Below are 144,179 nucleotides of genomic sequence, written 5' to 3'. Positions count from 1 at the left end.
TAGCTTGCTATCATAGCGAACTGCTGAGACATTGTCCATGCGGAGTAAAATGCAGCAGTCCGTCTTCTCCGGCGAGAGGCTGCGAAATGCAAAGGAGCCCACCAGAAGCTCCAAGCAGTTGATATGCATGGTCAGTTCACCCAGGGACCACAGCCCCAGAGAAATTAGTTCTTACCTGGCTCCCCAACCCCAGCGGTTGGCATTTGACTTGGTCACTATCTCTGGAATGGAACCAAAGATGGCCCTGTTGTTCCAGGCATCCATGTGATCCAACCACACAGACATCTCCGACCTCGCTCCCTCTGAGAGGAGAATTTGCTCAGCATAACTGATGCCTTTCCAGAGATGCCACATTTTGAGTCTCTGGAGTGCTTGATAGTGCAGGGGGCTGGGAAAGATCACCTGTATAGAGGAGGCCAGCAGACCCACTACCTGGGCTACTGACCGCAAGGATAGGATACAGTCTGCCTGCTCAAAATCAATCTCAACTCTTTCTTGATGGCCTTGACCTTTTGTGTTGGTAGAATTAGTTGGCAACTGCGAGAGTCGATCTGGAATCCCAGAAATTCTATTATTTGGGTACGGATCAGAATCAATTTTTGTGGGTTCACAATGAATCCCAAGTTCTGAAGGAGGGGAATTGACCACTCTAGGTGAGTTAGCACAAACTCTGAATTCAGGTTTTGTTAATTTATTACATAGCCAGGAATAACAGAATATAAACACACCTCAATATCAAGGTGTAGAGATACATGAATACTAATACAGAGCCCAAACTACGAATATAGTTAATTGAGCACAATAGATGAATGATGCATTCTAGAATCAGAACACAACTAAGTATAAACACTGTGTCCAATTCCGTTTTCATTTATATTTCTGGAAGTAAAGAATAATCTGTCCCTACACTACTTCTAAAGTGACATCCCTTCCTAACTTCCCAGAAGAATTTCCCAAAAGGAGTCAGCATGTATAGACTTTTTGAGAAGTACTCATCTCAAATGGGTCAAGTAGCGTAAAGCCACAGAGCTCATTCTAAGATGCTCCCTTTCCTCATTCAAAAGCAGAAGTCCTGTAAATCTGTCCTTGTGCCTAATACAAAAAGACAAAGTTACACCGTCATCAGGTCACCTGGTACGCTGTTCCATGAACACCTCCTTCGAGTAATTTCCACCAACTTCCAATTAATTTAAGCCTTCGCTGTTGACCTTGGTTCCCCGGTTTCACCAGGCATGAAAGGTGTCCTCCCTTCTCTCGGTCCAGGGTCTTCAAAGACATTCCTTTCCTCCCATGTATCTTCTGAAACCTAAAATAACGAGGTCGAATTCCTGCATCTGCAGTAGGGGCGAAAGGAAAACCATCTACACGTACATAAATTTAAATAATCCCCACTCAAGAACAACCGAGGAGAAGCGAAACTAAATGAAAACAAAAGTTAGGCCTACAATTGGCTAACCCAGGAAAGTTCGTTAATGTGCGCTCGTTATACAGGCCTCTATATGAATTATTTATAAACTGTGAATACATTTATTTTACCTAATATTCATTAGTGCACATCCACGATTACATTATTCTTTAAACATGTGATCAGTCCTCTAAATAAAGTTACAGTTTCATTATATTAACTGTAATGAAGGGGTGGTAGAGAGGAGACTTACCCAGATCCAGACCTCAAAGGGAGGGGAGGGCGACCCCCTTAATCCCCCCCGGGATTAAGGGGCTTAGTACTGAACACACGGTCTCTTCGGAAACATCTTAGCAGTAACGGAAACCTGGCTAGAGGATGGTTTAGGGCCAGATATAGTAGCAGCCCTCCCCATGGACTATGATGTCTTGATATATAATAGGCAGGGTGGGAAAAGAGGGGGGTGGCATTGTTTTGCCACACACAGTGGATGATAGATGGGCTTGTAGCAGAAAGCCTGGATGGAGCAGAGCTCCTCTGAGCAAATATAAGCTCCAAATCTTCCTGCTTAATAGTAGTGGTGGTATACCGCTCTCCCGCCCCCCGGTCGACCCCTCTGTTTAATGAGGTGCTTTCCGAAGTGGTCAGCGACCTATGTTCAAGATATCAACAGCTCCTGGTGGTGAGAGACTTCAACTACCACTGGGATCAGGTGCCTAGAGAGTCACAGGCCAACCAGTTGGAAGAGGCCATGACGACACTAGGGTTGCAGCAACTCGTGGAGTCCCCCATGCATGATAAGGGTCATACCCTAGACCTCATCTGGACTACTGGGCCCCTGGCCAATTTGACTGATATTAGACCATGTAGTTGGTCAGACCACCACTTGATCAGTCTCACGATCCCACTGGCTAGTCGGCCCATGCACCTACCCCCAGAATGGAGGATAGTACGGAAGTGGAGTAAAATTGAGGAAGGCAGCCTAAGGGAAGAGCTAAAGGAGACAATGCTTATGGGGCGACAGCTTGAGGACCTTGAAGAGGAAAGTGACAGGCTTACAAATAGGCTGAGGGAAGCCATCAACAAGGTGGCTCCTGCACAGAGGGAAAGGGTAAGGAACAAAGGAAAGGGTGCCCCCTGGTTCATGGAGGAATTAAGTGGTGGGGTTTGGCTATTCTCTCATAAGTGCTAAGAGACCATTGGTGATTACGCTTTATACAAATGCCAATTAACAATAACAATAATATGACAATATAAACATTATTCTAATAACATGAATTCCACCCACTCAATAGAATATATGCGAGTGCTGTTCATACATGAATATAATGCACCCTTACAAATTCAAGAGAGTCATGCACTCTATCAGCTCCCCCCTCTGATGACAAGTGTCATCAAACGCAGAACCCTTTCCTTATCATGTTCTCCTCGCAGAAAAGACTTACCTAAACAGTGGTTGATGCCTGTCTTCCCTGCCTCAATTTCTCCAGATTGTTAAGGTTCTGATGATAACTGTCCTGCAGTCTTTCCATCTGCCTTTCCCGTCTCCTAAGAGAATTCTCGGCCTGTCTCGCCCTGTGCCACTTATAATTTCTAAAGGCACACAACAATACAATGATACAGATCACGACTATTATGATAGGTTTCAGAGTGTACCCAATAATTCCCTGTCCCAAACTGCTAAACCAACTGCCAACCTTTCCAAATCCTTGGCCAATTTTATCCCACATCCCTTCAGTGGCCAAATCATGTATGTCATGGTGTATCTCAATGATGTTGTTTATATATTTCTTTAAATCGTGACTATTGTCAGGGATATAAGTCCAACACTGCTGCACTCTCAGCAATTTACAGACTCTACCCTCTTTTAATAATACATCTAATGCAAGACGGTTCTGAAGCACCATGGCCCTTATAGAGACCATCTCTCCATCAACAAGCAGTAGAGCTTGAGCTGCGTTTAATGAGAGCTTATCCACCAGTTTTGACAACCTTCTAATCTTCACGTCATTCAGAACCACTCCCAAACGCGGTATCATTGCACCAAACATGTCACCAACAATTTCTCCTGCACTCGTGCCACATTTCTCTCTGCGCGGTCATTTCACTTCCAATGGCCACAAGTCTTCCACATGGAATATATCAGGAAATACCACAGCCAAGTAAAACGTTCCGTACTAATTTGGTGGCAATCTGACACACGCGTTCCTCCCACACACAAAATACACATTGGGCACTATGGTCAATTTATCCAATAGCGCCTTCTTTAAGGATTCTTCAATCAAGAAAATGTCTTCACATTCATTCTCTCCCACAAGTAAATTATCATAATATGTCTATGGTTGCCTAATGCAAAGCTTCCCTTCTTGCTGAAAATCTAGTGGTATTAGGCCAGAACTTGCCTTCGTCTTGTGATCTAGCTTCTCTTGAGTCCATGGACCACTTCATGCTTAGAATCAGGTCTAAATAATGACTGCCTATGCCTATCCTCGATCTGATCCACAAATGTATTTTCTATGTCAGATAACATACATGTCAGATTATGTTATGGGCATAGGCTGTATCCCAAAGTTACTGTGGGCACAAAATAATTTGACATCTTCTCTTCCTGTTTATAATAATCATATTTGTTCATCTATTTAAGTCCAGGAATCTCAGGGTGCATTAAATCATAATTGGAGGAATAATATTTGAAATGTGCATTACCATAAAACCTACTCAGCAACACACTACAAGTGATTCCATATGACAAGGGTAGGTGATGGTACCTAATGCCCTCCTCTACTGAAGCTGGCAATTGCATGCACACATAGCAATCCTTCGCCTCCATGGTGTCCAAGTATTTATACAACAATCGTGCATATGCATTCAACATGAAATAACCTTTAGAAAGGTCTACATGTAACACAACTGTTTTTTTATATCATGTTCCTATCTGATTCTGAGGCACCCTCTCTTATGTCTGTGGTAGAAGGTGTAGGTGTCCCTTGCTCCCCTACTTCTTCTGCTTCATTGGACTAAACTATGGATGTAATAACCACTACTGTAATAACTACAATCACCCCTACTGTGTGTGTACCTATCATGCTTTTCTAAATCATTTCTTCAATAATGTGCAGAAGTGAAATAAACACGTCTTTTCCTCTCCTTTAATGTTTCTGCACACAAAGTCCTTATTGAATCCCTTTGGGAATCTTGGAGCTTCAGTATTCAGTTCAGGGATAATGATCTACAGTTCATCAACAGCCTTCCCTAGCCCTCTTTCTCCTTCTACTGAAAAGTCCCTAAATGTATTCTTCTTCCACTTGGGCCTAGGTTATCTTCTTTAGAGCAATGATTATTTTCATTCTTTTATTCAGTTCAATTATCATCATAGATCAAATCAGTGCCAAGGGAATCAAAGACAAGCTGCAAAATCTCCATATGGAAAGCTGCCAATTCCTGAGCTGAGGGCTTGTGGCCAAATGTCAGAAATCAGAGTTGATTCAAGATCAGAATTTGCAATCCACTCAGCCTTGGAGGATCAGGTACCATCAGTGTCAAGAGCCCGAGTGTCTCAACTCCAGGAACTAACAATTCAATGTCAATAATCAGTGTGGTCTCCCCGCGCCTCAATCTTCCAGACCTTTGCCTCCTGGACCTCCCCGGTCCCTGCATCCGTGACTAGATATGTCCACTCAGGAGCAGCAGACTTTTGGCTCAGCACTCTTTCTCTTTTTGACCTTCCTAAGCCCTCTTGTCTCTGTGTCACTTTGCTCAGATTCAGATGTTTTAGAGATGGGAGTAAGATCCTTTTCTAATGTGAGTCTCAAATTTAGCCTTTCTTTTCTCACTGACCACGCTTCATTTCCAGCCTCTGTTCTCCTATTCACCCTTGCCTGTCCCACACCAGTTTTCTCAGCTGGGTCCAACTCTCCTTCGCCTCCAACGACTTGTCTTCCTTCGTATCTGTATCGGAACCATGTGCAGCATAATCCCTGTTGGCTTGACCCAGTGAACAACCGATTTCAGCTGGAACTTTTACAGCTTGATTTATCCCCTCTTCTGACCTTGCGATCTCAGCGGATTTCTTTGAGCGAGAGGAGCTGTTTCTTTCAAGTGTTCTGGAACTCTGCGGGTGCGGGAGGTGTGGATCCAGTTCAGGAGGCCTTAGCACTTCACGGCTGTGCTTGTAACCATGATCACTTGGTACGGACCTCGTCACCGTGCATTAAGGCAGTTCTTCCTCAGGTGTTTTCTGACCAAAACCCAGTCACCTGGCCTTAGGTCATGCAGGAGATCCTTCGAAGTGGGTGCAGTCGCAGTCTTGACCTGGTGAGACAGAATTAACCACATCAGCCAGTCCCTTGCAATAATCAAGAACCAAATCGTCGGTGGTGTTTATCAATGCTGGAGCTGCTACTGTAGGCAAACGCATCGCCCTCTCCATCAAAATCTCCTGCGGCGAAAGTCTTGTTCTCCTATCTGGAGTACTATGCAAACTCATCAGCACCAAAGGCAGCACATCTGGCCATTTCAAAGATGTTGACGAACAAACATTTGCCACTCTCATCTAGATAGTCTCATTTATCTGCTCTACTAGGCGAGATGCCTTCGGCCTGTAGATACAATGTAGTCTCTGATCCACTTGTAAGGCAGTACACAACAGTTTTATGATCTCACTATGCAAATGAGTTCCCCTGTCCAATTCCAATGAGGTCAGAAATCCAAACCGTGGGCTGACCACTCTAAGCAACAACTTTGGTACATTGAGGCTGTCACACCGCCTGGTTGGATATGCCCCAACCCAAAGTGAAAAGACACACACCACCACCAAAATGTACCTCAATCCAGTGCACCTGTGCATTTCAATAAAGTCCAACTGTATCCTGTTAAAAGGACCTCCTGATCTCCCAATGTGACTCACAGCAACACAGTTTTCTTTCCTAGATTCATTTGCTGACAAGTAACACACCTATGACACACTGTTTCCGCATACACACAAGATCGCGGATTAATCCACGTCTGTCCTAACACCCACACCATGGCGTTCCTTCTAAGATGAACTGCTCCATGTATATGCCTTGCCATAGGACTCAACAAACAGTTAGGTAACACTGCCCTTTCATCGGATGGCTCCCAAATGCCATCTCTTCTTTTCTCACAACCTGCTCTAATCCATGCTGCTTCTTCCTCTTCAGGGACCTCTTCTTGGAGGCGCTTAACCTCATCCCAGGTATCAGCCAGAGTCAACATCATCCTGAGCTTGGTCTTTTCTGTGTTCTCTCCTGCATAATCCCCATTAAAAATGCATGCATGTGTGGCACAAAAGCGAGCCACTTCAATCGCATAGCGGTTGCCTTTCTTTACAAAATCCTCCCCTCTCCTATGAGCTGCACATTTCACCCCGCTATCTCCTTGGGTTTCTGCAAAGCTTGTAATAGTTGTCACACGTATTCCCCGTTCCTATGAGAGATCCTGATGATGTTAAGAACAACATCTGTGACCACAACTGCCCGAAGTCATGAACAACTCCAAACCCATACTGGCTATCAGTAAAGATAGTCACTTGGACTGATATGCACGTATCAGGGAAATTAATTAAGCCACCTGTGAGGAGTATACGCCTTATAAACAAGCAGCTTCCACACCTCCAGAAATAGTACAAACAGCAAGAGCCGCTCTCAAACGACCCTCCTTGTCTCTTAAGCATGAACCATCAACAAAGAGAACTAAATCAGATTCGGGCAGAGGTTCATCAACAATGTTGGGTCGGGGTTTGGTAGAAAGTTCAGTCTCATCCAAGCAGTCATGCTCCTCACAATCTTCTCCTTCAATAGCTGGGTACGGCATCAGTGTAGCAGGATTCAACATAGAACACCTTTTCAATGTGACGTTTTCAGAAGCCAATATAACCTGCTCATACTTAGTAAGCCTGTTATTTGTCAAATGTTGCGTTTAGGTTCTCGTCATCAGGAGTTCCACTGAGTGCGGAACATAGACAGTTAGGGGATGACCCATTACAATACTTTCACACCTTTCAATGCTGACACCTGTTGCAACAACGGATCTGAGACATCCTGGCAACGCTGAAGCCACCAGATATAGGGTGGCGGAGAAGTATGCCACAGGTCTCAGGGCACCACCATTTTCCTGTGCTAATACTGCTAGTGCACACCCTTCCCTCTCATGGCAGAAGAGCGAAAACACTTTGTTGAAATTAGGCATTCCGAGGGCTGGGCCCCGACACAGGCTCTCCCTCAGCTCCCAGAAGGCTACTAAGCAGTCATCATCCCTTGGTACCGGATCACATACATCCTTGCGTTTCAACCTCAACAGAGGTTTAGCCTTGAGGGAAAAATTGGGAATTCATTGCGGACAGTAGCCGACCATTCCCAAAAACATTCGGACTTCCTTTTGCATCATAGGAGTACCCATTTGCAATATCGCCTCAATGCGATCTGGTGACACCTTTCTCTTTCCCTGATGACCCAGATACTGAACCTCAGGTAGACAGTAGTGACAGTACTGAAGTTTGTTTGGGGACACCTTGCGTCCATTCTCTCCCAAATGATTCAAGGGAGTCACAGTATCTATCCTGCAAGCCTCTTCCATCTCTGAGGCCACTAACAGATCGTCTATGTACTGGACGAGAACTGAATTATGGAGTAGTACCAGACTCTCAAGGTTCTATTTCAGGATCTGATTGAAAATAGATCGACTTTTAGTATACCCTTGTGGGACACGGCACCAAGTTAACACACAATTTTATAGCCGGAAAGCAAATAAAAATTGGCTTTCCTCATGGAGAGGCACCGAAAAGAATGCTTGACACAGGTCAATGACTGTGAACCATTTTGCTTCACAGGGTATTTGGAACAATATTACTGCTGGATTTGGTACCACAGGACAACATGGTATTATGATCTCATTAACTCGTCCCAGGTCCTGAACTATTTTGTACTTGCCATTAGGCTGTTGTAGCCCCATAATAGGTGAATTACAGGGGCTCCTCCTAATCTACTTCAAGATGCCTTGTGTGATCATACTGTGGAGTCCTGGGGAAATCAGCATTTGGCTTGACCTGTATCTTAACTGGATCACCTCCTCAGAGCAACCCTATCTGTTTGCCAGTAAAATCCCACACCGCAGGGGCAACTTAATCCCTCAAGTCAAAAGGTAATTCTTCCTTGGTCAAGATAATAAACATTTCTGCACACAAATTTTGACTTGCCATCTTGATGACAGCATCCTCGTCACAGTTTTGTAATTCCACTCTCTTTGGAGTGCAATAGATGGTACAATTTAACCTACACAAGATATCACGTCCTAATAGGCAAACTGGACTTGAATCACACACCACAAATTGGTGTTGATCCTGAAAGGTCCCTCTACTCACAGGCAACTCATTTGTCAGTGGGTTGATAATTTTCTGAATGGTAACTCCTACCACTTGGATTGATTGTCCCGAGAAAGACAAGTTAGGGACTACTGCTGACCTTACAGTAGAACGGGCAGCGCCAGTATCTTTGAGGAACATAATGGGTTGACAGTTAACCTCTGGCTCCACAAATGGTCCTTTCTGGTCTACCTCAAAGGCTGCCCTAAGGGTACAGTCCTCCTCCCCCTCTTACATCATCCTTGCAAGGGGTTCAGATCAGAACCATCAGTTATTTCGATAAAAGGCATCTGCAGATATGCATGATTGGCTGAGGATACTCAGCACCCCCATACATGGTCCTAGGTCTAGTCATTGTGTTCAGACCATCAGGTATCTGCACAATTTTCTCATTTTGCATTTGATTAGCTGAATTTTGGCGACACTTGCGCTTCCAATACCTGATCTTGTTACAATAGTGACAAGCAGTGTTTCTCCTTGGATTAACACACTCAACTCCTTGCCCAGAGTCCATTCATCTTCCTCTCCCCTGTCCTGAATGAGTTGCCATGTTTTGGCCTGCTCCTTGACCACTTTCCTGTCTCCGGCCCATCGTGTCTCCAGTCCCCTGCATCAGATAAGGCCTCTCTGCATTCCTCAACTGGACCATCATTAGTTTATCCTTCATTTTCCTATTTGTGGACTCTACTTGATCACTACAGTACTTGTCATATCGCAGAATCTCGCCCACTGACTTATTCTGCCAACATATCAGGTGTTGTGGAATCATCAAACTAATCTCGGCCCTTAATCCCAACACACATTTTGAGACAAATTGTTCCATGTATTTCTGTTCGAGAGTATCTAGGCCACTATGCTGTTTAAAAGCCAACAGGAGTCTCTCGTAATAATCATGTACTGATTCCTTAGGCTCTTGGTTTATACGATCAATTATGAGCCAATCAATACTTTTTAGGGGCAACTTTAGACTGAAGCCATGTCATCACTTTCTCGTATTTTCTCATTACCTCTGATGAAGGTCCATGAGTCACAAGATGTCTAACTGGTTCTGCAGTGGGCCACTCAATTGCAATTTTATATGCCCCCCACAGATCACCTGGAACCATATTGTAAAACAAGTATTCAGATCTAACCATAGTACCTTTGAAATGTTCACAAACCAATCAATCTGTTTATACCATTCAGCAGGCTTTTCCCTCAGCCGAGGAAATTCATTTGTAAAGGATGCCAAATCACTACTGCTCCACCGCACATGCACATACCCTCCATTTTGTACCTCTTGCAATTGGAAATCTCCCATTCTCTCTGTCCCTCCTCCCAGACGCGGAGCATCTCCTATCCCTTTCTTGGCACTTTTCTTCTTAGACCACCTCTCTTTCCATCTGTCCAGCTCCTTCCATGCCCTCATGTCTATGACTAATTCTCGAATATGGGCCTTCGCACTGCGATTCTCTTTTCTTCCAATTCCTGATCAGTGTAATTTATTCTGTGGTTTCCCTGTAACATTTTAGTTTTCATCAAATCCACATCATACTTCAGAGCCAACTGAACCAATGCCTCATGAACTCATTTTGCCGTCCTGGTAATATCCTTGGCCACAAATAACAGCTTGTCTTGATCATACAGATCCACTCTATCCAATGGCAGGTTCCCATAGATCATCTCATCTACTTCTGCCTTCAACTTCAGTACATCCAACAATTTTTCCTTTACTGCAGCCTCAAGCCTTCCTTGATTTGTCACATTACAGGGTCACAACTGCGACTCCTCCAACGATCCTACGTCCCCTCTAATTGGACAGTATGCCTGGCATCCCTCTCACAACTTTGACTCTTCAATCAACCTTCGGATCCTACATTCGGGAACCCAAGTTGAGTTCTGGATGTCTCTTGTCCAGTTGTTACCTCGACTGACCTTCTCATTGACTCTCTCTCTGGTGGAACCCACACCCTTATATCTTATCTAGAATTTTCCAGGGTACCTGTTCCCCTCGTTCCCGACCCAACACATACCCTTGAAGGGTCTTCCGTCGCTGGCAATGGAGTGCTAGTTTGAACAGGCACCAAATTTGCACCCCCCCCCCATCGCAAGGCTTCTCCAGAAATAGTTTCCTCCTCCATTCCTGTCTGCTGTTGACCCCCAATGTCTGCCATACTTGCATTGTATATACAAACCACGGGTTCGATAGTAACCGGCACGCTAAAGGCTTCTGGTAATTGTATATCACAATTGGCTCCTCTCTACTCAGTATTTCTAACTTCTGACCTTCCTGTCCTTTCTGATCCCATCAAAATCTTTCCCACTACTCTTGCATTTGCATCTACCGGAGCCGATCCCACCCCTTCTGAGTTTTCTTCTCCCAGTTCTCTCCTCCCTCCTCTGACTTGCATCTTCTGGAGCCGATCCCACCCCTTCTGAGGTTTCTTCTGCCAGTTCTCTCCTTCCCCCTCTGACTGAGAGTTGTGAGGTGGAGGACGCTCCACAAATAGCCTGTCTAACAAGCTATCATCTGTGTCACTGTCATTCTCTGTATTTCCTGTTTGTGCACCGACTCCTTGTACCAACAATTTGTATAGTCGTTCTCCCTCAATAGTATCTACGCTCCAGCTCTTCAACTGAGCATCCCACCTAGCGTCCTGATATGACTTAATTCTTTTCCTCATCCTGCCCTCTGAGTTTTCCCTCCGACTGGCTTGTGCAGCCTGGATCCATACATCTAATGCCTCAAATTATGTGGGTCTATGTGGAGGTTTTAATGAAGAAATCACTCCCCTTAATTGATATAACACATCCAATCAAAATGACCCATAATGTGGAAAAGCCAATTCTCCTTCCTTTTCTGTAATCTTATGCCAATTTTGGAGCCACACTATTGTATGCAGTCCTACATTTGTTGCCATGTAATGTGCCGGGGTATCGTCTGACAGGGCTTCTTCCCCTACCCAAGTCACCACACCTGTATCTCCTCTACACAAGTCTCACAATACCTTAAAACACCTCATGTTTTAATTCAATTTGATACCAAACACACTTTTCCTTTCTAAATTTTTCACAGAGAACCCTCCAATCCCAGCACCGGCAGACCTATCACAGCTTGGCACACACTGATGTCACCGTTTCCTCCGTGCAGCGGTTCACCCTCCTTTACAATTTCACCATATGCATTTGCTCTCTCATTCACACAACCAAGTAACTGTTTATCCAAAAGCAACTTACTACCTATCAGGCAGTCACAATAACTTACAGTTACATAAAACCAAGTAATTGTCTGTCGTCTACAAGATCGATAGTGTACACTCTCTCAAGAACATTCACACTCCATGACCCACACCTGCACCAGTCACTCAATTTGCTGTAGTCCACCTCTAGCACCTGGGGTTTCTCACACATGACTCTATTTGGTCCACTCACACAAAGTTCCCTATCCCAAGTGAGCCGACGATAGCACTCCGCAGCACCCACATCAATGATCAGGCAATTACAGCCAAGTGGTGCCCTTTACACCACAAACCTATCCCAGGATCTTGGATTACGCTTGAGTCAATTTTTCAAAAACCTCCTGGTTCGCACGTGTTCAGACCAGTAAACCAATAAACTCACGGTCACTCAACTATCATTCCAACTCCACAAGACATCACACGATCAAATCACCGCAATCTAGCACACACATCACTGTTCATACTCACGCTACCACTGTCTTCAATGCACCGCCAATTTCCGCCAACCTCCATCAATGCCCGCCGTCCCCTCCTCTCAATTATGGGGCTCTGTTTTTGGGCATTAAGGGTCTAATTCTACTCTAAATTTCCCTAGAATCTCCCCTCACCTCTAGAAGCAACCATCTGCTTCTGATACCAATTGATGGGGCCAGGTTCCATTATCTACATTTTACTTAGGATCCCTAGGACGATGGTCTTTGTTGCCTGCTAGAGAAGTGTAGAGGGGAAAAAGCAAGTTGCCAATTGACAATTCCCCTTCCCGCTGCCTAAAGGACCACAGACTCTGAATTTAGGTTTACTTCATTTATTACATAGCCAGGAATACCAGAATATAAACATACATCAACATCAAGGTGTAGAGATACATGAATACTAATAAAGAGCCCAATCTACAAATGTAGTCCATTCAGCACAATAGACACAGAATGATGAATTCCAGAATCAGAACACAACTGAGAATAGACACTTTGTCCAATTCCCTTTTCATTTGTATTTCTGGAAGTAAAGAATAATCTGTCCCCACACTACTTCTTAAGTGATATCCCTACCTAACCTCCCAGAAGAATTTCCCAAAAGGTGGCAGCACGTGTAGACTTCCTAAGAAGTCCTTACGTCAAATTGGTCAAACAACGTAAAGCCACAGAGCTCGTTCTAAGATGCTCCCTTTCCTCAGTCAAAAGCAGAAGACCTGCAAATCTGTCCCTGTGCCGAATACAAAAAGACAAAGTTACACCCTCATCAAGTCACATGGTACACTATTCCATGAAAACCCCCTTTGAGTAACTTTCCACTAACTTCCAATTAATTTGAGCCTTCGCTTTTGACCTTGGTTCCCAGGTTTCACCAGGCACGAAAGGTGTCCTCCCTTTTCTCGGTCCAGGCTCTACAAAGACATCCCTTTCCTTCCATGTATCTTCTTAAATCTAAAATAATGAGGTTGAATTCCTGAACCTGCAGTAGGAGCAAAAGAAAAACCTTCTACACATACATACATTTTAATTAATCCCCACTCAAGAAAAACTGGGGAGAACCGAAACTTAAGGAAAACGAAAGTTAGGCCTACAATTGGCTAACCGAGGAACGATCTGCACTCGTTATACAAGCCTCTATACAAATCATTTATGAACAGTGAATACACTTATTTTATTTAATATTCGTAAATGCACATGCACAATTACATGATTCTTTAAACAAGCGATCAGTCCTGTAAATAAAGTTACAATTTCATTCTATTACTGTAATATGACGAGATAAACTTCATTCTAATAACACGAATTTCAACCACTCAATAGAATATATGTGAGTGCAGTCCATACATGAATACAATGCACCCATACAAATTCAAGAGCATCAAGCACTCTATCAGTAGTAACCTCATTGGGGGCCTTGCTGGTAACCCAGGCTGAACAAAGGCCCTCTAAATCATCCGGACCTGCCAAAAACCGGTCGGAAGGCTTTACAGAGGGACCCTTGTGCCTTGTCCAGACAGCTAAAAGTTGCCATGAATTTGGACAGCTCTTTGAGGAATGGTTGACGAAACAAAAGACCTTGGGCCTTGGGACCAGCTACTGAGGTGAGCTGCAAAAAACATCGCCACAGATGACCCCGCAACTAATGCTAATGATATACAGAGTAGGCGTTCCCGTGCAAAAAGCAGCGAACACACCACTTTGCAACATTCTCAACGACCAGCAAGCTCGGCGATAAGATACTAAAACAGGCGACAAGGTGTGTTAGCAGCAGGAATTTAACACTTTCTCTGGCCTGGTGTAAAGTCGGGCGATGACCTGCACCATGAAAGGGAGCCCAGCACACCAGAAGAACAACAGATGCCATGAAGCCAACGATCATACAGCTCAGACACTCAAGAGGGCCACAACACCCACCCCCAGGCCGGCAACCCCCCCGAACCCCCTGACAAAGATATGTGACATCAACTTTACGAAATCATGAACAAAACTATTCGCCTGATGTCGCACAAGTACAACACTCAAAATGCATGTGAGGTCGGAAAAAGGAGAATCACTGTTATCTTTGAATTACCAAACAAAACATTTTATTCAAATAAAAATCAAAACAACTATTTTGAAGAGCCATGGCGGGTCATCTCAGGACAATCTGTAAGTCACAATCTGCAAGACAAAATTTTAGATAAGAAGGTGCGTCATGCGCTCATCAAAGGACAGAGAGAGAGAAAGAGAAAGAGGGAGAGAGAGAGAAAGAGAGAAGATAGAATGAGAAAGAGAGCAAGAGAAAGAGAGAGAAAGATAGAGAGAGAAAAAGAGAGAGACAGAGTGAGAGAGAGAGTGAAAGTGAGAGAGAGAAAGAGAGGGGGAGAAAGAGAGGGGAGAGAGAAAGAGAGAGACAGAGTGAGAGAGAGAGAGTGAAAGTGAGAGAGAGAAAGAGAGGGGGAGAAAGAGAGGGGAGAGAGAAAGAGAGGGAGCGAGACAGAGAGAAAGAGAGAGAAAGAGTGAGAGCGAGGGAGAGAAAGTGAGGGAGAGAAAGAGAGAAAGAGAGGGGGAGAGTGAGAGAGAAAGAGAGGGAGAGAGAGAGAAAGAAAGCGAGAAAGAGAAAGAGAGTAAGAGAGAGAGAGAGAGAGAGAAAGAGTGAGAGAGAAAGAGAGTGAGAAAGAAAGTGAGATAAAGAAAGAGAGGGAGAGAGAGTGAGAGTGAAAGAGAGGGAGAGAGATAGAGAGATACAGAGAGAGAGAGAGAGAAAGAGAGAGAAAGAGAGGGAGAGCGAGTGAGAGAGAAAGTGAGAGAGAGAAAGAGAGGGAGAGAGAGGAAGAGAGAAAGTGAGAGAGATAAAGAGAGAGATAGAGAAAGGAAGAGAGGGAGAGGGAGAGAGAGTGCTGACACTGCAGACCCAGGCCTCACTGCTCACCTGCTGCCACCGGTGTGTCTCCAACCACATGCCGGTACACACTGTAGTCCACCAGGTCCCTTATCTGAAGCAGAGTCCAGATTTAGGAATGGCAGAGTACATACAATTGCACAAGCCATCATCGCATGCCCGCCCCTTAGCACACACGCTGCTGCACCCCAGCCCCACCCGCCGCCCAGTGATGACTGCCCGCCCCTGCGCACCCAGGCTTCACTGCTCACCTTCCGCCACCGGCGTGTCTCCAAAAGAGCCCACCACGTGCTGGTGCAAGCTCCAGGCTCGGGCCCCACAACTTTGGCAGCGTTCACATCATGCAGCCCCACACCGCTGGCCACCAGGTCATACACTTTATTTTGGGTCTAGATATCTCAATGGACGAGAACATATCAGTGCACAGGGCATCATTGCAGGCTGCACACCCGATCAGCCCTTTAGGTGCCACTAACTCTGTGAACTGCGATGCCACGCCACATGGTAGTAGGCCCGCGCTGCTCACTGGCTCAGGCCTACACTGCGGTCCAGCAGGCACACAAATCTTTAGTATTCGGACCACCAGGATGGGGCATCATCGCAGGCTGCACACCCGCTCAGCACTTAAGGTACCCCTACCTGAGGGAACCGAAAGTGACCGTCCCGTAGTGGTTTACTTGTGTCTGCCGCAGTGTGTCCGGCACCACCAAGTCTGTGACCCTCTCTGATTGGGTATCGTGGTGCGGACACCGTCATGTAACCTCCAGCCCTGGGGAATGTGCTGTGGTAGGACCCTAGGACCTCATGCATAAATAGGTAGCACACGGACACACCCAGATAGAGAGTGGAAATGGCGTCCAGCACGTTCGCCCAGACCTTTTTATTGGCAGGGTCACATGTCCTGTGACGAGTGTGCTGGATGGGAGTGGCGTGGGTGTAAACGAGCCATGATGGAGTGGATGTGGCAATCTAACAACTAGACCTGTGACCAGCAGATCACTACAAGGAAGACCTGGGACATGTAGCGTTGTCATCCCCCCCGTAAGCGTAAGCGGAGTGGGCTGGCCTGGCGTATGCCAGTCCAGCGTAAGGGTGTGAACAATGACCCCCGGGCTCTGGGCGTGGTTCTGTCCTGGGCTGGACAAGGAAGTAACTGATGCATGTGTCCCTGTTGTGGTGCCAGCACCACCCGGACTGCAATCGGCAATGTGTCACCCTATGACCCAAGTCCCACAACATGAGCAACATGGACGTAAAGGGGAGTACCTGACCCTACATTCATCCATACTTCCACACTGGACAGATCATAGACATGAAACATCTGTGTGAATATGAATGTTTAATGCACATACAGTGGAGTGTTGTAACTGGAGCAGTACAGGGCCATGCAAACCCCACTTTACATTGTTTCCCCGTCGAGGGCCAGCCAGAGTCCTTCAGGGAATGACAAGTTCATTGGAAGAAGAAGAGCTCAGTCCACAGTCTGAATGCTGTGTCATTGGTGAACAAACAGAATATGGCAGTCCATGTCAAGGTCCAAGGTGAGACTCGCAGAGTGTATCGGAGGACAGTGGAAGGTGATGATGCAGAGGGCAGAAACAAGCAAAAAACGTCCATATGACGGAGATGAATGCTACAGTTTTCTTCTTACCAGGAAGTCAGATTCATCTGCATCTTCGTCCTCTGCTGTTTCATGTGCCTCACATGTGGGCGGTGGTGTTCTGTCTCCAGCACTCTGTGGCAGTGATACCTCAGGGGCCGGAGGAGGAATGTCTGCCGCACTATGTGGCACTGACACTTCAGGGGACGGAGATGTGGATGTAGTGGTAGAAGCAGCATTCATCAGCGCCAGGCCATGTGGCAGCAATGCCATGAGGAGGGTTTTTAGGTCATTGAGGAACCCTGCTACCACTCGCTGGTATGCAGCCGTGGCAGCCACTCTTTCCGCCTGCGTCCGCTTCATAGTCTCCATTAACCTACGCATGTGTCCCAACTCCTGGGTGAGATCGCTGGAGCCACTCCGACTAGACACTTATTCTTGTCTTAGAGTCAGGACTCCATCAATGTCAGCCTTGGTTCTTTGTAGGGCATGGAGCAGACTGTGGGTGTCCGTTAGGGACCGTGAGTGGTCCCTGATGGGACTTAGACACCCACGCATGGCATCTAGTTTGGCTACCAGGCGGTCGAACCCCACCCGCTTCTTTTCAGCCAGCTGCTCCTGGCACCCCACCACACTGCATTGGAAGGCCATGTGGTCTTTGTGGGGGTCCTGAGAGGCTGCCGTGGTGGTGGGTGCTGCCTGCTGTGTGGCCTGTGCAGGGGGTGGGGTCTCATCGATGCAGCTGGGCTGCCCTGCTCCTGGAGATGGGCTGCGGAGGCTGTCAATGAACACTTGGAGGGCATCGGTGTGGTGGTCCTCTTCGTCAGCAGAGAAGAGAGGTTCAGGATGCTCTGCAGGAGGTCTTGATGTTCCCTCTGCAAGGTGAAGGGGAGATGCAGTTTAACATTGTGTTCACATGTATGTTGTCGCATTGTACATGTTTACATATAGACTGCATGACAGTTTACATTGTTGCTGTTTAGGAGGAGCTGCCTATTTGATATGGGGCAGTGGACATTTCAACATCACGGATGTGTGTTTGTACTTGTACATTCAAAACACACAAGGTGATGGACGGAATGTTGCAGATTGACAGAACATTCACTCCCAGTCACAGAACTGGGTTTAATCCATTGTTATTTTGCTCACCACGCCACCTCAGTTCAGTGTGTCCCGTGCTCTCCATGCCACTGGAATCAAGCTATCCTGGCTGATGAAGGCTGATAGCCAGAACCGGTCCTAGAATGCTTGATTCCGGTCCAGGGAAGACATGGCTTGGCAGTTCGGGCTGGACTGTTCCAATGAGGCACAGGGTCAAGACTGATTTGCATATGGCCATGTCTGAACTGGGGTGGTGTGGTGAGCAAAATAAAGATGGATTAAACCCAGATCCGTGACTGGGGTGAAGGTTTTACCTTTGTGCAACATTCCATTTATCAATTGTTGTTTTTGCATTTGTCACCCCGAGTGGGACGGTATGCTCAGACATGAATTCCGTGCTCTCCATGCCACTGGAATCAAGCTATCCTGGCTGATGAAGGCTGATAGCCAGAAACCGGTCCTAGGATTCTTGATTCCGGTCCAGGGAAGACATGGCTTGGCAGTTCAGGCTTGACTGTTCCCATGAGGCACAGGGTCAAGACTGATTTGTATAAGGCCATGTCTGAACTGGGGTGGTGTGATGAGCAAAATAACAATGGATTAAACCCAGATATGTGACTGGGGTGAATGTTTTGCCATTGTGCAACATTCCGTCCATCAATTGTTGTTTTTGTACTTGTACATTAACATATCACATTTTACTGCTATGCCAAATGTGATTGGCCAGTTTCTACTCAAGATTCAAGATTCAAGATTCAAAATTACTTTATTCGGTTAAAAACAAAATAACCATGAAAGTAGCATGAAAGGTACAATTTACAAGAGGTAGAGTAAACTTTTTTTAAAAATCACAAAAAAGGAAAACAGCAAAATTAGGTTCATATATACAATAAAAACAATCAGTCTGTATAAATTGATTTACGACATTTAAAAACTAATTTTAAAAATTCTGCAATTGAGGCAACCATAAAAACAGTTTCTATTTTCTGGCACTCTGTAAACGCTAGGCGGCATCTATATACATTTAAATCCTTGAGGATAGGGATGATAAGTTTCTTTCGAGGAAGAGTATAAAATTTACAGAAGAATAATATGTGTATATCGGATTGTTGGGATACATCATCACATGGACAAAGACATAAATCCTTCGACCAACAATTCATCACGGGGAACGATAATGTCCTAAATACAATATTCAATCTAAAACGGGTCAAAAGGTAACGTTCATGATTGGACATGTGCAATGAAAGATATGGCTGCAATTTATCTCCACATAGAATCCCCTGGTGGACGGAAACAGTCTTTTTTCTCGCCTCTTCAATAAGTCTATTTTCCCTGAGGTACGCCATACACAGATTTTTCAAATCTCTTCTGGAGATATATTCCATTGAGTGTGGGTCCTCAAAGTATTGGAGGCAACTTATTTTTTCAAGGAAGTTTCTAACGTAGCCTATCCATTTAAAATCACTGATATTGTCCAATGCCATGATATCCTCTAAAATAGCCCGATTGACAACACATTCATCATTTGTCCAAACCCTATGCCAAAGAAGGACTGGCTGAATTTTAATAATATCGGTAACATAAGGTGTTCCCAATTCAGCATGGCATATCATCGTTGCGGTACTTTGGGGTACGGACAGAATGTGGCATAAAAACTTGTTTTCCATGATCTGAATCGCACTAGTATTTGAATACCCCCATAATCCTGCACCATAGGTGACTACAGATATACAGGTCGCATTATAAACAGTTAAAATCTCCTTTATGGGTTTTTTACCTAATTTTTTCATAAAGCATTTTAGGGCCATAATGGTCTTAGAAAATAACAAAGATCTAGCATGGATTGCTGTAGTCCATGAGCCACTTTCATGGAACAATATCCCCAGGTAAGGGAAAGTAGGGGTCCTTTCTAAGGGGTTGGAGTTTACAAAGATTGGCTTCAGGTGCTTGTTTGTTCTAGGCCCACAGTACATGGATAAGGTTTTAGAACAGTTGATTTTCAAATCTAAACCAAGCATAAAAGTGTTAAAGGCTGTAACCAAAGTTTGTAAGGCCATTGGTGTGCGTGCCATCAGAACAGCATCATCAGCATACATCAGTGCAGGGACAGGGCTACCTCTCACCATAGGCATGTCTCTGCCCTCCTGTACGAGGTGCTTCTCCATTCCATTTATATATAATAAAAATAGGAAGGGGGCTAGGACACACCCTTGGCGCACACCCCGACCAATCCCAAATTGTCGGCTGCATTCGCCATTATTCCCGTATCTGACACTAGCAGTGGCCCCGGAATAGAGCTCTCTCAGAAGCATATAATGGCATTGTCTACCCCCAATTCGGCCATAATTGACCATAATTTAGTGTGTGACACACAGTCGAAAGCTGATGTTAAATCAACAAAGGTGAGGTATAGCCGTTGTTTTTTAACCTTTATATACTTCTGTTGCAAGGTGAATAAATTCAGACCTTGCTCTATGGTCCCTAAACCCTTTTGAAATCCAAATTGGAAATCACTTAAAACCCCATTATCCTCAGCCCAGCTTTGCAATTTGGCTAAAATCACTCTCCCCAAATTTTTTATAGAAGAGTCCAATAAGGAAATTGGCCTATAGCAAGTACAACTTAGCCTATCTCCTTTCTTAAAGATTGGGACTATTACCGAAGTAAACCAGGTAGGAATTAGGCTATTTTCCAGAGCGGCATTAAAAAGCTGAACCAACAGTGGCCCCCATAACTCGGTGTTAGCCTTATAGAGGTCGGCTGGTATACCGTCTGGTCCTGCTGCCTTGCCCCCCTTGGTCGCCTTCAAGCTTGCTATAACTTCAGGAAGGGTTACAATTAAAGTTCTCGATGTATCTAAATTTAGCAACCCCACATCCTGGCCTGTTTCAGGGGTTGGTTCCACAACCTTATAAAGGGAGGAAAAATGAGCCACCCACTCATCTTCTGTGATGGCAATTTCCATGCGTGCTTTTTGTTCATGTAGAAGGGGGGTATTAATAACCCTCCAAAAAGCAGCCGGATCCTTTGAATTAGAGGCAGCGCATAGATTGTCCAAAGCCTCTCTTTTTATCGAGGCCTTCCTATCCTTCAATGCTGAATTATAGTTCTTCCTTGCAATTCTAATTAGGATTACGTCCCGTGGTCTTTTATGAATTGCATGTCTGAGCTTTGTTAAGGCTCTGGTGCAATTCCTATCAAACCATTTCCTATTGGACTTTAGGGAATTTTTCCTTTCAACCCACAAAGCTTCCTTAATTGTACTAGAGATGATATTAAAATGTGTTATTATATCACGGTTCTCTGCGTGTACATCTAGGCAGATCGAGAAACTACTCATGCATTTACTCAATATTTTATACTGGAAATCATCCGGGACCAGTCTGCTCCATTTAAGGTTGTAGCCATTTTGGGCACCCAACCTCACGTCCTGAACCATTTGGTTCGGACATTCTCTAATATCCTCTACGACAAATAGGTTCTCCATTTTTAATACTTGTGGCAGATGATCACTCAGTGGTAAGGCCATGATGTTTGCACTAATCAATCTGCTCGCGGAGCTAAGTGTACATAAACTAAAATCAATAATAGATGAGGCACCCCGCCCAACAAAAGTTGGGACAAATGTCGTAGTCTGGTGTGCTAACTCATTAGAAAATCCAAAATTAAAGTTAAAAATCATCTCATTTAATGAATCGCCTAGTAGGGTATGTTCAAAATGCGTCAAATTGACATCTTGTTCCAGCATTAAACCACAAATACCCTTTTGGCCCTTTTTGCAGAGAGTACAATTAAAATCACCCCCCCATAATAACATAACTTCAGCCCTCTTGCTCTTATCGAATTCGTCTTGCATTTCTGAAGTTAGAGTGTCAAGTACGTCCTTAATCATGCTATCTGGACAGTTATTATAAAAATTGAAAAGAACCACCTTAGGACCCTTCCTTGTGTATATCACTATTTTTTGATAGTAACTGGATCCAGGGGAAAAGGAGATTTTATCGTATCCCAGGAGATTAGATATGTATACAATCAACCCCCCCTTAGGTCTCCCGTATACCCCACCCACCGCCGGGGTAAAGTAAGTTTTATAGCCATTAAGATGTATCGGCGTGGTGGCCCAAGTTTCTTGAAGGGCTAATATTCCCACGTCGGTAATGGCCTCACCCCAGGTTGGGTTGGTAATCTTTTGTTTTAACCCGGCCACGTTCCAAAAGAGCACCTTACAGTAATCTTTTCCTACAGGTGAGATATCTACAGTATTCCCTAGTCTTCTGACCAGGCTCCCTTGTATAGACTCATCCCCCACCTGTATTTCTGGGGTTTCCTCAGACCCCAGACAACTTATAGAACCCAAACCCACAGGATTGTTAAGCGGCCGTTCATCTTCCTTGAACTTAGTTTCCTCAGACCCCAGACAACTTATAGAACCCATACCCACAGGATTGTTAAGCAGCCGGTCATCTTCCTTGAACTTAGGGAGTCAGTCCACTGCTTCCAAGCAGTCAAACCGGTTGTAACACGAGAAAAACGGAGGAAATTGCATTTTGCCTGTCCATCCTGGGTCATAACCTTGTGGATTAAAATAAGGAGCCCTCCCTTTATGTTTCACAGTGTTCCAACCATCTTCATGCCTCCCATTCCACTGTGTGTTGTGGTAGTTATTAGCAGAAGCCTGACCAGTATTACCACCAAGGTGTCGTTTGTCCCTGGTCCAGCTCCACCTATTATCTGGTTGTTCACCCTCAGGGTAAAAGTAGGATAATGACCTAGCCACAATAGACAACCCATAATTTCTTGGGGGCCTCGATGTAATAAATTCTGCAGTGCGGGGATTTTCAAATGTTATCACCACGCAGTCACCAAGCGTCCTTTTTTTATTATTATTATACCCCACCCAAGGAGCCCTTTCGACCATAAGGATGTTGCTTTTAAAGGCTGATGGGAGAGGGTAGTTATCATTTAACCAATGTATTGTTTTATTTACAAGTCCCCCATTATTTTCATTTGATTTATTGTCAATTTGGGGGACTCCGGTAAGGACCACAACATATGGTGAGGCTTCTGGCGGTAAATGTATGTTTCTACGTGTCTCCCTTTTTTCAACATTAACTTTATCCTTGGGGGTTTGTGTGGGTGGCACTACTTTGTCAATTGAGGTTGGGTTTTTAGATGATGGTGTAGGTATTGGGGGTGGATTAGTGATGGATTTTGGAGGTGGATTAGTGGTAACATCGCTTTTAGCAGCTATGGGTGGTCTGTTCATAGTTGGGTTTTTTTGTGGAACTTTATTGTTCGGATTGAAGCTAGGTGCACTAATATCTTTATGGATGTTAGACAGTATTCTTTCCAGACAGCGTAGCCTCACCTCGATAGGTTCTAAAAGAGTTTTTAGCATAGCATAGATGTTATTATTACCCATGCTTAGGCTACTACTGTCCTCGTCCCCTCCAGCTTGATTATCAACTACCCCACTTAGTTCCAGGATCTCCTCCAAGCTACTATCCAGGATGGTTTCATCTGGCAGACTTAGTGTTATGCCCACGCTTACCCGTGGCCCACCTACGGTGTCATTAATAATGGGGTGAGCATCTAGGTTGGTGCTCACATTCAAAGGAATCGGAGCCAACTGAATAGGGTCATGGATTTTGCTAGCCTGGGCTTTTTTCCCATTTCGAGTGGTCATTTTAATGGGCTGTTGTTTAATAATCTTTTGTTTAGGGATAGCCCCCTCCTTCCTCCCCCTTTCAATTAGGGTACTAGCTGTATGTTCATTCTCAGTTACAGCCAGGCCGTTTTCCAGCAACAAGGAGAGATTTGGGGTTGCCTCCAAGCCTTCCTGCGATGCTGGTAAGTCACAACCCTGGTCCTTATGTACCATTACGAGTGTTTTTGGAGCGGATACACTGTTAGGTGTGCAAGCTTGTGCAATGTGGCCCAGAGAGGAACGCTTTGCCATGGCTAAATCTTGGGACACCCTTCTGTCCATCAGTATGATCCCTTCATCAATAAGCGCATTTGTGCGTACTATAAAATCGTCTAAGGTACCAGTTAGTTTCTTTGCCCCAGCGGCTGCCATGCTTCTGGTCTCTGGATGGTTCATGACAAGCCCACTAAATAACCCACTATACAGCAGATAATGCTTACGGCCAATACCCAGTACAAATCTCGGTGCGAGAAGGGACTCAGGGACTCACAATGGTATGTTATAGCAAGATTTAGCCAACTTACAGTTATGCAGTCTCGATGTCCTTTGGCTACTTGCAACCGGGCAAAGTGTCTGGCCCAGGCCAGGCTCCTCCGGCCTCTGAGGGCCTAAGAGGGCCCGCCCTTTGCCCGGGCTTCGCCCCGGGCGTCCCGCGACGCGGGTCTCCTGCTCCCTTTAACGGGCTGTCGCTGCGCCCTGCGCCCTGCTGGCGCGTTCCGCGTCACTCCGTCGCGCCGCCGCGGTGCCTGCCGGGAGTTGTGGTCCTCCCGGAGCGGCGGCGCGGTTTGCTGTACCCGGTGTGACTCTCGGCGGTGGGCGGCTTCCTTGAGTGGACTGCTGGCGTGGTGTGACTCTCGGCGGTGGCGGCAGGTAAGTAAAGGTAGTTCCCCCCGCTTTGCCGGTCTCCTGCTCCCTTTAACGGGCTGTCGCTGCGCCCTGCGCCCTGCTGGCGCGTTCCGCGTCACTCCGTCGCGCCGCCGCGGTGCCTGCCGGGAGTTGTGGTCCTCCCGGAGCGGCGGCGCGGTTTGCTGTACCCGGTGTGACTCTCGGCGGTGGGCGGCTTCCTTGAGTGGACTGCTGGCGTGGTGTGACTCTCGGCGGTGGCGGCAGGTAAGTAAAGGTAGTTCCCCCCGCTTTGCCGGTCTCCTGCTCCCTTTAACGGGCTGTCGCTGCGCCCTGCGCCCTGCTGGCGCGTTCCGCGTCACTCCGTCGCGCCGCCGCGGTGCCTGCCGGGAGTTGTGGTCCTCCCGGAGCGGCGGCGCGGTTTGCTGTACCCGGTGTGACTCTCGGCGGTGGGCGGCTTCCTTGAGTGGACTGCTGGCGTGGTGTGACTCTCGGCGGTGGCGGCAGGTAAGTAAAGGTAGTTCCCCCCACTTTGCCGGTCTCCTGCTCCCTTTAACGGGCTGTCGCTGCGCCCTGCGCCCTGCTGGCGCGTTCCGCGTCACTCCGTCGCGCCGCCGCGGTGCCTGCCGGGAGTTGTGGTCCTCCCGGAGCGGCGGCGCGGTTTGCTGTACCCGGTGTGACTCTCGGCGGTGGGCGGCTTCCTTGAGTGGACTGCTGGCGTGGTGTGACTCTCGGCGGTGGCGGCAGGTAAGTAAAGGTAGTTCCCCCCGCTTTGCCGGTCTCCTGCTCCCTTTAACGGGCTGTCGCTGCGCCCTGCGCCCTGCTGGCGCGTTCCGCGTCACTCCGTCGCGGTGCCTGCCGGGAGTTGTGGTCCTCCCGGAGCGGTGGCGCGGTTTGCTGTACCCGGTGTGACTCTCGGCGGTGGGCGGCTTCCTTGAGTGGACTGCTGGCGTGGTGTGACTCTCGGCGGTGGCGGCAGGTAAGTAAAGGTAGTTCCCCCCGCTTTGCCGGTCTCCTGCTCCCTTTAACGGGCTGTCGCTGCGCCCTGCGCCCTGCTGGCGCGTTCCGCGTCACTCCGTCGCGCCGCCGCGGTGCCTGCCGGGAGTTGTGGTCCTCCCGGAGCGGCGGCGCGGTTTGCTGTACCCGGTGTGACTCTCGGCGGTGGGCGGCTTCCTTGAGTGGACTGCTGGCGTGGTGTGACTCTCGGCGGTGGCGGCAGGTAAGTAAAGGTAGTTCCCTACTAGTAGTTTCTACTCACATGCGGCACCAGTTGTTTCCTCTGTTCTGTTGTGGACGTGTTGCGGTTTGTACCACTTCGTTGTCAATTTTGGTGTGCTCTGCATTTTCTGTCTGTGTGCTGCATTTTGGGGGAGTCGCCCCTGCAGCTCTGATTTTGCTGCCCCTTCTCCCTTACATGCGGTGTGCCTTTGACTTCTGTGCTTATATAGTGCTGGGATTTTTCATACTTGGGTACATTGGTCTCTTGGTGAGAGTTGGGGGTCTAGGGGATGGTTTGTCGGCAGATATGCTCTACTTAATTGTGCATGGGTGCCATTGTGCCCATCTCCCCCCGTCCCCCAGTCCCTGGTCATTACTCACCCTGGTGCTCTTGTGTCCAGTCATGTTGAGCAGTGTCCGGGGCCCCAACTCCTGCCACCGTCTCCCCACTGATGACAGTGGACACCATTTCCTCCATTTCGTCCAGGTCCTCCGGTGGCGCTGGACTCCCACCTCCAGTCTGCATTGCTGCCTTCCGATTGTCGGCGAGTTTCTGCTTGGTTTTGCACTTCACATCATTCCAGCGCCTCTGGACCTCTTCTATTGTCCTCTTTAGCACTCTGACTGCATTGACCTTGTCCACGATGGACTGCCATATTTCATTTTTCGTTGCCAATGACACAGTGGAGGTGACGAACAGTTGTTGATGGTGTTCTACCACCTTCGTTATCAGGATCCTGTTTTCCTGCGGACTGAACCACTTCTTTCTACTCTTCCTATCCTTGCCCTTCCCTGACCTTGAGGTCCCAGGCTGGTGATCCGGGGCTTGTGGGGTTCTGGTTGTCCTCTGTATGGCTACCTCCATTGTGCTTCGCTGTTGTTTGGCTTTTGCTTGGTTGCTTTTTTTAAACTTTTTTATATTGATTTTTCCTGTCTGCTGTGTGTGAATTGCAGGCCTGTGGAAGATTGTCGCTGATTTTTAAATTGCGGTTGGGCCCATCGCAACTTTTTTTTCATTGGGGTTTACTTTTGTTTTGCCATTCCGGTGACTTTATCGCCGACATTTGACGCGTTATTGTGAGACTATCGCATGGTACTACTGTGTGGAGAATACAACTTAATTTTCCCACGATAGACTGCGATGTGAAGAGTTGCGTTGAGCTAATTTTGCGATAATTATCACACGTTCTTGAGAATATTCCCCGTAGTTTTATGCTACACGCGCGTTTTCCAGACATGTTTTTAGAATCAGTCTCATGGCGAGAAGCCGCTAGCATGTCAATAATCCTGACGACCTCACAGATTTTCAAAGTCCTTGCAGAGCAGAGCCCACAGATGGGTGGCAGGAAGGGACTCGCAGTTCTTCAGCAGCGAGTGCAGGAAGTGTGAGGGAGGAACCCCAGCACCCTCCCACAGTTAAAAAGAGATTTGTTAATCTTAGGTGGTTTATTCTTTAGGGAGACTCCAGGCACACCCTAGAATTAAAACATTTTTTTTTTGCATTTATTGCTGTTGCCAACCACCTCATTAAGACTCCAAAGGACGTCCCTTATATTCAAATCACTGTGTTCCATCATTTGCTAATCATGACTAAGTTTCTAAAGTCACCTTACCTGAAACGTGATATCAAAAGAGGAATATTCTGTTTTAAAATGTCACTTTTTTTTTTACCGAGCAATGAATTAAATTCAAGAAGGAAGAATGATGTAATTATGGAGTGGAAAAAGACGGGACGGTAACTCCCAGGCACCTTTTGCAAGAGCGCGCCCCTCCCTTTCTCACCGCCTCTTGAGCGTTGGCAGCCGCGGTGCTCCCGTCTTCAGTGGCTGCGCAGAGCTCTGACTGGAAGCCGCGCTCCCCAACCATGGCAAGAGTCTGTCTCTTCGCGCTCGCGGCTCTCTTGGCCGTCTGTCCGGCGCCCTTTTCTGTGGCCCACCCAGACGGCGCTCCCGCGACAGCCTGCGAGCATATGACGCCCGGGCACCATGGCATCCCGCCTCAGAACGGCCCATCGCCATACTCTATACAAGTCAAGAACGGCACCTCCAAGTACGGCGAAACACTTGACGGTAATACCATGCGTTGCTTTTTTACTTTTAGAAATATTGGAAATTGTGATTGTTGAACTGGTGCTCTAGTATCTCGGGATTCGACATTGCTGGAGTATCCTATCCTGTCCATCCAACTCGTAATCTTTGCCATACGACTTATCAACCTCACCAACAATTGTGTCCGAGAGAAATAAGAGATAAGGAGCTGGTTTGCAGTTTTTCCTCTCTCTGGCTTCCATGCTCAAGCACCCAGCTGAGATCTCAATCAGAAATGCCAGCCAAGTATTGATGTTACAATTGACTCTGTATCAGACGCTCCAGTCAGCAGCACTGCTTTCCACACAGATAGAGAAGTGGGAATCAGGACTCTGGTTGGGTAGGATTGAAGATTCCTCAAAGGCCAGGAGTGTCTTGGGTATCGTGTTTATGGGAAGACAACCACCCAAAGCATTGGCAGTGGAAGGATAGATTTCCAAGAGGAACTGCAGACTGCCCAGCAATGCAACCCGAACATGTTGCTGTTCTCCTTAACTATAGCCCGCTCTTCTTCCTTTGATAACTTTAGTAACACAATTTGTAGTTTATACAATATGTCACATTATTCATAACACATTCTGGAGCCATCAAAATAGTACATCTTGATCAGGGCCACTCTTGGACTCACAATATGTTTGCTACCACATATGGTCCCTTTTTATAAACAAAAAAATATAGTGGATTTGAGGTAGGGGATACACCACCCAGATCCTTGTTTGTTACTGTCCTCCTCTTCATATGGCGCCATGAGCACTTGACCTTCTGTACCCTTCACCCCTTCATCACTTTCTGTAGTGGGTGAGACCCTCCCATACCTGATACCCTCGGCATTGTGGTCATGAGCCTGAAGACTTCCTCCTCCACTTAGCCTCATTTTTTCCCCCAAGGTTTTAAAGGGCAAACATATTCTTTCAGACATAATCCGGAGAGGATGCCGCATGTTGTGGAGAAGTGTGGCTCAATGGTTAGAGCGGCAGACCCTGAGGCAGAGGTCTAGCCCGGGACCAGGGTTCAATTCCCCGCCTTGGCGGGTCTTGGGCTCAAAATTCCCCGGACCTGATATTCTCGCCTGGGTGCCTATTCCAATCATGGGTCCCACTCTGCAACTCTGGGCAATAGCTTGCTTAATCTCGAAAACGGCCCCCACAACGCTATGGATGCCTGGCTTCACCTTGGGGGTGCCCAGGAGTGGACACCTCACAGGGAAAGCCAGGATGGGTTCCACAGCGGTATTTGTACAAGCGCCTTGAGACCCTTGCGGGTGAGTAGCGCGCTATACAAGTATCAATTTACAATTTACATTAGGGTCAGAGCTGCTGACTTTGGAAATAGTGAACCAAGTTTGACCCTCCGCATAGGCTCAACATCCTGTTATTTTGGGCAAATCACTTAATCTTCCTTTGTATAAAAAAAAAAAAAAAATCATTAAAATTGTGGCCTTGTGTAATGTAACTGATGCTCATGTCAAACGCTCCAATATCTTCGGGTCGAGTTCTCCATATATAAAACTTCAAAAAAATAACAATAATAATTTTTAAAAAATCAGCAATGATTGCTGAACGCTTCCCCTTAGCGCTGCAAATATGAGGTCGATTATCAGTTTTTCCATTGGGATTCTGCTTGGGTAGATGTGGTCTTCACCTGTATCCCTTAATAGCACAATTGTAGGGTCAAGGGATCCTCTCCTTACCCTCTTACAAAAGTCCCGCCTTAACCAAAAGTGCAGATTGTGAACCACGTTAATCCATGCAAACCTCTTCCCCTTCATGCCCGTGTGGAGGTGCCAAGTTTTCAAGTCACTCTGGCCGAACGAGAACAAATGAATATGGTAATGCTCACTGTAGGTGAGGACCTACAATAACTTTTGATATAGAGTTTTAAACAATGACTGGGAAGGAGTTATGTTTTTTGAAAATATTTTTTTGACGATTGACTTTCGTTGTGCATTCGATTTTTTTGAGTTGCTGGTTTTTTCATAGTTAATTTCTGAAGGTGTTTTTCTACCTTTACCCCGATCTCTGTTGAACTTCACTGCTAGAATAATGGCCTTGGTTTGCATTGTTAATCTTTAATAATGGTATTTGTGCTATTAATAATGCCCAATTTTCACACTCTAGCCATGTATTTTACTTATTTCTAATAGAGTTTTCTAATTGTCTATACTAACTATTTAACGTGTCATCCATGCTCTATTGGCATGTATTTACATCAGTACAAGAAGTCCCGTAAGGTACAGTATATCCCACAGCACCAGTAAAAGTTCATTGAATGATAAGTGGGGGTGGACATCTATGTGTACAGCATGATGTGCTGCAATGGGAATAGATGATAGTGTGAAGGGTGTGCAGGTAAGAATTGTAAATGTGAATTTTCAAAACGTGCAGCTTGTGGTAAAAGGTGGTGGTGTCATCCACATCTTTAATGACGGGCCCTCTTTTGTCAAGTATGTGCACAACTGGTACATAACTGTTGGCAGGACTACCTCTTCACGAGATGATTCAGCATGAAATATGACATGTGATCTGGTCTCAGGGGCAGCAGTGGGTTGAGATTCCAGGACAGAAGTTGCAAGATGACTAAGAGATTGAATGCATTGCTCCTTGACCTCGGATGTGTGGAACATGAATGTGTGACCCAGACCTGTAGGATGGCATGTCATACGTGACACATTTTGAGTAATTGAGAGTGAGATAGTGACGACAAGAGTGACAACATGAGTGACATTTCATGGGTCAATTAAGAGCCACCTATTACAAAGTATTCATGCTTCTTGAGGGTCGATGTACCGCTTTTCCCACTGACACCACTGTATCACCCACATTAGTGGTGGTGGCAGGAAGTACAGGAGGCTGGAAGGCTAATGTGGCACGTTGTGTGAAGAAAGTACAGAGTACCCAAGCTTTACATGTTTGCCCCTTTTCACATGACACAGGATCTCTTCATCAGGAATAGATCCCAGTAGACCCTTTAACCTTACAAGCTACTGGCTTATCATTCACCTAACCCACATCTGGAAGATCATTGAAAAAAATATTCTTCACACAACTCCAATATCACATCAGAACCAACCATCTTCTGGACAGCTACCACTTCGACTTTAGATCAAGCTGTTTTGGGGAAATAGCTACCTTACAAATTGTGAATGAGGCTGTCCTTACCACAGATTAAGATGACCTACCTGCCTCCTGATACTACTGAACCTTTGGGCAGCATTTGCCACCATAAACAAGACACATGCTGAAGTCTTGAGTGGGATTCAGTGGTAACTTCCTCCACTGGATTTCCTCCTACCTTTCCACCAACACCGGATCATTGGCATTGGTTTTTCAATTTCCTGCAATCTCCACATCGCCTGCAGGGTGCTCCAAAGATCCATCTTGTCCCAAGTTATATTAATCCTATGTATGGAGCCCATTTGAACTGTATTCAACGATAGCAACATTAAAATCCATCACTTGTTGGACGACACACAACTCTACATGAAAGGTTTCTCCATGCTGGATTTCTAATGCCTCAAACATGGCTGCTTCTCAATCAAAAATGGATGTCCATTATCAACCTAAAATGTACTGCCCCAAAACCTAATTGCTTCTTTTTGGCAACAACTGCAATCAAATAATCCAAACCTGGTTAAACATTATAGACACTGATGGATTCAAATATCAGCTTTTGACCGATGTAAAATCACTCTAACACACCATTGAACCACCATGCTCAACTTAAAGGAACACATTACTAAGAAAACCAAGACAGCTTGATGCCAACTCTCCCTACTAGACAAATTATAACTATTCTTCTAGACAGTAACTTTAGAACTGCTGTTCACACACTCTAAAGCCTGGCACCTGGATTGTGGTAATGCCCTTCTCTGTAGCCTTCCTTACAAAACCCTGTCCACCTCAGTAAGGACATCCTACACCCTGCAGCATCGCTCATCAAGGGCCTGAGAAACAATGACCACAACCCAACACACCTATGGGACTCCTTTAGTTTCCTTTACAAGCCCACACTTCCTTCAGTGGCAGTCGCATCATCTGCAAAGCCATCCCCACCAACTCCCCCGCAAGTCTGGTAGATAGGCTTGTCATTTCTAGTGGTTCTCAGCACATCTTCAGCCAGTACACCTTCAGACTGGAGATGAAGAAGTGCAAGAAAGAATCTCTAGGCAACAGGCAATCATCTACGCATACAGGATCTGAGTTACATCCCCGTATCCATAAGCACTGTCTCATCTCTGCCCCAATTTATTAAACAGCTGAAGATACACCTCTTTAAAAAACACTATATCGAGACACAGTAAATAATCCACCTCATCCCAGAACACCCACTTTCAATCACTCTAATGATATCTCTGTCTTCGACTCCTGTGGCTAGGTTCATTTTTTTTTTTTTATAAATTATATTTTTATTGCAGATTCGTGGGGAACACAAACTTACATATCAATATCACGACCTCCTGTAGCGACCATCATCAAAGCACATAAATGATATAACACAGCCGTTCAGCCCACAACCCGGAGGTCGGGCGGCGGTAGTCACATGATGTCTGAAATAAACGAAAATCAGGAGGGAAAAGCCTAATAAAACATCTTCATCAGGCATCAGGAGAAGTGTGGCTCACTGGTTAGAGGAGGCAGACCTGGAAGCAGAGGTCAGCCTGGGACCAGGGTTCAATTCCCGGCTCGGCGGGGTCTTGAGTCCTAAAATGTCCATGGGCTCGACAATTCTCGCTCCGGTGCCTACTCAATTCACGGGTTCACACTCTGCGACTCTGGGCAATAGCTTGCTTAATCTCCACAACGGCCCCTCGCGGTGGGATGCCTGGCTTTCACCTTGCGGATACCCTGCCGGGGTTATCTCACAGGGGAATACCAGGACGGGTTCCCTAAGCAAGCGCTTAGAGACCGCTTGGTGATTTGCGCTATATAAAATTCCTGTACATTTACATTTACAGTTGTGTGAACCCTTATCTGCTTTTCTGCACCCCCACATCCATCCAGCCCAACTATTACACCGTTACAAAAACCCCCAAACCTCCCTCCCTCCTCCCCCCGTCAGTGTCGCTGTTGGTGTGGGCCTCATCCTAATATATACATGCATGGTCCAAAGAGATCTGGGAAGCAGTACAACTAAACGTGTCTCATGGAACCCTCAGGCGGTTATTCATCGCTATCCTCTCCCCCTACCTCCTGTGGCTAGGTTCATGCTGTACATATACTACATACATTACATATACATACATGCATACATAAGGTTTATGTTCCAGCTGCATTTTGAAGGTGTTGCTATCTAGAATAAATTAAAAGAAGGGGTTGGGATTGCAAATATTTTTTGTATCTGTTCTTGAACAGTTGTCCTTGTCCTATTATGTCTGCAGCTAAAACACTGGACTATTGTAGGTTGCGAAAAAAGTCATAACTGTAAAGTAAGAATGCATGGAATGATGGGTTTGCTATGGTAGATTTACTGCTGTCTGAACTGAGATCATCCTGTGCGACTAACAGGTAGGAGCAGAGGGCATTTGAGTAGGTGTCCTACACAGAGTTAGTCAATTCAGTCTTATTTAAAGCAGGGGTAAAATATAGACGGGAAGAATTTAGGAAAATCAGGCGGGTGGGAGAAGAAGAAGGTTTTTCAGTCTAGCTAACAGATTGTTGAACTTGTGTGATAGTCACAGGAGTACTAATAAAGGTAAGTAGGTGTGATATTGTGTCTTTACCAAGCATTAACATTTCTATTGAAAAAAGGGACTGCCAACACTAGTCATTCCATTCAGCGGTGTTATTCGAGCAAGAATTGGACATCGTGAGATATTTAGAAATGGTAATGACTATGTATAATGATTGCCTTTTCATTTATTCACAGTTCAAATTACTGGTCAAGATTATGAGGGGATTTTATTGATAGCTCGAGAAGTTAACAGCACAAAACCTTTGGGCACCTGGATAGACACACCAGATAACACCAAGGTCCTGCAGGTAGGTTTGAGCGAGTGAGCGTGAAGACTTGGATGTTGACTTTGTTGACTGGAGTTCCACACTTAATACTAAAATACCTCATCAGAAATACTTCACGAGTATATGCAATTTGATAGGCATGTGTTTGTTGAGATGTTTGTCTGAAGAGCCCATATTACTCAAAGATTTGTCCAAAATGAAATCTGCAACACGCATGCACTTATTAAAACAGTTTTCCCCCTAAAAACTATAGAAGAACCATTTTTGGTGGAATTATGCATTGAAGAGTGCATGCAGCCATGAATATTTATATGTAAGAATAACTTCGACAGATGTATTCAATGTTCCTATTCAAATGGAAGTGGTCACTGATTTCATATGGTGTTGTCTGTTCAGCCACACGTTGATGCACTCTAGAGACCTAGATTAGTTCTTGAGTTGTCAAAGCTGCCCTTGTTCATCATTTTGTATCTATAGTCATGATCATAGTATGAGAGGAAGAGTGATTTAATGTCAGACTCCTTGTTGTGATGAGGAATGGATGCCTATTGTCTCATTCAAGCCTCCTTATTAGATGTTGTACCACTTCTGAGCCATGAACTGTGGGCAAACTCCTGACCTATGTACATATATATACATGGAGGAGCCGAAGATAACACTTCACTCACGCACTTCCATTTTTCAAATACAAGAAGAGCAAAGTAAGGCACATGTAGTAACCCTTGCACATGACTCTTGTGTAAATGTGCACTCAACCGATCCATGTGTTGAGTCAAAATCCATTTTATGTCCAATTAGAATTGTAACTATCAATAATTTGCAAGAATGCTTCAAACTATGTTCAGTAAGATTAAAAGAAATGACAACAATATACCATCATACAGTTCCTCACCCTGATACTTGCATTTGTCTTCGCAACAGAAATGCCACTATTTTATCTTTGATGTGTAGTTGAACAAGAAAACAGTGCAATATTTATACACATGTTAATGTGTGGCATGTGTCCCCACCCTGCAACCATGCTGACAGCACTGTCCTGCCCTTAATAAAAACACAGTAGGGGTTAACCATCTCGCTCTCATATAGTTAGTTATTGGTGAAATGCTGTTCCTCCCACTTCTGTGCATGCCCAGAAGGAAAAGAGGACATGCTCAAATGGGTTCCTGTTGTTCGCATGAATATGCTAATTAGTTCCTTGAACATTCTCAGTACTCAAGGTGGCCATATCTGGCAGAGGTTGTTGTATGTCACAATATTGTGGTTGAAAAGTTGACCTGCGAAAATATCACATAAGGAAGGAATATCAACTATCACTATATGGTGAAGATAACTATATATTGGTAAGTATAGATTTACTGTTCTTAACTCCAAATCTACTTCCCCTCCCGATATGGTCGTAGGAATTGTATAAAATGACTGCAGTTTAAAACCTTAGCCAAGCCTCCTCCTCAAATTTGATGCTGGTGCGTATGTGTAGCAGCTCTCTCTCTCTTGGAATGCAAGGAGCTGTTGGATTAAAAGAAATACTGATTTGCAGCAGCACACTTGGCATAAGATCGACTGCAGGCACGTATGTGGCAACGATGAGAACACCAACAAATAGGCTAAACAAACGGCAGATGCATCCGTCAATACTGACTAACACGTCCGCCAACACCTGTTGAAAATCAACTTATCAACCACACCAGCAGATCCCATTATAAATCACACTCTTCAAGCCAGAAAAACATTTAACACTTACAATGCACAGCACAAGCAACACAGCTCTTTGATACAAAAAGCAAAAGATGGTTGGAAGAAGAGACCCCAGCTCTTAGAAAATGACTTAACTGTTACGGTGGATCAGAAAACTAGGTTTGAACCTCAGTTATTTGGAACCCCGGTCCACACAACAACTTTGAGCCAGAGTTGGGAAACATAGGTCACAATTGTGGATAAAGTGAATGCTGTCTCTAACACCAGCTGCTCACAGCAGAACATCTGTAAGCACTGGAATGAACTGCAGGGGAGGTAGACTGATGCTTCCAGGGCATACCTAGACACCCTGGCAACTGGTGCTGGTTCCCACAGGCCCCTCACCTAACCCCTGGCGGAGAACTCCGCCAGTGGAGTTTACAAAGTTTTGCCTACTCCACGCTCTGTTGAGAATGCAGAGTTCAGGCAAAACCCCGACTCAGTGGTGTAGCGGAGTTAGCTGGCCCCCGACTCTCCCTAATTTAATTATGTTTTTTAAAAAGCACTTACCTGATGTGGCGTCTCCGGGCAGCCTCCTCCTTGCCCTCAACCTCATTGCCTGGTAGGAGAAGGTGTTGTCTATACTCCACATTGAAAGCATTGTTGGAATTCCAGGTGGAATGGAGACTGGTAAGAACAAATACTATCTGTTTATAATTAACAATTTCACCCTTTACCCACTCTGGAACCCATATTACCTAACTAACTTCTGTCAGCTAATTCCATCCTATTTACACAAGTTTACTATATGCTATCTATCACAGCCTACTTCATCCTCTACATATTCACGGTCTATTATTTTCTCACTCTGTTACACCATGCTCCTTAACACAACTCATTTAAGAAAAACATTAGAACAGATGAAAAATCACATATTTTCCACTAAACCCACCATCATCTATGTAACACCTACTTCTAACAATTTACTCATACTAATGTAAGCTCTATATACTCTAATCTCATGTAAATCCCACTATTCAATTGACTTCATATACTACTATTTTTAACACTTACGTTTTGTTAGTAGATAAATAAGATGAAGTCACGCAAGTAGGACTACAATGTTCCTCTTCTGGTTTTGAAATTACTGTATCACTGCATTCAGTTGTTTTCAGTTTTTTAAATCATATTGTCAAAATCAAACATTTTTAGTATAATGAAGAAAAGGAAATGAATGTAAAGGTTACATTTATAAGATATTTTGTATACATACTCACGCTGTAGTTTTTGAGACATTATTGGCGTACAGAACTATGTTTAAGTAATTCATGTAAAAAATCGGGGACTAGTAATAAAAATAAAATGAAAAACACACATGGCTTTAACTACATAGAAGTTGTTCTTCAATTTTATAAATCTAAGCATCTCAATTGCTCTACAAAGTTCTTTGTGTCTGCTATCAAACTGTTTTTTGTTTGCCTCACTCAAGTTTCACGTTATTTGTGAAATAGAACTATATATATACAAGATGATAAAATAGCTCGACTGCAGCCTCTCCACTGTGCATCTAAGTATTACAACTACTTTAACTAAAGGTTGTTGTTGAAGTAACAGAGAATCAGCTAACATATCTGTGGAAAGTCATCCGTTTTTCCCTGATCACCCCCATCTGTTGGCTGATGCTGGTGGTTACTGTCTCTGAAAGTGTCCTGGGCTCTGCTAACCAGGCGAACGGCCAATGCTCTGTCCTCTAAAGGTATATGGTAATTGGCATTATTCTAATTTGTAAAGGCAACCTATATGTAAGTCCCTAGTATGTGGCAGTGCATGTAGGGTTAGAGACCCTAATAGACATAATGTACTGAAGTGTGCACCGTTGCGTGTCTGGAATCATTTTAAAGCCGGGCCTGCCTTGCAGACTTGTTTTTAAATAAAACTATGTCCACATTAGACCTTGGAATTAAAAGTTCTTCCAAAATCCAAAGATACCTATTTATGACTTATAAGGCACCCCTAAGGTCTGCCCTAGGTGCTCCAAGGGTAGGGCGCATTGTTAAAAAAAGCAGGTACAACATAAAAGATCTTTTATATGCCCTGGTATGGAAAAAAACAGCAAATGTTGTTTTTATGTAGTGCTGCTTGCCCCATAGGCTAACACGGGGAAGGCTTTATTAAATGTAATAAAGTCTATCTTTGCATTGGAGACAGCTAGCAGTACCATTCAATGTATCGAATGAATGTTCACATTAAATCCAACAACTTTTCAAAGTTGGTATTAATATAACTATTACAGGAAAGTAGTATTCAAACGTACTATCCTGAAATTACAGAAACAGCTGTGTAGGAGCCTCTTCTGATTGGTCAGCCTTTGACAGCCTGAGCCAAGCTGCTACATGAGTAAGTGTTAGGAGGTCTAGGACTGCAACAATACAGCCATTTGGTGGGTGGAGATTTGCTGTCTGGAGACACCAGGAAGAAAAAGGGGGCTAGGAAGGTAAGCTGGACTTCAAAGGCAGGAGCTCAGATATCATAGGACGCAGGCCAGCCCCCACTTACTTGATCCCCAGTCAAATGGGAGCCCCCCAATTAGATTAGGAAATGGTCTGAAAAGGGAATGTAGTCAGTTGTTAGCCACCCCTGTGGTTTGGGTTACACAGACACACACACCAGGAGAGATTTTCTCCATTTTGATTTTTGGGAGAATAGTGCCTTCTGGGTCAAACATATGCCACAATTTGCAGGAAGTGGTCATAGCAGAGGAAGGTAGCTATACCCCTATTGGTTAGGGTCCCCCCCCTACCAGACTAGAATGAGGATGAATATGAGAGCACTGCAGAAGATCCTCAGATCACTGCCTGGAAGAAAAGAAGGGCTGCCCTGCTGGACCCTTGGACTGCACCACAGAAGGCTTGCACTGAGAAAGACTGCACCTGCTGCACTGACAAGGCTCCACAAAGAAAGGTCTGTGCCTAACTCATAGGAAATGAAGTGCACTCCCTGATCAGCAACAGGTACAACAGAGCTGGAAGAAGTCACCTGCAAAGTCAAAGAGAGGATTACCCCAGCTGACTACTTGCAACTGGATGTTCCTGGACTGCACTGGTTCATTGTGGGAAATTGAGTCTTCACCCCAAGAGGCAATCCAGAGTCTCTGAAACCTTGGCTGGTGCTATTAGACCCTTATTTTCCCGACAGGAAATAAGAAATTGCAAGAACTCTTAAAGTTTGGCCAGTTTCTGGGACATTTTGCAGAAAAGCTCCGGGAGGAAACCAGCTCGACGTCCAGAGTCATGCTGCTGTTGTTGACTCGCAAAATGGCCTGACCATGCTGGTTTGTCCTACTGAAAGCTTCGGAGCTCCTTGCTGTTGAGGACAAAAACTTCCGGAGGCTCACTGAGGCATTGCACTGCAGCGGGCCCCCATCTCCGAATTGAACTCTGCACCCAAGGAACCTGAGTACTCGTCGTCGAGCTAAAAGCTCCAAGAAAAAGACTAAATTCAAAGGTAAACCTTTGACCAGGACCTAGCCCTCAGCCTATCTCATTAGCGCTCCATCGCAGTTGGCCTAAAACTTTGATTATGTCCATGTCCAACGTGACCAGAAAGCCATGAGGCCCCTTCTTTTTGGCGCTACGAAGCATAGTTTTTTATTTAATCTTAAAAATTCATATCTCTGGTTCCCTACATTGGATATTTGTCATTTTGGTGTTGTTTTGAGGACAACAATATTCTTTAGTGTTATAAATTGGTGTTGGATTTCTATTGTACTGTGTCTTTTACTTATTTACTGTTTTATTGGTATTAAATGCTTTACACATACCTGTCTCTTAAATTAAACCTAACCCCTTGTTTGCTAAGCTACCAAGGGTTGAGCAAGGTTTAATCTACTGGAACTTGACTGAAACTATTAGTGATTGTGGTATTAGTATTGGCTGAGGGTGAATGCCACCATCTCCTAATAACCCACTTCCCTACAATATATTTCACTCACACCTGCATATTGTCTAAAAAATAGCATATTTCCGTAGTCAAAATAAAATTATAATGTTATTATTCCTAATATTCAAAGTGATTCATTGTCAACATTCACATAATAAGTATACAACAAATTCAATGTCTAATCATATTGAATTGGATGTCCTTTATTAACTTCATAATGTGTAAATAAATAATCATTGTAGTGTTATGTATCTATACATAGTATTTAATAAAGCACCAGCCAAATGCACTGGTTTATAATACACTAACAATATACATTTATGATTTAAAAAATTCATACTATGACAAACATCTCAGTTTTTAAAAGTTTTTTTTCTCAATTATTTCCTGGAAAACAAATAATACAAAAGCCCACCAAGGGAGAAGGACACTTAAACAATGTGTATAAACATGTATCAAAATTGAAACCATGCAGAGAAGACCCAAGATTAGAAAATACAGTAACAAATAATGAAAAAATATATGGAACATTAATTAAACAGTACAAATGAAATGATGTGGAAATATCCACCAGTTATGATGCACAAATGTCAGTGTTACATTTGCATAACTACTGATCCAACCAGTACATAAGCAACACCAATGAGAGTCTACAGCCACACTTTGGCCAGTCCTCAAGTTTTTTTTTATATATATTTTTTTTTATTTGCATTTAAACAATAAACACATAAATCATGAGTGTGAGATAACCAGGCATCAATACACATTGATAATCGCCGATAGATAGAACAGGTCACGACTCCCCTCCCGAACAAGAACAGGGCTCCCCAACGTATGATTACATAGGTACATATACTGGAAGACTGTAGTGATGTTAAATGAAGATCAGGTCACGTAGGTTCTTGTAGAAAGATGTATTTATTAATTATGTTGACATGAGGTGGTAGTTCAAGATAGTAAGAGTAATTCCAAAGGTAAATCCCCACCAGGAGCTGTAATCAGTCAGCTCAATCCTCAGCTCCCAACTGACTCTAGCATCAAAACATAACATTCCAATCAGACATCCTGTGTGGTAACATTCCATTTGATGATATAGGTAAAACAACTAGAAAGCCAACACTACAAAGACCCCTCAATAACTAGCAGTATATCTATCAACAATGTAGGCAGTAAAACAATCAAAGCGCAATTCCCAGTTCCCCTCCTGACAGGCTCGATCCCTCCTCTCCCAACTCAATCTCCAAGCCATAGTGCCGTAACCAGGGAGTCCATACTTCACGAAATTTTCTAGGACATCCCCTCGCTATATATGTAGTTTTCTCCGCCACCATATATAAATTCAAACAGTTCCTCCCTTCTTCTATGGTAGGGATCTGGAAAACGCCCCAGTAGCGAGCAATATCTCTTTTGGCAACTATCAATCCCAAATGGACCAATAAAAGCTTATACCCTGGAAGATCCACTTCCGTGTTGATCCCCAATAGTATAGAGCGAGGTTCTACCTCTAGGTGAGCCCCCAGTATAGTGTTCAATTCCCGCACCACTGTGGACCAGTACATTTGTATCTTAGTACACTCCCAGAGTGTGTGTATGAATGTCCCCCGTTCTGCGTGACATCGAAGGCACTCCGTGTTCTCTGCTCTGCCAATGGAGGATTTTATATTGTACAAGGCGCAGTCGCAGCCTGATCGCCACTTCACGGGGTGCATAAGAGCGCCCTCCCAGTTAAGGTCTTCCAGCGGGCGGTAGTATGTTCCCATCTAACCCTCAGCGGGCCCAGATTATCAGGAATATTATTAATTTGTGTTCTATAGGTCAGTGAGATAGCCTTGCAAGGAATCTCTTCCTGGAGAAGTCTTCCCTCTAAAGGAGCGTATTCCGGGAGTGCCACCTCCGCTAGCCCGTCGGATCGCCAGGCATGGCAAAATCAGAGATAAGCATAGTGTTGGTTCGTGTGAAGTTGGTAAGTGGCCTGCAGGGAGGTGAAGGATGCCAGTTTGCCTTTGTCCAGGACATCTATGACTTTGGAGATTCCTATTAAGTCCCAACTGTAGAAACCTCTCAGTTTCCTAATTTCCTTCAATCGGGCCCCTTCCTATAGTGGAGTCTGCCTAGTGGGTTTCTTATCCCATTGCATCTGCTTCTCTGCACGTTTCCATGCCTCTATCGTCCTTTGCATGGCTGGGAGGAGCTGGGCGGTACCCGGCCCACCGTACAGGTAATGTAGATATGTATGAACTTGAAATTGTAGTCGCTCCAACCGGTAAGCGGGCTGATCACCCGGAGCGTGGCCCCATTCATTGACTATAATAAGATGTGCTGCCCTATAGTAGGCCCCAATATCCGGTAGGGCCAGGCTTTCGGATTCCGTTGCAGCGTTTGCAACGCTATAAGTGGGTGGGCTCCATCCCAAAGAAGGGTACGGAGTTCCCCATCAAGGGATGCAAATATGGCATCTGGTATTTTGCAGTACATATTTTGTAAAATGTATAACAACTGCGGAAGAGTGATCATTTTGTACATTGCCGCCCGCACCATGATCGTCGAAGGGAATCTCCTCCACCTCTTAACTTCTTCTTGAAAGTTGGAAAGAATACAGAGAATATTGAGCTGTAAGCAAGACGGAGTATGAGTAGTGATATACAGTCCCAGATATTGAAACCCATCGGGAGACACCTTCAGACAGTTCAGATAGGACTGAGGTGTCGCCACCCCTGCCACTGGATACAAGGTGGATTTATTCCAGTGGATCTTATATCCCGCATGATGACCATAATCTTCGAAGAGCCGAAGAAATTTAGGAAGAGTTTCAGCCGGGTCTGTCACATACAGCAGAATATCATCCACATACAACGATATGCGTTTCTCTGGAAGGTGGCCGGAGTCGTCGAGAAAGCCCCCTAAGCCCGGGGTAGATCGAACTATACAGGCCAGGGGCTCCAGAATAAGTGCAAATAATAAGGGCGATAGGGGACAACCCTGCCTGGTACCGCACTGGATAGACCAGCTGGAAGACAATACCCCATTAACTCGCACTCTAGTTTCAGGTGCATTATACAAGAGAGCCAGCCATTCCCTAAGCATGGGTCCGAAACCAAACTTCTCCAAAACACACCACATAAAGGGCCAGTGAATGGTATCAAATGCCTTCTCGGCGTCAAACAAAGGAGTATATGTGGAGCCTCGCTTTCTTGAATCGTGTGCATCCAATTAGCCACGCGTCGCAAATTAAAGCGTGTAGCTCTCCCAGGCATGATTCCAGATTGATCACCGTGGACCAGGGGGCCAATGACCGTCAGAAGGCACATCGCAAGGACTGTGGGCAAGATTTTAGTTTCGACATTGAGCAAGGATATAGGACGGTAGGATCCACACTCCTCCGGCGGTTTCCCAGGTTTGTGGATAACCACCACAGTGGCCGTTCGAAGATCTGGAGGCAAGTGCCCTTGTTCCTTGGAGTCCAGGTACATCTGTAACAAATGAGGGGCTAATATACCACTGTTTTGTTTAAAAAATTCCCCCGAAAGACCATTCGGACCAGGGGTCTTACCGGACTTTAGCCGACCAATTGCTTCAGTAATTTCCTCAAGAGTGAGGACTCCCTTGAGCCTGTCCCTATCTGTTTGGGACAGCAATGGCAATTGGATTGCGTCCAAATATTGAGTGATATGATCTATGCTCACCTGCGGTTTGGCTGTGTAAAGGTCTTTATAATACTTAGCAAATGCCCCTGCTATGGCCGCTGGTGTAGTATACACCTGTTGGCTATACTTAATAGCGAGTACCCACCTTGCCTCAAGCTCCTTTCTGTCCAACCATGCAAGTTCAATTCAATTCAATTCAAATAATTTATATAGTGCGCTTCATACCCAGAGGGTCTCAAGGCGCTTGGAGAAGGGTGGGGAATTACTTGTCGAATATCCAGGTTTTAAGTTGCTTTCTGAATGCTAGGTGGTTCTGAGTGAGGCGAAGGTGAATGGGGAGAGAGTTCCAGGTTTTAGCCGCCAGGTAGGAGAAGGATCTTCCTCCCATGGTGGTTTTGTTGATGCGAGGTACAGCAGCAAGGGCTTGGTTGGAGGAGCGTAGCTGGCGGGAGGGGGTGTAGAAGGAAAGTCGTGTGTTCAGGCATTCGGGTCCAAGTTCGTAAAGTGCTTTGTGTGCGTGGGTTAGGAGGCGGAATGTTATCCTCTTATTGACGGGGAGCCAGTGGAGGTTTTTCAGGTGATCAGAAATGTGTTCATTACGCTGGATGTCTAGTATGAGTCTGGCTGAAGCGCTCTGGATGCGTTGGAGTTTTTTCAGAATTTTTGCGGTGGTGCCGGCGTATAGGGTGTTTCCGTAGTCCAGTCGGCTTGTAACCAGTGCGTGGGTGACCGTTTTTCTAGTTTCGGTGGGGATCCAGGGAAATGTTTTTTTGAGCATGCGAAGAATGTTGAAGCAAGAAGATGAAACGGCGTTGACTTGTCTGGTCATCGAGAGTGAGGAGTCCAGAATGACGCCCAGGTTCCGTGCGTGGTCTGTCGGGATGGGTGCTTTTCCAAGGGACACTGGCCACCAAGAGTCGTCCCAGGCAGAGGGGGAGGTACCTAAGATAAGGACTTCTGTTTTGTCGGAATTCAGTTTCAGATGGCTGTGCTTCATCCACTCGGCTACTTCATTCATTCCTTCATGCAGGTTGGTTTTGGCGGTGTTAGGGTCTTTGGTGAGTGATAGGATCAGTTGAGTGTCATCAGCGTAGGAGATGATGTTGAGGTTGTGTTGGCATGCGATGGCCGCGAGGGGGCTCATGTATACGTTGAAGAGAGTGGGACTGAGTGAGGATCCTTGTGGCACGCCGCAAATGACTTCAGTGGCCTCTGACTTGAATGGTGGGAGGCGGACTCTCTGGGTTCTTCCGGCAAGGAACGAGGTGATCCAATCCAGTGCTTTTCCTTGGATTCCGATGTTTCCGAGGCGTTGTAACAGGGTGCTGTGACAGACTGTGTCGAAGGCTGCGGAGAGGTCGAGGAGGATGAGGGCGACTGTGTCTCCATTGTCCAGTAGAGTTCGGATGTCGTCCGTTGCTGCGATGAGTGCGGTCTCAGTGCTGTGTTTGGCTCAGAAGCCGGACTGTGAGAAGTCTAGGGATTTGTTGGTTTCGAGGAAGGCGGCGAGCTGGTTGTTGACAGCTTTCTCGGTGACTTTGGCCGGGAATGGAAGGAGCGAGATGGGGCGGTAGTTTTTGAGTTCGGTGGGGTCTGCTGTGGGTTTTTTCAGAAGGGCGCTGAGTTCGGCGTGTTTCCAGCTTTCCGGGAAGGTGGCGGAGTTGAGGGAGCAGTTGATGACGTCTCGGAGGTGTGGTGCTATGATGGAATCTGCTTTGTTGAAGATGTGGTGAGGGCATGGGTCTGTGGGGGATCCTGAGTGGATGGAGTTCATCAGGCGGATGGTGTCCTCAGTGGAGATTGGGTTCCAGTCATTAAGGATGTTAAAGGGGGGTGAAGGTACGGCAGAAGGTTGGGTGGGTTGGTTTCCGGGTTGGTTGTGGAAGCTGTTGTGGATGTCTACGATTTTGTCGTGGAAGAACGAAGCTAGGGAGTTACAGAGGGCTTGAGAGGGAGTGATGTCGTTGGAGTTGGCAGTGGGGTTGGTAAACTCTTTGACGATGTTGAATAATTCCTTGCTATTGTGGGCGTTGTTGTCAAGTCGGTCTTTGAAAGCGGCTTTCTTGGCAGTCCGGATCAGTTGGTGGTGTATGCGGGTGGTGTTTTTGAAGGCATCCCTGGTGCTGGTGTTTGGGTCTTTTTTCCAGACCTTCTCAAGTGAACGACAGAGTTTTTTGGATTTCTTAAGCTCATCGTTGAACCATGGGGCGTTTTTGTTGCCTAGTTTAATTTGACGTTTTTTCAGGGGTGCCAGGTTGTCGGCGCAGTTGGTTAGCCATTGAGTGAGGTTAAAGGCTGCTTGGTTGGGGTTCGAAGAGTGGGCAGGGGGGTTTTGAAGAAGCGATGAGGAGATCTGGTCGATGGTGATTTTGTTCCAGTTTCTTCGCAGAGTAGGTTGAGGGTGGTTGTGGGTTGTGGTCTTTTTGTAGATAAAGTGAACGCAGCTGTGGTCCGTCCAATGGAGGGCTGTGGTGTGACTGAAGGAAATATGTTTGCTGGAGGTGAAGATAGGGTCGAGTGTGTGACCAGCATTGTGGGTGGGGGTATTAACAAGTTGTTTGAGTCCGAGGTTGGCGAGATTGTCCAGGAGGGTAGTGGTGTTGCTGTCGTTGCTCTTTTCCAGGTGAAAATTGAGGTCTCCCAATAGAATGTAGTCCTCGGAGGGGAGGGCGTGTGGGGTGATAAAGTCAGTGATGTCTTCACAGAATTGTGCACGGGGTCCTGGTGGCCTGTAGAGGAGGGTGCCTCTGAGTGTGGTCTTGGGGTCGGTGTGGATCTGGAAGTGAAGGTGTTCGGCGCTAGCGAGGTTGACGTCTGAGTTGGTTGAGATGCGGATGGAATTCTTATGGACGATAGCGATGCCTCCTCCTGTTTGCTTGGGGCGGTCTTTTCGGATGATCTTGTAGCCTTCTGGGATGGCAATGGTGATGTTTGGGGCTGAGGAGGCGTTCATCCATGTTTCTGTTAGGAAGGCGACGTCCGGAGAGATGGTGTCTAGTAGATTCCAGAGGTCGATGGCGTGTCTGTGGATCGAGCGGGTGTTGAGCAGGATGCATTTTAGGTGGTTGGTGTCAGGTCTCTGTTTGGTGTTAGTGGATGAGGAGTTGGTCTTGGTGACGTCAAACTTGCAGGAGTAGCATGTGAAGGGTCCATGGGTGTGTCCAGGTGCGGCTTGGGCGCAGTTGGGGAGTCGACCGGGGTTAAGGGCTAAGAGGGTCGAGGCGGCGTATGTAATGCGGGTGGGGAGGATGGTACGGAGGCCAGGGGGTCTGTCGCTGGGCGCGGGCTTGGCGCGGACGGGCGCAGACGGGCTTACCTTTGGCGCACCTTCGGCATGGCCGTAGCGCGTGGACGCTGCACGTTGGTGCATCTGCCTTAAATGGAGAGTGGAGGGGGGCGGAGCGTGGGAGGGGCAGCTGGGAGGCGGGATCTGGGAGGAGACACGGGCTCACAGAGGTAAACAAACACTCCACAAAATGGCAGCCCGGTACCTGAAACGAAACTGGGGCACAGCCGGAGTGCGAGATAAGGTACACAAATAATTAAAAACACTGTGCAGGCGCTTTTTACCTTCCCCGCAATGCAAGGCCAATGTACATAAATTATGTAAGGCAATCAAACGATATCAGGCGCGAAATACGCTCTTATAGGGCAAGCAGGCAGCAGGCATAAAATCAATGAGAACGATACCAGGCGCTGCGTGTACTTCGAGGCGCTCAATCAGGGCAATCAGGCAGCAGGGAGCAAAGCGTCTGTTAGGAGGCACAGCGCGATGGGAGATTTTCCGCCCTATCTCCCGTTTCATAGAGCAGTGTACAACAGCCAGCTGTTGCGAGCGAACTGCGTTGGTCGCCAACAACTGGTATTCCCGCTTGGTGATTTCTAGCTGGGCCAGTGCATGGGCATCTGGATTACCAATAATTTTACTGAGTCCTCAAGTTTTATACCGATATTATGCTCTGACGAATCTACAATTGTCTTACACATTACCTTATCAAGGACAATTTCAATGCTTTGTGATGCTCACTTCATTTACCTTGCATGACCCTCAGTTATATTCATATGAATCCATTACTGAGAACAAGTGTATCCATCTTCTTTTCAGAACCATTCAATCAATGTTCAGTCAGTTTTCACTGCAGATATCTCCATCACCAGTATATGTGCAAGACAAAACTTTACCCACCGATGACTTGCTAGTGACCCAGTAGGTTACAGAATGAGATAATTTAGGAAGAAATAAATAGACACAATAATACGACTATGACAAATTCTGTCTTTTTAAATTCAAATATATTACTTTCTCCATTCTCAAAAACATCAAGTAACAAAAACTATTTTGCATAGCATGCTCATCATTATATGTCTGCTGTAGACAATGTATGTGTTTTTGAGTTTTATTGATGGGACCTCTGCCACAAAAGTGACAGATCAGAAGCGCCATTTCTTACCATGTTCATGTAAAATAATGCCCTTACAATTCAGTGGATGTGAATTTAGTTTTGGTTGTGATGGAGTAATCCGTCTGCAAAACAGTTCTTTGTTCCCTATCTAACATTGTACCTTAAGAAAAACATTTATTTAAATAGTCACATATCCATATAATATTAGGAAAGAATTTGAAATATTGGATTGGTAATTATTAGACCTGTCATCCTTAGGGTGGTCCCCCTCAAAATATTTTGCCAGCTTACCTCTTCTTTTTGCTGAATCTTTTTGTTGGCCTTAGGACTCTAAACACGTTACCACTGCTAACCTTTGCCAAAGTGCATGTGCTTCTCCCATAAATCATGGTAACATTGGCATATTGAATTTACTTGTAATTCCCTTGTGGAGTGGTATACCATATACTCAGGGCTAGTAAGTTAAATGCGACTAGTGGGCCTGCATTACTGATTGTGCCACCCTCATAAGTAGCCTATCAAACCATTCTCACACCTGCCACTGTGGGACCTGTGTGTGCAGTTTACTGCCACTTTGACCTGGCATTTAAAACCCTCTGCCAAGCCTTTAACTTCTCGTTTATTACACATAAATCAACTCTAATGAAGGCCTTAGGTAGCTCATAGAGCAGGATGTGGTGTAAGTAAAAGGTAAAACATGTCCTTTTAAGTTTTATACGTCCTGGTAGTGAGAAGCACCGAGATTCGTTTTTCACTACAATGAGGCCTACTTCTTTCATAGGTTGACATTGTGAATTCCTTAATACACTTTTAAGCTGTCATTCCTGATCAGAAAGGAGTGGCAGTGTGATGTTTTATATCTTTGGAATGGTGATGATGGATCCTCTTTACTGGTAAAGTTGGATTGAACATTACTATATTAGAAATGCCACTCTTAGAAAGCGTAATATATTATCAATAATGGGACAACCCGGTGGGCATTCTCTCACCTTACTGCTCTGTAAACCTGCCACCTGTGTGCAATAAATGTCTAGGGTGGGTGACAGCTTCACTTTGTGCATTCCCTCTAGACAGCCAAAAACACAGGAAGGTTAGGTTTGTCTGAGCACTCATCAGCATTCTGATGGCCCTTCCTGGACAGGAAGGGAGGGAGGAACTGACACTTGCAACTGTATAGGAAGTGTCCTGTCCCCACACTAAGAGCTAATTACCCCTTACTGATAGTCTGGAGACAGAATTAGGAAGCAAGGACCTTTCTACACTTCAAAGACCCTTCTTGGAAGTCACCTCCACTTCAATGACACAACTGGGTGTAAGTACTGGGTCTCAGACCCCCCTCAAGTAGATAATTCGGGAACTACAACTTGACTCTGTTAGAAGAATTGCTGTGCTGCATTAAGTACTGACACTATGCTGGACCGCTGACCTGGAAAGCCTGCTTTTTTCTTGTGCTGCCCTGCTGCCTGCTGCTTTCTGACTCTGATGAGGAGAGCTGGACTCTGCTTTTGGTGCAAAGTGATCTCCAAGAGCTTGTTGACTTGCTTCCTCTTGCTTGAGACACAGGGATATCAAAGTCTCTACCCCTGCTCCTGGTTCACTGGAAGTGGAGCCAGAGACTTGCATCTTGGAAATCAACGCATCTCCAGTCTGCGTGTAGCAGAACCGATGAATTGACTCGGTTGCTGGAGTACAATCAGCTCATCGCTCTCGTAACTAACTCATTGCCTTGAGAGCTCAGAACTGCACATCTGCATAGTATTACCTAAAACAATGATGTCTCTCATCTAAAAATATGGTGAATTTGGTCTGATCAAAACACTGTGATGTTGTATCAGCTATAAGTGGGGTATTATTATCCTTGATGATCTTATAATGTTCTGCTCTCAAATAGCTTACTTTGAGAGTATGAGTCAATGATGTCAGTCCAGAAATGAAGCTGCAACAAAAAGCCACCCCTCAAAAGAAACTACAAAATGTGTGGGTTTCACTACCAATTTGACATCTTGTATTCTATATGCTTCTGTGCTGAATTGAAGACACTAACTAAAAGTCTTGGCTGCGGTTGATGACAGCTCGCATGCTAGGCAAAACTTCTGTGATCTCATTGTGGAAACTGCATGTCTCTGGCGATGGTGATACTCGAGCGCTTGTACCTGAAAAATCCCATATCAGAGGAGAAACTTGAATTATTTTAACTTTTGATGCAGTTCTATCAAGCTTTATCCGGGGTCCACAGTGCAGTGAAATGGTTTTGTTTTGTGTAACAAATCAATAGAATGTACAGTTCGGTCCCAGAAAGTGGCGCTGGGCACCTTCTCCTCTAAGCCAAAACGCCTCTGGTGCCGTGTCCCGCAGGGGTCGGCACTCAGCCCATTGCTGTTTAATGTCTATTTCGCCCCACTTTTTACTCTGATTGCTAAATGGGGGGTCAAGGCAATTTCGTATGCAGATGATACGCAATTAGTCTTCCCCTACAAAGATACGTCGGAGGCAGCTTTTAGAAAAATAAGGGGCTGTCTTCGAGATGTGGCTAGCTGGATGAATGCAAATAAACTAAAATTGAATGCTAGCAAAACGGAGGTGCTATTTTTTGGAAAAAATACACATCCCCCCCCAGACTTGTGGTGGCCTCCGGAAATGGGCCCAGCTCCATCTCCCGGAACCCATGCAAAAAATCTGGGAGTAAGATGGGATGAGAATCTCTCTTTCTCGCCTCACATACAGCAGCTCACCGCCGGCTGCCTGAACAAACTTAGAAATCTTTGAAGATTTCTCTCTCTTCTACCAGTCGAGTGTCGCAAAATGGTAGTTCACGCGACAGTTACATCCCGACTAGACTACTCAAATGGCCTCTACCTTGGTCTGCCCAAATATCTGGTGCAACGCCTACAAATCGTGCAGAATGCGGCTGCGAGACTGATAAAACGCATCCCCTTTAGGCATCATGTCTCTCCGCATCTGCAAGAGCTACATTGGCTCCCAGTGGCAAGTAGAATAAAATTCAAAGTTCTCACCTTGGCGTTCAGAGCGCTAAAAGGGACCTGTCCCCACTATTTAAAACTTAGACTTCCCCGCTACCACCAAGAGCGACAGCTGCGATCTAACTCTATGCTTAAGCTAACTATCCCACGTGTGAGGAAAGCTAGACTTGGAGGCAGGTCCTTCTCTGCTGGCACGGCGAATCTCTGGAACACCTTGCCCTCTGCCATCCAATCTGCCACGACAGAAGCTAGCTTTAGGAAACTCCTAAAAACTTGGCTTTTTATGCAATAAAGCTTGAATTTCTTCTTGGCTCTTCGCTCGCTGCTGAAATACTCGTTAGCGCCGGGACACTCCACCCAGAGGTAGCTGTTCGCGCTTTACAAGCATCTGTAATATTATTATTATTATTACAGTGTCATCATTGTGTATCTCATCCTCCTTGCTTTTAGGTATCCAATGGCGTTGAATGAGTGCCTCAAGAATGTTGTCTAGGTTGGCCATGTGGTGGAAGTTTAAAACCTTGTTTTGAGCCTTGTCACCATTCACAAGGGCCTCCAAGTGGTGTCTTCAAAAACACCTTGATTAGGAAGCATCTCATTTAGGTAGCACGAAAAAAAAATTTTTTCGTCCTGGTGGGTAGTAGCTTGCATACAAAGTCAGCAGAGAACATAACCACCCCAGGCAGACAATGCCAAACTAGAAGCCATTATCAGAAACTGTATGCCTCCCAGATCATAGAATTTTATTTGTGAATAAGAAACTGCACGAGTTTTCCTATTCAGGTTCATGTAATGAACTGTGTCGTTTATGGTAATTTTTGTGTAGAAAGTAGTGCCCCGTGCTAGTTTCTCAAGACAATTTTTTCCAGCAGAAAACTCATTTTTCTGGAGTTTGTCAAATGAATCTTTATCATCATTTCTTTTTCTATGTATATACACATATATTCCCATATGCACAAGTTACTTACAAGCTACACCGTGGCAAAACAAAACATGTGATCTGTGACAACGCTTGAGCCGATGTGTGTTACTGTAACTTACAAATATATTACATATACACAAATCGACACATAATTCAACAATGCATATATACAACAAATATATACAAATTCTTCACACTTTACAATTATTGAGGATAAGTCCTAAATGTGATTAAGCATCTAATGATTCTGCTGGTGTCCTTCTACTTATTGTAGTGGGGACCTGGTTCTCTTGGGTCCTCCCTCTAATTTACATGATGTCACTATACTATGGCCCTTGGGAGGACAGAACTTTTATTAATGAGCTAGTATAACGTCCTGAATTATGTTTTTCCTTTTTAGAGCCCCCTGTGCACTGACTTATGCAGGAACTGCTAGCTCTTGGCCTCAATGTGGGAAACGCCAACGGGTTTCAACTTTCTGTGGTGGACCTGGGTTGTGGAAGGTCTTCTTCAGGGCAAACGTTCTTGTGGGCACGTGGGGTTTCGATCTTTAGGGTAATAGCTTGGGTCTTGGCATGAAGTTCAAGAATTGTTCCTTAACCTTCCAACTGACAGATACTCCCATGCTAGTGAGAGCCTTCACCTTCATGTGGTCCTCCATCACCATGCACTTTGGCTGCGTCTCTTACATCTTGTGCTAAACACCACTTTCAAAATCATAAATGCTCCCTTCTTCATCATCATCTGTCTCTTCTTCATCATCTGTCACTTCTGAAAATGCATTTCCAGCACCCTCATGAAGTAGTGATCTGCTCACTCTTTGGTGGGGGGATGTCAAAACTAGATGTTCTGCTGCTTGAGATATTCTTCCAAAATATCCTTGGCACTGGATGTTATGCAGGTCCCTCAAGGAGCAGTGAGCTTCATGTGTGTTAAACCCCTCTATAAGTTTCACACCTGGCCCCTTTGTCTTGAATCCCTGTACATCTGTCTGAGGCACTCCGTGGCAGTTCCCCATGTACTCTATCACCATGTGCAGCTGACTTGGTTTCTTACAAATTCCTTAGTGCATGGCAGCATCCATTTTCAGTCCATTCAATGGTTCACTCCATGTTGACAGAGACATCGCTCTGCTTTGCTGACTCCAACACAACAGCGGCCCCCTTCAATTTCATCCAACATGCTACACCATATTTCAGTAAAGACCTGAAGAAGTTAGATCATACCACCCCAACATTGAACAAACTATAATTTTCTCCACCTCCAAGCTTGCATCATTTCCAAGGCCATCTGCATTGCATACAAACTCAGCAGAGAAAATAACCACCCAAGGCAGACAATGCCTAACTAGAAGCCAATATCAGGAACAGTATGCCTCAGTGACCATAGATTCAATTTTTATTTGTGAATAAGAAACTGCACGAGTTTTCCTATTCAGGTTCACGTAATGAACTGTGTCGTTTATGGTAATTTTTGTGTAGAAAGTAGTGCCCCATGCTTGTTTCTCAAGACAATTTTTTTCAGCACAAAACTGTTTTGTCCTGGTTAGTGAAATGAATCTTTATCATCATTTATTTTTCTATGTATATACAGATATATTCACATATGCACAAGTTACTTACAAGCTACACCGTGGCAAAACAAAACATGTGATCTGTGACAACGTCTGAGCCAATGTGTGTTCTTGATTCCATTGGGACGCTGTTGGAGGAGGGTTTATGTGCCAAAGCCTTCACAATTCTGGGGGACTTCAATTTTTACCTCGAGGATTCCACTGACCCAGATACCGCAAGACTGGCGCAAATTGTGATGGAAGGGGACCTTGAGCAGTGGGTAGAAGGCCCGACTCATGTGGCTGGGCATACACTGGACGGAATTTTTATGAATTCCACCAGTCTCTCCGTGTTGGAGGTATTGCCTCTTCCCTGGACAGATCATGCCGCCATCATTTTCGCTAACTCTCAGACCCCTCCTACACTATCCAAACCAAAGCCCAGGGAAAAGATAGCCATTCGAGCCTGGAAAAATATCGACAGAGTCAACCTAGATAAAGCCCTGAATGATGCAGTCCCTAATCTCCCCAGTAATGTTGAGGAGGCCACGGCGGCCTACGTCAATTGGATTAACAAATTGGCCACAGTCAAATGGTGTACCCCTAGACGAGTATGTCCCTCAGCCCCTTGGTTCACTCACAACCTACATGAGCATAAAACAGACTGTAAGAGGTTGGAGCGGGTCTGGAGGAAAGGGTACAGCATTGCCAACAAGGAAGCATACAAAGCAAGCCTCACAATATACAAACAATGACTTCAGGAAGCAAAAAGGCCTATTTCTTTGATCATATCACTGAAGCGAAATCCTCTGCGAAGGAGCTCTTCAGAACAGTGACTAAACTTATGAACCCCCCAAACCGATCACTCACAGCAGTCCAGCCTTCTGTGATGCTCTAGTCTCTTTTTTTCTGAATAAAGTAGAGGTTATCTTCTCCTTATTCAGCAATCAACAGGGCGAGGCCAGGGATCTGGGAGTGGGGACGAAGGCTATCAACAACTCACCCATGTTTGACCGTTTCACCCCATTGGAGATTAAGGAGGTTACCAACCTGCTGATGGGGTGCCGTTCCGGTTCCCCCGTGGACCCCTCTCCGTCAGCAGTAATTAAAAACTCCCCTGAGGTTATTGCTAACACCTTGACCCCATTATTGAATCTCATTTTGGAGGCAGATCATTATCCAACAGCTTGGAAAACTGCCTCAATCTTTGCCACTGATTAAATAACCTAATCTGGAGCCTAGTGATCCTAACCGCTATAGACCCATCTCCCGACTTCCATTACCGGCAAAAATAATGGAGAAGGCTATTAATATGCAACTCAGTTTGTTCTTTGAGAACAACAATACGTTGGATCCCTCTCAGTATGGGTCAGTGTGGGACACAGCACTGAGCTAGTATTGATCAAAGCCATGGAGGAGGTTCGAGAGGTGGTGGACCACGGTGGCTCTGCCATCTTGATCATGATGGATCTGTCGGCAGCCTTCGATACGGTCCATCTCGAAGTGTTGATGGGCCGATTATCGAATGTAGGGGGCCAGGTCAAGGCCTGGAACCTACTGGAATAATTTTTGGATGACAGAGTTCAAACTGTGGATCTAGGAAGGGACAGATTTAAACCGTTCTCCCTCCCCTGTGGAGTGCCTCAGGGGTCGTCCATCAGTCTGAAGCTTTTTAATATATATGTGAGCCCGCTGGCTGACCTTATGAGATCCTTTGGGCTGCTTTTAACCTCTTATGCAGACGATACCCAAATCGTGCTGTCCCTTCAGCGAGGCAAAGAAGCTGGAATGGCCCACAGTTGTTACAACTGCATGTTAGCAGTTACTGGCTTGATGTCTGCAAACTGCCTGAAGTTGAATGCAGGCAAAACAGAGGTGATTATTTTTGGGAATAACCCCAACCTCTGGTCCCAGGCATGGTGGCCCAATGAAATGGGCAACCTCCCACTCCCTTTGCAGAAAGTCAAGAACTTGGGGGTGATCATGGACAACACACTGATGTTTGGGGACCAGGTCAGCGGGGTGGTTTCAACAAGTTTTTTCATCCTGAGGAAAATAAAATTCTACCTTGCAGAAGAAAGTTTCAGAACAGTTGTCTCAGCCCTCATTCTGTCCCGTCTGGACTATTGTAACAGCCTGTATTTGACCGTTCTTGAGAAACAGCTTAAAAGGTTACAGATGGTGCAGAATGCGGCTGCCAGGCTGCTAACAACCACACCAAGGTTTATTTCAGTCAGAAATGGCCTACAATACCTTCATTGGCTTCCGATAAAACATAGAGCTCAATACAAATCTCTTTGTACGGTTTGATGGGTATCGGCCCAGAAGACCTAAAAAAGAGCATTCTATTGTATATCCCGAGTAGAGTGATGCGCTCAATGGAAGCAAAGCGAGTAATCGTTCCTAGAGCAAAGAAGGCTAATTGGGGTGGTAGGAGCTTTGTCCAAGGAGCCACCAATGCCTGGAATTACCATATTTCCACCAGATGTCCACAGACAACTGGCGAGTCAACAGGAATGGCTATCTCTAGCATCCCTCTGGGTTCCCCACCTTTGTGGTAGTTGATAGTAGAGGGAAGATGGTTTCCTGGATAGCGCTGAAGGGTGCTGAAGACTTAAACCTGCTCGGCTAAGCAGGCCTGGATTTCCAGAAAGCAGATTGCACGCTTGGACATACAGGACTTAACAAATATGCTGGCAGTTCCAAGCGAGTATAGGGACCCACCAGGTTAACCAAGTCCCAGTCACAGTTTGGTGAAGCCTGTAGTCTATGTGGGTACCTGTTATACCCAACAAGAGCTTTAGACCATCTTCCCTACCAGACCAGAGTGGTGCCTGAGCAGAGAGGAGTCATGTGCTCTTCTGGGTCACTCAACTACAAGAAGCTTAGTTTAAAAATAGGTGAAGCCTAAATGGAGGCCTGAGACCCCAGTGCCCTGTGCCAGGCCATCTCCCTGGCCAGGGTTTTAGGCACCACCCAAAGCCAGCTCCCATTCCCAGGGCAGGTTGGAAAATCTTGTGCTCCTCTGGCCCCACCCGCCCAAAAAATCCTCCGTAAGGGGAAGGGGAATTCCGAATGGAGGCCTGTGGCCCAGGGCCTCAGGGTCAGGACTGTAGGCCTTGACCAGAGCCACTATTTCTACTCTGGGCAGGGTGGTACTCGGGATGGTGAGTCAAGTGCTCCTCTGGGCTAAGCAGCTCCAAGAAGCCTCTGAAAGCGGTAGATGAAGCTCACACAGCCGGCTGGGGCTCAGTCCTAAAGGCCAGTGTTCCAGGCACCAGACAGAACCACCTTCCCTACACAGGGCAGCTTGGTGCATGGAGCGAATTCATCTAATTAACTGAGCACACACCCTGTGGCTGCGTGCAGCTGTGTAGGGGATGGGAAGCCAGACTCTTCTGAGTTGGAGGAGCTGAGCCCTAGGCCGCTCTGCGGTTCGGTCTTTGCTCTTCGACTCATAGGGTGCACTGCAGATGTCTGCATGGGACCCAGCCGCGGCCGCTATAGATAAAAGCTGTGGGGCTAGGTGAGGGGGGATTTCGAGAAACGACCACCAGGGAAATTTAAATAAATAATTAATTTTTCCTCGTGGTCATCTCTCGAAATCCCCCCTCACCTGTCCTATCCGCCCCACCGCTCCTACCTGCAGCGGCCGTGGCTGATGGGACCGACTGTAGGGCCTTGGAGCACAGCCTGTCTGAAAGCGTTATTATGAGTGACCTTTAAAGGGATAGCGAAAGTACAGTTAAGAGCGGTCGGAGGCACTTGTGGGATTTATCCAAGAACATTTATGGTAGTGTAACTTGGAGAGGTCCACATGATATAGAGCCCTCTGGTGGATGACATTGCATAATGACGCAGTGGGATGCTGCGATAGTTAAGCTGAAGGTCAAAGAGGACACGAGGCTGCCGTGAATGTCCCTAGAGGCGGAAAGCTGCAGAGGGAATCGACGCCTGTAGTAAGTAGTGAGGGGGATAGAAGGAGAGTGGTATATCTTGCCCAGTGGGGTGAGAGCCCAACATGTGTCCAGATGGTCTGTGTGTTAATCGCTGAATCTTGTTTGCTTAGTGCTCCTGTACATATATTAATGTGGGAGACCTCTAAAAAAGGATTATGATAGTTTCTTTCCTGTTGTCCTCAGGATTAAAGGTGTATATTTTTCGGTAAATTCTCCTACTCCACGCTGTGCCTTTGGACTCGTGCACTTCTTGGGACCATGCTTTGTTCAAATGTGTTTTACTATATGGTGGTTACATCTTTATTTTCTGTTTGGTGGGTTGCATCCTGATTATGCTCTGCGACATATTGCATGAGTTAGAACTCCCCACCATGGTACTCGATGTTTTGTGGTGCAAATAACGGTGCACTTTCGTAGGATTCATAGTCTATGTAAAAAAAAAACTGATTTATACAATAAAAAGTGTCACTCGAAGTGTCACGCACAAATATGAAAATGTCTCACATAGCACCCCTCAGACGTCACAGTCACATTAAAGTTGACAGCTGTGTGTGGCCACATTCTAGTTGTCACCAGTGATTCGAGATCCTGTAATTCCGACAGATACTTCATGCCACGCCACTCATGCAAAGCAATGCTTTAGAACCAGCCCAGGGCTTTGTGCCAAGGTGCCAGCGCCTGGTGGGGCACCCCGAGACTTCTCTGATAGACAGCCCTGTAAAGCGGGGTGCTTATCTCGAACGCATTCTTACTGCCTCCTTCATTAAAATAGTTTGCAGAAAACTAGCTTGCTCTGTTTGCAACTATTTTATGCTGGAAATGTTTTCTCCTAGTGCTCTGGAATCGACGGATCCGCGATTACTCATGCCAACACGAAGCCGAAGACAAGCTCAACGACGTACCACTGGGTGGCTCCGGAAAACAACTGTCAACAAACTCTGATTATGACGTAAGTGTTATCCGAAAAATGTTGGAATTTGCCAGAATTTACACGGCCTTTCCCCAAGCATGTGACCTGCAGAAGATCTTACAAGGAGCTGATGCAGTTTCATTCATAAGACTGTAGATTTCTGCACTGGCCAAGGCTACTCCAAAACTTGTCCAAAATTAGTTTATTAGTAGTTCCAAAATAAAATGATACTTTTAGAGTCTGAAACACCTTAGAAAGACACTTAGACCTGCCTGTCTCATAAATAGTGAGCGGGCATTTCTCTATAAAATGTTTGTGGGTCCCACCAATCTGCGAGTTTACGGTGTTCGCTGCACTTTGCTGGGCTGTCTCCACCACACCGGAAATTGCAAATCCACCACAGAGCAAGGTTTAACTCAAGCAAAAAGCAATTTACGATTGTAAAACCCTCCTAATCCCGATTCTTTGATGAGAATTTACTTTTCACAATTTTTTTTTTTTTATATGCACATGGGCACGTATTTACCAAAAACTCATGCGCGCACAGCACAACTTTGCATTACTTTGGGAAACTATCTAACACACATTGTAAACCCTGGCAGAACACTCTGCGTCAGGTTTGCGTTCCAAAAGTGACACAAACTTGCCAAGCATTAGTATATCTGGGCCCCACTTTCCAGATCGATCTACAAAAACATTTTTGAATCAGGCCCAATGCATCATGCAGGCTACACCCTGCAAATCTTCCTACCGGGAGGGCAGTTAGGAAATAGGGCCAAGAGCTGCCCATCCTGACCTCTTGGCCCTACTATCACAGACTAACTATTACCGACGGGAGCACGGAAGGGGTTAAATTAACCTGCCCTACTATCACCATGGAAAAATAGCAATTAAATGAACCTGCCCTACTATCACCATGGAAGAATAGCAAATAAATGAACCTGCCCTACTATCACCATGGAAGAATAGCAATTAAATGAACCTGCCCTACTATCACCATGGAAGAATAGCAATTAAATGAACCTGCCCTACTATCACCATGGAAGAATAGCAAATAAATGAACCTGCCCTACTATCACATGGAAAAATAGCAATTAAATGAACCTGCCCTACTATCACCATGGAAGAATAGCAAATAAATGAACCTGCCCTACTATCACCATGGAAGAATAGCAATTAAATGAACCTGCCCTACTATCACATGGAAGAAAAGCAATTAAATGAACCTTCCCTACTATCACATGGAACACTAGCTATTAAATGAACCTGCCCTACTATCACATGGATGACTATCTATTAAATGAACCTGCCCTACTATCACATGGAAGACTAGCTATTAAATTAACCTGCCCTACTATCACATGGAAGACTAGCTATTAAATGAACCTGCCCTACTATCACATGGAAGACTTGCTATTAAATGAACCTGCCCTACTATCACATGGAAGAATAGCAATTAAATGAACCTGCCCTACTATCACCATGGAAGAATAGCAATTAAATGAACCTGCCCTACTATCACATGGAAGAAAAGCAATTAAATGAACCTTCCCTACTATCACATGGGACACTAGCTATTAAATGAACCTGCCCTACTATCACATGGATGACTATCTATTAAATGAACCTGCCCTACTATCACATGGAAGACTAGCTATTAAATGAACCTGCCCTACTATCACATGGAAGACTAGCTATTAAATGAACCTGCCCTACTATCAGCATGGAAGAATAGCAATTAAAAGACCCTGCCCTACTATCAAATGGAAGACTAGCTATTAAATGAACCTGCCCTACTATCACCATGGAAAAATAGCAATTAAATGAACCTTCCCTACTATCACATGGAAGACTAGCTATTAAATGTACCTGACCTACTATCAGATGGAAGACTAGCTATTAAATGAACCTGCCCTACTATCACATGGAAGAATAGCTATTAAATGAACCTGCCCTACTATCACATGGACGACTAGCTATTAAATGAACCTGCCCTACTATCACATGGAAGACTAGCTATTAAATGAACCTGCCCTACTATTACATGGAAGACTAGCTATTAAATGAACCTTCCCTACTATCACATGGAACACTAGCTATTAAATGAACCTGCCCTACTATCACATGGATGACTATCTATTAAATGAACCTGCCCTACTATCACATGGAAGACTAGCTATTAAATGAACCTGCCCTACTATCACATGGAAGACTAGCTATTAAATGAACCTGCCCTACTATCAGCATGGAAGAATAGCAATTAAAAGACCCTGCCCTACTATCAAATGGAAGACTAGCTATTAAATGAACCTGCCCTACTATCACCATGGAAAAATAGCAATTAAATGAACCTTCCCTACTATCACATGGAAGACTAGCTATTAAATGTACCTGACCTACTATCAGATGGAAGACTAGCTATTAAATGAACCTGCCCTACTATCACATGGAAGAATAGCTATTAAATGAACCTGCCCTACTATCACATGGACGACTAGCTATTAAATGAACCTGCCCTACTATCACATGGAAGACTGGCTATTAAATGAACCTGCCCTACTATTACATGGAAGACTAGCTATTAAATGAACCTGCCCTACTATCACATGGAAGACTAGCTATTAAATGAACCTGCCCTACTATCACATGGAAGACAAGATATTAAATGAACCTGACCTACTATCACATGGAAGACTAGCTATTAAATGAACCTGCCCTACTATCACCATGGAAGATTAGCAATTAAATGAACCTGCCCTACTATCACATGGAAGACTAGCTATTAAATGAACCTACCCTAATATCACCATGGAAGAATAGCAATTAAATTAACCTGCCCTACTATCACATGGAAGAATAGCAATTAAATGAACCTGCCCTACTATCACATGGAAGACTAGCTATTAAATGAACCTGCCCTACTATCACATGGGAGACTAGCTATTAAATGAACCTGCCCTACTATCACATGGAAGACTAGCTATTAAATGAACCTGCCCTACTATCACATGGATGACTAGCTTTTAAATGAACCAGCCCAACTATCACCAAGGAAGAATAGCTAATAAATGAACCTGCCCTACTATCACATGGACGACTAGCTATTAAATGAACCTTGCCCTACTATCACCATGGAAGACTAGCTATTAAATGAACCTGCCCTACTATCACCATGGAATAACAGCAATTAAATGAATCTGCCCAACTATCACCATGGAAAAATAGCAATTAAATGAACCTGCCCTACTATCACCATGGAAGAATAGCAATTAAATGAACCTGCCCTACTATCACATGGAAGACTAGCTATTAAATGAACCTACCCTATTATCACCATGGAAGAATAGCAATTAAATGAACCTGCCCTACTATCACATGGACGACTAGCCATTAAATGAACCTTGCCCTACTATCACCATGGAAGACTAGCTATTAAATGAACCTGCCCTACTATCACATGGAAGACTAGCTATTAAATTAACCTGCCCTACTATCACATGGAAGACTAGCTATTAAATGAACCTGCCCTACTATCACCATGGAAGAACAGCAATTAAATGAACCTGCCCTACTATCACATGGAAGACTGGCTATTAAATTAACCTGCCCTACTATCACATGGAAGACTAGCTATTAAATGAACCTGCCCTACTATCACATGGAAGACTAGCTATTAAATGAACCTGCCCTACTATCACATGGGAGACTAGCTATTAAATGAACCTGCCCTACTATCACATGGAAGACTAGCTATTAAATGAACCTGCCCTACTATCACCATGGAAGAATAGCAATTAAATGAACCTACCCTACTATCACATGGGAGAATATCAATTAAATGAACCTGCCCTACTATCACATGGAAGACTATCTATTAAATGAACCTGCCCTACTATCACATGGGAGACTAGCTAGTAAATGAACCTGCCCTACTATCACATGGAAGACTAGCTATTAAATGAACCTGCCCTACTATCACATCGAAGACTAGCTATTAAATGAACCTGCCCTACTATCACCATGGAAGAATAGCTAATAAATTAACCTGCCCTACTATCACATGGACGACTAGCCATTAAATGAACCTTGCCCTACTATCACCATGGAAGACTAGCTATTAAATGAACCTGCCCTACTATCACATGGAACACTAGCTATTAAATTAACCTGCCCTACTATCACATGGAAGACTAGCTATTAAATGAACCTGCCCTACTATCACCATGGAAGAACAGCAATTAAATGAATCTGCCCTACTATCACCATGGACAAATAGCAATTAAATGAACCTGCCCTACTATCACCATGGAAGACTAGCTATTAAATGAACCTGCCCTACTATCACATGGAAGACTAGCTATTAAAAGAACCTGCCGTACTATCACATGGAAGACTAGCTATTAAATGAACCTGCCCTACTATCTCCATGGAAGACTAGCTATTAAATGAACCTGCCCTACTATCACCATGGAAGAACAGCAATTAAATGAACCTGGCCTACTATCACCATGGAAGACTAGCTATTAAATGAACCTACCCTACTATCACATGGAAGACTAGCTATTAAATGAACCTGACCTACTATCACCATGGAAGACTAGCTATTAAATGAACCTGCCCTACTATCACTTGGAAGACTAGCTATTAAATGAACCTGCCCTACTATCACCATGGAAGACTAGCTATTAAATGAACCTGCCCTACTATCACATGGAAGACTAGCTATTAAAAGAACCTGCCGTACTATCACATGGAAGACTAGCTATTAAATGAACCTGCCCTACTATCACCATGGAAGACTAGCTATTAAATGCACCTGCCCTACTATCACCATGGAAGAATAGCAATTAAATGAACCTGGCCTACTATCACCATGGAAGACTAGCTATTAAATGAACCTGCCCTACTATCACATGGAAGACTAGCTATTAAATGAACCTGACCTACTATCACCATGGAAGACTAGCTATTAAATGAACCTGCCCTACTATCACTTGGAAGACTAGCTATTAAATGAACCTGCCCTACTATCACCATGGAAGACTAGCTAATAAATGAACCTGCCCTACTATCACATGGAAGACTAGCTATTAAATGAACCTGCCGTACTATCGCATGGAAGACTAGCTATTAAATGAACCTGCCCTACTATCTCCATGGGAGACTAGCTATTAAATAACCCTGACCTACTATCACCATGGAAGACTAGCTATTAAATGAACCTGCCCTACTATCACATGGAAGACAAGATATTAAATGAACCTGACCTACTATCACATGGAAGACTAGCTATTAAATTAACCTGCCCTACTATCACCATGAAAGATTAGCAATTAAATGAACCTGCCCTACTATCACATGGAAGACTAGCTATTAAATGAACCTACCCTAATATCACCATGGAAGAATAGCAATTAAATGAACCTGCCCTACTATCACATGGAAGAATAGCAATTAAATGAACCTGCCCTACTATCACATGGAAGACTAGCTATTAAATGAACCTGCCCTACTATCACATGGGAGACTAGCTATTAAATGAACCTGCCCTACTATCACATGGAAGACTAGCTATTAAATGAACCTGCCCTACTATCACATGGATGACTAGCTTTTAAATGAACCAGCCCAACTATCACCAAGGAAGAATAGCTAATAAATGAACCTGCCCTACTATCACATGGAAGACTAGCTATTAAATGAACCTTGCCCTACTATCACCATGGAAGACTAGCTATTAAATGAACCTGCCCTACTAACACCATGGAAGAACAGCAATTAAATGAATCTGCCCTACTATCACCATGGAAAAATAGCAATTAAATGAACCTGCCATACTATCACCATGGAAGAATAGCAATTAAATGAACCTGCCCTACTATCACATGGAAGACTAGCTATTAAATGAACCTACCCTATTATCACCATGGAAGAATAGCAATTAAATGAACCTGCCCTACTATCACATGGAAGAATATCAATTAAATGAACCTGCCCTACTATCACATGGACGACTAGCCATTAAATGAACCTTGCCCTACTATCACCATGGAAGACTAGCTATTAAATGAACCTGCCCTACTATCACATGGAAGACTAGCTATTAAATTAACCTGCCCTACTATCACATGGAAGACTAGCAATTAAATGAACCTGCCCTACTATCACCATGGAAGAACAGCAATTAAATGAACCTGCCCTACTATCACATGGAAGACTAGCTATTAAATTAACCTGCCCTACTATCACATGGAAGACTAGCTATTAAATTAACCTGCCCTACTATCACATGGAAGACTAGCTATTAAATGAACCTGCCCTACTATCACATGGAAGACTAGCTATTAAATGAACCTGCCCTACTATCACATGGGAGACTAGCTATTAAATGAACCTGCCCTACTATCACATGGAAGACTAGCTATTAAATGAACCTGCCCTACTATCACCATGGAAGAATAGCAATTAAATGAACCTGCCCTACTATCACATGGAAGAATATCAATTAAATGAACCTGCCCTACTATCACATGGAAGACTATCTATTAAATGAACCTGCCCTACTATCACATGGGAGACTAGCTAGTAAATGAACCTGCCCTACTATCACATGGAAGACTAGCTATTCAATGAACCTGCCCTACTATCACATCGAAGACTAGCTATTAAATGAACCAGCCCTACTATCACCATGGAAGAATAGCTAATAAATGAACCTGCCCTACTATCACATGGACGACTAGCCATTAAATGAACCTTGCCCTACTATCACCATGGAAGACTAGCTATTAAATGAACCTGCCCTACTATCACATGGAAGACTAGCTATTAAATTAACCTGCCCTACTATCACATGGAAGACTAGCTATTAAATGAACCTGCCCTACTATCACCATGGAAGAACAGCAATTAAATGAATCTGCCCTACTATCACCATGGAAAAATAGCAATTAAATGAACCTGCCCTACTATCACCATGGAAGACTAGCTATTAAATGAACCTGCCCTACTATCACATGGAAGACTAGCTATTAAAAGAACCTGCCGTACTATCACATGGAAGACTAGCTATTAAATGAACCTGCCCTACTATCTCCATGGAAGACTAGCTATTAAATGAACCTGCCCTACTATCACCATGGAAGAACAGCAATTAAATGAACCTGGCCTACTATCACCATGGACGACTAGCTATTAAATGAACCTGCCCTACTATCACATGGAAGACTAGCTATTAAATGAACCTGACCTACTATCACCATGGAAGACTAGCTATTAAATGAACCTGCCCTACTATCACTTGGAAGACTAGCTATTAAATGAACCTGCCCTACTATCACCATGGAAGACTAGCTATTAAATGAACCTGCCCTACTATCACATGGAAGACTAGCTATTAAAAGAACCTGCCGTACTATCACATGGAAGACTAGCTATTAAATGAACCTGCCCTACTATCACCATGGAAGACTAGCTATTAAATGCACCTGCCCTACTATCACCATGGAAGAATCGCAATTAAATGAACCTGGCCTACTATCACCATGGAAGACTAGCTATTAAATGAACCTGCCCTACTATCACATGGAAGACTAGCTATTAAATGAACCTGACCTACTATCACCATGGAAGACTAGCTATTAAATGAACCTGCCCTACTATCACTTGGAAGACTAGCTATTAAATGAACCTGCCCTACTATCACCATGGAAGAACAGCAATTAAATGAATCTGCCCTACTATCAACATAGAAAAATAGCAATTAAATGAATCTGCCCTACTATCACCATGGAAGACTAGCTAATAAATGAACCTGCCCTACTACCACATGGAAGACTAGCTATTAAATGAACCTGCCGTACTATCGCATGGAAGACTAGCTATTAAATGAACCTGCCCTACTATCTCCATGGGAGACTAGCTATTAAATAACCCTGACCTACTATCACCATGGAAGACTAGCTATTAAATGAACCTGCCCTACTATCACATGGAAGACTAGCTATTAAATGAACCTGCCCTACTATCACCATGGAAGACTAGCTATTAAATGAACCTGCCCTACTATCACCATGGAAGAATAGCTATTAAATGAACCTGCCCTACTATCACATGGAAGACTAGCTATTAAATGAACCTGCCCTACTATCACCATGGAAGACTAGCTATTAAATGAACCTGCCCTACTATCACCATGGAAGAACAGCAATTAAATGAATCTGCCCTACTATCACCATGGAAGAATAGCAATTAAACGAATCTCAGCTAACAATCTAATACTGAGCATGTTTTTTGAATATCTGGAAACAATGTTGTCTTTTCTCTTTTTACAGGGCAACTGTTGCAAAAGGGTTTCCCATATATTGGATTGGAATAACAATAACTATCCATATAAGTGAGTTCATTTTATAATATTTTGTTTTGTGACACCTAACTTGTCGTGAGAGGCTTACAATTCGTCACTACCTTATGTAGCAGGTAGACCATAAAATGTTCTTATCTGCTCTGCAATTCATTCTAGAACTACAGGAGGCTCTGACACTCGTTTTGATTTGCCTATTAGATAGTCCTATATTTTCAAAGTATTTTCAATCTGTGAAAAGTGTTACAAAGTCTACAATGCATTACCATTTTCAGGATGTTTTATAGGGTATCCAGAAATATTTGTACATAGTGGTACATGACAATGTGTTCTTATTCGTTGTAACTGTATTTCGATGTGATGGTTGCATTGTGATGGTAACATACCTGTCTTATAATATCTGCATTATTGTTTCAGATATAAACAAAATGTTTGTTTTGCTAAACTGGACTCCACTTTGCTTCTCTGACCATTATAAAAGTACGGAAAATGGTCATAGTTAAATTAAAAACAATGTGGCCTATTCAATAACTGCACTACTTTTATCAGAATTACAATAGTACTACTTACATACTACAAAATTCTATTCATAAATCTGCATGCAGAGAACTGAGCCTCCTCCCTCCTGTCTGTTTTATGCTGGGGTCTCTGCCCTGATTGCTGAGACCTCCACACTTGAAAGCCTACATTTTTGTTAAAAATCTGGGCAAAACGCTGGAGTGGGTGGAAAATGGGGAATACTTACTACTAAATGGGAGTCATGGGGGGGAGTAAAGAGGAGCTTAGGGCAGGCTGAGGATTTTACAGACGGACAAAGACCACCCACCCACAAAAGGGTAATCCCATTGTTATTCACAAACAGCACTTCCAAAACTACTATTGTAAAAAAATTACCAAAAGGTAAATGTCGTCCAGCTAAGTCGAGCACCACACATGCCCACCCAACTGGTACTGCGACACACACCCATAGAAAATAATGGCGATAGGGACCCCATAGAAAATAACCTTAAAATAAAATATTTATTTTGACTCTTTGGAAGAATATTTACATTTAAATTGAATGTTATAAAAATACATATATGAATAAAAAATATTGTTTTATTATAAAATATTTTAATAGCCTTTTAAGTTTAAAAACAAATATAACTTTTTTTAAACTAATACTATTAATTCAAACTAATTCTATAAATACAAGTTGTAATTCTTAGTTCACTATAAATACATGTAAACATTTTACTTTAGGTGGGCATTGTAATAATACATCTTAAAGAATATTTTAATTAAACTTAATGCACTTAAATAACATTAATATTTAGTTCAAAATTAAGTTAATATTACTATAGCATTACTTTTAGCTCTACAGTTAAAATAAACATATACATTTATTTGCATTAACATGTATCATGATAATATTTTGACTAATTAAACAAAAAAAAGTTTAATCATTGAAAACAATTCCCTGTTATTTACTATATGGAGATATCTGCCCCGGTGGCCGAGACCTCCACCAACATGTGAAACATTACTAGTAGCAACTTTACACACATAAATTTGTTTCCACCCCCTGTTTCAGAAAGTAGAGACATTACTCTTTGTAGTAAATACACTCGAAAATGGTGACTAACCAAGAGAAGTACATTTACTACAAAGTGTAGGAGTAAATTTACATGGGTGATTTACTTGTGTGTAAATTTACCTGTGTGAATAGGTCCCAAAATACTTGTGATGATTCCAAAGCAGTCTCGCCCTCAGTTGTAACAGCCAAAGCATGCATAAATGTGATTATATATTACTTATTTGTATCTGCCATACATATACTCAGTACTGTACAGTAAGTGCAAATCAGTACCTAAACATGAGCTAATAAATAGTATGTATAGTGTTGCATAGAGCTCAGTGAATGGTTGTTGTCTTGATTTGCATAGTAAATTATTAAGGTCTGATGAGTTATGCAGCTTGAATATAACTCTAAATTGTTTAGGGCAAATTGGGTAGTGAGTCTCTATATGGTGGAGTGGCCGCAGGTGGAATGTGAGTGTGCATGGTAGTAGACACATCCAAACACGATGCTTCCCGCTGGTTCTTTTGTCAGCATTCTTGGCATTTGCATCTCTCATGCTTCCTGCTGTCCCTTGCTCACTGCTCCATCAGGATTCTAGCAAGCCGGGCCGACGACGCCTGTAATGGCAGAAACCGGTCCCCGGAAGCTTGTCTCCTTTCTGGTGAAGAATTGGCTTGGTAGTTTGGTCTGCCCTGTTCCCATGATGCACTGGGCCAGGGACAGACTACTTTGCATATAGCCAGGTTCTGAGCTGGGATGGGGCAGTGAGCTAAATAACGGTGATGGATCAAGCCCTGATCTTTGGACTGGGTAAGAGTGGTCTGCTTAATTCAGACACTCTGTTCATCACCACCCCCTTTTCTGAATCGTTTTTGGCCACTATAGGTGTGGCAGGGTATACTCAGACATGAGTCCCTTGCTCACTGCTCCATCAGGATTCAAGCAAGCCGGGCCGACGACGCCTGTAATGGCAGAAACCGGTCCCCGGAAGCTTGTCTCCTTTCTGGTGAAGAATTGGCTTGGTAGTTTGGTCTGCCCTGTTCCCATGATGCACTGGGCCAGGGACAGACTACTTTGCATATAGCCAGGTTCTGAGCTGGGATGGGGCAGTGAGCTAAATAACGGTGATGGATCAAGCCCTGATCTTTGGACTGGGTAAGAGTGGTCTGCTTAATTCAGACACTCTGTTCATCACCACCCCCTTTTCTGAATCGTTTTTGGCCACTATAGGTGTGGCAGGGTATACTCAGACATGAGTCCCTTGCTCACTGCTCCATCAGGATTCAAGCAAGCCGGGCCGACGACGCCTGTAATGGCAGAAACCGGTCCCCGGAAGCTTGTCTCCTTTCTGGTGAAGAATTGGCTTGGTAGTTTGGTCTGCCCTGTTCCCATGATGCACTGGGCCAGGGACAGACTAATTTGCATATAGCCAGGTTCTGAGCTGGGATGGGGCAGTGAGCTAAATAACGGTGATGGATCAAGCCCTGATCTTTGGACTGGGTAAGAGTGGTCTGCTTAATTCAGACACTCTGTTCATCACCACCCCCTTTTCTGAATCGTTTTTGGCCACTATAGGTGTGGCAGGGTATACTCAGACATGAGTCCCTTGCTCACTGCTCCATCAGGATTCAAGCAAGCCGGGCCGACGACGCCTGTAATGGCAGAAACCGGTCCCCGGAAGCTTGTCTCCTTTCTGGTGAAGAATTGGCTTGGTAGTTTGGTCTGCCCTGTTCCCATGATGCACTGGGCCAGGGACAGACTAATTTGCATATAGCCAGGTTCTGAGCTGGGATGGGGCAGTGAGCTAAATAACGGTGATGGATCAAGCCCTGATCTTTGGACTGGGTAAGAGTGGTCTGCTTAATTCAGACACTCTGTTCATCACCACCCCCTTTTCTGAATCGTTTTTGGCCACTATAGGTGTGGCAGGGTATACTCAGACATGAGTCCCTTGCTCACTGCTCCATCAGGATTCAAGCAAGCCGGGCCGACGACGCCTGTAATGGCAGAAACCGGTCCCCGGAAGCTTGTCTCCTTTCTGGTGAAGAATTGGCTTGGTAGTTTGGTCTGCCCTGTTCCCATGATGCACTGGGCCAGGGACAGACTAATTTGCATATAGCCAGGTTCTGAGCTGGGATGGGGCAGTGAGCTAAATAACGGTGATGGATCAAGCCCTGATCTTTGGACTGGGTAAGAGTGGTCTGCTTAATTCAGACACTCTGTTCATCACCACCCCCTTTTCTGAATCCTGCTGCACCAGAGCTCCCAGGACATATGAATTTAGGTGATTGATGGGGAGCCACAATGGAGAGGTGAAGGTGTGAGGTACGGTGTTGCAATTCCACCCGTAATTTAAAAGCTCCACCCAGCAGCGTAACTATCAATAGTGCACCAGATGCAGTGGCATGCCCACTGCACCCCCATTGTATCATTTCTTTTATTCAGTGCTTAATTTGTAAACAAATAAGTGCTGGTGACCTCGTCAGGAGGCCACTGCAGTTTGTACCACACATTGTCACTGAACTTACACAACTACTGACCATCACACTGATGTGGCAGCTGTCATAAGTGAAGGTTCAGGCAATTTAGTGCAGGTGCCGGCAATTAAGTGCCAGTGCCTAAAACCATAAACACCAGCTCAAATCAACCACTGCGTATAGTACTAAACCACTGAATGGTTATCCATTTCTTCTGCTTGCAGCAAGACTCACAGCACCCTTGCTATGCTAGCTGCGCCACATCAGCATATCTTGTGCTCTGCACTAGTGTTTTAAGCCTGTAAAATAGCAGCGATGTTGAGAAGAAGCAGCAGCAACATCATCATTAGCTGGTAATATTGGCGGCAAATGTTATTGTGACAAATGGTGATCTCTCCCATTGTGATTTGCTGTTATCTGAGAATGCTGTGCCTCTCTTGTGATGTAAGTGTTTATAACATTCCACATAGTTCCACCTAATGAAATGAAAGTGGTTTGATGAAGCCTGTAATGGAAGAGGGAGAGGGAAAGAAGAATTGCCCAATGCCACTCCTTCTTACTTAATCAGCTTACCATTGGCATGAGTCAAAAAGATAAACTTACACTTTCGTGTAAGTTTACGATTGTTTGCTATTCATAACAAGATTTATGAGCAGTATCTTTACGAGTGCGGAGTCTCTGCACATCAAAAGGCATATCTTTTTATGTGTAGAGACTCCCCACTCATAATTATATCCCTTTGTGAACAGCAAACAATCTTAAGCTTACTCTGAAGTGTAAGTTTACTTTGTGAATCAGGCTCTCAGTCTTTTACAGCCTTATATTCCCCAATTCTACTACCTGCCTCCTATTTTACTACATTCCGGTTAGCGCTCACTGGTGTTGCTGTTAATTCCTGTTCCTAATAAATGCCTGAATGTGATTGTACAGAGATGAATTCAAGCATTCCATCCATCACTGTTTTGCATACTTATTGTGTCACCCTAAGTGTGCCACCGGAATGAAGCTATACCTGGCTGATGAGCTCACAATTAGGGCGAAACCGGTCCTGGGTTGCTTGTATCATGGTTCAGGAAGCACCTAGTTTGGCCGTTCAGGCTAGACTGTTTCTATGAGGAACAGGTTGAAAGGTTGATTTTCATATGGCTGGGTTCAAACTGAGGTGGCATGGTGAACGAAAAACGATGGATCACGAGTGGCTGAGATTATTCAAGCATTCCATCCATCACTTTGTTTTTTGTTACCATTTTACTTTGTTCCACTGAGTGGAGGAGTGTCACGAGAAGAGCAGTCAATCGTACTCTTTTTTTTTTTACAACTCTGGCCCTAAAGACACTCTTTTTCAACTTCCTAGGGGTTCTAAAGGTACCCAGGTTTTGAGGATGTATCTACAGGGCACCGACAAAATAGCCAACATATAGCTGCATGTTGTTTTTTGGGGGGAGAATTTGGAAAAAGTGCTGTACAAGAAACTGTACGTTTTTTCTAAAAATAGCATCAACAAAATGTTTGCTGTCCTAGGATTACCAACTTCCTAGCTTTCATGAACGAGTAGAGTTATATCCCAAAACGTTTTTCATGACAGTTTTTGACTTGTTCTAAGACGTATTCAGTTTTCCTAATTTGTGCAATTTCAACCTACTTGCAGCTTGTGGTGGAAAAAGGTATGAAACTCATGGGTGATCCCAGAAAGTTGTACATTTCTGTAAATTAGACAACATTCTGAATTCAGGAGGAGGTCATTTTTATATATCCCTGAAGGTTGACATCATTAAAATAGAAAAAGAATGAAAATAAGTACAAAACTTCGGAATTGGTGACAAAGTTTTCATCTGTACTTTTATGTCACGATGGCTGATTTACAAAAGCAATATGCTGTTACATCAGTCAGACCTATCTGGTTGCAAGGATATATAGAGTTTGTAGGTTTTACAAAAATGTGCAATACCCTGAACCAACAGCTAGGTTGCAGTTTATAATGATTTTTCATCGGGTATGAAGGAAACCTATGTTTTTCTGAACTGTGCAAAACATATTGTGTCTTGAAACAGAAGTTACTTGTGCAAATCTGAATTTGGGGTTATCCATACTATCATGTGATTCAAAGGGCATTTTGCAATGTGTCCTGTCTAGTGCACTGGCTTCAATTTGGAAATCAAAAATAAAGAAAATCCATTCAGTAATACTTTTTTTATATTGTTCTGTATTCCCACATGTTTCCCAATAAAAACAGTACCCCAATTGAGTGGCTGTCAAATTTCACCCAGCAAAATCAAGTTTTTTTTTCTTCACATTAGAGCCCAGATGATAACCTTGATGGTATGACTGCCAGACAGTAGCATCGGGAGAACACTGCCAAGCCAGCAGCATCCATTACCGCCACATTTTGAGTTTACCGCCCGGCTGGCAGTATGCCTGCAGCGGTCTTGGCCAGGTGGCATGCTTCGGCTCACAGAGAGAGCCTGAATGCATTGACGCCGCACTGCAGCGCCTGCACTGTCATGCGCTCACTGTTGCCATCACCATGTTGTGCATGGCACACAGTGTGTGCACAGCAGTGCAAGCATAGGGGGGCACAACATATGCCCCCAACCACAATGCTCAATGGGCTAAAAAGACCTGGGGCCCTTTCCCTGCATTTCCACCGACCTTCACATGGCAAAGTCCACACCACGAAAAGTTTGGCAAAAAGGCCCGTCGTAACCAGCATGGTAGTGCTGGCATTGAAAAATCCAAACAGAAGCCACTGAGACACATTGTGTTTTTGTTTCAAAATACTCCATCCTTAGCACGAAAATTAAGCAATCCATCATCAAACACTGGCAGCTGCTCCAACTTGAACACGATTTCAACAAAATGTATCAGTCAACCCATCTTCGCTTACCAACGATCAAAGAACATCCAACAAATGCTGAAACCACGTAATACCACCCCCATGACGTACAAAGGTACAGTTCCATGCCACAACTGTGGTAATTGCAATAGCATTATACCTGGCCTTACGTTAATGCATCCCACACAAGGAACTCCCATTCACCTTCAGGTTAATGCCACGTGCGACACCACTAATGTCGTGTACCTACTCAAATGCCTGTGCGGCCTACCATATGTGGGTAAAACTGAGCGAAAAATCAAGGTTAGACTAACTGAACATCTTAGCAACATCCGGAAGAAAAATCTAAAACCAAGTGTATCAGCACACTTCGTTAACGCAGCTCATAATGTCAGCCAAATCCAGTTCCTTATATTGGAGGTTGTTAAGAAAACTGAAGGCAGAGACCATAAAAAATTTCTTTTACAGCGTGAACTGTATTGGATGCACAAGCTGAACTCTTTACACCCGATGGGTCTCAATGAGAGACTAGAATATAGTAGTTTTCTGTGACTTTATATGAACTTTATTTTGAACTTGTGCAGTGCCACCCTGTTCCTGATTTCTCTCTGTTCCTTATACCATTAGTTTTTGAATATCACTACAGTTCATTTCTTTATTTGTTTATTTACCCTGTGACCATCTGTTTCCTGTCCTCTCACCACATTACTCTCATTTTATTCTCACTTTGACTCGCATTTTTCTTTCTTTTCTTTGTCCCTTTCCTAGTTTCCTTGTTATCATTAATCCTTTCCAGATTGTTCTTTTCCCACGCACGATTTCCGCTTTAATCTGTTCTTTTTCACCAGCTTTTCTTACTTTATACACCCTTTTCCTTTTATCTCTTTATCAACAGTATTGTTGTATTTTTTTTTACCACACATTTCAATTGTAACTTTACTCGAGTGTCTTTCCATGTACACCTTGTACCCGTAGATCTCTTCCTATGGCTACTTTTGTGTTTAAACATGTCACGTTCACGATTTCCCGGGTTCGTTTACACACATCATTTTGTGGTGGTAACGTCGGAACACTGAGCATGGTTCCCTGCAACCAGCCTACGGTAAGCGTTTTTCGCTTGTTTACCAGTGAGCATAGCACCGCGTGTGCACTTCCTTAATCTCAGTTTAACACATGTTTAGCACACATTTCACCAACCGCAGCGGCGGTGCAGCACGTTCATGACTTGGCTCTCCCATCTAGGAGCCAGTTCGGGTCTTATCGTTGGTTCGTGCACTCTTTAGCTATCGGCATTCATTACCTTTTGCTCACCACTGCACCATTACTAAACTCCATTACAGGACCACGCTTAACGTGCACTTGATGCCAGCCGCAAGTCCTCTCGGTTGATTCTTCTCCTGCTCCTTTTTTTAACCGGCATGGTAGTAACTTGCTCACTACGGTACCTTTATTATACCTGAAGTTCCTCTTGTTTCTTTCTTAGATTTTGTTTCCTTTTTCAAGAAACACTGTATTATTTTGCGGCCACATCGTTCTTTCCACCCCCACCTTCACTACAGTTGTGTATGATCACCTGCACGCTCAGAATTATTTCAGATGCATTTTCCTCGGGCTTCTTGCTATACATCTTTCCCATTTCTGATTCCTTTCAAACACATGCCCCCTGAAGAAAAGCCTAAGGCTCGAAATGCATTGGGGTTTTCTGCAAAAACAGCGAAGTGATTACATGTTTTTACCATTGTGATTTCATTGCCACTACTTGACTAAGGGCCAGATGTAGGTAATTCTATTTTACCGATTCATAAATACCGAAGTTTACCGATTCGGTAAATACCGAATCGGTAAATACCGAATCCTGCAAGGGTGCAGGAGGTGTCACTTTGACACCCTCTAGCACCCCAAATACAGGCGTGTGTGCCATGTGGCACACAGACATGCCCTAAGGGCATGTCTGTGTGTCACATGGCACAGGTGTGCATGCACAGATGTGCATGCACACCTGAATTCGGTATTTTACCACCCAATAGGATTGGGTGGTAAAATACCGACTCTTAAGGGCCTGTGGCACTCTCAGGAGTGTCACCTACATGTTGAATTACCGAATCGGTGAAATTACCGATTCGGTATTTTACAGAATCGGTAAATTTACCGAATCGGTACATTTACCGATTCTGTAAAATGCTGGCCCCTACATGCCGAATCCTAAATACCGGTCGGTAACTGCCGAAATCGGCCGTTACCGACCGGTATTTCCTCTCCTACATCTGGCCCTAAGTCATTTAATGAATCAAGTATCATATGACGTAATATGATTAATTCTATTGGTTGAATTAAAACCAAAAATCTTATCGATTCATCAACAAAGTTTTATTGACTTTTTGGTACTTCAGCAATTAATTTTGCCTACAGGTGTGCTCGAGTCATTTGCCTTACACGCGTAAGGTTTTTCCGAGTGCTGGCATTGACACCGCCTTCATGGCCCACTGCTTTCCACACCACCGCGCATCCAAGATCCTGGTGGTGGTGGCAATCTCATGGTAGTCTGACCATCATGCTCGGAATTGGGCAGTCGTACCGTAGAGGAGGCATCGGTCGGACTGCCACTGACGGTACTGTGGTCTTGGACCCGCCCTATTTGTAGTAAGCCCCTTAGTGTAGCTGTGGATTTTGCGCCCGGATTTCACCGCCAACCAAGGAAACCTACCAAATGTGAACATTTCTGAAAACCATACATCTAGGAGAGCCCAGTTTGGTGTGACTCATGTAGCTAATCCTACCTTTCCATATTCAGAATGCCCTCCGAACTGAAAACTTTTGGCACAAACAAACATATTTCTCACATTTCTGTAGGAGAAAGTTCCAGAATCTATGTGGAGCCACAAGTTTCCTACCACCCAACATTTCCAAACTTGTCCCAATATAAACGGTATCCCACTTGTGTGGGGTGGTCCTGGCATCCGCAACAGGAAAGGCCCAAAAATACAGCATGGACACATTTTTCATTCAATGTCAACCTTTTTTGCAATACGTGTAATTGTGGATATTGGGCCTGGGCTCCTCCACCAACCTAGACAACCTATCAAAGGCAAACATTTTTGATTAAGAGACACTCAAGAGAGTCCAGGGTGGTGTGACTCGCTAGGATCCCATTACGATCCATTCCTTCCAAAAGATTTGGTCTAAACATTTCTGATGCTGTCCTAAACCCTTTCTTTTTGTTTGATAAATAATCCTTGGTTTCTAGTGGGCTTCTTACACCCCCACCTGACCTACATCCCAGAGGCTCAGAAAGACTGTAATGCCCCCTTGGGGGTGGGGGAATAGCCATGTGCCAGTATGGGTCACCCCCCTTCCAAGTAATGCATATGAATTTTCTCTGGTGTCTAGCAGGCTTTGTGCCCACCGTACTCCTGGAGGGTGGATGGAGGTATGTACCCTCATCCGCCCTCTGGGGAGGGGCAGAAAGACTGTTGGTCTCCGGGTAGGTAGGGGAGGCAAAAGCCCATGCCCTGGTGGCAGCTCCACCACCCCAAAGGCAGCCTTGGTGTCTAGTGAAGTGGAACCTTGCTTGCGAATTGCTTTCTCAGGTTGATCCTCAAGCAGGAATTCACTTGTTAGAATGTGTTAAGATGTGCTTTATGCGGCTGATCCTCAAACTGCACTTTGCAGTACATTTTGTAGTACTACAAAATGCAATTCACAAAGTATGAAGAGGTTTATGACTCCGTTCTTCCTAAACTTATGTGTGGCGTGTGACCGGCGGCAGAGTCTCCGATTGCAGAGAACTCTGCACACATAATAATAGGGATTGCAGAGCTGTAAAACTCTGCACGTTGTTTGTGAATACCAAAAATTTGTAAACTTACTATACAGAGTAAGTTTACCTTTGAAATTCAGGTTTCTCAGTGTGTTGAAAAATGTGAATTGTCTCTAGATGGGCTGCGGCCTAAGAGGAGTAACTAAAGGCATGTCCTTACACATTCAGCCTCTCCTAATTGTGCTATAATATTAGCAATTTCGAGGCAGAACTCGACTGTCAACAGGTCTACTCAAATATATTTGTCACTGTTGATTTATCAGGATCCTTTTAATGGTTCAGGAGGTTAGTGGTCACTAAAGGATGAGATAAAGAATTCCAGATTACATTTAATTGCGGCTAACCTTTCCTCAGTGCCACTTCAGTTCTTACAGGTTTTGCCAAGCACAGTGTCTGCTCATTTCCTCTTGAAAGGGAATGTGATTGTGCCATACTACCTGAACGTGGCACCATTGTTCAGTTTGGGCACACGTATTTCATATTGGAGAAAGCATTGGCAAAGACAATAGGTTTCACCACTAGTTTTGTCAGCGTTGGCCATCTCACAGCGCTTTGCTTTCTTTAAAAACATGCTTCACGGCAGCTCATGCTGCTGGGAAATAGTGGAGTGGCAGTGGAGGTAAATGCATGGCGGGGGTAGGCAGACCATACAGTGCCATGCACTCCTATATAATGCTTGACCAAAACAAAAACAAAAAAGTACCTTCAGGAGAGCCCGGCCAGTGGAAGAACACTGACAGCAAACAGGAAGCTGTGCTCGGTCCATGTTCAACGGCATGGACAGAAGCCCGAAGAGGACCGCAGGAGTAGGTGAGCGAGCAGCTGGCAGAAAGCAGTGGCATGACCAGTAAAGCAAGGAAACAAGAGTGAAGTGGACGGTAACTAATGATACGTATTGGTAAGTAATGGACAGGCTTTGAGCTTTTTTTTAATCTATTTTTAACAGTAGCTTTCAGAGACAGCGCATGCACGCTGTATGCAAGACCTATAAAGGAGACAATGGAGGTTTATTTGCCAAAGAATTTGAAAAATGGGTTAATTGTATATTCTTTCACACCAGCTAGGGTACTTTGTTATTTGCATCAAGATGGTTAACCTTGTATTAAATACAGATCTTTAAATGAAATTACGATCAAAGATTGATATTTTTTCCTTGATTTGTGAGGTGTTTATACGTCCTCTCGAATATAAAAGAGGTGAACAAGTGAAAAATGCCTTCCTACGCCCCCTTTGGGCATTCTAAATATATGTTGTAATGCCATTTGTTTTGTGCCATGATCCTGACGTTTTTCAACACTTTATGGATTCAATATTTTCCGATCTTTTGAATCAGTTCGTATTGCTTTATCTAGAATATAGATCGTGGTGTTCTCTAGGACCTGCCAAGGACTGGATGCCGAAGGGGAGGACGACTCCACCTAGTAGCCAAGTAGAGTATGGCACAAATACTATACTTGAACGGTGTTGAGTGTTCCTTTAAGCGGGTCCCAGTAAAGAGGAAAACCCCATAAATAGGGGAAAAAACTCTTGCCAATCTTATAGCTCTTGTTAGAAGATGAAAAGTACAACTGAAAAACTCAGCAAAGAGCAGGAAAGAGAAAAAGGTCAAGCTAGAAATTCATGTAAAGAAATCCAGAAGATCAGAATGCTGAAAGCCAACATCTGGGACATAAATAGTAGCATGTAAACTTTATTGTTTATTTAATTAAAACCATTACAATTCATAAGATTTACAGCAAATAATACAGTTATCTAATACAATCATTAAAAATTCTGAGTATAAAACATGTGCTAATAAAATCTTTATAATCAATCAGTTAATATATTATGGAGTATATTTGCTGAAGCTCCTTGGATCGGCTAAAAAGATATGTGCATTTAAAATTTAACAACATAGACAGAGCATCCCAGATATCTCCAGCCTGCACTCAGTCTATACTACGCGTCAGACTATTTTATTTGGTTTTGCCCTTCCACACGGGCTGTGACGATGGTCGAGGACAAATACTGTCTAAGGGAGTAATTACTAGTTTGGCGGCCCCATTGAGCTCCGGCCGCACCGACGACCCAACTGCCCAGTTACGACTTTTTTCAGTCAAACTGTTATTGAACTGCCGCAACCGCTGGGGATCCATGATCCCTCGGCTCTAGCAGGGCGGTGTGAGGCCGCAATATGGTGTCAGTGCCGCTGCGGCACCACCCATCACATTATGAGTTTCCTCAAAGCCAAAGTTTTCATGGCGGTGAGATCAACATGAAAAGTGTGGCAGTGAGAAAACTAGGGAGTCACTACAGTGCCCCCTGTTGCCTCAGGGCCTGGTGCTGCATGCAGTTTGCCCCCAGTATGTATGCACCAATTTTCCTGCATGGCATGGTCCATACTGTGGCACTCCCATAATTACTCCTTCATTTGTTTAAATTATTATACCCAAGGGGACCAGGAGTTCCTACTTGACCTATAGGTCGAACCACCCTTGCTCTCTCCTCTGTTTATATACTCCCATAGCAGTGCCTTTCAAAAGGCTCTCCTTTGAGCCTTAGAAAGGCACCACCATGGGACTGCCATCGCAGGACCGCCTGCCAGGACTCAACTCGTAATCTAACTACAGTTTGGCGGTGTGGCAGCAGTGCACTGACATGGCGGTCCGCTATCACGCTGCCAAACTCTTAGTCAGGCCCTAAGTATGGTCACAAATTTTGCGCACCTTGCCAGGGCCCATGGGGCTGAATGTGAAAAACAAATGGTAGAAACTTCCCGTCTTGATTGCGGCCCGTGGGCCAGGCATACTGGTTTGATTAGTTGTCTCTTCTGATGATCTAAAGAAGGGGACAACATAACAGGTGTAACCTTGATTCGTTTTGGAAAGAACAAAGCCTGCAAGCTATCTTGCCTATAAGAATGGCCTAGGAAAGGTTAAATTCTTTAATTGGTAGAGGTAGTGAACGCATATAAAAAGTCTGTCTAGGGCCCCGATGTAGGTAAATCCCATTTACCGAATTTGAAATACCGAATTTTACCGATTCGGTATTTCAAAATCGGTAAATGGCATGTAGGTCCCAACATCTGGATTCGTTACCGAATCCTTAACAATTCTTTAATTACCGATTCGGTAAATACCGAATCGGTAATGCCCATTCATTCCTATGGGCTTTGAAGCCCATAGGAATGATTAGGCATTACCGATTCGGTATTTACCGAATCGGTAATTAAAGAATTCACAAGGGTGCAGGGGGTGTCACTTTGACACCCTCTAGCACCCCCAAAACGGGCATGTGTGCAATGTGGCACACAGACATGCCCTAAGGGCACGTCTGTCTGTCACATGGCACATGTGTACATGCACAGATGTGCATGTACACAGGAATCGGTTTTTTACCATGGATTTGTATTCCATGGTAAAATACCGATTCTGTAAGCCATGTGCTGATGGAACATAGGCTACCTACATTGCATTTTCGGTAATTTTACCGAATCGTTATCATTACCGAATCGGTACATATTACCGATTCGGTAATGATAACGAATCGGTAAAATTACCGAAAATGTGTTCCTACATCTCCATAGCCCTTTACCGATCGGAAACGGCCGAAAATACCGATTCCGATCGGTAAAGGGCTACCTACATCGGGCCCTAGGAGTTTCTGCATTTATAGCTTCCATTAGATATGCCTGTGGAGTCCTGACAAGATAGGAAGCCTTTAGCTCCTGTGCCACTAATAGATTTTTGAGGGTCAACAGATTGTGGTCCCCGAATTCGCCTTTAGTTTCCGATTGATACAAATTTTCCAGGTGATAAATGGGACGTTTCCCACCTGGGAGGATCGAGTCTTTAATCAGGAATAGTAGAAAAGGTGAAAGTATTTGACAAAAAAATAAGGTAAATATGTTGTGATGCATGCTCCTCTCATGGCCTCCTTACTTATATGTCATTAGAACAGGAGCTGACATCACAGGAAAAGGCTTAACTTAATTTTAGATTGGGAATTTCAAATGACGTTCTCACGTTAAACCAGTCTTAGAAGAGGATGGATATATGGCATGTCCACCTCTCTTTTCTAAAAGTCGTTGCATTTTTTTGTAAAGAAATAAGAAGCCCAAGAATATTATGTTCTGTTCCATGCTGGAATTCTAGGTCCACACCACCGTCTTTCATGACTTGTGCCCGGAGCAACTTGCAAAACCCCATCCAGTGAAAACAAGGACCGAGACATCAGAGCAATATGGATGGTGCGGGCGCTCAGCATTCATCAGCGCAATGTTCCAGGAACTGGTGGACCTGAAGTGTGATGATTACTCCTTTGTTTCCTAACTGCTTGCAACTTTCTGTAAGATCTTGACATTACTGTTGACATAGATGTGACAAGACGTTGTGGAACATGATGAACACGTGAGAGTGGTGTTATCAAGACTCCAGCAAAATCATTTGTCACTTAAACTTTGAGAAGCATAAATTTGAGGAGGAAGAGATTATCTTGTATGAAAATTCGATTCTCCTAGTCTTTCCACGGATCCAAAGAAAGTATCAGCTATTTTGGAATGCTGTTCATCCACAAATGTAAAAGACATTCAAGGTTTTCTTTGGTTTGCAAGTGTTTATCTTACACTTATTAAGAACTTTGCAGACATTACCAATGACATGACTTGTGTTCTAAAGAAGGAAAATATGAAAAGAGGTTTTTGCTGGGATTGGGCAAAATTAAAATGCATTTAATATGCTCAAAAATAGGTTTACTTAAGCACTTATAAGAGATTATTCTAAGACACCTATTGGGGAAATAGATGCCTCTGAAAGAAATACAGGGGCAGTTTTGTAAGATGATGATGTACAGGAACATTGTGTCTTTTGTCACATATTTTGTCAGACTGTGGATGCTATTACTCTTGAACACAACATCCAAGGCGGAAACATGGCTTCTATTGAACGGAGTAATTTTTTGATGAGCACACATTTCAGTGTCGGCAGGATTTAGCAGGAACAGTCAGTACTACCTTCTAATAACATATAAAATTACTGCAAAACTGACTGCCTGGGGATTAAAGAAAAAGGCTCAGTGGGTCCAGATATTCTGCCACTCAGGATGAAGGCCCTCGTGCACCTAATAGATGGCATGTTTTGTCCTCGGGCTCCTCCTTGCACTCATCAACAAGGTCTTAGTGTCAGCTCCTACCGACTTGAATGATGGGGAGCTTGTAGAGGATTTTGTTTTTATAGCAAGTTATGAACTGCTGCCAATTACTAGATAGTTGGGTGTGAGGGTATGGCTAGTTTAGTAATAAAATAACATATTTTATGGACTCCAGAAAACCATTTGTAATACGAAATGATCATAAGAATTTTCAGTTTATGAAATCTTCAATGTGGGAATAGTCAACAAGCTAGAAGTACATTGTGTTGCACAGTATGATGACATTCACTTTTAGCTCTGATTAAAATAATCTTTTGGCTGTTATCATTCAGAGGCATTGCTGTCTTATGGTCAACCTATCCTTCCTTCTCATCATGTGGATGGAATTGTTTCTTAGAGTTAAGGTAGCTCAAGTATAATTGGATTTAAAGGAATTAGATTATCTTCATCCTATAACTACTTTAGTTTGACAAAACCAGTTGTATTTCAGTCAACAAGTCTTTTTGTCCAGACAGACAGCAGCAGTTTTATATGCTAAAAAGTGTAATGATCCTGCTGTTTCTATAGCCATAAAGGTGTTAAGACTATGTTGGACTTGGTTTTACAAACTATTTGGTTGTTATCCATTTAATCTGATATTCAGAAATATGTATTTGCTTGCCCTATTTTTTGCACAATATAAACCATCATATTCCATTCTTTTTGTATATTTACAGCCATACAGTGGCACCTGAACCATGGCATTCAATTTCTAAGATGGCCCATTTTTTCTTCTTTACCTATTTTACCTACTGCAGAATAAATGGTTTAATGTTTTGACTGACATTTTTTGTTTTCATGGATTGCCTCATACTCTAATTTCTACTATAATTTTTGACAGAGGAACTCGTGATCTCTCTTTAGAGCACTAGAGCAATTAAATAAGCTTTTTCCTTTGATTACAAACGGTCAAACAGAGCAAACTGGTCAACGTTTGGAACAGCCTTTGAGATGCTACAACTCAAGATAATTGGGCTTCCAGTTTGATACTTTTTTCAGTATGAAAGATTTTCCTCCAAAAGTTTTTCTTTCTCCTCCACAATGTGTACCTAGGTGCACTCCCAGCATAGACTGCACTGGTGTTTTCCTCGTTGCGTTTACTCTTGTGAGAAGCATTGGGCAGGAATAGTGGCTGAAAAACTATGGAGTTCAGTAATGCACAAAAGGTGTAAAACTTTGGTCTCTTCTTCTGGTACTCTTTCAAAGCCAGATGTGGACAAAAAGAGCGTGGCTAAGCCTTATTGGATGCACTTTTCGAGATGGTGGTCTATACAGGAATGGCTGTGCGAGCTTCCCAATCAATGATTAAAATTAGGAGGCTTATTACAAGTTCATCGGTCCATGATCCGACCGCCGTGAGCTCTGTGGTCTGTCCGCCATATTATTAGTTAGGAGTGTTGCCTTTGCAGAGACTGCGGCTGGACCGCCGGCACTGCAAGCACACTGAAGGGGCGGCAGTTGGGGGAAGGCAGTCTCCATAGGGAGGTACAGAGGAGCAACACCAGCGTTTGTATTGCGAGTTGGCTTTTCCTCGAGCTGACCACGGAGGTGGGACCGATGTCTAATGGTCTGCAGAAACAAAGGATTTGGGGTGCATACTAATCCCTTTCCATTTCATCCCATTAGAGTTTGCGTGGATCCCTTTCTCCAGGTCCCCCTTCACAGCAGCATTTTCAGCCCGAGGAATACAACCCCGTTTGCGGCGATATACAGGTAAGTGTTTTATATCCCATCTGCACATTGCCAGGACTACCCACATATGGGTCGGACTCCAGCAGTAAGTAGGTGGTTTTTATCCATATGTATCATGCATATCTTTACATTTGACAGATATGCAGTCGAAATGTACATACATATGTCGATATATATGGAAAAACATTGCCCACCACCGCAAGGCCCCTGCTGCCACATCGCGGACCCCATGGTCAACTCGTAATACAGCGGTTGGAAGACCGCCAGCACTGCGGTTCTCTCTTGATCTCAGCTGCAGTACTTCCATGGTTGAACCCTGAAACTCGAAAACCTTCTCTTAGTTTTTCCTGTGATGCCAGTTCCGGTTTGAATCATATGTAAAGGAGGAGGGATTACTGACATAATATTGATGCATACAATATCGAAACACAAAAATATTGGAAATTAAATATTGAGAACAAAAATATCAACTTCCTATACTTAAGTAATGAAACCAAAAATATAGTTGGAACACAAGTATCATTGTTAAAATTATCGATTTTTACTTATATTGAAAAGAGAAATATCGGAAACAAAATATTGTTAATCGTAAATAAACATAAGTCAATAAACATATAATTTGTTAAAATATGGATTCACACAATATCAACTACAATATTAGTGCCCAAAAAATGAAGTAGTCATTAATAAACATCATAAAATCACTATTTACATAGAACAAATATTGGAAATACACTTAAAATGGTTATACATTTTTCAATTCAGCATAAGTATATTACATCAACAACATTTTTGCCATTCACCCCAATAAATTATATACTAAAAATCGTAACCCTACATCCCAAAATTATATTTGCCATTAGCTTTAAAACATTTAAACAACAACCTAAATAATAATAAATATACATAAATAAATGTATATTCCAAACTACCAAGCTATATACCATACATCAACATAGAAGGACATAAATTGTAAAAAAATTCAAACTACAACTAAACCAATCATTACAATATAATTAAACAACTTTAACCAATAAAATCAGACAAACAATTAAATCAACATTATAAAAGGCACACTAATTTAAACAACAAAATAGTTCAAAAATGAAAAACGCTGCAAGATGGAGGAAACGCTGCCAGATTCTCTCACCAGACCATTAAAGAAGAAATATATACATCTCAACAACTACCTGACCAAGTAAATAAAACTTATATTTAAACTAAAACCTACTGCTTAATAAACTTTAAAATGTAAAATAACAAATAATTAATAAAACATTCTCAAACTTCTATATCTTTACATTATCTTTCTAAACTGCCTCCAGGCCTGGGGGTACTGAGGCAGCCCTACATCTAGTGCTCCTGCTCTTTTGTCTCTCCGCTTCTTCTCTCCTAGCCCCCTCGGCCGCTTTTCTGGTCTACATGGATCTAATATTTGCATTCTGTTATGGACGGGCAATAGCTTAATACTTGATCATGGGTTGAGTAACTTTCACAGTGTGTTGTGGGGTGGTATTTTGTGCTGAGGCTTCCTAAACTGTTTGGTTTTGTGTTTGTGCTGGTCATATTATGTGTTTCTTTTTCAATAAAATCTCAACAAAAACAAATAAGCAATAAGCAATATGAACATTAATGGACAGTAAGGTAAGAGATAACGATTTTTGAGAGGCAAAGCTAAATAAGACCACCTTGCAAATTCACGACCTTCTTGGACTTAAGCATCACCAAAAGTACAAGGTAGCAGTTTGTAGGGCTTTAAACTTCCATAGAATTGATAATAGCCTATGTTTAGATTTGATACTAGCCTATAGTTTAGATCTATCTCCTTGCATACCTAAACCCACTTTAAAATCATTAGAATGGGAAACTATTTCTCCTGGTTAGGGCTTATGCGCTTTTGCTTGTTTGAATTAAGGTCAACTGGGTTGCCGTGCTTGTCTGAAGCTTGGCCCAAGTGTGGGACGGGCAGAGATATTCTGAATCACATTATTGTTATCAGTCCTGCCTACAACTTGTATGGGGGTGCAATCTAACTTGGATCCTCTCAGAAGTAGGATTTTGTGACATCGAAAAAGCAATTGGTTTTCTCCTAATCGACAAAATTAATTATTTCCTAAATCTGTGGCCCTTTATTTAAAAGAGGCCTGGAAAACGTGATTGCATAAAGACGCCAGAAGGCACCAGAAGGCATCATATAATGCAATATGTTTGGCAGCCAATTCGGTGCATAAATATATTTCCTGATAAAATGCAGCAATAAATGACGGATTTGCGGTATAATTAGTTTTCACAAAGTTTTGCATAAAAACACAAAAGCAAAATGCTAAATTTCGCACACCCTAGTTAGCACTCTGATGACGGTCTTACTGCTCTGTGGTTCATGGTTTTAGGGAAGGAGATGGGTTCTTTTAAATGTTAGAGTTTAGTACATATGACATAGCACTGCCGTGCTTGTCTGAAGCTTGGCCCAAGTGTGGGACGGGCAGAGATAATCTGAATCACATTATTGTTATCAGTCCTGCCTACAACTTGTATGGGGGTGCAATCTAACTTGGATCCTCTCAGAAGTAGGATTTTGTGACATCGAAAAAGCAATTGGTTTTCTCCTAATCGACAAAATTAATTATTTCCTAAATCTGTGGCCCTTTATTTAAAAGAGGCCTGGAAAACGTGATTGCATAAAGACACCAGAAGGCACCAGAAGGCATCATATAATGCAATATGTTTGGCAGCCAATTCGGTGCATACATATATTTCCTGATAAAATGCAGCAATAAATGACGGATTTGCGGTATAATTAGTTTTCACAAAGTTTTGCATAAAAACACAAAAGCAAAATGCTAAATTTCGCACACCCTAGTTAGCACTCTGATAACGGTCTTACTGCTCTGTGGTTCATGGTTTTAGGGAAGGAGATGGGTTCTTTTACATGTTAGCGTTTAGTACATATAACATAGCATTTGCCCCAAAAATTTACTTTGCATTTTTGTACGTCTGTACTTTTATGAAATGGTAAATGTTGTATTTTGTCCTTGTTACATTTACAAAGGTTAATCGCGCAATAAGGACACTCCACACATATCTCATGAATAGCATAAAAGGTCACTTTTATTTTAGGACAGTCAAAAACAGAAATCCGCAACTTTTGCATTTATTATTATATAGATAAAACTTTTGAATATTACCCCAACACATTTCCCCATACTGACTTAAAAACACCAATTCCCAACAATTCATCATTTGCAAAATCCCCAAACTGTAAAATTCCAAACCAATGTTTTTCTCTTCAAATGTTTCCCTTTTGCCATTTTCCACCTACCCTCACCCCACCCCCAGAGGGAAAGGATAAGTCCGCTCTAGACTATCCTATCCCCCCCAAAGAACGCCTAAGAAGAAAAAACAGGACATGGAAAACTGTAAAGACTGTCCTAACGTGACATTTTTCTTTTTTTTTTTTGCGAACAAATAACAAAACATAACATGAATCAATTGGGAAGGGTGGGTGGGCCAAACGAAGCTGCGCCGCTCCTCTCCTCCTCACAGACGACAGCCCCTCCCGCCTTGCGCGAACCCATTAAACCCTCCCTTTCCCTAAGCCTGACCAATCACAGCGTGTGGACCGTTCCATCGTGCAAATTTTCCCAGGGGGACACCGGCTCATGCCACGTACCCCTGGGACCCATCGCGCAATAAGGACACTCCACACATATCTCATGAATAGCATAAAAGGTCACTTTTATTTTAGGATAGTCAAAAACAGAAATCCACAACTTTTGCATTTATTATTATATAGATAAAACTTTTGAATATTACCCCAACACATTTCCCCATACTGACTTAAAAACACCAATTCCCCAACAATTCATCACTTGCAAAATCCCCAAACTGTAAAATTCCAAAGCAATGTTTTTCTCTTTCCCTTTTGCCATTTTACCACCTACCCTCCCCCCACCCCCAGAGGGAAAGGATTAGTCCGCTCTAGACTATCCTATCCCCCCCAAAGAACGCCACCCAGGAAAATCACTGAGTTTTCCTGCCCCACCCCCAAAATAGGAAAAAATGAAAAAGTTTAAATGACTTTGTTAGTACACCATAAATCAACACCCCAGAAACGAGCCAACCAATCCCGTAACTCCATGAGATAATAGGCCTGTCCCATTTGAGACAAATGCACTCCATCCTGTCTGAAGTGCAGCTCTTTGCCTGAAATAAGTTCATGTACTAAAACATGAATTCCCATTGCTGTGCAATATGTTTTCATGGCTCTATTTAACTTCCGGCGAGCTCTCTCCACTGCCGAATGCGTACGAGCCCCCTTCCATTGCTGTCGATATATAAATTCTGTCCATACAACAGCAGTACCTACCCAATTGTCTTTAATCACAGCTAAATCTAATTTCATCTGATGAATAAGTGAAAGACCTGAAAGCTCCACGAGATCATTCTCCCCCAGGTGTAATATTAAAAGATCTGTACATCCCCGCTCATTAGCCAATTTAGACAATAAAGGAAAAAGATCTCTCCACCTCATTCCCCCAACCCCTTTCCACAATACTTCATGGTCTTTACTGTGTAACCCCAAAGCTCTTCCACAGATTTGTTGCTCCGCAAAGACCGCTGACCATTTCACAAAGGAGTGTTCTATGATCCACGTCCGTTTTCTCCTTGGAAAAGATAAAACTCGACCTAAGAATAGAAACCAGAATTAAGCAGCATAGATACAAAATGTGAACTGCATTCAATGTCGAACATATCTGTAACAACAGTCAGATTTCCAACGACCCAACTTTTGCAACTCCTCCCTCCCCCAACCCAATCTGGACGCCTCCGTAGCCGCTCCAATTCGAAAGGAGTGAGTCCCATAGAGCAGTGGATTTTCCCCAGCCAAAGCTAACACTTTCCTCAAAACAGCCAAGAACTGGAAACAGGTAATCTTAAAACCGTCAGTGTGACAGAAAATAACCCCAGTTTGAAATTGAGGAGACTTAACAAAGGATTCCCATTCACTCAATGGACAACAACCAACCACCCCATTCCCACCCAGCTGGATCCACCTTCCGGTTGCCATCTGATCTGTTTTTGACTGTCGTAACCAAATCCGTAAAACCAACCCCTTCAACACTTGTACTTCAGATGTTAAAAGACCCTTCTGATCCTTTAATCCAAGCAATTCCAAAATCCGAAAAGCACCAAAAAACAGCCATATCATGCATAGCCTAAACCTGACTACTTCCCACTCATTGTAGCAAACCTTGGGCAGCCAAACTAAAAGTCATTGTAAAAGATCAAAAGTAATTGGTTCCCGTAACGTGGATGGATGAACCTTGCTTCTGCTGAAACCTTTCAACATCCTACGTAACATAACCTCAACCTGCAACTCCACCCCCAACAACAACTGACTATAAAAAGAAATTCCCGAATGTTTGCCTGAAATAGTTGTGTGCGACAAACCTTTGTCCATCAGATACAACACAAAGCGTAACATGAACTGTTCATTACCAACTGCTGCACCACCCTGATCCTGTGAAGAAGCATAATATAAAAATTCGGACCACGCCTGGCGGTACCCGCGTCTTATTGACTGCGCAATGGATTGTTCCACCAATTCAGCAATTCTCACACCCCCAGGTCCCAGATGTTCTAAGGAATCTCCGTCTTGCAGCTGTCCGCCATTGGCACCAGCTCCCAAAATGCCTGCCAATTACAACGAGACAGAGCATCTGCTATGGAGTTATTTATGCCTGGTATATGCTTTGCCTTAAACACATTGTTCAATTTAAGAGTTTGCAACATAAAAGAACGCAATAATTGCAGAACCCGCACATCTCTAGCTCTCTGCTAGTTAACTACGTTCACGACCGACATGTTGTCAATGTGAAAACGGAAACAGCTATTCCTGGCATTCCTCACCCCACACCTGTAAGGCCACCAGTAGAGGAAAGAACTCCAGGAAGGCGATGCTACGGCCCTGTTGTAACCAATGTGCCGGCCATCGCTCAGCACACCACCGTCCTTCCCAAAAGAGCCCAAAACCTTGAGCCCCAGAGGCATCTGAAAAATTTTGGACTTGCCACACAGTATCATCCTCTACAAAATTGATGGAGATGCCATTAAAGTCTTCCAAAAACCGCAACCATATAACCAGATCTTCTTTCACCGCTTTAGTCAATCTTATTCTGTGGTGAAGCTCCTAACATGGGAAAACCAAGCCTTCTGCAGAACGTCCTACCTGCTCTCACCACTCTACAGGCAAAGTTCAAATAGCCAAGCAGGCGCTGCACCTGCCTGTGCTCAATCTTCTGCTGACTCAGCACTTCTCTTAAAAAGGTCTTAATTTCATTCACCTTTTCTCCCGGCAGACAAGCCATCATCCTCTCCGTGTCTACCTCAATGGCACTCCAAATTCCTTAGCCAGCCCCTGGAAACACACCAAAACCTTTTCACATTGATCACAGTTAGCCTGGCCAATAAACAAAAAGTCATCCAAGTAATGGCAAACTGCTGTATGCCCAGATTTCTTCACCAAACACCATTGTAGAAACGTACTGAATGTTTCAAAAAGAGAAGAAGAGATGGAACAGCCCATTGGCAAAACCCGATCAACATAAAAGGCGTCCTCAAAAAACATTCCCAGCAGTTCAAAATCCAACGGGTGGATAGGCAGCAGTCGGAAAGCAGACTGAACGTCACATTTGGCCAGAAGCGCACCATCTCCCGCCAAACGAACCAAACGCAAAGCGTCATCCACTGAAGCATAAGTGACCGCCGCGTCTTCTTGAGCAATGAAGTCATTTACTGACTGACCTTCAGGCCAAGATAAGTGATGGATCAGGCGGAACTCACCCTCTGCTTTCTTCGGAATCACCCCCAAAGGAGAGACTATCAAGTTTGGCAGGGGACACCCAGTAAAAGGACCTGCTATTCTGCCCAGTTGGACTTCCTTCCTCAATTTCACACGAACCTCCTGGGGTAATTCTTTCACTGATTTCAAGTTATCCGCCTAATGCTGAAAACGAGGGCCTTGGTAACCAATGCGAAAACCTAATTTAAAACCCCAAAACAACTTAGAGGCGGCTTTCACATTCGTGTACTCATCCAAATACTGTAACATAGCCTGTAGTCTAACTGGGGTAGCCGCCCTTTGGGACAACAGGTGTACTGGCCCCCCTGCCCCTCTGACCCCTCCCATGGTCCCCAAATTGCCGGCTGGGAAAGCACTGTGAAATCTGGTGTCTTCCCCCACATTGCGAACACTCGTGCTTGAATTTGCAGTATTGTCTGGTACAGGAACCACGGTTAAAATTCCAACAAGCTCCTTTTGCCGGCAACTGTGCTCTACCAACCCCACCCGCCGCCATTGGACGCTGTAGAAAGGGCCGATAAGAGATAGGGAGGCCACTTGCTGTATGCATGGTTGTCGATATCTGATGTACAGACATCCATTGCAGCCAAAGCTCTTGGTCAACTTCCCCCCAAACTCCTCATCATAGTTAAGCCAGGCGTAACCTCCCACCTGCAAATGTGCCCTCCTGATAATGTCCTAGCGCCACCGCCCGTTCAGGATGCCTCTCACAATACACGCTAGCGTAAATGAGAAAGGCAGCCGTCCAGTTTTCGATGGTCTTAGGGACCGTAGGGCGGCGGGCCATTTCTAACTCTTCTTCCTTTGAGCCTTCTTTGGCCTGCAGATCTCTATGCAATAATCTGAATACATCCACAAATTCGTGGTTCCAAATCTTTTGACGAGTCTTGTCAGATAATTGTGTGCCTAAAGGCATAGCCAATCCCATATACGGCAGTTTTGTCCTGCCCGAACCCGAAAGCACACTCTGCCGTGTACTATCCACAGTCGTAACTGGACTTAAAATCCTCAACGGCACCTCAGTGCCTTGTGGCGCTGCACTCGAATTTTGATGTACCTGGGAACGATTCTCTGAAACCAATGGAACCTTTAAACCCCGGACAACCCCCCCACCCCTTTGAACTACCACATTACATTCTGACAGAGGCTGACACCACGCAGCCCACCAACTAACCTTACCTGAAGGTAGCTGCGTAGCCCGCCTCTGTAATTCTTTGGGATCATCACGCCCATGATGTCCGCCGCGCCGTCTGTGAACTGTTACAATATCCGCTCCAGATCTGTGTGAAGAACTAACAGACGTGAAATGACCCCTGTCCCCCGTTCCCAACTCCTGACCGCCCAATACAGGAGCCGTATCTTGAACCAAAAATTCCACATTAGTATCAACATTCTCATTGACATGCAAATCAGCTGTATCATTTTGCCCCAAATTGAAATTGCTCCCGTCAAAACTTGTACTTGGCGTTTCGCCATCTCCAATGCCCCCATCATAATTCTCGCACAAGGTCTCAGGACTCTGCTGCGAGCACCCGGCCGAAAACCCTAAATCCGCAACAGATCCGCCACGGGCATTCTTTGACTTACCGAAAGTCGCACTTTGCTTCGCCTTAGCTGGAAAAGAACTCTGGGACACAGAACTGACCCCAGAGTCCGCTACCAATTCCTCGCCGCTCTAGCAAGGAACCGCCATAAACTTACCATGTATCTGATCCTTGAGTCCACCAGTCGGCTCGCTACTGGACATGTGCGAGTGATCAACCCACACCCACTGTCCCCGTTGTGGACCCAAAACAGCGTCAAAATCTAATTGCGGGTGACGCGGCGGTTGCCTAGGTTCTGGAAAGACCACCATCGCATCATCGTCCGTGCCACTAGCCATAATATGACGCTGACCTGCCAACCTGAAAGACCCTGCATCCCACCCTTTGTCCAACAAACCCTCTTCCAATGACATATTGTCTGTGAGAATAAACTCCTCGACCTCCTCCTGTGGTTGGTCAGCTGCGACAGTCGATCTTGGTGGACCTCTAGCTTTAGGCAGCAAAACAGATTGACAATTGCCGCCGCTTTGCAGTTGAAAACTATTGTCCATGGAGACTAGGCCCCTGCGCAATGTACCACTGTCCGCTGCAGGCTCCCACTGCCCCACCTCTTCCTCCTCACTGTCTGTGGGGTAGTCCACTAAGGCGTTATCATGGCCCCCCTTACATACCACCAGCGCTCTATCAACATTGTCAATAACCGTATTGAAAGAATAGACCAGAGGGGTAAAAGCGCCTGAATATGCTGCCTCATTATGCAATAAGGAAACTCCTGACGACTTGCCACTAACACTGGCTCCTGCTGCACCGTCAGTGACAACTGTCTCCTTAAACACAGGAAAGGGCTGTGGGCTAGTCACGAAATTATCACCGGCTTTGCCACCCCTCTTCCCAGCCCTCTTTCCTGTAATCTGAAAGACTGATCCAGGTCGGCCCCTCAAAACACCTGGGGCAGAGGCAGAGCGCAGCTGAGCTCTCTTACCTCGAGCGCTCCGACCCGAAGAGCGCGCTCGCCGAGGCTGTGTAGAGGAAACCGGGGCATTCAGCATCGTCAAGGGGGGGTGGCTGGACTGCGGCAGACACGCAGGAACTGCCTGACTCACCCCTCTTGCCACCACCCGCCGCGGATGCTTCGATCCCTCAGCACAGTCCAACGAAGCTCCAGGGCACAATAAATCACCCCGACCGACCACCAGCAACGCTCTGACAGCCTCCTTAACTATGGCTTCTTCCGTCATAGTGACTCGCCTGTCAGCTCCGACAGACGAAAAAACGTCACGTCGCTTGACAGAGATAAAAACTCCTCAGCTGACAGAAAAACAGCTCAGCTGACCAAACGAAGCTGCGCCACTCCTCTCCTCCTCACAGACGACAGCCCCTCCCACCTTGCGCGAACCCACTAAGCCCTCCCTTTCCCTAAGCCTGACCAATCACAGCGCGTGGACCGTTCCATCGCGCGAATTTTCCCAGGGGGACACCGGCTCGTGCCACGTCCCCCTGGGACCCATTTAAACCAAGTGAGCTAATGAAAGCGCAAACTCAAAGAGAGAACTGCAAGAGGAATTTGGGGATAATTGGAGAACTTTCTCATTAGCTATGTTTTGCCTTTTCTCAACAGTAATTTTGATTTAGTGGTTAGCACGTGCCCTGTCATGCAGTGGTAGATTTTGCTTCTTTTTTTTGGTGCCTACTGAATAGTCACCCACATCTAGGAGCTATATTAGCATATTCAAACATGACTATTAAATCGCAGAGGAACCCTCTCTTGTTTTACAGCTCTTTTATGTTGTAGGCATATCAGGAAATGGGGTCTCACTCTCTCAGCAATGGGCTGAGGCTCATTCCTTTAGAAACTACAAACTGTGTTTAATTATTTACATGAGCTGCTAAAAGAATTGAAACATTACCAGTATTATTTTGTCTACTTTAGTAAGTGGGCAAAGAAAACACAACTATACCATACAGTGGTCAATACAGAGACGGAAAACAATTGTCACCACCAGTACTTTGGGTGGAACGTACTTATGTTTATTTTCCTTTTAACCACACAACTAAAACTATACACCCCCTGTACTCTGCTGGGCTCATGTCTACTCTCCTCCTATGTAGGTGTTAGAATGCATGATAACTTCATATCAGCATATACGTCAAGCAATCCTCGTTATTGGTTTGGACTGAACTTACAGTACGATTCCTCATATAAACTTTAGTTGTGAATATAGTTAATCGATAGAATATCTTTCTGTTTATTTTCCTCCCATGACACTGCTGCTCTCTTTTCTACGTTGCTCTACGCAGGGGATTACTGTTAGTCCTTCTTCTTTGTTTAGTGTCACGCTCCTCACACCAGCCGTTTCTGGTCACTCGTGGTGGTTGCATTCTATTTCACAAGGTTCTCTTTGGGGAGACTCCGTTTCCTCAGTCCTGCACCGTGTTGTGGATCACGGTATCTCACGTGAAGAGCTATTCATCCTGGGCTCCTCCTCTCATTCGCAGCTCTCATTAACGAGGTTGGAAGTATGGTTTCATAGAAACTCTTCTGAGGTTGCAAAACACCTGGGGCCTCTCAGAGACCTATTTCAAGAGTGACTTTGACTAACCTGGCAAATGCAAGTTACCACTGCAGCACAAGTGTACGGAGGACCCAGGTGACATGTAGACCAATGTGGCATCCTTGCCTTCATCCCATCTGGCATCACACATCCTCCAACTCTCTCCCCAAATGACATCTCCTTTTCTAATGTACGTGAATTAATAGAAAAAGGAAAATGGCGAAATTACATTAGAGGAAACCAAATCATAAAAACGCTATTTTAAGGAAAGACAATTTTAAGGAAATACAAAAAAATTAAAAATTACATTACAGTTTGGTGGACTTTTGGGATAGGGAGTGGCTTTTAGGTTCAGGGATTGGAGATGTTTAGTGGTGATAAGCGTCTTGTGCCATAGCATAGGCGAGAGACTTGCACGCGCCTTTGTCTCTCTCTGGCTTTATTACCCCCTCCCTTCTGCAGAGGCTATGCCAGCCAATGCACATGCCTGCCCAGGTGTAGTGAGCTGCAGAGTGGGCAGGTCATGACTCCCAGGCACCAGAGCTGCGAGCGCGTCTCAGCCATCCTTTCATCCAGGCAGCCCGTGCGTCCATGGTGAGGTAGCAAGGACTGTGCAGGAAGAGGCAGCCCTGGCAATGTGGGACCCTCGCTCTAGCCGCCGTCTTCTGTGCCTGCTGCCTCCTGTTGCCGGCTGAGGGAACCACATTCCCCTGCATTCTCAACCTGGAGAGAGGGCCACAATACTTCCTCGAGGCACCGGAGCACCATTGAACACCAAGAGGCATCTCACAGCTCGGGACCCTTGCTCTAGCCACCATCTTCGGTGCCTGCTGCCTGCTGAGGGGACCACATTCCCCAGCATTCTCGGCCCGGAGGGAGGGCCGCAATGCTTCCTCAAGGAGCTGGAGCACCATTAAATAACAGGAGGATTCCCTTAGTGCGGGACACTCACGGGCCGAAGAGCAGGCCCATCTGTGCCCCTCACCACCAGGAGGAGACAGGGCAGGGCCACCCCTCTTAATTCTGCTATTCAAATGTACTGAATGTTATGTTGTCACTAATGCTTATTGCAAAACCAAAGGGGATGATGAAAAGAGTGTTGAACAATGCAAGCACTCACCCCAGTCAAATGATCTGGGTTTAATCCATCATCATTGTTTAGCTCACTCCACCACCCCAGTTCAGACATGGCCATATGCAAATCAGTCTAACCCTGTGCCTCATGGGAACATTCCAGCCCGAACTGCCAAGCCATGTCTTCCCTGGACCGGAAACAAGCATCCTGAGACCGGTTTCTGGCTAATCAGTCGTCATCAGCCAGGCTAGCATGAATCCAGGGGCAAAGTGAGCAAGGGACCCACGTCTGTCCATACCCTGCCAACTTAGGGCGAACAAAGCGATACCAAAGGGGATGATAGACAGAGCGTTTGAGCAAATCAAACACTCACCCCCAGTCAACTGATCTGGGTTTAATCCATCATCATTATTTAGCTCACTCCACCACCCCAGTTCAGACATGGCCATATGCAAATCAGTCTGACCCTGTGCCTCATGGGAACAGAACCAGCCCGAACTGCCAAGCCATGTCTTCCCTGGACCGGAAACAAGCATCCTGGGACCAGTCTGGCTAATCAGCCATCATCAGCCAGGCTAGCGTGAATCCAGTGGCACAGGTTATTGAGCTTCTGGCTCCTTGTGCACTTTGAATTCCATATTGTGCTTTTGTTAGCACTACATTCTTGAGCACTATTGGGGAAACGGAGGGCTGCTCCTGCGAAAACTATGCCAGGTTCCACTCTAGAGGGCTTTCTGCAAAGTGCTGTGGTGGTCATCAGTAGGAACATTGATGTGGTGGAGCGGCGTCCGTCTTTGACATCTTTGCTTGAGCCGTTTTCTGAGCCATCACAAGCTTTTCCTGAGCCCCATGTGTGTGCTAGCATTTCTTCCCCCAGCATAGATCCTCCCCTGCAAGCCCTGGGTCCTGATCAATCGGCTGTTTCCACCAGTACTAAAACCTTACAGTAGTCTTTACTACTGTGGAGTGTGATGATAATATGGGGTGGGGCCAATCATCTGTATGCCTGACTATTTTGACTAATTCCGGGGCGACGAACCGCAGAGGTGGCAAGAGGAAGTGTTGGACAGGAATGCTAAATCAAAAAGAATATATCCAGAACCACCTACCATGACACACTCCCCAGCTCCAGCTTCAGCTTCAGACTGTGAATTCAACCCTTGTTTAATATACTGTATGCAGGATTCCTAGTCGGTTCTAGCTGGGGAAATGTTTAAAAGTGCAGGATCTTCTCTTACTGCATCTCTGGGCCAAATTATAAACAGATTAGGTAAGTTTGAGGATGCTCTGGCCAAGTTAAAGGACACTTTGTTGGCACATCATTCCGCAAGATCTTTCCCACCTGGGCCACTAGGCTGCCCTACTGATGAAGCTCATTCATCACACCCTCCAGTCTCTGGTGATATGACTCCCGCGTTACTAAGGGCTCTAGCGCAGGCAGGCCTACTCATGCATCACAGGCATGCCTGCAAAATCCTTCTGGCGGCACTAATGTGGATCGGGTTCAGCAATCTGGATCCTGTGGCCTTGGAAGCATGAGCCTCGGCCCTACTCAGCTCAGCGCACTGGTCTCTCTAGGGGCCACATGTTGCATCTGCCTCCTCAGGCTACCACTTTTGGTGTGATTCTAAAAAATGTACCCCCACTAAGTAGGAGCTCACATGTAGATCACGACCAATTCGTTAATAAGGTCATACACTGGGTAACACCCGACTAGTGGCCGTATTACGGTAAATGAGCATTTTTATTGTATGCGGCGGGCCCATCTTTAAAACGGTGTCCCGGGTGCAAACAGTGAAAATGTGCCCTATTACATGAATACGCTGCCCCCAGGTCAGCCGCAAACATGCACTGCTCTGGGGGCAGTGCATTCCCGCGAAAAACTGAGTGACTGCTATACAGCCTCGCTGTGTTTTCACAGTCCAGGTGGCAACCCTCATGCACTTTGAAGGCGGATTAGATATGCCCTTGCAGGCGGGTGCCTGCAAGGGGATGTCTGGGCAGTCCATTGAACCCCTTTCTCCCCTTCAGAGGGCTGACAGTGATCCACCTTTGAGATGGCGCACTGTCTGTGCACCTCCTGGGGGCTTCTTTGCCACTGCGCCTGTATCTGCAATACGACCCGGGCACAGAAGCAAAGGGATTCCGCTCATTTGCATTGGGCAAGGCCCCATGCAAATGAGGGAATGGCCCCTTGAAGATAGCAATGGCGCTTTATGTGCGCCAGCGCTATTGGTATTACCGAAGGGGGTGCACAAGCATCTGTGGCCCCTTCTGTAATACCAAATAACCCCAGGGGTGCCCAAAGTGTGCGCAAACGCCTGTTGCGCCCCTGGGGTACTCTTTGTAATACAGCCCTGAGTAGGCCTGTGTTATGTCACAGCCAGATTAATCTTGTGAACAGAGTTCCTTGGGTGGGAAATATCCCAAAACCAGATGAAACTGAGTGCATTGTTTTTTACTTAAGAGATAGAAGAGTGGCTAATGATATCTTGTCAAAGTTTAGCTTTGCCAGCTTTGTGCCAACTGTTATCGAGGCCCTTCCACTTGACTATTTCTATAAATCTCAGAGTCATCTTCCCTCCCCTTTGCCATCTCGACCTATTTTCCCCACTTTAAACAGGTTTACTCCTCTTTGACAACTAGATCAACAACAGGGCCTTGTGCAGTTACTCCCTTTTGTCCAAGTGATGTACCAGTAGAGTGTGTGCAACCAGGTATTGACACTGAATCTACGCCCTTTGTGCCCTTCAGCAGCGGGCCTATTTCTATCGAGGACATTGAAAGACAAATAAAGCAATCATTGTCCATAGGCTCATTGTATATCGCTGGTTTAGCTAACAAATTGGACAGACATGACTGAATTAGGTTCATTGAACACCATACTGTTATCTGTCGCTCAGAGACTTGGCTTACTGACCCTATTTTCGTGGCGGGTGTGCTACTTACCATTTATCAGCAGTGCCTGGGATTATGGGCAGGGCCAAGGGTGGTCTCACCATGCTCATTTCACTTACATTTCCGGCGCAGGTGACGTGGCCAGACTGTGACTCAATATACTATGAGATGATCCTGCTTTGGTGTTCTGCAACAAGATTGCTGCTGATAAATGTATAAATTAATGTATTTGACCATTCCATGGTTGAGGTTGCTTGCTCTCTGCTTAAGCATATTGAGAAATGTATTAGTAACGTTCAAAGGGGCTGTGCTGTGGTATTGTTGGGGTATTTTAACTTAAGCCTGCCAGTTCTCTCAGGAAAATATCTGTGGTTTGGAAGATGAGTCTAGGGTTCGTCTCACCCACTTTGTGCATCATCCTTTTGGGAATGAACTTAATCTGTTGCTGGCTAAAGTTAACCGTACATTTTCCTTTGATTGCCTAAGTTCAAAACCAAATATTACACCTACTTTTGTGGGGCGAGGTCCCCCGAGCCACATTGATTTTATTATTTTCTCTAAATCATTAAGAGATTGGGTTTTGGATTATGATCTTGCTGGGTTTTGGATTATAATCTTGCTGATTCCCCCCACCCCCCTAGAGATTATAGACTTTTGCCTCTTTCTCTACATTAAAATGCATAGAATGTCTATAGTGATCCACCCTCTCGCTTATCATTTCTAGGAATCATGGGGTGATCAAGGCCTGGTCTAAGGTTGAAGAACCTTCCTTTTCAGCATACTTAGGCGCCTACATACCCCGATTTTCTGGTCTGTTTAGTAGATGATCATAATTAGGGTTGGGGTTCTGTGCTTCTTAATAGTTTTGCAGAGCATATGACCTCCTTCTGATTCTCATTAAAACGGGTCGCAAGCCACCTGCAAAGTGGTTTGATATTAACCTTTGCACATAACTAGCTACTCGCTGCAATGAAACAAATCTTTAGAGATCAGAATGCTGTGCAGAGATGCAGAGCTCTGGTATCGGGATACCCTTAGAACAAGGAAGGATTTTCCCTCACTGAGCAGGCCAGCGAGTTAAGGGATTGCAAGACTTTTTGGACAACAGTGAATTTCAGCTATTTCGAGGTTAAAAAAGATCCTGATATTGATACTGTTAGTCCACCTGATATCTGGGTTCCCCATTTCACCAAGCTCTATGGTATCCCTTGCCCAGGGCACTCTGATATCCCTGATTATACTCCTTCAGTTTTACCTCAGCAGCCGACAAACTCTTCTACTGTTTCTCAGCCTCCGGTTAAGTTTTCTGTTGGTCCAGCTATTGAATTGGGTGAGGTTTTGCAGGAAGTGGCAAGTTGTCCAGTTGGGCGAGCCCCTGATCCAGATGGGCTTCCCTCTGGTATGTTTAAAGCTAACACTTTATTTTGGGCCCCACTCTTGACAAACGCCCTCCATGCCGCCCTAGCTATTGCCCCTCCTCCCCCAAGGCTTGGTCTCATGTGACCATCGTTCCTGTTTTTAAAAGGGATCCCCACTGTTATCGCCCCATCTCATTGATTAATTCCTTCAAAGATTATGGAACAAATCTTGTTGGACCACCTGCAGTTATGAACCGAGGAGCCTAACACACTCTTGGAACTCCAATTTAGACACAGTTGAGCAGTCCTTAAATCTATATTTGCTAATTGACAAATATACTGTGGCCAAGCTTGGCAAGTTGTACCTGGCATTTATGTATTTGAGTTCTGCTTTCAACTCTATCAACAGGTCCAAACTGTGGGGTATTATGAGTGATATGAGGGTTGACTTGTATATCTTTAATTTTCTTAGAGAACTACAGAATGTCATACCTGCCAGAGTAAGGTATGGCTACGGGGAAGGGGAGGGCAAACTAAGCTAGCCTTTAGCCTTGCAAAAGTCGTACACCAGGGCTGTGTCTTGGCCCCTTTCCTTTTTTCTTTTTATATCAACAGTTTGGAGGATAAGCTGGTCAAACTTTGGGCAGATTGTCCTGGTGTAGATGGCCATAGCATCCCCACACTCATTTAGCCAGACAACACTTTCCTGCTAGTCTAGATCTCATGGTCAATCAAAACAAGACTCATATAAAGGTCTTCGAGGGAAGGAAGAAGGTTAGTGTATCCTTATTAGTTAACCGCAACAAAGTTGGCTCTGTTCCCACTTTTTCCTCTATAGGCATCCCCTCTGATACACGCCTCTCATGGGGACCCCTGAAGACCACCAGAGCAAGTGTTTTTTCTAAATCAGTGGAGGCTGCTCTCAGTTTTTCTCGCAGACTTGGCCAGAAACCCATAAAGGAACTTTCTCCTATTTGCAAAGTCAAGTGCTGTGCTATTGCTTCGTATGGGGCAGGGGAGTGGGGCATTGGAGATCGGGGGCGGGGGTCTTGAAATAATTGAGAATAATTTTATTAAGAAGCTCTTAGCTATCCCCTAAAGTACTAACTCCTTTTTTTGCCATGCAGAAATGAGGATTGGATACATTAGCAATCTTATTAAAATTTAAACCCTCCTTCTGTGGCTACGAATTTGGACTAAAAGTCAGACTTCCTTTAATAGGGGTGTGCTTGCAGACTGCCTGAAACTCGACTATTGCCTGAGTATTCCTTGGATGAAGTATGTTCAGAACATCTGAAGCGCCAAGATGCTCCCTGGAGTGATAGCTGCGCTATATAAAAGCACTTTTACATTACATCTGTCGCAGCTTGGGGCAGGAGGATTTGTTTACCCCTCCCAGTAGTGCACTAGCAGGCTGCATCATTGCTTTGAAGAATGTGTTTTAGAGGGATGTCTGGAGGGCAGAATGTGGAGGGCTGTAGATGAGCCAACGATCCAAGCTTTTATGAGAATTTGCTCGAGCATCAATCCTTTGCCATACTTAATATGGGTGGGCAACAACCGTTACAAATTTTTACTAGTCAAACTCAGGCTATGCACTGCGCACTTTTTGTCTGCTTTTCCATCACGAGGCTTCTATTTTCCCTAACTACCACTTTGCCCCTGTGATGATCATTCACCACAAACTACTTTACATTTTATGTTTTTTGTAAGTGTTACTTGCTGTTGAGGAAATGTTATCTATTGCCCATTTCTTATCTGCAAACTTTGCCTACCATTAAGATCTGAATTCTTGTTGCTGTATATATTGAATGTGCCATTAAACAGAAGGCCACTGCTCTTATGTGATGTTTTATGGACGTTTAACTGTTATTATTGGATCACTACACACTGATGTGTATTTATATATGCTTTGTGATTGTTTAATACTTTTATGGTCTAACTAGACCGAATAAAGTTATTTGAACTGAACTGTACTACTGGTGATGAGGGTTTTTAAGTGTCAGGGATGGGCAAGTTCTGCTGTAGAAATTGTTTTTTAGGGATCAGAGTGGGTGGACTTTAGAAGTAGTAAGGGGTTTTTAGGATTCACGGATGAGTGAAATTTAGCAGTGGGAAGGGGTTCGTACGGTACAGGGATGGGCAGAGTGTATGAATGTTAAGAGATTTTGTAGGATTCACATAATGTCAGAGTTTAGGTCTGTGAATGGATGTTAAGGTTGAGTGATGGTTGTTGAGTTTAGAGGTGGTAAATGGTTTTTGGGGTTCAGGGTGGGTGGAGGTTAAAAGGGTGCAGGTTTTAAGGGTTCTAAGATGGGTGGAGTTTAGACATAGAAAGGAGTTTTCAGGGATTGATAGAGTTTAAGGTTAACACTTGTCTTTAGGGGTCTGGGATGGATGGTATTTAGTAGTAGCGAGGAGTTTTAGGGGTTCAGGAATGGGTGATGTTTAAGGATGGTGAAGGTTTATGATGGTTATGGGATGGGTAGATTTTACGGGTGGTAAGGGATTTAAAGAGTTCAGTGATGGATGAGGTTTAGACATAGAAAGGTGTTTTTGTGGTTCAGAAATGGGTAGAGTTTAGGATAATGAGAGGTTTTTAGGGTTCAGGAATGGTGGAGGTTTAGGGATCAGGGATGGGTGTAGTTTAGTTGTGGTGAATAATTTTTAGGTGGGTGGAGTTTGTGGGTAGAAAGGGAAGGGTGCACTTTTGGCATGGTGAGGGGGCAGGGATGCAGGTGTTCAGGGATCAGTGGTGTTTAAGGATTGTAAGGAGTCAGCCAATTAAAAGTATCCATAGTAATCGTTTGCCAGTGTACAAGATATAAATCTGAAGTAATGTCCCCTGAAGTAAAGCATTGAAATAAATACCTGGGACAAAAATGTAAGTAAGACCTGCAATCATTGTATTCACACCTTAAAAACATAAACATGCAAAAGCCAATTTTACAAAAAAAGACATTCTATGAATTTGTTTCTTTGAAATGGTAAATGCCATTCATCCCACAAATTTCCATTAAAAAGTTTAGGTGAAATGGTTTCTCAGTAATAGTATTCCATGAAATAGTTTTTATGAAATCACATCCAACCTTCCTTTTCACCTCATTATCAGCATTTATTCCATTAATGATGCCACAGAAGTTCGCAGTAGCTAACTCCAGAATCTTCAGCACAACAGCACCCACATAGGCTTCTGTCACACATTGATATGTACAATACAAATAGAGATAGACCCTGAGGAACACCTTTGTTTTTCAAACATTATAGTATTGCATAACGCTGTAGAGACTTGAATAAAACAGATGTATTGTGTGGACCAGTATTACCCCTGTTGTTCCTGTTACTCTTCTCTGAGTACCAAAACCATTACCCGAACATGAGTTGCACTGGTTTGAACAGTATGTTATAAATCTACATTAACACAAACATTAAATTAACTCTATGAGTGCGGGTGTCGGACAATGGTCGACACCCGCCCTACCTTCCCAATGCATCTTTTGACCGTTGGCCGACACTGGGGAGGCATTTATAGCCCACTCTGAGATTCCATTATAATATGTTTAACTCAGGCTGCTCACGAAGAGCTTCCAGAGCAGCCTGAGTCTTTTTGTAGCCTTTAGTGTAATAACGATTAGTGCGTAGGGCACGCTGACGTCATTACACTAGAGTGAAGTAAAACTAACCGATAGGCCCATTTTACGTTCACTCCATCAGTGCTCATGGGGTATATCTCAGCATGAGCACAGATTGTGGTGGAAGAGGTATCGGAAAGGGAAGAATCCCCTTCTTTCCAATGATATCCCACCCATTGGATCCCTGCTTGGGGATCGCCACAGTAGAGCCACCCCCAAGCAAGGAGCCACCCACTAGACACCATGGATATGGCAACAGCTTCTTATGCAAGGGATTGTGCTCTCACCATTACGTTTGATATTTACAATCTTTCTGCCCTCCCCCCCCCCAAGGAGACAGAGGGCGTAAAAATCCCCGATCTGTCCCCTGGAGGGGGGTGGGGGTTGCAGAAAGCCCATTAGACACCAGGAAATAGTTTCTAAAAAAATATAGCGGTGGGGGCTGCCAATTAAGGGCCCCACCTCCAACAAAATATACTGGCAGTCTTTCTGCCCCTCCCTGAGGGCAGATGGAGTGATTACCCCCAATCTGCCGTCCAGGGAGGGCAGAAAGCCCCCTATACACCAGTGACATATAAAAACAAATTTAGAGATGGCCATGCCCCCAATCCACCGTAAAACTATGCTGGTCGTCTCTCTGCTCCTCCCAGGTGGCAGTTGGAGGTGATTACCTCTAATGGGGGCAGAAAGACCACTAGACTCGAGAGAAATATGAAAAGAAATATAGGGGGGCTGCCCATCATAGGCATGGCTATGCCCCCAGCTCCAAAAAATATGCTGACAGTCTTTATGCCCCTCTAGGGGTTGAATATGGTGATTACCCCAATCAGCTTGGGGGGGGGGGAAGCTCACTAGACACAAGGAATATATAGAAATAAAATATAGGGGTGCTGGCTGCCCACTTTGGGCATGGCAAGCCCTCACCCCCATAAAATATGATGAAAGTCTTTTGCATGGGCGAATGGGAGTTATTACCCCAAATAGCCCCCTCTGGGGGGACAGGAAGCCCACCAGACACTAGGGCTTAGTTAAAAAAAAATATAGGAATATAGGGTTGGGGGCTACCCATCACTGACATGGCCATGCCCCCACGCCAAAAAAATTTGCTGACAGCCTTTTTGCCCTCCTGGGGGTGGATGGGAATGATTCCCCCAGTCTGCCCCGAAGGGGGGGCAGAAAGCCCACTAGACACAGGGATGGTATTTATGCAGTAGTTGTGTGGATGGGTAGGCCCCCCAGGGCATGGGCCTGTGCTCTTACCCACCGTGCACTCCCTGTAGACTTGCTGTCATTGATATTTTACCCTCATATGCTCCTGGAAAGGTCACTAAACAACAAGGATTTCAAAACACTGCCTAAACAAACAAAAGGAGTTGGTGGCATACCATGGCGTTGAGCCATACTCCCACCCCAGAAGGGGCAATAGTGTCCTTCTACCCCCTGGTGGTAGATTGGTTTATCCCAATTGGGAAGGTTGTCCTAAAACTGCCCAGGGGAAGGGGAAGGGGAGTAGAAAATCCACCTGACACCAGTGACAAAAGGAAGTGTGCGGGTGTTGCACTCTGGCATTGGCCACAACCCCATCCTAAAAAGGGCAAAACAGTATTTTTGCCCCTCAGGAGAAGATAGGAGATTTGCCCCCAATTTGCCCCTGGTGAGGAAAAAAGCCCACTGTATGGCAGGAACACTTTTTTTAGAATAAAATATTGGGGTTAGTCTGGCCCATCCTGACATCAGACCCCACCCTCACCCATAGGGCATCAGTCTTTCTGCTCCTGTTTGACTAAAGAATCACATCCCTATGGCAAGCAAGATGGCATTTGATTCTTTTGGCTGTTGGTTTTAGACATGGGCCAGGAGAGTGTGACTAACTCAGAATATTGCCCCACTCGCAATGGTGAATGGCTTCACTTTTTGTGCTTGGGTAGGCTGCCACCTGGGAAAACCTTCCAGGCCCAAACAGTTTTGAAAACTAGACACCCGGGGATGTCCACGGTGGTGTGCTTCACGTGGATCCCCCAGCTTTATTTTTACCAACAATCCCCTGCAAACCTCAAAGATTGAATAAAAACATATTTCCCTCAAATTTCAGTGAGGAAAACATCTGTAATCTAAAGGGATCTACACATTTCTTACCCCCCCTTGAGTCCCGACACGTTGTGTGGGTGGGCCAAGAGACCACAACCGAAAATGCCCTAAAACGCTACGTGAAGAGATCAGCGATAGGGGTAGGTGTGGGATTTGGGGCCGTGCTCAGCTGCCATTCATGCAAACCTACCAACCACAGACATTTAAAAAAAATAGACAACCAGACGATTCCAGGGTCTTATGCCTTGTGTGGATCCCACAAGGGTTTCGTACTCACAATGGCCTGCAAACCTCAAACGTTGCTGAAATCACACATTTTCCTTACATTTCATTGATAGCAACCTGCTGAAACTGCATGAATCCACAAAATACCTACCACCCAGTGTTACCCCACTGATAAAAACGTTGCACCACTTGTGTGGTTGGGCCTAGTATCCGCAACAGGAATGGATCAAACCGAGGTCAATGAGAGTCCCCTTACAATGGCTTCCATTGACCTTGGTTTGTTACAGTCGCGAGAAGCAGTCGCGAGAAGCAGGGTAAATAGGGGAGTAAGAAAACACCCCTGTTTCACACCCTTGGCTACCGTGTACGAATCAGATACAACCCTAGCTGTTGATTTTGTATAGAGGAGTGCCAAACTTCTCCAGTAGTCATAGATCACCAGTTGGATGTGTCAAAGGAATTTTACAAGAGATTATCAATAAGCATATAATTATAATGATTATTAAAGAATAAAAAATAGTGAAAAGGGAAAGCAAGAGAAAGAAAGAAAAAAGAGGAAGGGGAAAGGAAGATAGCAACCATATACCATCAAAGCAAATGGAACAACTCATAATAATATTACTACGAAGAAACATAAAAACTGGGAGATATAATACAATTATAAATAACAAGCATGAAAAACTTCACAAATGTGTTATGGGTAACCAGAGATAATCTCTTTTAATAGTGAGAGCAACTGGGTGTACTTATGCGTTATCTAATCCGTCATGATAACAGACTCCATACCACCATGCCTGAAAAGATATAGAAGAACTTCCTTCTGTGACTTGGTAATCTATTTAAAAGCAACGACAAGAAGTAAATGAATTATGTGAAAATTGCTAGATTGAGTTGACCAATATTCTGATACGCTGCCTATGAAAATATTAGTTATGAAGGATGGGACTTGTAGGTGAAAAATAGTACTTATCTGTTGCCAAACTCTTATATAAAAATGATGGGCTGCAGCATATTCAAATAACAAATGTTTAAGATCTGCTGGAGTAATGGTGCGAGACCAACAAGTAGAGGGAATATCGGAATCAAATCACTGTAATTTAGTAGGTGTAACCAAGAGTCTATTGTAAATAAAATATAAAGTTGGAGTTGTATTTGCTGCTCTTGAAAACTTCCTTATTTTAGTCCAAATTTTATTTTATTTTAAAGTTGAAAAAGAGGTATGTAAATCAGATCCCCAAGAACATTCCACCTCTGTTTTATCTCGAGTATCTGGAAATGAAGTTAAGTGTTTATAGATGGAAGATGCAGAAGGAGAGGAACATAACATCATTTTGATTCTAGATGCAGAAGAGTTAGGTATATGATTAGGAGAAAACTGATTATATGAGGACCGGATTGCAGAGATTAAAGATAAATACTTAGTTTGATAAGATGAAGGAAAGGAAAAACATGATTGAGCTATCGCAAAAGGAATGCAAACACCATCTTGGAAAAATTAAGAAGTCCATCTAAGTCCTTTAGCAAATCTTTCTTTCCAAAAAATGGGTTTATAATATATTTTAATATGTTTATTGTACCAAATTGATGAAGTTAAACATTGAGTTTTAGAGTTTTGATGAGAAAAGAAAATAGGCTGGAGGACCTTACAAGCATTTCTAAAAATAGGAACAGATAATGAAAATGGTTTATGAGTAAAGGAGAGATATTCCTCAAAAGAATGAATGAAGAAAGAATTTTTCAAGATCTAGCCATAAAGGATAGATTGTAGAATCATTGTCAGATAACAAAAAAGAAGATTGATTAAGAAATAAAGCTGTATGATAAGAATGAAAATCAGAAAAGTTAACACCTCTCATATGTTTAGATCTTTTGAGTTTAAAAATAGACATTCTAGCTTTCTTTTTGTTTTATAAAAACCTGGATAAAATATTATAGATCTTTCTTTAATGAGAATTAGAAATATTTATAGGAATATCATACAGATAAAACAAGATCATAGGAGCTAACATTATTTTTATAATATCTAAATGACCCCACAAGATAAATATAAGGGATGTCTATGAGATGTAAATGAAAATAATACGGATTGCCTTTCTTTCAGATTTAAGGTGACAGTAGATGAGTTAAACCACAGTCCAAGATATTTAATTTTATCTGAATTCCAGTGGAAAGAAGAAGCTGTAAAATCTGCATGAAAACATAATTTGTTTAGGGGGGGTATTTTACATTTATTAGCATTTAATTTATAGCAGGAAACAAAAGCAACATTTGCCACCCCTGTTAAAAAAGCTGGTAAAGAAGTCTGTGGCTTTGAGATAAAGAGAAAAATCTCATCAGCATAAACTTAGAGTTTTAACTGTGTGTCCCCATAGATAAAACCTTTAATATGGGTATTCATTTGAATTTTTATTAAAAAAAGTTTTAGAGCAAGAATAAATAATAAGGGGAATATGGGTCAGCATTGTCTTACACACATATAAAGGGATAATTATGGAGAAATAAGTCCATTAGATAAAATAGAAGATTTAGGTGAAGAATATAGCAAAGAAACATAATTAATACTTTTGGAACCAAACCAAACCAAGAAAGCATAGAAAAAATAAAAGACCAATTAACACGGTCAAAAGCCTTTTCAGTATCTAAAGAAACTGCAGCTAATGAGTGTTCATATGCTTTAGATTTACTTAGAACATTAAAAGATAATTTAGTAATATCTGAAATATGTCTACCTTTGACGAAACCACATTGTTCCTTCCCAATCAATTGGGGTACTAAAATATCTAAACTGAGGGCAAGAATGTTATGCAAATATCTTATAGTCTAAATATTTAAAGAAATAGGCCTATAGTTTTTGCACAATGTATGGTGTTTGTTATCTTTATAAAGGAGACATATTAAAGCTTCTTGAAAAAACCCACCAGATTTCTGGGAAGACATAAAATAAAGAAACAATTAATGTAATTTAGGAATGAGGATTTTGTAGAAATGGGCCATAAAACTCTACAGTGAAACCATCAGGACCAGGAGCTTTCCCTATTTTAACGGCCTTTATAGTGGTAAGAATACCATGAATCTGGATTTCCGCATCAAGAGAGGAAAAATCTACATTAAAAGAAGAGAGAGGAGTGATAGAGGATAAATATTGAATATTGAAGATTGATTAGAAAGAGAGTCCCAAGTATAAAGAGTCTTAAAGAAATGAGTAAATTCTGAGAGTATTTCTTCATTTTTATGAACAATGTGATTAGAAGAAGTTAGAAGGGAATTAATCCTAGAACATTCTTTTTTTAATCTTAAGGTAATTAGGAAGAAGCTTCCCTGTCCTATTCTGACCGCAATAATATTTAGCACTAAATTTAAGTAAATACAAATTAGCAATTTTTTAGAAAGTGGAATAAAAGTAAATTTAGCATTAATTAGTTCCTCAAGATAAGAGTTTGAATTTTGGGAATGAAAAGAATGTTCTAATTGTTTAATACGCAAATTGAGTGACTGTAAATTTTTCAATGAAGATTTATTTTTATGAGCAACAAAAGAAATAATGAATTCTCCAGAAGCAGCTTGAAAGGCTTCCCAAACAATCAGAAGTGAACTATATGGAGTTTCATTTTCTAGAAAAAAGGTGTTAGCAAATTCTTGCAAATCTTGAGTAAAATTGGGATCTAAAAGAAGAGCGTTGTTAAATCTCTATCTTCTAAGACCCTTCATGGGTAGAAGTAAATCTAAATCTAGCATGACAGGAGCATGGCCTGAAATTAATATGGAACCTACATCAAAATGAGACAAATGTTGTACAGTTGATTTGGAAAGGAACAGATAGTCAATTTGGGACTGAGCAATATGTACAGGAGAGAAAAAAGTATACTCTAGGAGAGTAGGATTACATAATCTCCAGGCATCAACAAGAGACCTTTGATGTACAGTTGATGTAAATTGAGAATGTACGTGTGAAGGAATGAATTTGGTTTAGGAATGTTTATCAATAATAGGGTCAAAAACCATACTAATAAATAATCATAATTGCAATGCATTAATTTAAACATTATCTAGCGCCTGAGCGATTTATCTGGAATAATGGAAGCATATAGATTAGTCATAGGAATTGTATGTACTAATAAGGAGGAAGAGAACCATTTGCACTCAGTATCAGCATCTTCACCTATAACGTGGATATCCAAACCTTTATGACATAAAATAACTACACCATTATGCTTACCTGAACCTGGAGAGGCAACAATATGTCCAACCCATTGATGTTTAAGTTTAGATACTTCCTTCTGAGTTACACAAGTTTCTTGCAATAAACCAATATCACATTTTTAGATTAGAGACATGTAACAAAACATTTTGGCATTTTATAGGTGATCCTAAACCTTTTAACATTCCAAGATATAATTCTAAAATTCATCTATCCTTCAGATAACAGATGTAAAGATTTAAACCAATAACAACAATCAGCAAAAAGACAACAATATCAGATATGTAGTGAAAATCAACAAAGAAAAAACATTCATATACCAATAGAAATGGATAGTATATGAGTGAAAAGGACATAATCATAAGAAAGAGAGAAAAGAGAAAAGAAAATAAGGAAAGGAGAAAGAAAAAATATATAGTAGAAATGTGGAAAGTCCATGAGAAAAGCCATATGAATAGAAAAAAAAGCTGCAAGAGGAGATAGAAAAAATAGAGACAGAAACCATGTAAAGAATAAACAAAGGACATACCAAGAACATACACACAGAAAATGAGGGTGGTGAAGCCACATAAGAAAGGTGACACAACCGTCTGGAAATCCCAGGATGAAGAACGGGAAAGGTAAGACAGCATCCGGATGGATTAGGAGGTACGATGAGCAACCATGAAAACTGTACCTAACATTGGAGAAAGAAACAAAAACATAGTAACAAAGTGATAAACATGACAGAACACAGAAGATATATTTTAACGAATAACAATTATCCAAGAACTGCTGCAATAGTTCTGGATCTTCATAGTGGTGGTTTTGTTTCTATAAGTCACCTGAAAAAGGCAAGGATGGAAAAGGCCATATCTGGCATTCAGGTTTCGAAGCACAGGTCCTGTGTCCAAAAATGTCTTCCCCCTGTCTGCCGTTGCTTTAGCATAGTCCGGAGGCAAGCAAAGAGTAGATCCCAGCCATGAGATCTTGCCTTTCAATTTTACGGCCTGTAAGATCTTTAGTAGATCAGTATATTCCAAAAAATAAAGAATGATGTCCCTTAACGAAGATGCCGAGCGTTTATTATGGCCTTAACAATGTGCTCTTTGGATATTTAATGTTGGAGTTTCAGGAAAACCAAGAATGTTTTGGAAGGAAAGATTGAAAAAAGGAGAGAGGGTTGGAACCTTTAAGTCTCTCCACCAGTCTGTAAATACGTAAGCTATTGCGTCTGTTACGATTTTCAAGGTTTTTACCTTGTTTTTTTAGATGTGAAATTTCCACATGAATAGAAGGAACTTGATTCACAACATGTTGAAAAGAGTCCATTCAGTGCTCCATTTGGGTAACTTTGTGCTCCATATTTGACCATTTATCATACATTTTTTGAAGATGCACTTCAATTTCTTCCATATATGGTTTTAGTGCTTGTATCTCTTCAAGAATTAATTCTATAGATATTGGTGGTGGAAATAGAGCAGGCAAAGGGTGATCTTTTTAATCTGTTTGCTTGACGAAAGCGATGAGGGGAATATCAACTTAGATGCAGGCTTAGATGAAGGAAGCAGAATGTTAAATGGGTCTGCTCCTAATGGGAGAGCTGATGTACCTTGTTCTAACTCCTCCATGTTGTTTTGAAGAATACTAAAAAGATTATAGTCTGACAAAGATGGGAAAAAAGGGAGAGTAGTAACAATATGTTGAGTAGGTTTTGTTATCCCCATAAGCAACAAATGGCCCAGAAATGGGCAATAAGGCAATACTTTTAAGAGTTCGGAAAAAAATGTGAATGTGGAAACCAGAAATAACTGGGGTCATGCACTAGTCAAGGTTCCGCAAAAAATGAGAAGGATACTGAAAAGGCCAGGAAAAGAATAAAATAAAAAATATGTAGGCAGAACTGCACCTTACAGATATGTTAATGAGGACTCTTAATATCATGCAAAAATGCCCAAAACGCTGTTACAGGCAACATAACAGCTGTTATTTACACATTCGAAAGGCAGGCAGAGCAATAACGTAAAAAATGATTGAAAAAATACAGGCAAAGCTGTAAATTAGAAAATACTGGAAGTGGTAGGCAGAGCGTTGAATTTGTGAAATGTAAAATGGCGGGGACAAGTCCTGTGAGGGAAATGTGCCTGACAGAAAGTGAGAGAAAACCTTGGCAAACTGCTCACCACTGGCATATTTGTTTTCCCGATATGTGGTTCAGAGCCCTTCTTGGCTTCAAAGACTCTGACATTGGCACTGCAGAGAAGACTTGTCTGTCCGGAAAAGTCCAGGCCACCCGCAGAGCTTCACACGAAGGGGGCCATCTTCATTAGCATCCAAGACCCCCCCCCCGTATTCTGTATTTAAGGTGGTAACTCCCTGTATGAAGACATACTTACAGAATCTCGTGTTGACTTCAGTATTGAGAAATAATTGCTTTGTTTGTTGTTGTCTGGAGCTATCCCCACTCTCTTACAGCTTCAAAGAGTTTAGTCAGCCTAATGATTAGTTGAGCATAAGTAGCGTAAAATGTTATGGGCACTCCATCAGACCCCAGAGTCTTACCCCTCTCCGATACATAAATCGGACCTCTAACCTCATGATCAGATATTGAGTATTCCATCACCTCTACGTGTTTCTAAAGTACCTGAAGGAGACCCACTTCATTAAGGAATCTATTTAGAGACTTGTCACTAGGGTCTTCCATGCCTGAATATAAAGCCACATAATTTAATTGAACATCCAGTGTCAAGGAAATTAAGGGATTGAAAAAAAATCTTATGAATATTAATCAAAAAGATACCTTTCTAAATATCTCTAGGAAATATTCAAAATAGGAAAATATAATTCTAGCTCCTGATGTTTGGAATAAAAATAATTAACTTTATTCTAAATGATTGATATGTCATACTCTGCAGCTTTAAATAATATCAATCCACAGAGTCCTGGTAATTGCTTTAGATATAAATCTATGGATGTAGCAAATTGGTCCTATAGTATATGGGAATCAATTAGATTAGATAAACGTTTGTCTTCTATATTTCAGTATGTACAATTTCAATTAATGATTCACATTATGTGCAAGCTGAGTATACATAAATGGAATATTAATGAGATGCAAAAAATCATTGTTATCTCCATGCTGGCACATTCACTGTTTTTACAAAAATGAATGACTAAACTAATCTCTTCCTTTTTAGACTTGTTCAGAAAAATGGATAGAGTTAGGCACTGGGAGAAGTTGTTTGCAACCAGTTAAATTCTAGCTCACATTTTTTAAGCCTTGTGATCAGTTTGTTTCTATGAGTAAATAACAACTGACACCCTTAGTTCTTGGTACTTTTGCACTTTAAATATATTTAGAAGCTATCTTTTGTTTAAACCATTATTATGTATCAGTGCACTATATTTGCAATATAATATGCATCTCTGCGCAATATATTTAATATTTAATCTAGTTATATATGAATGTGATTCATGATCAGCCCGGATTTCTTATTTTTAACAGAGACGTTTTATGTGACTCATCTAATCCTGTAGTTGCCACAGCCATTCCTAAATGCTACCAATGGTCAGGAAAGATCGCCCTAGCGGCAGGGGTGGAGGCATAGCCATTATTTTTAAGAGCATCTATTCCTGCGTGCTTCTCCATTCGGAAGATGTTGCTGGGGCTGAAACTTTAGGGTTCCATCTGGTAATATCTCCCCATCAATGCATGGCTGGCTTACTGGTGTATAGACCACCGGGTCCTGCTGGGCTGTTCAACAAAGCTATTAGTAATGATGTGACCCCTATTGTGCTTAAACACAAACACTGTTTAATATTAGGGGACATTAATGTCCATATGGACAAAATCAACGATCCTGATGCTACTAGCTTAGCGGACAGACTAATTTGCATACAGCCAGGTTCTGAAACTGGGATGGTGCAATGAGCTAAAAAACGGTGTTGGATCTAGCCCTGATCTCTTGACTGGGTGAGAGTATTCTGCTTAATTCAGAGACTCTGTCCATCACCACCCCTTGTTGTAAATAATTTTGTCCACCCTAAGCGTGGAAGGGTATACTCAGATGTGAGTCCCCTGCTCATTGCACCATCGGGATTCAAGCAAGCCGGGCCGAAGATGGCTGAAATGCCAGAAACCGGTCCCCGGAAGCTTGTTTCCTTCCCAGTGTAAGAATTGGCTTTTGTAGTCTGGTCTGCCCTGTTCCCATGATGCACTGGGCCAGGGACAGACTAATTTGCATACAGCCAGGTTCTGAAACTGGGATGGTGCAATGAGCTAAAAAACGGTGTTGGATCTAGCCCTGATCTCTTGACTGGGTGAGAGTATTCTGCTTAATTCAGAGACTCTGTCCATCACCACCCCTTGTTGTAAATAATTTTGTCCACCCTAAGCGTGGAAGGGTATACTCAGATGTGAGTCCCTTGCTCATTGCACCATCAGGATTCAAGCAAGCCGGGCCGAAGACGGCTGAAATGCCAGAAACCGGTCCCCGGAAGCTTGTTTCCTTCCCAGTGTAAGAATTGGCTTTTGTAGTCTGGTCTGCCCTGTTCCCATGATGCACTGGGCCAGGGACAGACTAATTTGCATACAGCCAGGTTCTGAAACTGGGATGGTGCAATGAGCTAAAAAACGGTGTTGGATATAGCCCTGATCTCTTGACTGGGTGAGAGTATTCTGCTTAATTCAGAGACTCTGTCCATCACCACCCCTTGTTGTAAATAATTTTGTCCACCCTAAGCGTGGAAGGGTATACTCAGATGTGAGTCCCTTGCTCATTGCACCATCAGGATTCAAGCAAGCCGGGCCGAAGACGGCTGAAATGCCAGAAACCGGTCCCAGGAAGCTTGTTTCCTTCCCAGTGTAAGAATTGGCTTTTGTAGTCTGGTCTGCCCTGTTCCCATGATGCACTGGGCCAGGGACAGACTAATTTGCATACAGCCAGGTTCTGAAACTGGGATGGTGCAATGAGCTAAAAAACGGTGTTGGATCTAGCCCTGATCTCTTGACTGGGTGAGAGTATTCTGCTTAATTCAGAGACTCTGTCCATCACCACCCCTTGTTGTAAATAATTTTGTCCACCCTAAGCGTGGAAGGGTAAACTCAGATGTGAGTCCCTTGCTCATTGCACCATCAGGATTCAAGCAAGCCGGGCCGAAGACGGCTGAAATGCCAGAAACCGGTCCCCGGAAGCTTGTTTCCTTCCCAGTGTAAGAATTGGCTTTTGTAGTCTGGTCTGCCCTGTTCCCATGATGCACTGGGCCAGGGACAGACTAATTTGCATACAGCCAGGTTCTGAAACTGGGATGGTGCAATGAGCTAAAAAACGGTGTTGGATCTAGCCCTGATCTCTTGACTGGGTGAGAGTATTCTGCTTAATTCAGAGACTCTGTCCATCACCACCCCTTGTTGTAAATAATTTTGTCCACCCTAAGCGTGGAAGGGTATACTCAGATGTGAGTCCCTTGCTCATTGCACCATCAGGATTCAAGCAAGCCGGGCCGAAGACGGCTGAAATGCCAGAAACCGGTCCCCGGAAGCTTGTTTCCTTCCCAGTGTAAGAATTGGCTTTTGTAGTCTGGTCTGCCCTGTTCCCATGATGCACTGGGCCAGGGACAGACTAATTTGCATACAGCCAGGTTCTGAAACTGGGATGGTGCAATGAGCTAAAAAACGGTGTTGGATCTAGCCCTGATCTCTTGACTGGGTGAGAGTATTCTGCTTAATTCAGAGACTCTGTCCATCACCACCCCTTGTTGTAAATAATTTTGTCCAACCTAAGCGTGGAAGGGTATACTCAGATGTGAGTCCCTTGCTCATTGCACCATCAGGATTCAAGCAAGCCGGGCCGAAGACGGCTGAAATGCCAGAAACCGGTCCCCGGAAGCTTGTTTCCTTCCCAGTGTAAGAATTGGCTTTTGTAGTCTGGTCTGCCCTGTTCCCATGATGCACTGGGCCAGGGACAGACTAATTTGCATACAGCCAGGTTCTGAAACTGGGATGGTGCAATGAGCTAAAAAACGGTGTTGGATCTAGCCCTGATCTCTTGACTGGGTGAGAGTATTCTGCTTAATTCAGAGACTCTGTCCATCACCACCCCTTGTTGTAAATAATTTTGTCCACCCTAAGCGTGGAAGGGTATACTCAGATGTGAGTCCCTTGCTCATTGCACCATCAGGATTCAAGCAAGCCGGGCCGAAGACGGCTGAAATGCCAGAGACCGGTCCCCGGAAGCTTGTTTCCTTCCCTGTGTAAGAATTGGCTTTTGTAGTCTGGTCTGCCCTGTTCCCATGATGCACTGGGCCAGGGACAGACTAATTTGCATACAGCCAGGTTCTGAAACTGGGATGGTGCAATGAGCTAAAAAACGGTGTTGGATCTAGCCCTGATCTCTTGACTGGGTGAGAGTATTCTGATTAATTCAGAGACTCTGTCCATCACCACCCCTTGTTGTAAATAATTTTGTCCACCCTAAGCGTGGAAGGGTATACTCAGATGTGAGTCCCTTGCTCATTGCACCATCAGGATTCAAGCAAGCCGGGCCGAAGACGGCTGAAATGCCAGAAACCGGTCCCCGGAAGCTTGTTTCCTTCCCAGTGTAAGAATTGGCTTTTGTAGTCTGGTCTGCCCTGTTCCCATGATGCACTGGGCCAGGGACAGACTAATTTGCATACAGCCAGGTTCTGAAACTGGGATGGTGCAATGAGCTAAAAAACGGTGTTGGATCTAGCCCTGATCTCTTGACTGGGTGAGAGTATTCTGATTAATTCAGAGACTCTGTCCATCACCACCCCTTATTGTAAATAATTTTGTCCACCCTAAGCGTGGAAGGGTATACTCAGATGTGAGTCCCTTGCTCATTGCACCATCAGGATTCAAGCAAGCCGGGCCGAAGACGGCTGAAATGCCAGAAACCGGTCCCCGGAAGCTTGTTTCCTTCCCAGTGTAAGAATTGGCTTTTGTAGTCTGGTCTGCCCTGTTCCCATCATGCACTGGGCCAGGGACAGACTAATTTGCATACAGCCAGGTTCTGAAACTGGGATGGTGCAATGAGCTAAAAAACGGTGTTGGATCTAGCCCTGATCTCTTGACTGGGTGAGAGTATTCTGCTTAATTCAGAGACTCTGTCCATCACCACCCCTTGTTGTAAATAATTTTGTCCAACCTAAGCGTGGAAGGGTATACTCAGATGTGAGTCCCTTGCTCATTGCACCATCAGGATTCAAGCAAGCCGGGCCGAAGACGGCTGAAATGCCAGAAACCGGTCCCCGGAAGCTTGTTTCCTTCCCAGTGTAAGAATTGGCTTTTGTAGTCTGGTCTGCCCTGTTCCCATGATGCACTGGGCCAGGGACAGACTAATTTGCATACAGCCAGGTTCTGAAACTGGGATGGTGCAATGAGCTAAAAAACGGTGTTGGATCTAGCCCTGATCTCTTGACTGGGTGAGAGTATTCTGCTTAATTCAGAGACTCTGTCCATCACCACCCCTTGTTGTAAATAATTTTGTCCACCCTAAGCGTGGAAGGGTATACTCAGATGTGAGTCCCTTGCTCATTGCACCATCAGGATTCAAGCAAGCCGGGCCGAAGACGGCTGAAATGCCAGAGACCGGTCCCCGGAAGCTTGTTTCCTTCCCTGTGTAAGAATTGGCTTTTGTAGTCTGGTCTGCCCTGTTCCCATGATGCACTGGGCCAGGGACAGACTAATTTGCATACAGCCAGGTTCTGAAACTGGGATGGTGCAATGAGCTAAAAAACGGTGTTGGATCTAGCCCTGATCTCTTGACTGGGTGAGAGTATTCTGATTAATTCAGAGACTCTGTCCATCACCACCCCTTGTTGTAAATAATTTTGTCCACCCTAACCGTGGAAGGGTATACTCAGATGTGAGTCCCTTGCTCATTGCACCATCAGGATTCAAGCAAGCCGGGCCGAAGACGGCTGAAATGCCAGAAACCGGTCCCCGGAAGCTTGTTTCCTTCCCAGTGTAAGAATTGGCTTTTGTAGTCTGGTCTGCCCTGTTCCCATGATGCACTGGGCCAAGGACAGACTAATTTGCATACAGCCAGATTCTGAAACTGGGATGGTGCAATGAGCTAAAAAATGGTGTTGGATCTAGCCCTGATCTCTTGACTGGGTGAGAGTATTCTGCTTAATTCAGAGACTCTGTCCATCACCACCCCTTGTTGTAAATAACTAGCTTAGCGGAGGCGCTGAATATTTTAAAACTGAATCCTTGTTTTTTGACTGCGACCCATGAAAAGGGCCATATTCTTCACCAGGTCTTTTCCACAGGGGACTTAGATGTCTCTCCCCCTCAGCCACTGGTATGGTCAGACCATTTCCTTTTGGAGCTTAGAGCCCACCGTGAGACCGCCGCACCCTCTAACATCCAGAGTAAGCCCTGTATGGGCAGTTTTAGACCTTGTGAACAAAGAGAGGTACGCAGTTCCCCAAAAATGATATACCGATGGAGTGAACAAGGGGGGCCCGAGGCCCACGTGAGAGCGAGATACAGGAAAGGGGGAGGGGGATCCTCCCTTTCGGGACTAAAACCCTCACACACCCAGCAAACTAGGTGTCATGCTTCATCATCTGTGTTTTGCTCCTCGTCAAACTGGCGGTGCAATGTCTGACGGGCACCCAGACGGGGCTCTTTGCCGGAGATCTTCTGTCCCTGCCAGTTGGTGCATGTGGGTGTGAGGACCCTAGGGGGAGGTGTAGATGTAAACGGAGTGATGGTGATTAAAAAAGGTAAGTTAGTCCACTACGTGTCTTTAATGGTGTGGCTATCTACCTTGCTGAAAACAGTGAGGAGAGATGACTTCCTGGTACTAAGATCCAGGGAAGTATACTCTACCAAGTGGTTGGTCAGTGGTTGGTCAACATATTTCATGCAATTGTTCTGAGGGATACAGCGCAATTCATCAGGACCTACAAACTAAACTACTATCTACAATTGTGAGAATTTACTTTTAAAGACAGGCTGCAAGGCAGGACTGCCTTTAAAAGTACAGCATGCACACTGCAGCGCACACCTGCAAGTGCAGAAAATCTGCTGGGCCTCTAAACTTCGATGCCCTATTATATACTAGGAGCTTACAAGTACTTTTCACCCCATGGCCCTATATTTACTAGGGACGTATAGGGTCTGTCATTGCCAATTGTAAGTGTACCCTATTATGCATACCTTTTCACACATAGCACTGGCCTAGGGCCTGGTTAGCAGAGCCCAGGGTACAGTCAGGGTCAGTGAACACCAGTATCCTTTAGAAAATAAATGGGGATGAACAGGGCAAAAGGATGACTTTCTAACAGCTTTCCAGACTGTTGAATGCTTATCTTTGGCCAGTTCGTCACTGAACCACTTGTTTGGTTTTCTTAATTTGAAACAGGCAGATTATCAAGGGAATTAGTAATGCCTTGAAATGTGTGTATAGTCTAAACCTTGATTGGAAGCAACATAGTTATACACAATTTGCAGGAGCCCAAGAGAATGCTACTGGTTATTTACAGTGAGTGAGTTAACAGGTAAGTATTGCTAGGTGGGAGATAATTCTCCTTCAAGAGATATATCTTTGGTACAGGTTAGCCACATAGGTCTCTGCATCTGAAGTGTTTTGTAGGTCTATTCTGCCTCTATGCTATCTGTAGTTGATATCTTCATGAGTTGTATTGTTGTAGTGGTTTTTGTGAATGGGCTTAACTTCTATCCTGTTGTGTTTGCTAGGTTGATGTGACATCTTAGAAAGAATAAATAAATGGACGATCTGCCCCTGTGTGCACTTGCATCATGGGTACACACTGCCTGGTTTGGAACTGCTTTGTGTTACTGTCTGGTTGTCTGACTTTCATGGTATCAATGTTTTCTATACATTGTGCAGCTGTTTGAGAGTCAAATCAGTCAACCCACAGGTTGCATACTCTGTATGTTCTGGAGTAAGGGCAGATGAGGGTAAATTAAGAGATTTCAAAATGTGGTCACTGGTTTCCTCACTGGAACAAGTTGAGTTGCTCACATTCCCTCTGAACTGCAAGAAAAGCAGTGCTTCTCTATTAGTTTGCACATCGAGTTTAAGCCCGTCCTATTGCTTGCAAGGACTTTTATTATCAGGGCGCAGGTGTTCTCCGTGGCAGACTATCTAAGTACGCTTCTCTATACACGGATTCACTCAGTCTCGCGAGACAAAGGGCTGTTAAAACGCCCGAAAGAAATACCGCAGAGTCACAGTATTCCCCCAGACACTTTTCACATCCAGGTTTTCCCCTTTAAAACAGACAATAACGTATGGTTTATTTGTCAGTGTCAGACTTTATCTTAAGTGTGAGAAACACTTAACCTCTGTGCTAGAACGCTATGCATTTTTCAAATTTAACCATATAATGAAATAATCAATACAAAACTAGGCAATTCGTCTCCTTGATATTCGCTCAATGGAGCAACAATAATATTTTATATTTCAACCAAACATAGTTCAAACATTATTGTATTAAATCACAATACATCTGATATGCTTTTCAACAATATCGACAACATTAAAAATATACAAAAAATATAAGTTTCAAAAACATCATCTTAGACGATTCTTCTTTGTGCCCAATGCATTTCAAGCTCAGCGAGCTCTTCGTCAGGGGCCTGTAGACTAAATATAATGTATGTTTTAATCAACTACTCAGTTTAATGGACATCTCAAGTTCACAAGTTACAAGGCATCAAACAATAAAAGAATGAAAAAATGAAGGAAGTGCTTACAGAAAACCTTATGCCCCACCATAATGTGCTCTAAATCAACACTGAACTCACAGATTTCACTGTAGTGGACCTCGTCCAACCTAAATCATAAACAACGGGTGTTACGTGATGACTATTATTTGTCAGTGTCTCACCATTTCTACACTATTTTCCTGTGCAACTTCCTCCAGGTAAATCTGGTAATGCCTCGACAAGTTTGCGCCACAAACCCCTTGTGGCTGAGGGCAACTTGCACTCATTCCAGATTTCCCAGTGGGAATCAGCAAGAGCAGGTGAGTCTGCCACCCACTCCCCTTTGCTTTGGAACATTGTAACATTTACTGAAAGAGAAGGAGGCCAAAGCTTGGCACGTTCTCAGGACACCTCAAGCTTCCCCTGCAGTAAAAACACAAGTATTCTGTACAACCTTTCAGTACTTCAACACCTTGATGATGTCTGTTTTTATTACTTTTTATGTTAAAAAGAAAAGCTACAATCCCTTCCATGTATTTCCCTTCTATTAACAGAACCTGCAGCTTCATGTAGCAGCTCTAGTGGCTAAAAGAGTTGAAGAAAAAGGAGGCTGTACAGGAACTGATCACCACCCTGCTGCGTGGGATTCCTTCCTATGTCTACCTTGATATGCAGAACATCACCTTGAAATCCACGAAGCTCTCCAGACATAGCATCTACTAAATTAGTGATTCAGGAATCTGCCACTGAGATGCACCAAGAATCCAGTAGATGTTGATGTGCTCCATATATGGTGTATAACATAGTATGACATGCCTCCTATTGCAGCCCTCTGTATGAAGCTGCTCCACTAGCATGGCTCAAAGTTCAAATGATTGCAATCACAAATAAATATTGATTTTTTCCAAATGCATCGTTCATTTGTAACTGTTGTTTTCTTTTTGTATGTAAATCAATGTAGTCTAGATATGTAGCAAACTTTGCCTATTCTGACTAGAATTTGTTCCAGTTCAAAAATATATTCTGTTCAAGGGAGGTCTGATTGCACATTAGGTCCATCTTTATGATCATTATAAGTATGGTTACTTATTGGTGATAATAATTTCAAATGTCTTTTTTTCATGTTGTCCGTAAAATCTTTGGTGACTACATATGACAATTGTTTACCTTGTATTAACAGATGCGGCAGCTACGTGTGGTTCTGGCGGATCTAGCAGCCCTGGCAATGCTTTTGATGGCTCCGGTAGCTCTAATGTCAACGGCACCTCTAGTGGGTCCGGGTCCACTGGCAGCCCTGACCTCATCGGCAGCACTGTTGGGTCTAGTCTCAATGGCAACTACAGTGGCTCTGGTGTCAATGGCAGCTCTGGCTACTATGGTGGCTCCAGCAGCCCTGGTGGCCCTTGGGTCACGCCCAGCTCCGGTGACTCTAATTCCACTGCCACATCCGGTGCTTGTAAGCTCACCTGGAACCCAACCATTCTCCTTCTTCTGGTGGTGCATATGTTCCTTCAGCTTGGACGCCTCCGGCAACTACCGTAGCATCACTGTGGCATTGCCTTGTCTGGTCCTTAAAGGAAGCCCCATATTAAAAGCACCTAGCAGTCATGACAACTAAGGATAATAACTGTGCATCCATTGTGCAGAAGCAGCATCCATAAATGAAAAAATGTAGGAACACAGAGGTCTGGAAGTCCAGTGGCCATGTTTGATGAGGCACACCGTGAGAGCCGCAGAGATTATAAATTCGTCTCGCTGCCTATCTGTTTTTTTCTGCATTTACATCTCTTGTCCTGGTACAGACAAGTAGCCCTTCGAGTTAAATAACAAACATCCTCATGAAGGAGTTAAGGGGCCTCTTCGACGGCATGCTGCGCTCTACAACCCATCTTGAACAAATAAACAACTAATATTATGGGTTAAAAGTTAAACATTTCTCAGACAAATTTGGGCAGGACTTTTCGAACAACAACATAGTAAAGTCCAACAGGGTTTTCAGAATGATCTGCAATGAAATATCCTGTATCCAAATTAATTATTTAAAATCATTATTTACACATTTCCTAAAGCATATTAATACGACTGGTTTTACTCTTTGGTGGGTGACTAGCCCTAACGTCTTCAAATTCTTTTTAACATGCTGTTTTAAGATTCAGGGCCTATGTCCCGATAGCTGAATTGAGCACACATCAAAACAAATCTGAAAACGAATACTTTTTTTGATTTCTTCCAGAAAAAAAGTTTTAATTTCTCAGACCTGCATGAGCAAAATACCAACAATGGGTGGGGGCGTGGGGAACGAAATATACTTAAGTAGCAAAAAAGTATGCTGGAGGCATTTTTCAAATAATGATTTGAAATGCAAATTTTTAACTATTTCTTCGTCCGCTTCCACTCATAATACTTCGTAGTCCTCTTACACATTGGGAATAGTGCCATTTGCTGGTTTCTGACATCTATTTAGAAGCCATTTATGGGGAAAAGGGAAGGCTCTCAGGGGATATGTTGCTCTGAGTTCAAGGACATTTTTAAAAACATATTATGAAATGTATGATATCTCTTGTCCTTGCCCTGCTGAGGCATGTAAATGATGTCCGTCTCCCAAATTTATAGTTGAAAAAATTCATTTAAAAAGGAAATCTTCCACATCCTCTGGGAATGTCCTTATGTGGTGGAATATTGGGGTGCGATACATGAAGTTATGCAAGAGGTTTTGGGAGTAACAGTGTCACCGGAGGCTAGAAGGTGTCTCCTTAACATTTGGGAACCTACAGATCTGAACGTGGCACAGACGAGGTGGGCTACTCTTGGAGCTATGATAGCGAAAAGGAATATAGCACAACTATGGGGGTCCAAGACACCACCTAAGTTAGAGGACTGGAAAGAAAGTGTGGACTTGTGCATATTTCGGGAGAAAGCGGTTTATCTGGCCAGAGGTAAACCCCGCAAGTGGGAAACGGTTTGGGGCCAATGGAATCGGTACAGGGGTGACATCTGTGTTCCTCCAGTTGATATAATACCAAATGTGCTCGCATCCCCGTGACCCGTGAAAGTAAGGGTTTGCAACCACCCCACCCCCTTCCTCTTGTACCCCCAAAAAAAGTATTATTGACATGCTGTAATGATTGTGGGAAGATTCTCTCTCTGTACTGTACTCTGGTTGAAATGCCTATTGTTAATAAAAAGAAATATATTTAAAAAAAAAGGAAATCTTGATGGAATATACTATGGAAGAAATATAAAGTTAAAGAAAGTAGTTTATTCAAGCAAGTCTGCAATATTCCACAGTTCAAACCCAAGAAGGAATTTTTCCTAAAAATACATTCACGAAATAGGGGGGTTATGTTGGCTGACGGACTTTCTTTCGTCCGCCATCCAGTCATTTGGGAGCGCCCCCCTACGAGGCGGCTGTCTCACTGGGCACATTAGGATGCGACTGATAAAAAGTAGACTTCCAGAGTCTGATTAGTTTAAATCTGGGTTTAATTCAAGAGACATAAACTACAACCCTCACCGACCTCGACCCAGCACTAACTGCCAGATCACATTCCATCAGCAAACATTCAGTAATGGAATTTAAAACCTACACACATCATTAATGACATAATGTCAAACAAAAGAACACTTACTTAGCCATAACAGCGACCGCCACCGTGGCTGTCACATTGCCCATGTTTTGTATTGCGGCAGGTGCTGCGCTCTGCAGCACCCGCCGTAAGACAAAACAGACACCCCACACATATCCCTGCACTACGTGGCAGGTACCATGCGGTGCCTACCACTTGGTGTAGGAGTATGGAGGGGGCACGCTGCCACCCAGGGCCAATGTCACTGGCTCAAAGGATTAGGGGTGTCGGCTACGGACCCACAAATCCGTTTCTGCCTGCTGTTTTGCTCAGGTTTCGCCACCTCAGATCAACCAGCAGGAAGGGATATTGTAATCCGATAAAGACCGCCTGTCACCATCCAGAAGCCATTGCAATATGGCAGACGGAGATCCCGGATACGATCGCAGAGGGACCGCCTCCGACAGCCTGTCTTGGCGGTCTCTCAGCCGTCGTAATGAGGCCCATAGTTTCTGAAAAAATATAAATAATAATTTTAATGATTTTCAAAATGTTAAAACAGCGCACAGGTATAGGTAGATGGCAGACAGAAAGGGAGGAGGGTAGGTAAGGTACAATCTCCACTTCCTATAGTGCTCCAGAGGACTAAGAGAAAGAGGACTCCTTCCATTCCCAACCGCTTCTTATAGTCAGCAACAGATGAGGTTATTTATTCAATAATCAAAGTAGACATTCATTATTTTTTCAAATTTATGCGGAATTTATATACTTCATGCGTATGTCCTAGTCCTTCTTCAGCAGAGTAGATGTCTTCCAGCCAGGGAGTCAGTAGAGAGAGCCGGGTATCATGGTGTGATGTTTGAATTTGTATATTTCAGCCACCCCTGGCACAATGAATCGAGGTCCTGCCAAAGGGCAAATCAGTTCCAAAGCCATACATTTAAATTCTACCTGCATTAACATTACAAATAAGACACTGGAAATGAAAAGCCTTAGCAGTTAATTAATATCAAATAGATTATAAGTAAATATTACATTAAAGAAAGTGATGGTACTCTAGCAGAGCTCGTTTTTAAAATATGTTTATGTGTCAAATGGTGTCCTTTGTGAACGTGTGCTAACTTTCCACAGCAACGTCATGTTATTGTCATGTCAATATTTTGATCAACTATACCTACATTTACCATAGACATAGAAGAAATCATTAACATGAAATAAATGATAAGAAATTTTTTTTTATATCTGTCATTAAATCGTGGCATAGATGGTAGGATGACCAGAATTTTAAAGCAAAAAACCAGGACATTTCACAAAAATAGAAGAAGGACTATAATTTTACATCAAGCGAGCACACAGAATGACAGCGCTCCTCAGCAGAGAATGACAAAACCGTCAGTAAGAACATACATAAGATGCACTTTTTAAACCCAGTAGCTTGCCTGTGAATTAAATTGCTTTCTTGGAACAACTTCTAACTATCCCCGCGTAGTAAAACATAAAAAAAATACCTCCCCCTGTTTTTAATCCACCCTCTCCAAAAACCGGGACTTGAGCTAAATTTCTCGAAATCTGCCCGGACAGCTGGTGAAAAACGGGGACCGTCCTGGCAAATCCGGGACGCCTGATCACCCTAATAGATGGGGAAAACATTTCCAAATACAAATTAGCCCAAATCACATACATTCCGATATATTAGGCATATGTAAACTGTCAAAATTAAAGATTGTTACCTCAGTACTTCACAGGTTAGAACACATTAAAAAATGATATTCACAAGCAGGGTTCCCGCTAACCTGTGCGGCTGCTCGCCCGCGCACCTTTAAAGCACCGAGCGTGCAGTGTCCCGTGTAAAGCGTGCACACGTTCTCGCCGCCGCCCGATTTTAAAATGCGAGCGGCGAAAAACGGCAATTTAACGGTTGACTGAGGCGTCTGGGAAAGTATTCCTGTTAATCACAGCACCCGTCATGCGCTGCAATTAACAGGAATATTTTCACATTGGCCCACAATCAGCACCCAGCAGCGCTGTATTTAGAAAAGAAATTAAGCAAGTTTGAAAGCAGGACATGTAAAGCACACGTCGTGCTTTCAGACTTGCTTCATTTCTTTTCTAAATACTGCGCAACTGGGTGCTGATTGTGGGCCTTTGTGAAAGTATTCCTGTTAATCACAGCGCCCGTCATGCGCTGCAATTAACATGAATAATTTCACAATGGCCCACAATCAGCACCTAGCAGCGCTGTATTTAGAAAAGAAATAAAGCAAGTCTGAAAGCACGACATGTGAAGCAGCACGAGGTGGAAAAAAGTGCAACACCCTGCCTCCATGCACTGGCCACGGGCCGCCCAAAGATAGGCACTGGGGCCGCTGCAGATTCACACAGGCCCTTCTCTCGGGAAGAAATAGGATACAATGTGCTAACAGTGCACTTTAAAAAAAAAAATTTAAAGTTACATTCCTCTTCCCAGCGCCCTCCCTGCTGTCTAACTATTTAGCATGTAGGGTCGTGGGTACGTTTTGAGCCTGATTTTTATTTGAAAATTGCATGCATATTTGACTCACTTAGAGGGTGGGCTGGAGAGGAACATTATCACTCACTGTGTCACCTTCTATGGCATTACTTAAAAATCTCTAATATAGCTTCTGTGATACCAGTGTTTTACCAGATCATCACGATCATTTATCCATGTGTAATACAGCATCCCTAGCGTGCAGTCTAGCAGCAGGTAACTGTCTTTATTTAACCCTTAGTAGAGTTTGTTCTTTCAGAGTGTCTTGTAGAGTTGGCATTAATTGGCTAATGAGTCCCATAGTACACAATTGTAGAGGGAGTGTATTCAATTATTTATCTGATTGGCTCTAACTTGAATCTAGGGGTTTATGCTATTTTTTCATTTTTTGCTGTTTTCTTTTGCACAGGCATGGCCCAGGGGCATAAGAGCACTTTCCAAGAGAACCAGATTTTACACATTATTTTTTAGGCACCGGGAGATTAAGTGATTTGCCCAGAATCACAGTATAGTGAGCCAAGGTTGGGATTCGAACCTGTTTCCCCGATGCTAAAGTCAGTAGCTTTAGCCTTTAGGCCACATCCCTAGCCAGGCCTTTCCAGGTCTCACCTATAGACAGCCTTTAGCTGTTGTCGAAGACGTATTGTGGGCAAATAGCAAACTAAACCCCCTCCCCCCCCAATTCGACCGGTACCTCAAATTCCATCAGTAGAGTGAAGCTAGTAAGGTCTGTCCTCCCTAAAAGAGGTCCTTTCATCTCTCCTATCTATTAATCTCTCCACCCTTTAAGCCTTTCATCCTGCATCTATTTCATCTGTCTATTTTGTTTTTGTTAAAACTCCTGCTCACTGCATTTAAAGCCACTAGAAAAACAGGCCCCCTCTACTTTACCAAGTGCTTTATGTATTACAATCCTATACGCTGCCTGAGATCCTCAGGAACCAATCTTATCATAATCCCAAGATTTAAGTTAAAAACCAAGGGAGGGAAAATCTTCTCCTTCCTAGCAGCAAGAGCTTGGAACAGCCTCCCTGTCAATCTCAGGCTAGCCGAAACTGAGAGCCACTTCAGGAAACTCCTGAAAACCTGGGTGTTCCAGCAATCTGATACCTCCGTTCTATCAGCCATTTGATCCATTTATCACCACGTTTCTTTTCTCTGTACGCTCAGCGCCAAGATGCTCCTTCCGGAGCGATAGCCGCGCTTTATAAATTCCCATAAATATGAAATATCAAATATCTATTCATGCTGGGGCATGGCCAACTGCCGAACATGGAGGCAGCTTGAAGCGGGAGCTCCTCGAGGCATAGCGGCCCGCGCTAAATATCCGCACATTTATCCGACTAATCGCCCGCCTGAAGAAGCAACATCGGCTCAGGGACCCGAGCGGCTCTGTTTGCTCCGACCCCGGTGGTTTTCAGCTGCTGGGAAGTGCTCCGTTCAGCAGCGACGTGTTGGGGCCTGTGGTTGCCTGGCAGCACCGACCTGGGGTGACTGGCGGATCCGGGCGGAAGTGCGTCCAGCTCGGCTTGGGAGCGGTGGCTCCGTCCGGCCCGTGCGGATCCCCGAACTGAAAAGTGCTCCGGCGCTCAACTTGGCCGGCGTGAACCCCCGTGAGAGCGAGTGAGGCTGTAACATCTTGGACTGGCTGCCTACACCGCCCAAACTCAAACACAGAGCGGGTACCTGCGCGGACGGAGATAGCCCTGAGACCCGGACGGCGCCATATTGAACAGAACGGCCGGTCGGCCGCAGCGCTCACGCAGGGTAAGGAAGTGTGCACCGGAGGCCCTGCCGACCTCCCGCAGCGCCGCTACACGGAGTCTCACTCCAATATACTGGGAGGACCTTGGATCCTGGCGCAGGGGGTGCTTGCTGAGGAGACGTCCATAGTGGGTCGGGCCCACTGGGAGGCGTCATAGCGTCGCTGATCTGCTGCACGACGAGGTTCGGCCACAACACGCGGGGTGCTCCCTGCCAGGGACCCGCCAGCGTCGCACCGAAGCACCGGGACAAGTTATGCTGCAGTAAACGCGAGAGGCCGGAGTACACGCTTGGAGGGCCGCCCACACACAGCACTGAAACCGGCGAACTAACCATCGACGCGACCGGTTGGGACGCGCCTGGTCCCTGTGAGTGAGGGGCCGAGTACTTGGAACCAGTGGGACATCCACTCGGCTGCACACAGCCTGTAGACCGGGGAACACGCAGCCAATTGAAGCGTGGAACTGCCATTGCCGCTGAAAACGGGCTCATCATCTACAAGCACACCGCCATGGCAGGCAAGGGTGCGAAAAATACGTCAACGCAGGCAAAACTCGACAAATTTGCGTACAGCCAGCATGGACACTCTCAGGGTGGCGGGCGCCACTCCGCAGGTGCACCTCCAGACACAGACGGAACAAAAAAGATCACCTTAGAGGACATCATGAAAACCCTCACCGAGGTACAAACGACGGTGGGCTCAATCTCCTCTGAGGTTAATCTGCTGAGGGCAGACTTTAAGAAAATGTCAGAAAGGGTGTCTCAAGTGGAAGTAGTTACGAAATCGCTCATTGAGGACACCTCGGACCTGCAGGTAGCGATGGAGCGGATGGAGAAAGTCACTAAGCAACTGCAGGATAAGTTGGACGATCAGGAAGGGCGCTCCCGAAGGAACAACGTCCGCATCCTAGGCCTTCCGGAATTTGAGGGAAAGGGAGCCATGGATCTCTACGTTGAGGACCTTATCAAAACCAAGTTACAGCCTAAAGGTTTGTCGCACTTTTTCTCTGTTGAAAGGGCACACCGGGTGCCTGGAGGACCGGCCAAGCAAGGAGCTACACCACGGCCAGTATTAGCTAGACTGTTTAATTTTAGAGACAGGGACGCTATTCTGCAAGCGGCAAGGGTCTCACCACCGGTTAAGATTCAGAACTCGACTTTGGCCTTCTTTCCGGACTACACGGCAGAGGTGGCTCGGCGCCGGAAATCATTCACTGAAGTAAAAAAGGCACTGCGTGACAGGGGCCTGCCTTATTCAATGCTTTTCCCCGCCAAATTGCGGATTATGGCCGAAGGAAAAGCGTGGTTTTTTGATACGCCGGAGGTGGCGCGGGAATGGCTTGATGGATGGAGACAGGTGGGCCAGCCTCAGCGCCCGCACAGAGAACGCCAGACCCATCGCAACGGACGACCAACGGAGCAACAACCCAGTAGCCCCACACACGAGGAAGGAGCCGCGAGACTGGACTCCGATCTCGAGAGGGACCCCTTCGATTCAGGACAACCTGTCAGGGTTTGATTAAAATATGCTGCATAGGGGACAACACGCTTGCAGCCTTTGGGACCTTGATGCTGATGAAGCTGAGTAGGGCGGGCTTCGGCCGGTGCCTGTAGGGGACTCACCAACCCCACGAGCAAGTAAGATAGAGAGGGATGGGATTAAGCACTCTGCCAAGTTGGGGAAGCGGGCGGGTTTTCGTCCGAGGTGCAGGGGAGCAGGGAGGGGGTGGGGGGGAGAAGTTGTACTGTTAAGGTTTTTGTTCATAGTCATCACTAATTTCTTGTGGACCACGGTCCTATTGCAGGCCATACACACATGGCACACCAACACACGTCATGGTTTATGCATCACACCACACTGCCACACATCAGTCGCACTTGTCACGAATCTAGATGGCACGACAGGAACGGAATGCTCCCGCTGAGGGCGCTCCTGCAATGACATTAGTACCCCCCCTGAAACTGCTTACGTGGAACGTTAGAGGGCTGGGGGACAAAATTAAAAGAGGTCTGGTCCTGCAAACCATCAAACGCTATGGGCCTGAGTTAGTGATGCTTCAGGAAACACACCTGGCAGGGTCTACATGTAAAGCGTTTGACCGACGTGGTTATACCATGGCAGTGCACGCGGAATTCACTACGGGATCTAGGGGAACTGGGATATTACTTAAAAAGAACTCATCCTTTATGGTTGACAGCCGCAAGGCAGATGTTCAGGGGCGATTTGCGGCGATATCTGGCCAATGGGAGGGGAGGCCCCTCAATGTAGTATCTGTGTACATCCCCCCGGCTCTCCACTCTACAGCGCTGCCGGCGCTTGGACAGTTTCTTCTTGATCTCCCCGAGGGTGATATGGTAATTGGGGGGGACTTCAATGCAATAACGGACCCCTTGTTGGACACTTTCCCATGCGAGGCCGCCCGAGAGGAGCGGCAGCGCTTCCTGGTTTTCTGAGCGCGCTGGGCCTCACAGACGTTTGGCGGCAGCTGAACCCCACGGCGACTCAATACACGCATTACTCATCTACACATAACAGCCTTTCGCAAATTGATTACTTCTTCTTCTTAGGGATGGGAATGGGGTTGGTAGACAAACTGGAGATTCTGCCCAGAGGCATATCTGATCATTCCCCCATGTCCCTCCACCTTACTACCAAAGAGAGGAAGCGCGCCAGACTGTACCCGATATACCCCAACTATTTGATGGTCCCTGGCATCAGGAAGAAACTCAAATTGGCCACAACACACTACTTTAACGAAAATGTGGGATCGGTCTCCTCGCCCTCGGTGCTATGGGAGGCATATAAAACAGTCCTACGTGGAGTAGCCATAGCGGCAATCTCAGGGCACAAAAGAGATTCCAGAAGGAAACTAGCAGAATTGGAATTGGCACTCCACACCGCGCACTCCGCCCACATGTCGGACCCCACCCCTGACAACTTGCATACATTACACCTCCGACAGCAGCAACACCAGACTCACCTCACAGTGATCACTAAGGGGCATCTAGCAAACACCGCACACAGAATATACGACGTGGGAGACAAGGCTGGGAAGATGCTGGCGTGGTTGGACAAATGGGGCGGTAATAACAGAGGGATACAGGGACTTTATACACAGGACGGACAGCTACAGACACACCCTGAACACATAGTGCGCACCCTAGCATGTCATTATCAGGAGGTGTACACCCCGGTGCGGACCGTCACGGAGCGGGAGGCGATGGCATCGCTAGACCACATTGCTATCCCCGTGCTTTCGCAGGAAGCACAACTAGACTTAGATTCGGACCTAACGGAGGACGAAATCCAACTGACAATACAGGCATTGCAATCCGGCAAAGCTCTGGGGCCTAACGGGCTACCCATTGAGTGGTACAAGGCGACAGCCTCCGTGCTGGCCAAACCCCTGCTGGATATGTATGCTGAAAGTATGGAGAGGGCGGAGCTCCCTTTTGACCAGCGCACGGCCACAATAGTGGCCATTCCTAAACCAGCCAAGCCACCGACTGTGTGCACCTCGTACCGACCCATCTCCTTGCTTAACGTTGAAGTGAAGATCCTGGCGAAACTTCTGGCCAATCGCCTGACACAACACCTACACGCCCTGATACACCCCGACCCATCGGGTTTCATGCCCCACAGGAGCACGGCGTTGAATCTGCGAAGGATACATGGGGTGTTGGCGCGGGCACATCTTCTCTCAGACCAGGCGGTAATTTTATCCCTGGACGCCAAAATGGCTTTCGACCTGGTGGAGTGGGAGTATCTGTTTGCTGTCCTTGCTCGAATGGGCTTCGGCCCGAAATATCTTGCATGGGTGCGGTTGTTATACGCATCGCCAGTGGCACAAGTGGTTGCGAATGGACACATTTCGCCACCATTCCCACTGGGACGCGGAACTAGACAGGGATGTCCGCTCTCGCCCCTGCTCTTTGCTTTGGTATTAGAGCCATTGGCCATCCTGCTCAGGGCGACACCACTGTTTCGGGGCATCACCTGGGAGGAAGGATGGGAGGATAAAGTCTCCCTGTATGCGGATGACATGCTGATATACATGGTTAATCCTAACGAGGGGATCCCTGCCCTGTTGGCTCTGTGTGATGAGCACGGCAAGGCGTCGGGTTACACCCTGAATTGGTCCAAATCAGTAATATACGTACTTAAAGGCCCGGCCCCACTACTGCGGGACGACTGTCCCCTGCAGTTAGCGACCACCTCCTTTAAATACCTGGGTATCTACATCACTACTGACGCCGCGGAATTTCATAACGCAAACTTGCTGCCGCCTCTGGTACGCCTACGTACAGACGTTAAATACTGGGCTACTCTACCACTGACCCTCCTTGGGCGCGCGGCGCTATACAAGATGATGGCTCTCCCCAGATTTCTCTATGTGCTTGAGAATACCCCCTATGTGGTGGCATCGCGGTACTTCAAACAGGTCGCTGCGCTAATATCCAGCTTGCTGTGGAACAACGGCCCAGCCCGCATAGCGCATGATAAATTGGTAAAAAGCTGGTATGAGGGGGGATCGCATTGCCCAACCTCCAGTTGTACTACTGGGCGTCCCAGCTTAAGATAATTAATCAATGGATCCACGTCCCGCGGGTAGACCCCGCGTACAAGGCGGATTGGGCGCAGCTGGGGACGGACAGCATGCTTTCGGTGCTATACAATTTCCCACAAGTTAAGAACCTACTCGGACCGACGTTTCATACGGCAGCATTATGGCATACAGCACAATCTTGGTTGGGATGGAAGGGGAAAATCACCAAGTTGACACCACTGTGGGACGCGAAAGCGCTGGGTAACCTGAGATCCTGTAAGGGTTTTGCGCAATGGGATCACATTGGGATTTCCGTAGTTGGGGATCTGTGGGACAAAGGCGGGGTGGTTACATTTTCACAACTCCAACAACAATATGGTATGAGCTCCACTGAAACATTTAGATATGTGCAGATCCGACACGCACTCCTACAGGCTATTCCACCTGACACAGCACTCCCAGAGTCGTCGCCATTGGAGGACAGACTGTTGACAGACTTTATGGAACAAAGGGCGACCTCTCTCACATATAAAAAACTGGTCAACAACCTGCTAGACCCCACACAGAAACTTAGAGAGAGATGGATGGGGGAATTAGGCGAAATGGATGATACAGAGTGGAGCGAGGCGCTTGCGTCACCAAGAGAAGTGGGCATTTCGGCTAGGTTCAGACTAGTGCAACTCAAGATATTACACCGCACTTATTACACCAGAACACTTCTTCACAGAATGCAGAGGGCAACACACCCCTTCTGCCTCAGGGGCTGCGGGGAGGAGGGAACTCTGCTCCACACATTATGGGACTGCCCTCTAGTCCAAGACTTCTGGAAGCAAATTATGCGCACAATCTCCCAGGCTGTCGACACCTCAGTCCTGCCTGAACCCCGTAAGTGCCTATTGAACATGTGGGACCCTACTGACCTGAACAGGTATGGACAGCTATGGGTCACGCTGGCCGTGACAGTGGCAAAGAGGGACATTGCGCAGAAGTGGGGTGCCCCGGAACTGCCTACGGTAGCTGGCTGGGTCAGGAATGTAGACCTCCTCATGGTGAAAGAAAGAGCGGTATATGTAATGCGGGCCTGCCCGCGTAAGTGGAATAAGGTGTGGACGCCATGGAATAAGTACAGGGGAGATCCGTGTGAACCCTTACCGGAACACGAGGACTTGGACTCAGAGGAGGAGGAGGATTAGTAAGGATGAGCGTTCGTGTTGTCTCGGGTTGATGATGGGGTGGTGCGGGTGTGTGGTGTTACATTCGATATGTTGCTGAACATGTGCAATGGCTAACAAATGAATATGGGCTGGAATAGCCCTATACCGAGTGATGACCTAAGTTGGGTTTTAATGTTTGTTTTTCTTTTTTATTGTAAGTTAAATCTGCCACGAATAGACTACTATACCGAATTCAGATAGACCATGAAAGGACTCTTGAATAGGATATGGAGAGGTGAGGGAGGCAGAGAGTCTTAGTAGCCTGTGGTTCCTATATGTGCATAGTAGAAGGGTATGAATGCTAAGCAAAAATGTGGTTTGATACATCTAGCTCTCTTGCTGATCATAACATTGATGTAATAATGATACCTGAACGTAATAATGTACCTACACTTTTTGAATTTCTGACAAATAAAGATTTAAAAAAATATATATATCTATTCATGCTCCCATCCGTCTGTCTTTTCATCTAATCCATCCATCCTTCCTTTACCATTGCATTCATCCATCTCTCCATCCATCCACCCATCCAGCAATCCATCATTTCACCCACCTTTTATCAATCACCCATCCTTACACCCTTCCATCCAGGTTTCCATCCATCTATCCAAATATTCATTCTTCAATCCATTCTTACGTGCACCCACCCATGCAAATATAACTTTACTCTTCCATCTCCCAAACCTTTCACCTTTGTATCCATCCTTTTATTGACCTCTCCTTCTTGTCGCAGTTTCTTAATTCTTTTCATATTTTCTATATTTCATTCTTCCTTTCTGCCCTACCTTTCTCTTTCCCTCTACTTTCCTCCTTCTTTCTCCATCTGTTATGGTTTCTACCCCGCATTTAGAAAAGTAATGCAGCAAGTTTTTATATAGTGCGAACTCAATCCAAAGGTTTTGGAGCACTTTACATGATTTATTATTATATATTTTTTGTATGCATTGGGAGATTAATTGATTTGCCCAGAATAACAGGATGTTAGGCTGACCCAAGACTAAAAACCCATCTCCTAAATCGACACCTCGAGTATGAAGCCACAACCCCAACCACAAGAGCGGAAGTATTTTCAATATTACATACAACTTGATGCATGAAACAACCATTGACAAAGCCAATAGTCTTTGCTTCTTGTAGGTGTAATGTTACTTGTATTATATATCTGGATGCAGTGACAGAAGCAGCAAAATATCAGTAGGGTGGCACACTATGCGATGCACATATTTTTATGTTAATTGCTTTTAAGCCACACCTTTAATTGCATCGGTTACACCCCTTTGAAAGATCCCCGAGTATTTTTATCCCACTCAAAGACCTGGTCTACACGCGCTGTCAGGTTCTAGGCGCACTTAGCCTTGGCTGCAGCGCACAGAGACCTTACTCTGCCGCACACAGAGGAAAATAATTAGAGGGAACATTGTTCATAAGTATTTACTACTGCATCAATTCAGGTAACAATAAAACTATAACTTTAATATAATTCCTTATGTGGGATTTCCAATCCATGGGTGTATTAAGAACTGTTGAATAAGAGGGTTTATAAAGAATTCTGAAAAGATGTACAGTGAAAGACATACACATCTAGAGAACAGAATTCTCAGTGATATGACTTATTTTCATTACAAATGATTTTTGACGCAACATCTTCTACCTGTCTCATCAGAATCCCACACTTGTAAGGCTAGATAACAAAAGAGTTCAGTTGTATACTTAGTGATAGAAGATTTTGATTGGTCCATCTTTTCTTAACAAGCCTTAGCCAGTTCCTCAGTTGCAGAGGGGTGTCTCGGTTTTCCACACACTGTTTCTTCTGTGCATAGCATGCACTGTGCTAAAACCTGAAGAACAACAACTTCATCTTGCTGACCTTTACAGTGTTTAGAATCTCTTGTACTAAACACTAAAGAAAGATTCTAAGCTTACTTCCATATTCATGGAGCGGGAAGCAGGGACTTTAGATTGAATGTGGCTGAGAGCCAAGGTACACAGAGAACATGAAATGCTGGTTGGAAAGTGTCATTAGAGGATGGATATGCTATATTGAGGCCCTTTGCAATCAATGTTAAAAAAAAGAAAGAAACAAATTACAATTAAGACATAAATCACCCAAAATTAGCAAGAAAATAGTGCATATAAAATTAACAACCAAGAAATTATGAGCATGTACATTGAATATCTACCATTCGAAAGGCTTGGTCTAAGAAAATATCAACATCAGAGTTTCAAGCAAAGAAAGGGTGACAGCACACTCCACAACTCTGTTCGACTGACCATCACTTGCAAAATTATACTTGATGAAAACCTAAAGTAAGAGTGGGGCTCATTTTGTCCATGCTCAATAAGCAGTATCAAAAAGAGAGTTACAGCTAAAGAAAAGATGGATTTTCATTTCAACTGCTACCTCTTTGAAATGGTAAAACAATTCCCAGTATATTTAGTACTTCAAAAATGAAATTTTCTTTTTATAAGGACTGGTGGATGTGACAATGCCAGTGTTAAAGGAACAGTAATTCTGAACAGGTATATTACTTCGCGTACGGTATCAGTCTCCAACATGACGACAATGCCTATTGCCCCTAGCCTCCACCTATCACATCTCTCTGTTTGCCACCAATACTTTCAAGATCAAATACCCCCTGAATCTTTCCAAACATGCAATGAAAAACCTCAAAACATAGGACATTGAGAGACTACCCAGAAACCCTCTTTGCAGACCGATACCATTGCCTACGCAAAGTGGCCCTCAAAACCAACCCCCTCTTCACACAAAACACTGACCTATGGATCCAGTCCTTATGCATATATCTCCCATCTAACTCTCACTCTAACATACCCTTTGGATGCACACTCAAATGTTTTTCCCCTTTGGCCTCATGGGCAACAATGGGAAAATCATGTTCCAAGCCAACAACACAATCCTGGCCACGATCAACTTTAAATCACCTTCAAGCCCTCCAGTGATCCTCCACGTCCCCTTTCTCTATTCACCCCTAAAACCCCTCACTCAATTTCCTCCCCTTATGGTCCACCCAGACAACCCCTCTCTTCCTGGATTCTCCTGCAATCCGTTATGCCCCCTCAACCCATTGCTCACCGCCAACACCAGACCTTCAACAACCCATCTGCACCGTTCATCTCCAACCTCCCACACACCATTTCTACCTCCTCCAGTTGCCTCTTCCACCCTCTTCTCTGCCAAACAGTTCGCCGATAAGCCTCCCCTTCCCTCCCCATCTTTATCGCCACTGCCTTAACTTCTCCCAACACCAGATACCAACAACCCACGTCTCTCCCAACCATAATTGAGAAACATAATTGGCCTCCAAACAACAAGCTCCTTTCCTCACTCAAACACCTCTCTCAAAGAATCAACATCCTCTCATTGGCTCTATCCCATCTAAGCATGTTTCTGTCTTTACGTTGCTACACCCCTCATCACACTCGCTGGCCCTCCCCCTCAAATCTTCCAGTATACCGAGAGATGGCTGCCTACCCAAATGAACACAATCTCCCCTAGACAACTCAGAACTATCCTATCTCCTAGAAAGTTACTCAGCTTCAATTTCCTCCACCCCCTCCTGCTCTCTTCCTACAGTGGGCCGCCCAATTTCCACCGTCATCTCAACTGCAGTCAAACTCACAGACACTGTCCTGGTGTATGATCATCCCCCCTTAACTTGAAACAAATCCCAACTTTCCTCCCTGAACAGCCAAGACAGAAATACAACCTCTTCTCCCTGAACTGCATGCCACACAATTGTTGGTCTTCAGTCAAACACTGTCTAGACATATCTGACTCGATCCTGGCCATAACCTTGATATCCAGATTTTTACTGAAATGTGGCTCAACGACTCATCTAACAATGACTCATCAAACCACACTCTAGACCTACTTCCTACCAATTACTCCATTTTGCATCAAGACCGGGAAGATAAACAAGATGGAGGTCTTGCACTTAATCCCAGTAACTCCCTAGATGCAGGACCTTCCTAGTGACTCCTTTTGAGTCTTTCGAATGCATATCATTGGAAATGTCCACATCCTCTGCCTCCAACATCAGACTGAATGTGATTTACTCCTGGTCAAAACAACTCCTTCATCGAGGAATATATAGATCTCTTCACCTCTCAACTTATCAGCTTGGACAACACTGTCTTCCTTGGTGACTTCAACATCTAGTGGGGAAATGAGAGTAACAGCTATGTGTACATTTTTATCTCCTTTCTCGAAGAAAATAATCTCCAACAACCCTGCCATATACCCACACACCACAAATGTGCCATTCTGGACCCGATAATCTTCAATTCCCCCAACCTACAGTCATACGATCTGATTCCAGCAAACTGGTTCGACCACAAGCAGATCCCATTCTCCCTATCTGTCTCATAAACCAAAACATCCAGGCAACCCAAAAAAGACAGAATATGGTTCAGGGACACATCCAACCTTGACACAGAAGCCATGGCCATTATGTCCTTCCTACCCTAATTTTGATTACACCTCACCTCACAACTTGTGCATTGAATCCCTCATCGACAAATGTGCACCAGTGAAGAGCAAATTATCCAGACTAAAACCCTCTAGTCCTTGGTTCTCAAAAGAACTTTACGAAGAAAGCTTATCAGAAAATGTGAGAAAAAATGGGGACTAGCATGCTCTCACCCGAGTATGAATAAGGTGCTCAAGCTCGTAAAACAATATAAAGACCAAATCCTCTCAGCCGTATCACCACTCGTGAATTCTGGAAAGAACAGACCAAAGCGCCGGTTTAAGGTTCTCACACAGACTATAACCCCCTCCACCACCGCAGCCCCTAAGTCATCATTGGCCCGCTGCAACACCTTTGTGGATTTCTTTGATTAAAAATGGAGAAACGTCCATATCTCGCTACCCACCAGCATCTCCCCAGAAACAGAGATTCTACCATGCAAGGCACTGAATTCATGGTCATCTTTCTCCCCATTTACCAAATGGGACCTACAGCAAACAATCTCCAAAGTAAAACCCTCATACCACCTTCAAGATGCCATTCCAAGTTCTTTGAGCAAATCTCTGGCCACACACCAACTCCCCTTATGGTCTCTTTTAGAATCTTCAAGTCCGGTTACTCCTGCCTCCTGGTCGTCCTGAACTTGTCCGCTGCATTCGATACTGTCAACTATCTGGACCTTCTTCACACTCTTTAACAATGCATGGGATTGGAGGCACAGTCCTCAGCTAGCTCTCCTGATGCTTAACCAACCATTCCCACATTGTGAAAATAGGCAACTTGTTCCAGAGGCCAGTCAGCCTATATCAAGGGGTTCCCTCAAGGCTCGATACTCTCCCCAACCCTCTTTAACCTCTACCTAGAACCACTATGTGTGACTTTCAGAAACTCTGGGATTCTCTTCTACCTCTACGCCAGCGACACTCAAATATAAATGAAAATCACATCCACTGAAGAAATTGCCCTCCTTTCAATCATCCTCCTAAAGATTCAGAACTGGATGTCTGACCACCATCTAAACCTCAACCCAACTAAAACAGAATTTCTTTTGCTTTCACCACTGAGAGCAAAAACCCCAGTGCAGGAATGGATGGCTAACTTTCCCGCGCTGGATGGCTGCAGTGCCATTGTCTAGAGTGCTAGATCACTTGGTATCACCCTTGACAAACAACTCAGTCTTCATAGCCACATCACAGCCATGGTCAAAAGAGCACAACACCAACTTAGGCAGCTTTGGGGCATCAGGCATTTGTTCCCAGAATAAGACCTCAAAATATTGGTTCAATCTCTCGTTCTCTCCAGACTGGATTATGGAATTTCCTTTCTCTCAGGCATTCCTAAAGTTCACTTAGGCCCACTGAGAGCACACTACGTGCAGCAGGGAGCTATATTTTAGGTCTCAAGAAATTTGACAACATTTTCCCTAGCCCTGCTAACCGTCCAATGACTTCCCATTTAAGCATCAATTCAAAACCGCCTGCATTTCCCACAGAGTGCTGCACTCCTCTTCACCCTCCTAGCTAAACGAGAAACTGAAAATCTATGGAGCAAACAGGGGAACAGGGGTTCCATAAATGCCCAATCCCTGCTTGTGGAACCTCCCCACCTTCAGTCAAGCATGGTACATGAGACAGTAACTCTCTGGCAGTGCCACAAGAATATGGAACTCTCTTCCTCCCTCCGTCTAACCACCTGCCTAATCACCTACAAAAAGGACCTCATGCTCCTGTTTGACAGACACCTTGTTTAATCACCCTCAAGCATACTTAAATACTCTCTCCATCAGGATATGAACTACATTCGTTATGTGACCCCACCATCTTAAACAATGCTTGAACTGTGTACGACCTTTGACCAACTGCTACAATTGAGTAGTCACATCTGCTGAAGCAAGTGACTGAGTTTACTTTGTGTTATTGTAACTTGTTGTAACTTTCATAAACGAGGTACGGTCCCAAAAGGTAATTAGTCCAGTAGCCAGTAGTGTAGATTATGTAGGTTTATTTAGTCACAGGTAAGATGGTACAGCCCTACCGGTAGCAGCATCTTGCCTCTCAGCCCCACTCATTCCAACTGACCACTCATCTAAGCCATGCACTCATAAACATTCTATTGCATCACACTCACACAGTAGCAAGGAACTAAGAAAGCATAGAATACAACATATCTCCTTCCTTCAGAAAACAAAAAAAACAACAGTACTCAGGACGGAAGAATATGCACGTCCTGTAAAAATGTAACCAATCATAAATTACAAGAAAGATCACATTAAATAAATTATTCCACTCGTTAGAATGTGAGAAAGTTCATAACATAAAAATAAAATCACATCAATCATATTAAATTAATCAGTATGCTTCTTGAAATGTAAAATAAGATCACATAAGAAATAAACATAGTGCCACATGACAGTAGCTACCAATAACAGCCGTGTGATCAGTGGGCGACTTCTCACCCGAGACCACTGTCAAAATAGAATAAGTGTGAGTCTGCCTCTGACCTCAGATCAGCGCTTGCTCAAATACTTCTCTAGCCGACAGTCCCTTCAAACATCCGCACCATCACCTGTTGCTAATTAACTCTTCCACGTAATGAGATCACATCCCCACATTGGTTAGGTATACAGAACCTCACTAGAATATGGCAATGCTGAATAAGACTTGCTCCTGCTGAGATCACACCATTGCATTGGTTCGGTAGACAGAGCATCACTTGAATATGGTGGTAGAGTCACCACATCACTTAACATATTACGCAGCCTCAATAACCAATGTGTTGTGCCAAAATAATTATGTAGGTTTATTCAGTCACAGGTAAGCTGATAACAGTCCCATCAGGAACAGCATCCTGCTGCTCAGCCCCACTCATTCCAGCTGACCACTCATCCAAAATATGCACTTATAAACATTCTATTGCATCACACTCATACAGGCTGAGCAGCAAGGAACTAAGAGATTGTGGAATACAACAGTAACCCTTGCATCGTTCAATTGTTGTAAAGTTCTCTGATGCCTTCGGGACATGTCCATGCTATATAAAATTGCAAAAACAAAATAAACAGCAAAACACTCCAGTGTACATAAAGGTGGTTATAAAAGCGGGAAATGTTACAAAAAAACATTTAAAAGAGACCCGGCTGCAGTATAATGTAAAAGAGATTGACAAGAATAACTACATGGGCATGAAAAGCAGATGAGAAACCAAGTAAAACAAAAATCAATTCAAAATATCGAAAATAAAAATATTGAAAGAATTTGGTTGCTATGCAGACATCTAAAGAGGATTTGTAAAAAAATCCATTCTATAAAATAGGGAGAAAAAGGAGAAGAACGAGGATTAAGCAGAGATTATTTAAAAACTGACATTAAGAGTAGGCTCTCTTCTAAAGGGTAATGAGGGAAAAATGCACCAACTGCCTACCTAAAGGACACAAAACTTGAAAGTTAGAAAGGGAGTACACATTTAGAGGATGTTGCAAACACAGTGGAGATGACATTTGAAAGAAATATCCTATAGTTCTCCTCAGATTGGCAGGACATCTGGGGCAGGACAAGACCTTTGCCAGGCTTGTCTCCCACTTCTATTGGCCCTAGAATACTGCCTCAGATGCATTATGTAGGTCCCGTCCCCCCTGCCAATACAGTGGGAAATCAGGGGAAAAGCTTAAGGCACCACTGACCCCCATACCTGTCACTGGCACTCCCTTTGAGAGGGAGGGCGTCAACACTGTTAGGCCCTTAGAGCCCATGACAGCTTTAGGCTACATGTTCATCCTGGTCTTGGTGGACCACGCAACCCGGTACCCAGAGGCCATTCCTCTGAGGTTGGTGACTAAGTCTGTGGTGGCCAGGGCTCGGACAGGCATTTTTTCCCATGTGGGGTTACCTAAAGAGGTAGTGCCTGACAGAGGCTACATGAAGTCCATGTGGGATGAGTGTGGTTCTCCTCACCCTATCACCCCAAATCAACAGGCTTGTGGACAGATTCAACAAGACCCTTAAAGGCATGATAATGGACCTACCGGAGCCCATGAAGCACAAGTGGGACGTCCTCCTGCCATGCCTACTGTTTGCCTACAAGAAAGTACATAGGAAGGGGGTTGGGTTTAGCCCATTTGAGCTCCTCTATGGACACTCTGCTAGGGGACCTCTCAGGCTTGTGATAGAGGGGTGGGATTAAGCTCCCAGGAAACCCACACATGATATAGTTAAATGCTGCTGGCAGCGCGTCTGGAAAAAGTTGAAGGACTATGTTGAGGCCAGTCAACAAGTGATGAATCTCTGGTATGGCCAGAGGACCTCTCTGGTAGAGTTTCACCTTGGCCAAAAAGTGTGGGTAATGGAGCCTGTGGCACTCAGAGCTCTCCAGGATCTCTGGACTAGCCCATACAAGGTGAAGTAGTGGAAGGGAAAATCTACCCACCTGGTTGATCTCAAGACACTTCGAGGCCTCTTATGGGTACTCCACATCAATCACCTCAAATCCCGTTTTGAGAGCTTTGAAGTCAGCATGTTCCTGGTGACAGATGAAGGGGTAGAAGTGGAGAGTGAACCTCTTCCTGACCTGTCTGCCCAGGAGCACAATGGGTCAGAAGAGGGTGTTAACCATTCCCCTACTCTTTCCCTAGGGCAGCAGAGTGAGTGTCGCCAGTTGTTGGGGCAGTTTTGCTCTCTGTTCACTCTCCCTCCTGGGCTTTCACATTTGTGTACCTATGACATAGATACATTGTACAAGTAGTGAGACACCATCAGTGGGCAAAAAGTCGAGTTCTGAAGGGCACTGGAACCAGTATTACTACTGTCAGTTGTCATCTGTTGTCCTCAGAGCCATGGATACCCAATACATTCCACCAGGTTGTAGTAGTAGATAACCGGGAAAGCCACTACCCTGTGGTTCTGATACCCTTTGAATAAGGGGGGGGGTCTCAGCTTATCTTAGGGTAGCTGTGAGCCATGCCTGTGGACTGTGTGCTAGGAAATGACTCAAGCACACTGCCTGTAAGGAAGTGGAGCTCAGGTCATGCCATTTGGTGCCTGCAGCCTATACTTGGGTCACATGACTAGGTGTATTTAGCAGTTTGACTTTGATTTTTCCTCCCAGACAGCCACACGACAGAGTGTTTAGCTATGCCTAGATGGGCCCTCAACCGGCAGGTATTAAAATAGGACTTTCAGACCCAGTCTTCAGTTCACTTTCTGGACCTGCAGAAG

At 44.3% G+C, this 144,179-nt stretch overlaps 1 protein-coding gene across 2 annotated transcripts; it reads left to right on the top strand.

The window, feature by feature from the left end:
• Positions 1 to 27,622: 27,622 nt before the first annotated feature.
• Positions 27,623 to 124,078, top strand: LOC144829509 (putative defense protein 3). Of its 2 annotated transcripts, none has more exons than XM_078688711.1 (5): positions 27,623 to 27,896; positions 33,780 to 33,892; positions 57,779 to 57,894; positions 66,189 to 66,250; positions 122,060 to 124,078. In XM_078688711.1, the coding sequence occupies exons 1-5, from the start codon at positions 27,692 to 27,694 to the stop codon at positions 122,419 to 122,421; spliced, it is 858 nt and encodes a 285-aa protein (XP_078544837.1). In that variant the 5' UTR covers positions 27,623 to 27,691; the 3' UTR covers positions 122,422 to 124,078. The 2 variants fall into 2 exon arrangements, with proteins under 2 accessions (XP_078544837.1, XP_078544838.1); XM_078688712.1 differs by lacking the exon at positions 122,060 to 124,078 and adding an exon at positions 121,434 to 121,792 and having other exon boundaries at positions 27,640 to 27,896.
• The last annotated feature ends 20,101 nt before the right edge of the window (positions 124,079 to 144,179 follow it).

This window comes from Lissotriton helveticus, chromosome 4_1, assembly GCF_964261635.1.
Source record: "Lissotriton helveticus chromosome 4_1, aLisHel1.1, whole genome shotgun sequence".
Classification (NCBI taxonomy): Eukaryota; Metazoa; Chordata; class Amphibia; order Caudata; family Salamandridae; genus Lissotriton; species Lissotriton helveticus.
This window is presented reverse-complemented; position numbering and strand designations above follow the sequence as displayed.

Coding starts and splice junctions, on each gene's coding strand:
- LOC144829509 (XM_078688711.1), top strand. CDS start 27,692: ATGGCAAGAGTCTGTCTCTTCGCGCTCGCGGCTCTCTTGGCCGTCTGT. Junction 27,897..33,779: donor GTACGGCGAAACACTTGACG/GTAATACCATGC, acceptor ATTTATTCACAG/TTCAAATTACTGGTCAAGAT. Junction 57,895..66,188: donor CAACAAACTCTGATTATGAC/GTAAGTGTTATC, acceptor CTCTTTTTACAG/GGCAACTGTTGCAAAAGGGT.